The 133,474-nt window shown below is 44.0% G+C and overlaps 5 protein-coding genes across 7 annotated transcripts; 4 read left to right on the top strand and 1 right to left on the bottom strand.

Moving 5' to 3' along the window:
* The first annotated feature begins 27,230 nt into the window (after positions 1-27,230).
* LOC140557839 (uncharacterized) lies at positions 27,231-37,088 on the top strand. The gene is made up of 4 exons (XM_072682632.1): positions 27,231-27,441; positions 29,145-29,444; positions 32,390-32,552; positions 35,891-37,088. Exons 1-4 carry the CDS (start codon positions 27,231-27,233, stop codon positions 37,086-37,088), a joined length of 1,872 nt encoding a protein of 623 aa, XP_072538733.1.
* A 4,587-nt stretch (positions 37,089-41,675) lies between these two features.
* arpc5la (actin related protein 2/3 complex, subunit 5-like, a) lies at positions 41,676-46,978 on the top strand. Its single transcript, XM_072682538.1, has 4 exons — positions 41,676-42,189; positions 44,664-44,735; positions 45,577-45,753; positions 46,312-46,978. Exons 1-4 carry the CDS (start codon positions 42,049-42,051, stop codon positions 46,372-46,374), a joined length of 453 nt encoding a protein of 150 aa, XP_072538639.1. The 5' UTR covers positions 41,676-42,048; the 3' UTR covers positions 46,375-46,978.
* A 1,444-nt stretch (positions 46,979-48,422) lies between these two features.
* On the bottom strand, positions 48,423-73,209 carry golga1 (golgin A1). Of its 3 annotated transcripts, none has more exons than XM_072682534.1 (24): positions 73,083-73,209; positions 70,543-70,808; positions 69,395-69,485; positions 66,984-67,058; positions 63,409-63,506; positions 63,261-63,293; positions 62,502-62,618; positions 62,017-62,186; positions 60,517-60,628; positions 59,936-60,031; positions 59,202-59,327; positions 58,635-58,730; positions 58,200-58,295; positions 57,970-58,065; positions 57,008-57,160; positions 56,294-56,389; positions 55,419-55,508; positions 55,160-55,262; positions 54,907-55,067; positions 54,652-54,810; positions 53,941-54,000; positions 53,553-53,819; positions 51,954-52,040; positions 48,423-50,953 (listed from the first exon to the last, which is right to left on the bottom strand). In XM_072682534.1, the coding sequence occupies exons 2-24, from the start codon at positions 70,666-70,668 to the stop codon at positions 50,873-50,875; spliced, it is 2,589 nt and encodes an 862-aa protein (XP_072538635.1). In that variant the 5' UTR covers positions 70,669-70,808; positions 73,083-73,209; the 3' UTR covers positions 48,423-50,872. The 3 variants fall into 3 exon arrangements, with proteins under 3 accessions (XP_072538635.1, XP_072538636.1, XP_072538638.1); XM_072682535.1 differs by having other exon boundaries at positions 57,008-57,157; XM_072682537.1 differs by lacking the exon at positions 66,984-67,058.
* Positions 73,210-76,921: 3,712 nt separating this feature from the next.
* On the top strand, positions 76,922-112,342 carry LOC140557764 (multiple epidermal growth factor-like domains protein 9). The gene is made up of 6 exons (XM_072682533.1): positions 76,922-77,382; positions 86,546-86,744; positions 98,258-98,397; positions 101,186-101,335; positions 105,162-105,431; positions 107,428-112,342. The coding sequence occupies exons 1-6, from the start codon at positions 77,142-77,144 to the stop codon at positions 107,916-107,918; spliced, it is 1,491 nt and encodes a 496-aa protein (XP_072538634.1). The 5' UTR covers positions 76,922-77,141; the 3' UTR covers positions 107,919-112,342.
* Positions 112,343-122,629: 10,287 nt separating this feature from the next.
* LOC140557762 (uncharacterized) lies at positions 122,630-131,770 on the top strand. Its single transcript, XM_072682532.1, has 4 exons — positions 122,630-123,080; positions 126,909-126,936; positions 127,042-127,137; positions 129,388-131,770. Exons 1-4 carry the CDS (start codon positions 122,859-122,861, stop codon positions 129,813-129,815), a joined length of 774 nt encoding a protein of 257 aa, XP_072538633.1. The 5' UTR covers positions 122,630-122,858; the 3' UTR covers positions 129,816-131,770.
* The last annotated feature ends 1,704 nt before the right edge of the window (positions 131,771-133,474 follow it).

The following is a 133,474-nucleotide window of genomic DNA, read 5'->3' as shown; positions in this document are numbered from 1 at the left end:
GGAAGTGACTGCTGATTTAGATGGGCACCAGAAATGTGCTAGTGGGCCGAAGCTTGAAGTTCACTCCTGCAAATGAGGCAGCTACAGCCAAGTGGTAAAATCTGTAAATCCAAAAACCCAGAATTCATTAAACACTTTATTTTAATATGGATATAATTTACCTTCATTTTCTCCCGTTTATTTAAGCTTCAAGTAACGAGGCTAAAAAAATCTGCTGGTGTTTTTGTTTGAGTTAAGCTGGCCTACAAGTAGGACCCAGCCTGACCAAGCTAGACAACCAGTATGACCAAGCTTGACCACGCTGATCCACCAGCATGACCACCATCACCAAGCTGGTCGACTAGAATGACCAAAATCAAGTGCAACGTACACAATGCTGGTCAAGAGCTGGTAAGGTATGTCTTTGCCTGGATAACCAGCTGTCCAACCACCTTGACCGCCAAAGACCAGCTTAGAGTAGGTAATCAAGTAAGATAATCAATTGTCTGTGAGTGGTAATAATGTTTTGGCTGGTTGTTGTATAAACACATGGTTTTAAGCTCATCAAGTACTTCCTCTCAGTAATTGTCATTTTCCCCTTTCGGGTCAGTGGCCATCCTTATTTTGTCCAGACAGGAAAGCGGACGCACCCTCTGATCGTTTCCAGCCGTTTTCAGTGTTTTCAGCAGGGAGATGTGGGTGTGGCTTTGCTTGACTGACAGATGGGAGTGTGTGCATGTTGGGAGATGACCCAGGGTTGCGGTTTGATTATGATGTGCCTAGTTTGGTCCCAAAAGGCTCTAATCCCACACACCTACCCACTCACCCACCCACCCAGTGTCCTTTGAGGCTGCCCAGCAGGCTTTGGTTTCCGTTGCGCTCGTGCCAATTTCAATATTGCTGTAATGAAACCCTAATAAACCCAGTTTACCTGTCACATCCCGGCCCTTTGTGCGAAGACAGAACGCAGACGAGGCTCGAACATGCGGTCAACGCGTTTGTTTTAATCCGCAGGATATTTATTTAAATATAGAAGGTCACACCCGGGTATTTTTTTCCCTTTCCAGGCTAGTGTGGCCCACGAGGGCGATGACCTCACTACTCAACGCCCTGGACAGATGCTGTGGGCTCACGTTTCGAACCGAGATGTCAGTAATATGATTCATGCAGAATAGTCAGCGATTAGGTTAGGCGAATGGAGCTCTATTGTCCAAGACCCCCAAAGTTCCTCTTTGGCAGGCCTACAAGCCACACTGTGTGTCATACCATCAGCTCAGCCTTTCCTACACACACCCAGCACCGAAACGACTGCGCTGGGGCCGCCTCCTTCGTCCGGACCATTAAAAGCATTTGGAAACCTGGATCTGAGGCCAGGAATGGCCAGTGTCTTGCAAAGCCCAGAGGTGCACGGGTTGACAGAATGATGGACAAGCCCTGGTGCTGTGGCCTGCTCTCGTGGCCTGCTCTCGTGGCCTGCTCTCGTGGCCTGCTCTTGACTTTTACATTTAAATTGGGCCTTTGCCTCATTTGGACAGCAAATAGAGCTTCACTCCTACACTAAGATCAGACCAGGATCCTCAGATTTAAAGGGGTGGGATGGATTTACAAGGCTAATATTGCTATCAAACACTGGATACCAATAGTCACACAAATCTTACTGTAAAGGATGGACCCTGCTGAAAAACCAGTATGACCATATCTGGCGACTGGTGGACCAGCATGGTCACGCTGATCACAGTGGTTGAGTAGCCTGGTCAAATTGGTCATGATGTTATATAGAGTTAATTACAGATCTAACTGACCACTGACTTTATGTTTATTTGGGTTTATTCTAATGTTATATAGAGTTAATTACAGGTAGACACTCTCACTGACCACTGATTTTATGCTTATTTGGGTTTATTCTAATGTTATATAGAGTTAATTACAGGTAGACACTCTCACTGATCACTGACTTTATGTTTATTTGGGTTTATTCTAATGTTGTATAGAGTTAATTACAGATTACAGATGTACAGACTGTTCTTACATTGTTGACACTGATTTGACAAAGAAGTACATCCTTACTTTCCCACATCCTGAGTTCCACTGTATCCTCTCCTTCTTCTGCACTGAGCTTTTATAAATGACAGATGTTCGGACAGGCTTTGTTGCATTAATGAGTTTTAATTATTTGATGTCTGTTGCGCTCACCATAGCAAATTCCTAACAGCCCTGTAGTTGATGTGGCAACACAGCATGGGACTCTGACTTTTGACTGTGCTCTATGTGGCTCCGATCAATTAGGTCCAACAACATTCCTCAGACAGGGGATTTCCAGCCCAGCTCAACAGTGACTTTGACCTTTAGCCACAGACTTAACTGGATTTCCGGTCTTCGTCGGACTTAATTGTCACTGCCTCGCAGTCTGGTGTCTGACCACTGAGAGCTTTAGTTGCAGCTATAGCTGATAAAAACACAAACACTAGCGTCCACATACAGCTACTAGGCCATTATGAGCGTAATTACAGTGAGAAAACCTCAGATTCCTGCTCTTACGCAAGATAGAAAACAAATGGGAGTTTCTCAATCTCAGCGCAGCGACTCATCCGCTGCAAGAATTACAACAGCGAGCTTCTACTGCTTCTCTGGGCAGATTTACAGCTGACGGATGATGAAATCAAGACTTTTAATTGAAACATCACCGCAAAAGAATGTGTGCGACTTGGAGGATGGCGGAGTTGGAACCGTCCCACAGTTAATGCCTCGCTGACATGAGTTTGGTTGGGTCTTGACTTGTAGTGGTGACAGAAGGGTGTTCATAGAGCCTGTTTACACTGAGCCTCTTCATGCATCTCGACCTGATAGAACAGCGCAGCAGTGGAGAGATAGCTAAGTGTACATGCAACCAAGACACACTGGAGACAAATGAACATCCAGTGGTTCGGACACCTTAGTGTTGGGTTTGAGGGGTTTGGGGCGCCCTGCAGAAGCAGATAGGCAGAATATAAGTGGTTTTGCTACATCAAACCGCAGACCCAGATAGCAGAGAACATTAAAGGAACGTTCTGAAAATGTGTGCCGTAACACTGGTTATTAGAATGTTTCCCACACAACATTCCCTGTTAGACAAAAGCTAACATTTAGCTAGTATGTCTCACCCCCCTGAAAGGCTGAAACGCTGGGGGGGGGGGGGGGGGGGGTCCATGGACTATGTTTGACTGGAGTTTGACGATGAAGAAAGATGACGAAGGAAGGAGATGAAGATGCAGAGTTTGCAAAGTTGTTCAATGCAATGATGGTGTGAGAATGGGGGTTTATATAGACCTGAGTGGGAGGAGTTTGTGTCATGGACCATCCCCCAAAATTAATATATGTCATAACTCCACTATGGATATAATAATGAATAAAATACAATACAATAAAACTGATCCTTAGTCATTATCATAGTCATATATCATAGTCATATCACTGATGAATGATATTTACCAAATATGCCATAAAATTTTTTCAAGCTTAAGAATTGGAGCATCCACTAAAACACAGAATACAATATTTTCTGAATTTACATTTTAAATAATTTGTGATGAACTTTCATTACTTTTTGAAATACACCTGCCAAACATAAAGAGGGCCCAAATTCAATTTTGAGAATAAACTAATAAACACAAAGTTAATAAAAACATTGTGGGATCTTCCAGAAAATGTGACAGATGAATGTTCTAAGGACCAAAAATTGTAACATTCTACTAACCAAAACTTTTTTTTTTCTAGCTGGGTAAGCAATCTAAGTTCTTCCACATTTCTATTACATTGTCAGGGAAAATGAATCGAGTACTTAAAAAAAAGCTCCAAACACTCCAGGCCAAAGGTTCCAGACAGCATGACTGGCCTCACTTCTCTGGGTGGGAAGGACACTTTTTGAATAATAACAACAATACTAAGCTCCTCCAAATCCAAACCGAGCACTGAGTGAGCTTACTTTCACTGGGGGAAAAAACATAGCGCATCCAACAAGAAGGAAAGCCTCTATCCTTTATACAGCAGTGAAAACATGGTAGCTCTCTGAAAGCCTTGATGAATTCTACACAGTGCAACTCCTCTGGAGGCAGATTTACACTATTCAGCACATATTCACTAAATTACCCTTAAATCAATACAATTGCATGTGTTTTTGGTGACGTATTTTTGGTATGTATATGTATATATATCAAACGAGCAGGATATACCTTCCACCGGAATAGACAGGGTTAGCCACCTATGCTCCATGACTTTCATTGCACCCTAAGGATTACTAATCGGTAACTACATTGACAGTAATGCAAACTGACTGAGTTGTCCCTACGTTATAACAGTGTGTGTGTGTTGGGGGGGGGGGGTGCTTGAACTGGTTAAACTGCTGTAGACTGTATATCCTGACACATGTAAATGGACTAGTATGTGACATCACAAAAACAGTGGCCTGTATGAGCCGGGACGTGAATTGACCTTTAACAGTGATTCCCCCTCTATTAGACTCATTCCCCATGATGAGAGGCTCTTTAGGGACTCTTTTCAGGTCCTTACCTTCATGCATACAGCAGCTCTTGCTGCTCTCTCACAGCAGAAGCTCTGTAAACTCTGGAAGATGGTCGTCCCTTCAGTGTTTGTAGGACAGAACGGGATTTCTGGCATCACGTCGGAAGATTCCGGAAAAGGATTTGCATGCATGCAACTCAGGAAGCGCAGCTCTGATGCTAATCTGAGGACCAGAGAGGCAGTCATGTGTCCAGGTGCAAAAGGAACTTGGATCCAGAAAGGTAAGCAGACTCATAGTCTGCGGTCAGTGTGTGTTAGCAGTTAATCGGGCTGCGCTGGTGGCCTCTGTCTCGGGTTTCACGCTGGTGCTGTGGAGAGGTGCAGGCATTTAAGTTAACAGGATGTGAGGGCAACTGGACGACTGAACACTTCTAATCAGGACAGGAATGACCCTTGTGACCCACACACACACACAGTGGAGGGCCACTGTAGGAAGCTATTGTAGGAAACACAATGGCCTCTTTGGGAGTGATGGAGTGAGTCAGATGTCACTGCTTTGGGCTGCAGTTATGGTGAAGAATTGGAGGAATTCTGGCATTTGGAGTGAAGGCCCACTCAGGCTGAAGAATGCCCCGTTTTGTGCAGGGTTTTCCCCCCGACGGACACAAATTACCCCCCATGACATGTAGGACGTAGGCTATGTCTGTCTGACAGTGACCGATGAACCAGTGAAGCATCTGTGAAACCTCTGTTTGGTACAGGCCTACATTTCAGTAGAAGGCTCAAAGCAGTGGCTAAGATGAACTAATGTCTCGCAGTGCTGTGAGGGACACCAACACTCAGTGTAGACAGGAGCAAAGGGGGGGCCCTCAGTAAAGGTCACCTTATGATGTCCCCTTTCTTCTTTTACTGCTCAGTGGTTAATATTAATACATTACAATATATCGTTTCCTTGTTATCATCACCATGACAACATTCAGGCAGCGCTTGTCTTCTCTGAATTTACTACCTAGGAATTAGGAATAGCATAAGACTGAAAACGAGTGCAGTGTCATTTTGGAAATTGGAGTAGCATGGCCATGGAAATGCGTGCAGTGTAACCCTTGAAATAGACGTAGCACAACAACGTAAATGTGTGCAGTGTCACAGTGGAAATGGGTGTAGCATAACAATGACAATGGGTGCTGTGGAACCGTGGAACCACTGGAGCATAAACATGGAAATAGGTGTAGTGTAACCATGGAAATAAGTGTAGTGTAGCCATTAAAAAGGGTGCAGTGTTACCATGAAAATGGGTTTGGCATAATAATGTCATCGGGTGCGGTGTAACGATGAAGCCATTGGAGCATACACATGGAATTGGGTGTAGTGTGACCATGGAAATAGGTGTAGTGTAGCCACTAAAAAGGCTGCAGTGTTACCATGGAAACGGATGCAGAGCAATCCCAGAAATTGGTGTAGCATAACCACAAAACTGTGTAACAGTGAAAACCTCTGGAGCCATGACAACAGGTGCAACATAATAGTTGTAGGGTTGGGAAATGGGTGCAGTGTAACCATGGAAACTGATGCAGTTTAACCATAAAACTGTTGTGTGTTGTGTAACCATGGAAATGTGTATATAGTAATCATTGAATGTGGTTGGAAAAGTGCAATGTAACAAGGGAAATGGGAGTAAAATAATTATAAAAACAGATGCAGTGTAACCACGGAAACGGGTGTAACATGACCATGAAACTGAACTGAATAATAAAAAACAGATTTAGTAAACTTATGGAAATTAAGTGCAGTGTAACGACTAAAATGTGGAGCCATGGAAATGGGTGTAGCCATGGAAAAGACTGTAGCATTATGATGGGTGCAGTATAATCAAGGAAATGGGTGTAGCATAGCAACAGACCTGGCAACAAATTTGCATAACCACTAAAAAATGTTCAGTGTATTGCACTTTATTGCACAGTACTGCAGGGTGCAAGATGGAGGGAGCACAACAATGGGAATAAGAGTACGGTGACCATACATATGGGGTGTGGTAACCAGGAAATGGGTGTAGGCCACAGATTTAGATGTCAGAGGTGTAGAAGATGGACTATTCTGAGCCCATGTTAGCCTGCAGACCCTTTTTAGAACATTTTAGGATGAAAGCTTGACTGTGAATAATGTAACTCCCTCCTTCAGGGAAAACTACGCCTATCGGTGTAGGCCCATTAAGGCAAGGCTTCTGTCAGCATCCATCAACTATCAACCCCGATCCATCCTCAGCTTTTTGGGCTTTTAAGGTTTTATCATGGTTAAAAATGTGTTTACCTTCAAATAAAAGGTTGTTTTTTTAAAAAACTGGCCTTGACAACCTAATGAAACACACCTATTGTCCAACACCACTCCGCCTTCCTGAGGCCTGGGGGACTGACCTAAATGCTCCTTTCCCAGAAATCCTATTGGCCCTATATTTAGGCCGAGTGGCCTCCACAGACCCGGAAACTCTGCAGGAGCAGAATGAGCATCATTATGTCGAAAACAGCGCAGTGCTGGGACTTCTAAACTCAATTTGTGACCCAGAGGTTAAGAGTTGTTAAGGGAGCGTCTCTTTAAATTCAATCGTTTTATGTTTTAGTGCTCTGAAGGCTCGGTTTAAGCGGGCAGAGGATTCTGTTACTGATTACTGAATCCATTTGAGCATTACTGTAAACAGTAAGAAGCGAGACAAGTGGACTCTGGAGTGTTTACGTCGATTTGTAACTGTTCAGAGGTCAGAAATCTGAATTGTAGCGAGGGAAAAAAGGAAGATGACTCACTGATTCTCTACAGGAAAAAAATAAAACTTGCTGTTCGCATGGATAAATATTAAACCACTCAACCCTACGTTTAATATTCAGTTATTAAAAATATTCTGAAAACTATTGTGAAGTATTTGGTCATTGAGGAGTCCCACAGGGTTCTATGTTAGGGCCTATGAAAGTGATCTTAACTAAGGTAAAGGTGCAGGTATTTGTCACTGTACTATGTACAGCGAAATGTGTCCTCAACATTTTACCCATCTGTGGTAGTGAACACACACACACATACACACACACACACACACACACTAGTGAACTAGGGGCAGTGAGCACACACACAACCAGGGCAGTGGGCAGCCAACTCCAGCACCCGGGGAGCAGAGGGTGAAGGGCCTTGCTCAAGCTTGCTGAGCAATATATGCTGAGCCCAGGGTATCGAACCCACAACCCTTTCATCAATAGCCCACTCTAACCGCTGAGCCACCACTGGACAAATATGTCAAATATGTTATTATAGGAGTGGAAAACTGATGTGTGGGCTAACATACAGGGTCTAAGTGCTTGAGATCAGACACAGAGGGTATGTGGAGGCCAATAGGATTGCTATATAATATTATATATATATATACATAATATTATGTTATATAGCCTAATGCTACCGTTCAAGCCACATTTTTTGCTAATGCAATAACAGAAGGGTTGGAACAACAACAATGCTTTGAGACTGCATTCATTAAAAGCTGATTTAGCATGTGCTGTTAGCGCAGTAGTCATGGTGCTGTTTTCAGTAAGTCCAACAAGCTCACAATTATTCCCAAACTTCCTCAATGACTGTAAATTAAGACAAGGCATAACAATGTGATTCTCCTTAAACCAGATGGAAAACTCGGCTTCAGTGGAAGTCGTTTTAAAAAGCGGGACAACCCCAGAAACACAAACAACACAAATCGCTCGCAGAACCGTTCGGGACGATCCTGCAGGCTCACAGGAGGAGCCGATAAGACAAAACAAGCCCAAATTAATGATGCGAGGACGTCTTTGAGCTGGTGTGTGTGTGAGACGGTATTTATGTTTGCAGTGCAGAAATGCCTGAGAAACGGTGGGTGAGTGGGTATGCTGGCAGAGGCCGGACGCAAAGCCAAGAGAAACATACACACACACACACACACACACACACACACACACACACAAATGCTATCTTTCTACAACACACTCACACACAGAGGCCTGTTTTTATACCGTGTCATGACACGGGCATGACTCCACTGCCCATCAGAGCTTAACAGGACATGCTGATTAAATAAAACATGTGATAGCTGAGAAGGACCTGAGTGGACCACTCTGTACTGGACATCAATGGTTCCACTGTGGAGAACATCACCAAGGACCCTCAATACCACCTACCCAGCCAAGAAAGCCCCTCAGCAACATCACTCCGTGGGGAGGATGAGAAGAGTGACCCTTCCCCCCTACCATCTTCGTTACCTTCTGCAGGGGGACAATAGAGAGCGTTGTCCCATATACTAAACAATAGAGGTGTCTTAATGAACATCAGAGAGGTGTTGTAGGGGTTCCTGCTATGCAGTGGTCAGTATCTACCAAAAGTGCTCCAAGGAAGGGCAACTGGTAAACTTGCGACAGGGTTATGGCGGTCAAAGCCTCGTTAATGGAACGTAGGGAGCAAGGCTAGCCAGTCTGGTGGTCTGATCCCACAGAAGATATACATATAGACAAAAGTATTGGGACACCTGCTTATTCATTGCTTCTTCCCGGCCTGCTTTTGTTGGAGTAGCTGTCTCTACTGTCCAAGGAAGAAGGCCTTCTACTAGAATTTGGAGGAGCATTGCTGTGAGGATTTGATTGCATTTAGCGACAAGAGCGTCAGGATGTTGGATAATCACCACCCCACCTCATCATCCCCCAACTCATCCCCAACTTATCCCCAAAGTACTGGATGGAGCACCAACCATCCATCATTCCAGAGAACACAGTTCTTCCACTGCTCCACAGCTTCTCAATGCTGGGGGGCTTTATACCCCTCTAGCCCACACCTGGCATTAGACAGCATGGTGCTAATTTTCTATTGGCAGTACTTCTCTACAGGGACTAGACAAGCTGTGTGTGTGTGTGTGTGTGTGTGTGTGTGTGCGTGTGTGAATTTGCTCATCTGTGTCAGCAATGAATGCAATATTAATTAGAAGGGGTGTCCACAAACTTTTACAACAGTCAAGTCTGTCCAAGAAAGCATGCAAAAAACAACACACACACACACACACACACACACACACACCTGCCACATGGAGAGCAAATCTAATCAGGTTTAGCGTGCGATCTTATGAGTGGAGCAAAGCAGTAAATAATTTGGCGATAATGCAGCTCAGATGGGAAGTAAACTCGACTCTCGTCTGAAGCCAAATATAATAAACACAGACCGAAGCGATAATCCACTCTAATCAGAGGTAGAACCGAGCATCAGAGTCACGAAGGCCGAAGAACCCGTCTACACTGTGTGTTTTAGTCAAAAACAGCAATTTGCCATGTTTTATTCTGCACTCACTCACACACATACACACACATACACACACACACACACACACACACACATAATACATGACATCAGCCTTTGCGGTATGTGTAAGGGTGTTTCCCCAAAAATGAACAGACCCATTTGGCACTGGTGCTGAATCCTGATCCCCCTGTAAGCCTGAGCTTACTGGCCATCCTCTGAGTTCACGGGCAACAGAATGACAAATCACAAAACGCTGTCAACACAAATGACATCAAGCACGGCCACAGCGGGCCACTGGCCAACTGGGGAACACCGAATCTGCTGGGACCACAGGGAAACTTCAATCAGTCCCTAATCTCTCCAAAACCAGTGATGTGTGATGAGCAGGACATGCTGTGTGTAAATAGACTGTATATGATCCTATAGGCTGTGTATTACAGGGTAGCAGGTGATGTGGGAATGCAGAGCCCTGCGTGACCTGCTTTCATAAAATTATGATGGTAAAAATGTCAAATAATTACAACAAGAGTTTTAGAAGAGATTAAAGTATAATCCTGAACTATACACCCTGATTTTTGGCCCTACCTATCAATATGATAAACCCCTACTGTTGGTTGTAGGCTCAATACGGGAAATTGCTAAGATGCCACTGGTGGTTGTGGGTTCAATACCTGGATTTGCTAAACAGCAACTGTTGTTTGTGGTTGCAGGTTCAATACTCAGGTTTGCTAAGCTGCCACTGTTGGTTGTTGATTCAACACCCAGATTTGCTAAACCCCCACTGTTGGTTGTGGGCTTAATAGCCATATTTGCTAAGATGCCACAGGTGGTTGTTGATTCAACACTCGGATATGGTAAGATGCCATTGTTGATTGTGGGTTCAATACCTGGACTTGCTAAATCACCACTGTTTGTTGTGGGTTCAATACCCAGATTTGCTAAACCACCACTATTGGTTGTGGGTTCAATACCCAGATTTGCTAAATCACCACTGTTGGTTGTGGGTTCAATACCCAGATTTGCTAAATCACCCCTGTTTGTTGTGGGCTTAATAGCTGAATTTGCTAAGCTGCCACTGGTGGTTGTGGGGTCACTAAAGAGTGATGAGGGGAGAGAGAGCGCCATCTACCCACCTGGAAAGAGCACAGCCAATTGTTCTCTCTCAGACCCCTGCAGCCGATGGCAAAGCAGCATGGCTCAGGATTCAAACTTGTGACCGCCAGGACATATTGGTAGCACAATAGATTGCTGAGCCACTCAGAGCCCCGTGTCCTCCTTTTGGACTTTCTTCCGCAGGCTGCACTCCAGCACATTAGATATGAAATGAACCAGTGAGTTTGAGGTTAAAGTGCAGACTGTGAGCTTTAATTCGGGACTGGTCATGCTCGGCTGACAGGCTTAAACACCCTCAAATTAAAGCTGACTCTCTGCTCTTTAACCTCAGAGTCACTGTTTCATTCCGAATCCATCGAGCCGGAGTCCAGAACCGGAACAGAACACACACGGTGTCGCTGTGTTGGAGTTATTAAGCTGTGTGTGTTTGGTCTGCTTACAGCGGCCTTGTACGAGTTTTGGGAAGGTTGTTGTACCAAAACTTCCTTCCTTCTTTCCACTGAATGACTAACAATAGGAAAGTTCTCTGCTTTCGCCTACAGATGTTCTCCAAGCCTTCTCCTCCCTCCCTCACTCTCTCCCTCCCTCTCTCCCTCTCTCCCTCGCTCCCTCTCTTTGGACATGGTAGAGGTTTAGTAAGCCTGGGGAAGCCGTGAGTAATATCTGCTGTGCCATAACTAATCTGCGAGCCAAGTCATGGCCATGGGAAATCTATTTATGCTTGCGGCGTTGCCTATGACAACCGTTCCTAAAACAATACGTTTATTTTTGACAATTATTTCTCTCTATCCTCACTCGCTCTCTCTTTCCCTCTTTCTTTGTCAAAAACACACATGTATTTTATACCCATATGTATTTTCTATCTGTATTCATGTATCTATTCATTCATGTATATATATATATATATATATATATATATATATATATATGTGTGTGTGTGTGTGTGTGTGTGTGTGTGTATAAATCATATACAATAAGTATCTGTATGTAATAATGTAATGTAATGATGATATGCCTCATATGTCTTACACAATATACACATTTTCAAAAGTTTGTGGACACCTTTACTAATGAATAATGCATTCAACAAGTTGCAGCCACTGCTGACACAGATGTGCAAATGTACACACACACTCACAGCTGATAGAGAAGTACTGCCAATAGGTAAGAACTTTCTGGAGCAGATAAACATCATGACCCTATTGGCACCATACTGCCTAATGCCAGGCGTGGGCTAGAGGGGTATAAAGCCCCCCAGCATTGAGCTGTGGAGCAGTGGAAGAACTGTGCTCTCTGGAATGATGGTGGAGCTCCATCCAGTACTTTTGGGATGTGTTGGGGAGTTGGGGATGTGCAGGTGGGGTGGTGATCATCATCATCCAACATCCTGACCTCACTAACGCTGTTGTCGCTAAATGCAATCAAATCAAATCCTCACAGCAATGCTCCTCCTCCAAAATCTAGTAGAAAGCCTTCTTTGCTGGACAGTAGAGACAGTTACTCTAACAAAAGCAGGATCAGCTCTTTAATACTCTTAATCCTCAGAAGACACAATAACGAGCAGGTGTCCCAATACTTTTGTCAATATAGTGTATATATATATATATATATATATATATATATATATATATATATATATATATATTTCTTTAATAGTCAGAACATTCTTGTCCACACACACTTCCACACACACTTTCCTAAACTGCAACACATGTCCTGTCCTCAATGTACAGTGCGATAATAAACCAGTGACTCATCTGTTGGCCATTTCTGAAGAGGACAGTCACACTTGACCTACAGGCTCATAAAAAGTCTTGGTGTGGAAGCTCCAGCTTTTAAAGCTCCACAGCTGCTCCTCTCTGCTCTCCTTCGGCTTGTTCACACTCCACTGTGTTAGCGCTAATGGCTAACTTCCGGTCTTCACTCAAACATATTGGCCGCTCACTTCCCGGGGCCGACCTGTTCCACTTCCAGCCCCAAAACAGAGCAGCAGACGCGGCAACCTTAGACACTGACGTGCTCTGGGCTTATTGTTGTAAGTAATGGCCTTGGCCTTTGCACACATACAGCCGTAATTACGCCATTTAGAACCTCGGCCATTCCTAACACTGGCTCACGCGTCGCCATAAGTCAGTTAAACCATTACAGTGTCCGTCCTGTAACCCGAGAGTTAGACACTCTTCTCTTTCCTTCAGCAAACCGTAAGTGGTGTGAAATCTTAGATGAGGTTTGTCTGATATTTCAAAACATGCCTAATTGTGTTGCATGAGAGACAGCGTGCAGTCAGCAGAGGGCCAGTTGCAGGGCTGTGCATGTACCTCCGCCTGTGAGATCTGCTCTGTGCACTCAAACCGCCGTTCAAATCAATTTCACACTAATACACCAACTGAGGGCCCAAACGTAAGGCGAGTTGGTTCACACACATGGAGGGGGGTGAATATGGGATTTCTCCGTAAGACATGCTGAGACTGGACATGTGGACGGGGAGTGATCTGACAGGACCTAATGCCAGTGTGTGCCGTGCAGATTCATCCAGGCAGCTGAAATAGCCTCGCTTTAACGCAGCGGTGACGGATATTGCGCAGATGTTGGATCTTGTAGGGTCTCATAGGCCTGCACTCAGTGTGATAGAACAGGTGAAGCCCCCCGTGTTGTGAAACTGGCTGCGTTCCAAACCCACTGTTTGTGCTCTTAACTAGTGAAGAGCGCTCTGGCAGCAAAATGTGGCGACATGTAATTTGCTGGAGGAGTGGCTGTGTCTCTAACTTCCAATTAACTAAATATCTATTAACAGTCAAATGAGCAACTTTTCCCTAACTCAGTCCTGATCTTAATCTCAAGACAAAACCTAAACCTAATACTCACCTTAATCCTAACCCAAATTCAATCAAACAAATAAACCTAACCCTTAAAACAAATCTTATCAACTTAACCCTAATACTCACTTTAATCCTGTTCTTAACCTCAAACCAAAACCTAAACCTAACACTCAATTTGACCCTAATACTTAATTTATCAAACCATAGCCTAAACCTAAACCTGATTTTAACCTCAAACTAAAACGAAAGCCAATCCTAAAACTCACTTGAATCCTGACCTTAACCTTAAACTAAAACTTGAAAATAAGATTCACTTTACTCCTGATCTTTAATCCTGATCTTAACCTCAAATAAAAATCTAAACCTAACCCTTAATACTCACTTTAATCCTGACATTAACCTTAAACTACAACCTGAACCTAAGATTCACTTTACTCTTGAGCTTAATCTCAAACCAAAACCTAAACCCAACCCTAATTCTCTCTATAATTCTGACCTTAATCTCAAACTAAACCATAAAACTGAAGAATTCTCACTTCATCAAACCATGATCTTTATAAACCTAACCTTATCCCTAATACTCACTTTAATCCCAGCCTTAAACTTAACCCTAATTCTCACTTTAGTCCTGACCTTAACCTAAAACCTGAACCTAAGATTCACTTTGCTCTTGACCTTAATCTCAAACTAAACCCTAAACCTAAAGAATTCTAACTTTATCAAACCATGATCTAAACCTAACCTTAACCCTAATACTCACTTTAACCCCAACCTTAAACTTAACCCTAATTCTCACTTTAGTCCTGACCTTAACTTCAAACTAAAACTAAAGCCAATCCTAAAACCCACTTTAATTCTGACCTTAAACATAAACTAAAACCCAACCCTATCTCTCATTTTAATCCTCACCTTAACCTCAAACCAAAACCTAAACCTAAGATTAACTTTCCTCTTGATCCTCTTGACCTCAAACTAAAATCTAAACCCAACCCTAATTCTCAATATAATGCTTATAAACCTTAATCTCAAACTACATTAAACCCTAACACTCACTGTTATCCTGACTTCAGTCTACATTCAAAAACCTAAACCTAATACTGATCCCCATCCTAACCCTAGTCTTGATCCTATTGACAACCCGCAGAGCTTCAGAGGACTGTCTGTTAATGCTCTGGCCATTTCTGCAGGAACACACACCTGAGCGGACTTCTCCCAGAGTTCCCAGCGGCTCGGACCACTGAGAAGCAAAGCGCCCGTGTTTATTCAGGAACTCCGGTTACAGTTCTGCTCACCTGTGTGTGTGTGTGTGTGTGTGAGTGTGTGTGAGTGTGTGTGTGTGAGTGTGTGTGTGTGTGTGTGTGAGTGTGTGAGTGTGTTTGTTCTCAGAGTGCTGGATTACATGGAGGGGTTCTTTGAGGAAAATGTACAACCCGTGTTTCCTGTGAGCTGTTTAAGCTTCATTAACTGCAGGTTTACATTATCCAGCTAACAGCCAGCAAGCCGAGCAGCGTGCAGGCCACATCCGCCGCGTAGCTTAGTGACAGAAACAGCGACGACACCGGAGCGTGTTCCAGCTGCAGCGGGCGTGACTGAGCCGGAGCTGGATGTGGCATGGACACTACTGAAAGTGCTAAGTGTGCATTTACTGAGTTTTATTAAGTTGTTAAGTTGACATACACTATGTGTCCAAATGTTTGTGGACACCCCTTCTACTGAAATGAGCCCACTGTTACGTGACAGTTCTGGGGTTTTACAGTTGGTCTGTGTCACAGCTCTGGTTTGGTGGTATGCTACTGGCTGCTACTGCGCAGCATCTCTAAAAGTGGAATGCTTCTCTGGGCCTTTGTTTGTTTTGACGGTCAGATTTTATGTGTTTGTAGATTCAGAACAGTGAACGGATGCGTCCCGGGAAATGGCTGTTTAAGGCCTGCAAGCCTGAATGACGCAAGGCCTGAATGTAGCGCCTCTTTGTGTGGAAACACTGAGGGCTTGTCCCGGGTCCACCCGAGAAGCTTGAAGTGTTTCTGCGTTGGTGTCTGGAGTCAGTGATAGATGCTCGCTTTACCCCCTCCGGAATATCAACACAGTGGGACAGTTCTCCACACAGCCTGATCCCAGGCCCAGACTAAACACATTTTCAATGCAGCGTCCCCCTCACTGATATTAGACCAACAGAGGCCGAAATGAGTCCGCCCCTGACCTGGGGGGGTCACTCTCTGCTCCATAAAGGAAACCCTTCCCCTTTCTTTTGTGTTCAAGTTTTGAGCTGGATAATAAAAATAATGAAATTACAGTAGTAAGTAAGACATGCTGCTCTAAAACTTATATAAATTATTTTAAATAAAATTCAGTAACCATTATGAATTATTCAATGCCTTTTTTGAATGATCCATTATGAATGAATTAGTATCTAGTATGAAATTTTCAGTATATATCCGTTATGAATTATTCAGTATCCATTCAGTGCTGTTTTATATATGTGTTTATTGCATGGTATCCACCATGAATGTTTCAGTATCTACTATGAATTATTTGGTATGTAATATGAATTAGTTGGTGTGTTTTTTATGAATTTAGTACTACTTTTAGTAATTTAGTAATTGTAATTTAGTATCCACAATAAATTATTTGGTATATTGAATGCATATCCAGTATCTACAATTAATTGTAAAGTATATGCCATAAATAATTCAGCATCCACTATGAATTATTTAGTAACTACTACAAATTAGTCAGTGTCTACTGAATTAATCAGTATCTACTATGAATTATTCATTATCCACTATAAATTAATCAGTATGCACTCTGAAACATTTCATGTTTTATTATCCAGTATGAATTATTCAGTGTGTACTATGAAATATTCAATAGCCATTATAAATAATAATGTATTTTATGAATAATTTTGTATCTATTGTGAATTATTTAGTATCCAGTATGAATTCTCCAGTATTTACTCTTAATAACTCAGTGTTGTTTATGTATTTGTCAGTATCCACCACGAATGTTTCTACTGTATGTAATCTACTATGAATTATTAAGTGTATTTTAATTAATTTAGTAATAATTTTAGTAATAGTAATTTAGTATCCACTATATATTATTAAGTTACTACTAAGAATTATTCAGTAACTACTACAAATTATTCAGCATCTACAGAATTACTCCACTAGTATCTACTATTAATTATTTATTACCCACTGTGAATGAATCAGTATACACTATGAATTATTCATTATATACTACAAATTATTTAGCAACTACTGCAAATTCTACAGTATCCACTATGAATTATTCATTATCCACCATGAATTATTTAGCATCTAATATGTTTTCAGTATCCACTATGAATTAATCAGTGTGTACTATAAATTAATCATGTTCCACTATGAATCATTCAGTACGTACTTTAAATTATTCATTATCCAGTATGAATTATTCAGTGTGTACTGTTAGATAGCATGCACTGTGACTTATTCAGTAACTATCATAAATGAATCACGTAATAGTTAATAATCTACTTAGAATTAATCAATGTGTATTATTACTAATTATTACTATAATTATTCATCACACACAGACCCTCCGTTTATAGAGTTCAAATAACTCAAAATATACATTTATATATATATAAATATTATTTATTAAATAAATACTTAAGAAGTTACAGTACTTAAACTTAAGCATTGTTTCACTGTATTCCTTCCTCCCACACACACTCTCTCTCTCTCTCTCTCTCACACACACACACAATCACACACACATGCTACTCTCACACGCTCTCGCTCCTGCAGGCCAGGCCCGAGCTGCTTCCTCCCTGCTTTGAGGTGAACGGCAATGCAGTAATGTTCCACATATGTGGAGTGGGAGGATAAAGAGCTAATATAAAAGTGGATTTAGTGGCGTCCTCGGCTCAGCAGATGCTAGCTGAGCTCTGCCCCATTTGACTTGTAAAGGCGAGCGGGAGGACCAGCAGCTGAGGCGAATTCCAGGATGTTCGCTCTGCACAGAACTGTCTGTTCCGCTTTTATGAAGGAAATAGCAGCCTCTGTGAGAGCCCAGGCACTGTGGAAATATTCAAAGAGCGAGACGCATTAGATAAGCCTACATTTCTTTCAGCAGGCATGACGGATTACTGCCAAAATCCCAAACAGTGCAATCGCAACTGTTTCAACATTTACTCGTCCAGTTCTCTGATTCGCTCCCAATCACAATACTCTACTCAGATAATAGCTCAGCCTCTCCTGCTCGAACCCCCCCACCCAGCACGCTGGTCCATTAGACAGATAATCGCATGTCTGACATTAATAAAAGGTTTGATCAGAGCGCTTAGATCTGATTCTGTAAACCCTAAAACATTTAACAGCTAACAGAGATCTGCTGCCCTGAGGTCGGCGCATTGTCTGGGTGGGCTACAACCCCTTAAAAGTAAAGGAGCAATAAAGGGTTCTTGAGCGATGCCTTAGAAGAACCATTTTTGGTTCCAAAAAGTTCATGTAAAGGTCAGATTGTCTGAATGCACCTCAGAGAAACATGTTCACCATACATCATTTGGACAAAAGTATTGGGACACCTACTCATTCAAGGTTTCTTCTGAAATCAAGGGTATTAAAAAGAGATGATCCTGCTTTTGTTGGAGTAAATGTCTCTACTGTCCAGAGAAGAAGACTTTAAACTAGATTTTGGAGGAGGAGCATTGCAGTGAGGATTTGATGGCATTCACTGACCAGTGCATGAGTGAGGTCAGGATGTTGGATGATGAAAAGCACCACCCCACCTCATCATCTTTAACTCCCCAACTCATAACTCAGCACCATCCATCATTCCAGAGAACACAGTTCTTCCACTGCTCCACAGCTCAATGCCCACGCCTGGCATTAGGCAGCATTCAGAGAGTTCTATTCTATTGGCAATACATATCTACAAGGACTAGACAAGCATGTGAATGTGTGTGCAAATAGCTGAATGCATTCATTAGAAGGGGTGTCCACAAATATTTGGACATGTACTGTATGTGCATATGTATTTGAAGCAGAGATCTGCTGCCCTGAGGTCAGCGTGTTTACACCCTTAAATATGAAGGTGCTAGAAATGGTTCCTTGGGCGATTCCAATAGAGGAACCATTTCTGGTTCCATGAAGAGCCGTTTTTAAATAAGATGTGTGTGCAGAAGATCTAAGGGATTATGAAGCTCGTGGTCCAAACGGAGTTAAGGCTGTTCTTGCACATCGAAGCAGACAGTAAAAGTTAAGAGCATCATTTGCATGAGTAAGAACCAAGGAAACTGAGTGGTGTCTGGTGTCTGGTCTGGCCACATTGCTGAACAGCGTGGATCGTTCTGGCTATGCACATTCTCTTCTCCACAGACGCCACTGTCCAGCAAACAAGAATCTGATCATGTGCATCTGAATTTTGGAACCGTGCTGCAGCGTTATGTAATTCTCTGTCTAGAACAGTGGAAAACAGTGTTTTTACAGCAGAAGCAGCCCCATGCTCATCCCTATCTGTCGGGAAAAGAGCTTTTTAGCATAACGTTCATCTGTAACAGCAATCAATTCACTTCTGATTCATTAGTGATTCACGGGGAGGAGGGGATTCCCAATTTTCTCCTCAATATAGTCTTTCTCACCTTCTAGCTAGGACTCCCCTATCACACAATGCGACCAGCTCTAGAAGGCTGAGCATGTGCTTCCTCCGAGACAGATAAAAAAAACTGGACAGCTGAATGTGCTAACTGTCCAGTTCTGTTGCATCAGCTTACAGACGCCTGTGCTGGCCAGCATTGTGCTATGTGACGGGGCATTACACCATTCTACCCAGACCAGTTATGTAGGGTGACCATACGTCCTCTTTTTCCTGGACATGTCCTCTTTTTTCGAGATGTGGGATCTGACTTAAGCTTCAGCCCCGCCTTCTCACAGTCACCACTATTGTATCTAAATATATCTGCATCTACATCAACCATAAGTCCTGCTTCTCTCCACCACTATTGGTCTACATGTGCCTGTATCTACATCAACTTAGGCCTACTTAATGCCCCCCCACCTCCCCCCCACCACAACACCCTAACAACCGTGGAGGCCTGTTTGTCCTCAGTGTCCTCTCTTTTGAAAACCAGTGGTCCCCATAAGTTGACGGTCTAACTCCTGGTCATGGATGGCTGGGAATAAATGAATGAAACCACTGTGGCACTTGGGAGCCCATAAACCTAGTGTTTTAAAGGGCTACACTGCTATTGGCTAATGTTCATGTCCACATTGTGATTGCGGTTGCTGTTAGGTGGGCTTCACACACCCACCTCGAACCCAAAAGCCTCCTTAGTTCACCTCCCTGTTCCAGCTTCATGGGTGTTGACCATACTAGCAATGTAATGTCAAACAGAAATCATATCTCAGTCATTAACTCGAATAAAATCTGAACAAAAGCAGATACTTTGCTGAAACATCCTTCCCTAGACTCCGCTGATTTGGTAGCCATGTGGATCAATAAGTTCATCAGCTCCAAGAAAAGTTCAAAGCTTAGTTGTCGAGGCTTTGCAGGCTATGGCTATGGACAGCCGCGAGGCTCTTAAGGACACGGTGTGGGTTCATTTGTCGAGTTTCCGCTTCCATCATTTGTTTCAAACATATGCAGAACAGCAGGACAGACTGCAAGCAGCACTATAAACCACTGCACTGCCTTTGTGTATAATGGACTGTATGATCTTTGATTTATTTAAAAGATATCATCCTTTGATCTGTGTCACATTGATCTGTGTCCTTTGATCTGTGTCATCTTGATCTGTGTCATTTGATCCACATCATGGAGTTAGATTCCTTTAGTTGGCAAGGTCAGCATGAGGTCAGAGCATCAGTGAATGCATTGACCTCTAGCTGAACTATGGTATGAATTATATACACCATATGGACAAAAGTATTGGGACACCTGGTAATTCACTCATTTCTACTAGATTCTGGAGAAGCATTGCTGTGAGGATTTGATTGGTTGCATTCAGCAATAAGAATGTTAGGTGATCACCACCCCACTCTCATCCCCAACTCATCATTCCAGAGAACACAGTTCTTCCACTGCTACACAGCTCAATGCTGCCGGGGGCTATATACCTCTCTAGCCCATGTCTTGCATTAGGCAGCATGGTGCCAACATGCAATCTTTATCTGCTTCAGTCCTATTGTATTGGCAATACTTCTCTACAGGGGCTAGACAAGCTGTGTGTAAAGATCTTTTTCATGTCCCAACTTAAAAAAGGCCAGAGTCAGTCTATGGTGGCTCCAGAGCAGTGAGGGGTATGGATCTTGCGCCCAGGGCCAAGCAAAGGCAGCTGAGTAAACTTGGGCATTAAACCCAGAACCATGTGACCAATAACTCAACACTGTAACCACTGAGCCACCAAAAAACACTCGTCCCAGGCTTGTCCCAGCATCACACACATGACCATGTTAGTGGCACTGCTGTGCTGAGAAGGTTCCACCAACCAAATATTAACTGGTCAGCAGTGGTCCTGCACCAAAGGGGCCTCAGGTTACCCAGTGGACCTCAGTGGAGCTCATAAAGCGGGCACTGAGGAGAAGCACGAGGTTGAAGTTAATAATGTAATAGTAATAATGTGGACTCAGACTTGTGCCTTATGAGTCTGAATCCTGGTGAACCATCTCGAGATCGGAGCAGTTTATCCAGCATGCATCCACCGTGTCCCGGAAGAGACTGGCCAATGCATAAACAGCAGCCCCTAAATGCGATTAGGCCTCCAGCGGAGTGTTACGTTAGCCTCAGCTGCTGAAACAACAGCGGGTCGGTTTGTGCAGAGCTTGTCAGATCCTGCAGTGAGATGCTGGGGTGTGTTTTCACTGCCGGAGGGGAAACGCTTAGGCGGAAAACACAGCCCGGCTCATCCATCTTATAGGATGTTTACGTAAAGGCTGAGCAAATTACTGGAGCAAACTATATCCATGCACTGCCCACTTCATTAGAACCCCCCACCTTGTGCTTCCACTTACTGGCCACTTTATTAGAAACACCTAACTGGATCTCAGTGGCCACTTTATTAGAAACACCTAACTGGATCTCAGTGGCCACTTTATTAGAAACAGCCACCTTGTGCATCCAATCACTGGCCACTTTATTAGAAGCACCTAACTGGATCTCAGTGGCCACTTTATTAGAAATAGCCACCTTGTGCTTCCAATCACTGGCCACTTTATTAGAAACACCTAACTGAATCTCAGTGGCCACTTTATTAGAAACCTCAACCTTGTGCTTCCACTTACCGGACGCTTTATTAAAAACACCAACCTTTCACTTAATGGCCACTTTAAGTGCACCTAACTGGATCTCAGTGGCCACATTATTAGAAATAGCCACCGTGTGCTTCCAATTGCTGGCCATTTTATTAGAAACCACAACCTTGTGCTTCCACTTACTGGACACTTTGTAAGAAACACAAACTTTCCACTCGCTGGCCACTTTATTAGACACCACAACCTTTCACTCAATGGCCACCTACCTTGTACTTACCTTACCAGTACCTTGTACTCACTGGCCACTTTATTAGAAACACCCATCTTGTACTTCCACTTTATTAGAAACACCCATCTTGTACTACTTGTACTTTATTAAAAGCACCTAAATTTCACTCACTGGCCACTTTAAGAGAAACATCTTTTGAAATCTGGCCATTTTATTAGTAACTTTCACTTACTGGCCAGTATATCAGAAACCCCTAATACATTAAGTGGGGTGTTTAGATTAGCCTCAGTGGTTGAAACAACAGCAGAGGAGCTGCCGGTTTGTGCAGAGCTTGTCAGATCCTGCAGCGAGATGTGGGGTGTGTTTTCACTGCCGGAGGGGAAACGCTTGAGCAGAAAACACAGCCCAGCTCATCCCCCTTATGGGCTGTTTACGTAAAGGCAGAGCTTTTTGCTTCGTGTGTGAAAATTGACACTGGGTGAACAGTGACGAGGAGAGCGATCACAAACGTAAACACTAACGAGTACAGCGCTCCCCTGGTGATCCACTAGGACTTGGCAGGCCTTGCTGAGTTGTGTCATGCGAGTTGATTCACGTGAATGTTGGCCAAGGTCTGAAATGCTCGTCGTAACTCCATCTTGAAGCTATTTTGATTGAATGCAGACAGACGAACAGGCAGAGCAATCACTTCCAACACACAGGACTGTAGAGGGTTTGTCATGAGCACTCGTACTGGGTGTGACTGAAGCTATGGACTGGAAAATCTGCAGATATTCTACAGCCATGTGAAAAAATTAGGACACCCCATGATAACCCATATTTAAACAACTGGACATTTGATCTCCATTTGTAACATAGAATCCAAAATGTTCAACCCTCCCACATTTATTACTCCTTTAAATGTGTAGAAGTAGAATCAGCTGCAGAACAGTCAGCTGATGATCAGATGATCAGAACATGGTTGGAGAGGATTATTCTGGAGGAGTCTGTCTGATTTAAACCTCAGACATTTAGTCTGGTCTGCTCTTGATTGATGGTTGAAGCGAGTGGGGAAGAAGAACACCATCATGGCCAGATCCAGAGAGCTCTCTGAGGCCTTCAGAAAGAAGGTTGGAGATGCAGAGGGGTTTGGGAAGGGGTTTAAACAGATCTCAGAACAGTTAGAAATCAGCCACAGTTCCACTGTCCACTAAATCACATTACAAGTGGAACAGCTGACCAACGTGACCAGATCTAGCAAGTTCAGCTCAAGATTAGGCCACGAGATGAGTAAAAAAGTCTCCAGTTATCCTAAAATGTCATCCCGGTAGCAGGTAGCTCTCACCACAGTTCTGATCTACCATCAGAAAGAGATGAAGTTTGATCTTCATGGAAGATTAGCAAGGAGGAATCCCTTATTGGCAAAAGACTCAAGACTCATTTGTCTAGGTCTTGGTCTTCTCTCTGGCAAGCTTGCCCTGAAGTCTTGCCCTGATGTTTTTTTCCCCAGAATATCTCTGGTCACAGCAAAATTCACCATTAAATTCCAATATTAAAAAAGCACTTCTGTCATTTAGCCAACAACAGACGCAGGAATGTGTTTAAATATCCTCGTAAACAGACAGAGCAGGACATTATTTGACTTGTTTCCGACAATTTTCCAGTTATTTCGCAAGCAAAGCCCCCTAAGGACATTACACCACTCATAACTAATGTAAATTTATGATAAAGAATGTTTGATTGACACTGGTCGAAGGCCCCAGAGGATTATGAGGGCTTGTGCTGGCCAGTGTGAACAAAGACAACAAGGCGACGTCTTCGGACTGAATGAATGTCCCGGGAATTCATATCTGGGCTTGCGTTTAGGACAGTTTCCTGAACTTGTACCATCAGGTTATTTGCTGACCATTGTGAGAGATGGAGAATGCATTATTATTGCTGGAGCAGCCCAGGCTGTTGGGAACGGACACTGCAGCCCGAAACCACATTCAACTACAGGTGGAATTCTCTGAAAACAACCACGTCCACTGGCCACTTTATTAGAAACACCCTACCTTGTACTTCCACTCACTGGCCACTTTATTAGAAACACCCACACTGTACTATCACTCATTGGCCACTTTATTAGAAACACCCTACCTTGTACTTCCACTCACTGGCCACGTTATTAGAAACACCTGGCCACTTTATTAGAAACACCCTACCTTGTGCTTCCACTCACTGGCCACTTTATTAGAAACACCCAGCATTTATGTTCACTTTCTGGCCACCTCATTAGAAACACCTACCTCCCTAGCCACTTAATCAGAAACACCTACCTACTACTTCTACTTCCAGAAACACATACCTACTACTAACCGGCCACTTTATTAGAAACCCCTACCTTGTGCTCACACTCACTGGCCACTTTATTAGAAACCCCTTACTTGTGCTTCCACTTACTGGCCACTTTATTAGAAACCCCTGTCTGATTGGTGAAGTGGATGACAGATGGGCGACAGTAATTGTACACCCACATTTACTAAAACCCCTCCATTTACTGAGCTCCGCCCACTGTCTACACCCACTATACAGGCGTACAATTACAGATAGCCCATCTGTTGCCAGGCACACAGTATACATACACGCATACACCAATCAGCCATAACATTAGTACCACCTGCCTTATACTGAGCAGGTGCCCCTCGTGCTGCCACAGGAGATCTGAACAAGCAAGACATGGACTCCACAACACCTCTGAAGGTGTCCTGCTGTGGTATCTGGAACCACGACTAATGTTAGCAGCTGATCCTTCTTTAAGTTCTGTAAGTTTTGGAGTGGACCCTCCATGAGCATTATTGAGCCTTAGGCACCCATGACCCTGTGATTTTCTTTTCTTGGAGCATTTGGTAGATACTGTCCACTGCATACCAGGACCAGATGTTTCGGAGATGTTCTGACCCAGTCATTGTCTAGAACATCACAGCGTGACAGAATCTTACGCTTGCCTCAACATATCACTGTCCAGAACTGACTACAAGCATTGCACCCCAGCTGACAGTGGTACTAATGTTATGGCTGGTGGGTGTACAGTTGTAATTGGTTACTTACTGAACCGCATCATGAAATAAGCTTCAAATGTGTTTGTTTTTGTATCCCACGGCGACCACATGTCTTGCTCAGTCACCTTTACCATCAAACTCCAAACAAACCCTAAGCTGCCTGTTCCCATGGCGACAGGAAAGATGATCAGATTCATCAACAAAGCCGCAACGAACTCATGTGGACTCAAAATGGACTGGAAACTGATGTGAAGTCCCTCCTGAAGTCAGCAGGTAAAACTGTCTCAACCAATACTGCATGTCTTCTTGAACGTCAGTGCTTCTCTAAAGCGGGGATTTGCGTGTGTGTGTGTGTGTGTGTGTGTGTGTGTGTAATGGCTTGAAAGCTGGCCCTCGGTGGCTCTTTGCTGTAGAAGTTCTTGGGTGGTAGATGGCTTTGGAATTACAGAGCTTGTTAGTGTTGTGGTTAAAGCGCTGAAGTGATGAAAAGCCCTCCCATATGGCTTAGTGGACTGACTGAGGCTCTAATCAGAGGCGATGTACTGAAAGCATACCGAGAGCATCATAGTATGAGCCGAAATGTAAAGCTGGCGATGATGTCATGCCGAACCACAATTTGGTCCAGATTCTACTGCTGCAAGGTAGACATGAAAAAACAATCAGTCCACGAGAGCGAGCTGTGAAGATGTTCCTCAAAGCACCGCAGCTTCCACAGTTTACCTGAATATAGATAATTATTCATTATTCATACTACAGTCTGCTTCTATAGTGCTGTGCAGCTAATGTACACAACATGTCCAAATGTTTGTGGACACACCTTCTCATGCATGCTACTTTGGGGTTCCACCCATTGCTGACACAGATGTGCAAATGCACAGACACACACAACATGTCTAGTCCCTGTAGTACTGCCAAATACTGGCAAATAGAAAATAGCGACAGTGATTACGATGGACATTATTATCCCACAATGCAACGCAAAACAAAAAGGGAGACGTAACTCACGCATAAAAAAACCCGATGTGCAGCGTGGCCATTAGAAGAACTTGCAGTGACGTATGCTGGCATAGCATTGCTTCATGACTTCCTGTCAGTATAAAACATTAGTATGTGAATTTTGTGTGTGCTAACCCGCCAAGCCCTCAAATTTAAGACTACAGGGCAGCATTTCAGACCCCCAAACCCAGCGAATGACCGTTTACTTTTTAAACTCTTGAGATTTGGTGGAAAAACTGGTGCAATTTAGTGGAATTCCTCTTTAACAGCACAGTTTAAGGCGGGTACCACAAGCTAGCTACATTAGCATCATAGCTCCAGGACCACACTGAAGAAGCAAAGTTTGGGCACCAAGCTTGTTTCAGATGATTGTGTACATCTGGGGGACGAGGGGGAAGTTTGATATTTGTCCAAAATATCACTTTAGGTTTTTGTGTTGACGTTGACAGTAACTGCTCATGGGTTGTAATGAGTTTGCGCTGGTTCTTGTTCGTGTCTTGATCCATACTGTTCTCATTCAGAGGCTTTTGTAAACACACCATCATGTCACAGAAAGGGATGGAATTCATTTATGGCACTAAGTAACAGCTGGGCCGTATCAGAGTGGCTATAGGATGGTGGATATGTAGGGAAAAATAAACCTTGCTAAGTTAGCATGACAGGCTAATGAAAGATAAATGATGGAGCTGTGATTGCTGAGAGAATGAGAATAGCATTCCACATGTTGTACGGCAGCCTTTTCCTCACGCTACGCTAACGTGGCGCAGGAAGCGCACTGACATCAAAGTCTGGATGGATGGACAGCACACGTAGTGATGGACAGCCTATATTTCTGTCCTCAGTACTGGTGGCCCCTGAATGAATTGGGCACATTAGCCTTAGGGGGCCCATTGGGTTCATTAGCCTTTCCTTTGGAGTGACAGATGACCTCTCTTTCTTTCTCTTTCTCATGGTAGTTGGAAATAAAGACAAGTGTCCCGTCATCCCTGCCCTTTGACCTTCCCTGACGTCTGCTGGACTTCAGAGGTAACTTCAGAAACTGTGAGGTGCTTCCATGGCATGGTCCTACACTTTAACGGTAGGGCAGCAGTTCTACATCTTAAACCAAGCGAGAGCGGCACCCCGTAAGACACGGCGGAAATATGACTTCAGACTGTTATCTCCGAACACTGTAACCAATGGAAACACCACGTTTCACCACAAGAGGGACCTTGCAGGTTCAGGATCCCCCCCGCCAGCACTGCCACAAACCAATCGTCTGATCGGTAAGAATTTACTGAAAACAGTGGTCGGACCAATGATCGAGAAAACATGGACAGCGTAGCATCTCTCAAAAGTGAACAACCACAGGTCTAGCGCCTCTGCTGGCAGGTTGCAGTATGATGTGTAGCTCCGCCCATTTACATATGTTTCAAAATCCCCAAAACGGCCGATTTCTTCCTTTAAACTGTCTTTCCATTTCCAGTGTCTCCAAACTCCAGCAGCTAGTTCTCCCAGTGGTCCATTTTTTATTTCCCCCAGAAATCAGTTCTATCGTAAAAAGACGGGCTACACTTAGGAATTGAGTGATTGACAGCCTTGGCTGGAAGAGACCGGTCATCCGCAGGACCTGCATGGCGTCCTCTCTGTTCAGTACATTGAGTTGAGCTGAGCTGTAGAGGAACTTACATGAGCTGCACTTTTACTGTTGGAGTGTCCACTCACCGGACACGCTCTGGTTGCAATTTTGACAACATGGCGGACAGTTTCGGCTTCATTTCTATAGAACAGAAGAGAATGCAGCCATTGCGTCCATGTTTTCTACAGTCATTGGTTCAGACCAAAATCAAATCAACACAATATTACTCTTACTCTTAGTTTTGAACTAGCATGCTAACAACTAATAAGTGCACATAGCCTGGAATTTAGCTTAATGCTAACTGCGTCCTTGGAAACAGGTATTTCACACCAGCAAAGTGAAATATATTAATTTATTCGCAAGAACAAGCAAAACTCTCTCACTTTACAGAACTGTTGAAGCATAAAAACGATGTTTTGGTGGTGTCACTGTGATCAGAGGATCGCTGGTTCGAATCCCGATCACGCTGCAGCTGGGGCCCCGAGAGAGCGCAATTGGCCTTGCTCTCTCTAGAGCGGGTAGATGGCGCTGTTTCTCCCCACATCACACTAGTGCGGCGCCGGCCATCACTGGTGTCTGCTAGCCGGTGCATCAGAGCCGGGTATACGCTGCTTCCCTTCAGGTGTGATTGTTGGTTGCCTGGTGACGACACATCGGCAGCAATTCGGAAAAGAGGTGTGGCTGGTTGCACACGTGTCGGAGGGGGCGTGTGTGGGTCTCGGCCTTATTAGTGTTGGGGGTATTGCGTGTGATTGGGGGGAGCAGGGAGAGAATACGTACAGGTTGGGTAATTGGATCTAAATTGGGGAGAAAATCAGTTTAAAAATCTTAAATAAATCTTATTATATAATAATAATAATAATAATAATAATACATAAAATACACAAACAATAATTTTAGTTTTCAAATGCTGGCACCTGAAGCAGTCATCCAGGTTCACAAGTAGCGGTACACATCCCTAGTTGGGAAATGGTAGCTTCCATAACCTGCTATGTTAGCCACATAGCTTCAGTGCAACGCTAAAGAAGCAAACCTCAAAAACCAAACATGTCTTGGCCGACTGACTGCATTTCAGATTTAGGCAAGAAAGAAACCCGCGTAAATTAGATTTTGGCCCCCAACCGCCCCTTAAAAGACTTTCACTTAGCATGAAATATGAAAGGTTCAAGGGTACGTATGACTCTCAGCTGACCCAGGAGAAAACAGCAGGAAGAAATGCAGCATCTTTTCACTGGGCAGCCTCCCTGTTGTTCAGGCCCTTTGTGGAACTCGTCCACGTTCTTTTCCCTTGTAGAAAATACAACGGAAAAAGATTACACCTCACAGACCCTTCCCTATGTTCTCCTCCAGCATGTGGAAAGCAGTGTGTTCTGTCCCCAAGACCCTACCGCTGGGCCTCCACTCTCAGCAAAGCTGAAAGTGAGAGCTCCCAGAGAGCAGAGGAGATGGAGAGAGAGGAGACTTCCACACACAGAAGCTTGGAGGAAGAGAGGGCCCTCAGCGGCACATTGGAGACATTCGAGGGGAAAGTGAGAGCGCACAGCAGTGTGGCGGGGGGGAGAAGAGCGAGGCTGGCGTCCATCAGCCGACCGGCCACTGCACCTGCCAGCACTCAGATTGGAGAAAGTGAAGCAATCCATCCGAGGCCAGGTAGATGTCCATCCCTCATGCACACCTCACGTTTCTGAATATGCTCTTGCTTCTGGTCTGACACAGAAGATTAACCTCATCAGGATTTCATTAGATGTTGAAACATTGCTGTGAGGATTTGATTGCGTTCAGCCACACAAAATGTTACATGATTAATTCTGTGCTAATTAAATATTTAGGCCTTGTCCCAAAGGTATTAGGGGCATTCCATCAGGCCTAGTACTGGGGGGCTTTATTCCTCTCTGTGTAGTCTATGATAGTTGGTTGGGTGGGGTTAAACTGTTGTAGACTGGAAGGGGAGGAGCTACACTACTGTAGGCTGAATGGGCGAGACTAAATTAATTTAAGATGAATGGATGGGGATAAGTTGCTGTAGGTAGAATGGGTGGGACTAATATGCTACAGGTTGTATGGGTGGGGCTAAACTACTATAGGCTAAATGGTGTAGTCTAAACTGCTGTAGGCAGAATGGGTGGGGCTTAACTGCTTTAGGTGGAATGGGCGGGACTAAACTGATGTTACCTGAATGGGTGGGGCTAAACTGCTCTTAGTGATATGGGTGGGACTAATATGCTACAGGTTGTATGGGTGGGGCTAAACTACTGTAGGCTAAGTGGTCTTCTCTAAACTGCTGTAGGATGAATGTGTGGGGCTTAATTGCTTTAGATTGAATAAACTCCAGTAAGACGAAAGGACCAGTCTAAACTGCTGTGGGCAGAATGGGTCTGGCTTAACTGCTTTAGGTGAAATGGGTCGGACTAATATGCTACAGGTTGTATGGATGGGGCTAAACTGCTATAGGCTAAATGGTGTCTAAACTGCTGTAGGCTGAATGGGTGGGGTTAAACTACTGTAGGTGAATGGGTGGGGCTAAACTACTGTAGGTGAATGGGCGTGACGAAACTGGTGTTAGCTGAATGGGGAGGGGCTAACTGCTCTAGGTGGAATGGACGGGACTAAACTGATGTAGGTGAAATGGGTGGGGCTAAGTAGCTGTAAGCTGAATAGGCAGATCTTAACTGCTGTAGGATGAATGAGTAGTCATATGCAAATATGTTCAGGGTTATGACATCACAACTGTGATTAAACTGAATGTTTTTGCAGCTCAGCTTGAAAAAGGTTCAGCTGAAACTTTTTTTTTTTGCAATATTTTTTTTTTTTTTCATATAGGTGACTTTTTTATGATACGGGCCCTTTAACGTCTGAGTGGTTCATGTGTTTGGTACAGAAAATGAAGTTGACTTAAACTGAGTAAAAAAGTATCTGAATATCTGAGACGTGACTCATTCCTCCATTCCCACAGGCTGCTAAACGAGCCACCTTAACCGAACAGTTGGGTGTCATCAATCATGAGCTATTTACCTTCCGAATGCCTGGCTCAGCTGCGCCAGCTCTGGAATCTGGAAGTAACAGATCAACAGATTTAAAGACCTATTAGCCCAGAGGTCCTACATGCCAGTGGGGGCTTTTCTTCTCAGGAACCCCCCTGAGCTCCCAGCAACCTCCAATGTACATGTCTTGGATGCCTTGGAAAGTGGTGAAGGCATTGAGGAACACTTGGACAGATTTTAGAAGCATAGACACTTACTCTGGGCCTGGCTGTTTTAGTGAGGCAATCCTGAGATATATTTGCGAGCTATTCCTCCTTACTTCATTGTTGCTTTGACCTTTCCAGCATAAGATTAACAGCCCTCTGAATCATTATCACCAGGGTGTGGAAACTCTGCAATGGCAGCCACTTTAAAGGCGTCCCGGATCGCACCAGGGAGTTAACACTGACCCACTCTCTAACACTCAGAATCAATAATCCTCCATGAGTATTAGTGATGGAGTGAGCGGTAGTGTACTACAGTAATGCAGGGATTGTCTGTGGCTTATGTTGAACACTGGCTCGTCTCAGTTCCTATTAAGTGGCCTTGCTGTCTGTTACCTACATAGGCAGCATTTTAATTAAAATAGACCCTGTAACCAAATCTTTACGAGCTCCACGCACCTGGGCTTAATCTAGAACATACCGAAAGTGTTCTTAGACCTATCTTAGCGCTAACTGATTATTATAGTGTTGTTAGTGTGAATGTTAATGTCCTTTAGCTAAGATCCGGACTAGCTTAGCTAATATAGTCCTGTGTGTGCTAGCTAGCATGTTAATGTACCCCAACCCTAACCCTAATCCTAACCCTAACCTAAAATAACTTAACATAACCTAATCTAATCTAAACTAATCTAACCTAACCCCAACCCTAACTCTAACCCTAATCCTAACCCTAACCTAAGATAACTTAACCTAATCTAATCTAAACTAACCTAACCTAACCCCAACCCTAACCCTAACCCTAACCACAATGACCCCAACCCTAACCCTAACCCCAACCCTAACCCTAACCCTAACCCAACCTAACCTAACCTAACCTAACCTAACCTAACCCCAACCCCAACCCCAACCCTAACCCTAACCCTAACCTAAGATAACTTAACCTAACCTAATCTAATCTAAACTAACCTAACCTAACCCCAACCCTAACCCTAACCACAATGACCCCAACCCTAACCCTAACCCCAACCCTAACCCTAACCCAACCTAACCTAACCTAACCTAACCTAACCTAACCTAACCTAACCCCAACCCCAACCCCAAACCTAACCCAACCCTAACCTAACCCCAACCCCAACCCTAACCCTAACCCAACCAAACCTAATCTAACCGCAACCCCAACCCTAACCCTAACCCTAACCTAACCTAACCTAACCTAACCTAACCTAACCTAACCCAACCCTAATCCTAACCTAACCATAACCTAAAGTAATCTAACCTAACCCTTACCCTAAACTAACTGTACATATTGTGAATGTACCACAGAAGAAGTGACTAACTGTGTGGGTATTAGCTTTACTATTATAAAGAAAATTATTCTCAGTGATTGACAGGAGTGTTTGTCTGTGTGGAGAAACCCCAAGTTGCAGGGTGGTGTGGAGAACCAGAGAGGGTGAACGCGGACACCCAGGCAGCCCAGAGTCCACCTCCAGAGGAACTCCTGTTCTACACCTCTACCTTCCCTGCTATCAGCTGCCCAGCACAGCTCATGAAACCACACAGGATGAGGACCTGAGGTAAAGAGGTTAGAAAACAGTCAAGAACTGCATTTAACCTCCAAACTGTCGTATTGTTACTGTTACAGAAAGGCACCATGACTGCTCCATATGTGCGTATTACTAAAGTCTACCCAAATTAGCAGCAAATCGAACATAAAACCCATTATCCTGCTTCCATTTCCAGCAACTGCAACTAATCAGAGAGTCAAATAATCACAGTGACAGAAATAAGCAGGATTTTACGCTTCACGCTCAGCTCCGCAGTGAAACTGTACAGAGCCTAAACGTCGCATTACAGACCTGATGACGGCTGGCTTATGTTTCTCATGGTTAACTGGCAGCTGGTCTGTTTGCTTGGGTGGATGAGTGGGTGGGGGGAACACATGGCACCCTGAGAACTCCCCCAGTGTTGCAGTGGGAATATTCAGTGACATCCCATCAACAACACCCCCCACCTCCCCTAAACACAACCCCACCCCAATTGCATACTGTCTCGCGTCCAGCTGGCCAGGAGAATGTAAGCGTTGACAGAACTACATCAACTACAGGGGCAGTCCTGGCCTAACAAAGTGCCCACGCTAAGATGGCCAGTTAGTCTTCAGGATGTGGTTTGAGTCGTTTATTAAGTATTTTAAGTTGTTCGATGTATAAATAGTAAGTGCACCATATGGACAAAAGTATTGGGACACCTGCTCATTCATTGGTTCTTTCAAAATCAAGGATATGCCAGGGCAGAAGACTTTCCACTAGATTTTGATGGTGTTCAGTTGGACGGTCACAAAAAGTAAGCCATCGCAAAAGTACTGGATGGAGCTCCACCATCCATCATTCCAGAGAGCACAGTTCTTCTACTGCTCCACAGCTCAATTCTGGGGGGCTTCAGTGGCAACCAATAGGTTCATGTTGACTATCTCTGCAGAGAGTGTAGGTGATTTCGGTTGTGGGGAAAATGCTCAGATGTGGTTTAACAAGGTGATTTACCACCCTGTTATTTTACCTCCAAGTGAAACATTTTAGTCGGCTAACTATTAGCATTTAGCACTTTTAGCCTCGCTTCCAAATTGTCCCAAAGTAGCTGTTGTGATCAGCCTCGAAAGCCTCGTTTAGTCTGGAGAGGATCTAGTGGGCGGGGTTTATGTAAATGTTGTGGGATGTAACTATAAGGAGTCGAGACTGTGATGTAAGAGTTTTGGGGGTTTGGAATTGGCCCGTTTTCCAGCTCTGTTCAGTTAGGTTCTGCTGGATGTTTGAGGTTCATAGTTTCTCACTTCCATTCGCTGATCTCTCACTATTCAACCACGACAAGATAAACGCAGTTTGATATTCTGTGTTATGATCTTTAATGTGAAAAATGAATATGGACACAAGGAAACCATAAGCCACACCCACTTTAATTTCATTATCCTAATTATATTATAATGCAATTATAATTTCCTTATTTAATGAAGAAGTCAGGGAAGCTTGCTGTCTCTGTGCACAGTGGAGTCGCCTGACCGCTGCAGTGGGAATATTCAGTGACACCCCCCACCCCACCCCCCCCTTAAACCCACCCCAGTAGTACAGTGTCCAGCATTCCAGCTGGCCGGGATAATGTCAATGCTGACACAACTACATCCCCCAGGAGACCAACGCGATACTGTGGGCATGTCTGTGACACACTTTGGTTTGTTTATTGCAGATAAAATCCACATATGTTGGAATTTTAATAGAAGCAGGTGTGTTTCGGGTTCACGGGGGCCGTAGAACCACCCTAGAACCGATCAACTGATAAACTGCTTGCAGTATAACGTAATAAGCGATGCTTTACTGACTTTATAGAATATGAAAACAGATGTGATGCCACTCTGCAGGAATGTAATGAGGCTTCATTCACGCAAATCTAATCAAAACCAGAGCAAATCAGCTCACAGCTCCAGATATGACAGAGCTGCAGCCCCCTTTTCCCCCCTCAGTCCGACCCGATCCGAGTACCTTCCAGCTACTATTGTTACTGTTATACTGATACAGTCTTTTAAACACTGCGAATGTGATGGAGATACAAGTTTTTTGTGTAACAGTGACAGTATACACCTATAATATATGTCCAAAAGTTTGTGGACACTCCTTCTAATGAATGCATTCAGCTGCTTTAAGTTACACCCTTTGCTGACCAATGCCGCAGCTTGTCTAGTCCCTGTAGAGAAGAAGTACTGCCAATAGAATAGGACTCTCTAGAGCAGATGATCATGAACCTATTGGCACCATGCTTTCTAAAAATGTCAGGCGTGGGCTAGAGGGGTATAAAGCCCCCCAGCATTGAGGAGCTGTGTTCTCTGGAATGATTTTGGATGGGATGAGTTGGGAAGTTAGGGATGATGAGGTGGGATGGTGATCATCTAACATCCTGGCATCACAAACACTCTTGTTGCTGAATGCAATCAAATCCTCACAGTAATGCTTCTTTAAAATCTAGTAGAAAGTCTTTCTTCTTTCCTGGACAGTATAGACAGGATCAACTCTTTTTAATACCCTTCAGTTCAGAAGAAGCAATGAATGACCAGGTGTCCCAATACTTTTGTCCTCATTACAAATTTTCACTGATAACAATTACAAGGAATTTTAATACACTCCTAAAACTAAAGGTGCCTCAAGGGGGGTCTTTAAGCGATGCAGGGCCATTGTTGGTAAATTTGAGATGTGAGGATCCCTCTTCTATGCCATTTTCTTCTTATAGAACTTCTTAGTCCTCAATATCGCTATATATTCAATATCAAAATTGAAAAGATCAGCGGTATCGCCCATCCCTAACACAGCTCATCTCATTTATCCCAGTGCATCCTGACACTGCAGTGTCTCAGCAGCAGCTGGGATGTAGGGTTAGGTCATGCAGTAGATATTAGTCCCAGCTGGTATGTGCAGTTTTTCGCTCTGCTTCCAGACTAGCATAACTCCAGGCTCCAGGCCCAGGTCTCTGGGGTGGGGTATCAGAGGGCGGAGAATTTCTCTTCTGCCGCGGGATATTAATCGCTCTTTATGAGAGCTGCTAGACATCTGAGGCCCTTCGCTTTCGCCTTTTTAGAAGCGATGCGCGTCCAGAGCTGTTCGTCCTTCTGGGAAAACAGCGTACTGGAGTTAAAGTGCATGTTCCTACTGGGTTTTTTGGCAGGGAGCTCGTTTTTAAAAACAGTCGTTCTAATCATTTAGCTGCATTTTTATAGTTTATTTGTGAACATGATGTTTTTTGCCCCTTCAGGTCATGAGATTGGACACCAAAATAAAGTCGTTTAACAGGGAACAGCCTGATGAAACTGTTAAAGCTCTAATCTAAACCATTTCTGCAGTTTATTTGTGAACATGGTGTTTGTTTCCCTCAGCAGATCAGAAATCAAGCCGAAATTAGACACCAGATCAGAGAAGCAGCGAGACAATACGACGGATACGAGCCAACATGAGGTCACAGAAGCCGGAGCGCAGCAGGAAACCATGATCCGAAGATGGAACGAGGGGGAGGAGAGCGTTCAAACGGAGAACAGTCCCGGAAATGAGGAATATGTCAATGAGGGAAAACGAGGGGATGTCTTCGGCGAAGACAATGGACAGACTAATACCGCAGACGACAACCCACCGCAGGACGATACACGGGGCGAAGGAAAGCACAACAAGAAAGATGAACTCACTGAGGACAAAAGACAGCATGAGGTCACCCAGGGTGACATAAGTAAGAGTGAGGAGGACAACCAACATGAGACTGGAGAGGATATCAGACATCTTGACTGTACTGAGGACGTTAAACAGCTTGACACCACTAAGGAACGTGAGCCGGAACCTAGCGCCGCAGAAGAAAACAGACTGCAGGGATGCCGAGAAAATAACGGGTCAGATGAAGCTGCAGACAACATCAAAGGTACCACCAGGATGGAGCCAGACTCAGAGCTCCTGCCGAGCACCTCTGACCATAAGGAACCAATAGACACTCAAAGCTCGGCGGAAAGCCCTCCTTCGTTTATAGCAATGCCCCAAAAGGAGCATCAGCAGGTACTGGAGAAAAGAGCGAAAGCTCCGCCTCCGAAGCTGAAATCTGGACGCGCTCATGTTACGCCTTCGTGTTCGCTGGGCCAAAGCTCTGAAAGCAACAGCCTGAGGAGGATAGCTCACCCAGCACCAGTTATATCGTTCCCTTCCCCATTTACCCACACATACTCTTCCCCCTTACCCCATACGCTTCCATCGTTTTACGGGACCCCTTTTGGCTACAGCCTCAGAACGCTCCATACCCCGCAGCCCCACCGTGCCAAGACACGGACCACCAGCGTCAGCTTGGACAAAAGAGTCATAAAAAACGTGAAGGAACTGCCCCAGAGCAGAGAAACAAAGGGAAGCCGCCATGTCTCAAAAATGGAAGCCAGAAGAACAACAGGTCCCCACCCCAAAATAATGAGCTCAGAGTGGGGGGCTCCGCCTTGTAAAACCAAAACCACCAAGACCTTTGTGTGGGGCCCGTGGGGTCCCCAAGAGACCAAGATTGTGTGTGAGCTGCGCACTCACGCTACCAGGTGTGACGGAGGGCCGGTCTGAAAGCTGTGGAGATCTTGTGGGCTGAGTGGAGGCTGTGTTCCTGCCCACTGCACACTAATGAGGAATATTACGGCGAATGCTCAGAGACAGGTGTGCCTGACTACAGCGAAACGATGTCCAAAGGGGCTCAGGCAACACTGGCCTTCTTCCTTGGCTAAGAAAATATGGGCAAGACAACGGCTGCAGATGTTCGTGTTCTCTCTAAGAACAGAGAGCTTTCTCAGAAGCCTGTCTTTAAACAGTGCAGGAATCTGGGGCTGGTTGTCCCAGTTTCTCATTACATTGCAATTACAGGGGGGTCCACAAGTCCATAGGAGACCAAAGGTCTCCCATTATACCTTACTGTCTAATTTAACATCTTGTTTTTCACTGTAAATAAAACTATCAGCATTAAAACCCGTCTGAACATGAATTTCTTGAGAATTTCTCAGTATTTGGTGGTGCATCCCCCTTCTGCTTTAATGGCAGTGTGCACTCTGCCTGTATGGACTCCACAGGTTTGTCTGGTGGCCTCTGATGAGTAGATCAGACCCACTCCAAAACATCAGGCAGGTCTTGTGGGGTGTTCCCGGTATGAAGTGGTCGGTACCTACCAAAAGTGCTCTAAGGAAGGACAACTGGCAACAGGGTTGTGGGTATCCAGGGGTCATTGATGCTCATGGTGGTCCAACCTCACAACTTACAGGACTTGTAAGTTGTAAGGATCTTCTGCTAATGTTAGTCTCTGTGTCAGATGCCACAGCAGGACACCTTCAGAGGTCTTGTGGATCCCGTGCCTTGATGGGCCAGAGGGCCAGAGCAGCTGGTTTTAATATTATGGATTATTGGTGTTTATGAAAAATGATGCTGAATCCTAAATCTATAAACCTATTTATCTTCAGAACAGCCGGATAGACAGATAGACAGATAGATAAACAGATGGATGGAGGGACGGACAAACAGACAGATAGATAGATTGACAGACAGGTAGATAGACAGACGAATGGGTGGACAAGGATAGATAGCTAGTTAGACAGACAAGTAGATAGACGATATAGATAGATAGACGGATAGACAGACAGATAGATAGATAATCAGATGGAGAATCAGACAGACCGATAGACAGACAAATGGATGGATGGATGAACAGATGTTATTGATAGATGGATAGATAGACAAACAGATGGACAAATGGAAAGGTAGATGGATGGACGGATATGTGAATGGATAGATGGGTGGGCGGACAGAGGGACGGATAGATGAACAGATGGATGGAAGGAGGGACGGACAGATAGATAGTTAGACAGACAGACAGACAGACAGACTGAAAGATAGATAGATAGATAGATAGATAGATAGATAGATAGATAGATAGATAGATAGAGAGGTAGATAGATAGATAGATAGATAGATAGATAGATAGATAGATAGATAGACAGACAGACAGACAGACAGATAGATAGACAGACAGATAGATAGATAGATAGATAGACAGATAGACAAACAGACAGATAGATAGATAGATAGATAGATAGACAGACAAACAGACAGATAGATAGATAGATAGATAGATAGATAGATAGACAGATAGACAGATAGCCAGATAGATAGATAGATAGATAGATAGATAGACAGACAGATAGATAGATAGATAGATAGATAGATAGATAGATGCAATAAAAGACTGATAGATAGACAGACAGATGGATGGATGAACAGATGTATACAGATGAACAGAGATAAATAGGTGGATGAAGATAGATGTATACAAAGATAGATAGATAGACAGACAAACAGATGGACGGACAGACGGATGGATAGATAGATAAACAGATGGATGGATGGACAAAGATAGACAGACAGATATAGACATATAGATATATAAATAGATAGATAGATAGATAGGTGGATAGATAGGTGGATAGATGGGTGGATAGATGGGTGGATAGATGGATAGATGGGTGGGCAGATGGATAGATGGGTGGGCAGATGGACAGATGGATAGACGGACTGATGTGTACGGATAGACAGATAGACAGATAGACAGAAAGATAGACAGACATTCGGATAGACGGATGGGTAGATCTGCTACATTTTTGGGACAGTGCCCTCTCCTGACCCTCTTGTTAACACTGGACCAACCAGCCCTGCTGCCTCCTACCTTCTCTCAACCTGAGCAGATCAGTCCTACAGCGGGTTCCCAGCGGCTCTCACTGCTGCTCCGGGCGTCAGTGGAAACAAACCTGTAGGTTCTCACACAGATTTAGTTTAGTTTGTCCTGTCCGGCCTCCAAGAACCGACCAGGTATCGCCCTGGTTACGTCACCAACCCGCAGAGAGCGAAGAGGAAAGTTGGCAGCTCTGAGAGTGTGAGATATCAGATCTGTTCGATTGGTGAAAGCAGATGGCTCATTCGCGCACTCTGCTATTTTTAGAGCCAGCGTGAAACAGCATGAAACCCAGTGAAAGCTCAGCTCTCTAAGAGCTTTGCTACGTCTGTTATCATACGGTGCAGTACAGTCACTTTCAGAGGTTTCATGGACACTAGTGAACTAGGGCTGAATCACTGAAGCCCTGTTGGAAACCACAACACATCTCAGGAGACTCCGTTGGGGAGGATAAACTCTGGGCCTGGATTCAAACAAGACCCAAACATCTCCCATTTGAAACTCTTCATTTGAGGACCACTTGCTTTGAGGGCCTTATAATACAAGACATGTGGCTGCTTTAATAAGCAGTATTGGAGTTAAACACTGGCTTCACTCCATAACTCCATATGTGGGGGCATCCAGAGGGAGGGCCTGAGCTGAGTGTAGGATTCCTATAAATCTCATGCAGTTGACGCCAAGATGGAGATGAAAATAAACACGCAATCTCGGAAAGTTCAGGAGGCTTCACTGGAATGCCCCCGGGGGCTGGACACGCACTCCAGGCCCGTCTCCTCCGGCTCACGGTCAGGGTAAATATTTGTGTTGCTCTAGCAAAATGAGAAAGAGGATGTAAGCTGGTCGGCTGATAATGCCTGGACACACACATGACCGTTATCAGGCCGACAGCCGGGGGCTACGAGGCAGGAACAAAAGACCGGGTTCATATGATCAGCCTAGAGGCCGCCTCAGTTCACACACACCCAAGCACTCACACTCACACACACACACACACATATTAAATGGTGGATCCGAGTACTGAGCCGTTGTGGTCATGGTACAAACAGGGCAGAAGCTTTGGGAGAAGTCCAGCTCAGATGCTCTCAGGGATCTAAACAAAGGCCCAGAATAGACGGCACGGAAAAAGGGCTTGGCGTGTCCTGAAAACCAGAGATCCCATTAATGCACGCATTACTCTACTGATCACTGAGTCTCTAATGAGAAGTCTAGAGAGACTAGGAATGTAGGATGCATACAGACCCAAAAACATGGCTTCTGGACCTGCAGCTGGACCTTCTAGTACGTCCAGCGTCTCTCAGCACAGTCTGTTAGACTGCCCTAATGCACAGCCCTATAGTCACTGTCACCAGCATAATATACACACGTTAAGTTGCACCCATTACACACACACACTTGTCTAGTACCTGTAGAGAAGAAGTACTGCCAATAGAATAGGACTCTCTGGAGCAGATCAACATCATGACCCTATTGGCTCCATGCTGCCTAATGATGCCAGGCGTGGGCTAGAGGGGTATAAAGCCCCCCAGCATTGAGCTGTGGAGCAGTGGAAGAACCGTGTTCTCTGGAATGATGGTGGTGGAGCTCCATCCAGTACTTTTGGGATGAGTTGGGGATGATGATGAGGTGAGGTGGTGATCATCATCCATTGACACAGCTCTTGTGTCGCTGAATGCAATCAAATCCTCACAGCAATGCTCCTCCTCCAGAATCTAGTAAAAAGTCTTATTCTTTGGACAGCATCTCTACAGTTAATCCAACAAAAGCATTTCAGATGAAACAATGAATGAGCAGGTGTCCCAATACTTTTGTCCATTTATTGTAGATGTAGTTTTGAACGCAAGCTGAAGACTGGCAGCAAAAAAAACACTGAAGAGCTTTGCTGCCCCCTCCCGGCTAAAACACGTATTACATCCACATCTCTCTCTCTCTCTCTCTCTCTCTCTCTCTCTCTCTCTCTCTGTCAGGTAATAGCACGATACACGTACACTCTGTGTCCAAATGTTTGTGGACACCCCTTTCTAATGAATGCATTCAGCTACTTTAAGTTGAAGTAAACATACAATTAAAACCCAATGATATCCTATATATAAAATAAAACATAGCTACATAAATTAGGACAAAATTATCAAATAAATAAAAACGCAAGTAAGAATAATACAACATCCACATATAAACACAGTGCATTTAAGAGAACTGGGCAGCAAATATAATATAAAAATAAATAATAAAATAAAATCATTATAAAACAGGTTTATTGCTGCAGGCTAAATAGCTTAAGTTCACTGAAGTTAAACATCTTAAGCTTAAAACAGTAATGAGATATTGTTTATTTACCTGTTTAATCGCTTATCGTTTATTTATTTACTTTAATTTTTAATGTTAGCCATCACCGTAGCAACCCCCCGTTGCGTCACAGGGAAACCGGAAACGCCATGTCGTCATTCCGCTTCCACCACGGTCCGCTCTGTGTGTGTGTTTTTTCTCCTGACCGCTCTGCAGCGGCAGCGCGTGGCCATGCTCGCGCTCATGGACAGGTAACGGGGGACGGGGGCGCGCTCTCAGTACCGGACGCTGGGTTTTTTTTGGGTTGGTTTGTGGCGCGAGTGCAGATCTCGGGGTTTGGAACGTCAGGGTGATAGCTAGCTAGAACGTTACACCGCTCGAACCCCGGAGCGTCAGAACGTTAGCTAGAACATTCGACCGTTGGGTTCTCGCAGCGTTAGAATATCCCGGCATCGCAGGAATTCCAGACCGTAACCGTCACCGTGCGCGCGTGCACGCGTGTGTGTGTTCGTGCGCGCGCCTCCGGTTCCGATGGCGAGGAATACGCTGCCCTCGCGGTTCCGCGGGCTCGACATCGACGAGTATGACGAGAACCGGTTCGTGGACGAGCAGGACGAGGCGGCCGAGCAGCAGGGGCCGGACGGAGCCGAGGTGGACGCGCTGCTCAGGAGATATCCTTACTGACCTCCCCTCTCTCACACACACACACACACACACACACACACACACAGCTCGACCCAACCCAACCCCCAGCAGAACAGAACCAGGCAGGAGGGCTGCGTCTCGAGCTTCGTATATAGTAATCCAATAATTACAGAATCAGCTGAATTAATTTTATTTATTATTATTATTATTATTGTTATTATTATTATTATTATTATTATTGCTATTTATAGTGTGCCTGTATGTACGTGTGTGTGTGTGTGTGTGTGTGTGTATGTATGTATGTATATATATATATATATATATATATATATATATATATATATATATATAATCACACACTGATCAGCCATAACATTAGCACCAGTGCCAACTGGTGAACTGGCGACGGGGGCACGGGTGCCCAGAGCTCATTGATACTGATGGAGGCCTCGCCTCACACCTTCAGAGGTCTTGTGGAGTCCATTCCCCTGATGGGTCAGTTTGGTTGTGGCAACACAAGGAGCACAGGTGGTACTAATGTTATGGCTGATATAAGACTGACTGGATTCTGACCTTTCCCTGCATCCTTGGGTTGAACCCTCAGCATCTCCACCTGCATGGTTTCATGTTCTCCCACTTCCTCGAACTTCATTACGAAGGAAAAACGTGGCAGTGAAGTGCAGGCGCTCAGGGCTGGGACCTGCTGGTCGGGCGGGACAGTGTTTGGGCAGGTCAGTGGGTTGCAGTGTTGACAGAAGACACAAGAGGTTAAAGGTCATTTGGCTGTCTTGCTTTGGCAGCGTAGAATCAGACGCTGTTAGCTGCTCGCCTTCTGTCCTAGAAGGTCACCACCCTGACCCCCCACTTTAGTCCCAAAATAAAACACTGTGGTAAACTAAACAGTTTAAAGCAGCAGTATGTGAAAATTGGAATCTCCTGCTCCAGGGCTCCCCCTGCAGTCAGGAAATAAAATGACACTTTTTACATGATTTTCTGGACAGGCTGAGTTCTCCAGAAGCTTGATCTGAAGGTGGAGCAGCATGTGGGCTGAGGTGATGGAGTAATACTACAGGATTCTACACTAATATGACTGTATGGGTTCTGCAGCGTTACACAGCAGTTCTGGAGAGAGGTTCTCCTCCTGCAGCTCCACCACCAAACCTCCATAGTGCAGTAGCAGCAGCAGCGCTCCGGCCCCCAGTGGGAATGACGGAGACGCCCTGTTAGTTCTCCCTGTTCCAGTCAGTGGAGCGTCAGCAGGATCCTGCAGCTGCTGTTTTTTAGGGTACAATTCTGCATAAAGCTGCTTTAAAGCTCTGAAAGACAGAACAGGTCCTTCTAACCTGTGTTGGAGTAAATGGAACACGCCTGTGCTCCCGCCTGTGGTTCACTTCTGCCGGAGATTCTCTTACTTGCTGAATCAGGTCAGTGTCTTTGGTGAGGGGTGTGTTTTTCGTTTCTGGGACACGGGAGCGACTGGAGAGAGCGAGAGCTGACAGCTGGCTCTCGCGCTGTGTTACTGCTGTGTAGAGCACGGCAGAGCAAATTGCCCGAGATCAATCAGTCTCTGGCACTTCTGCTGCCTGGATGAGCAGCTCCTGGGGTGTTGAGCTCTGTGTGTTAGTCTGCCTTAGTGTGTTTAGCAGTTACGCTTCGGTCCTGGAACCATTTTTAACTTGTGGATTTTCTTTCTTTTTTTCTTTTTCTTTTTGATTGTGGGACTTGCGTTCGGCTCAGTCTGGCTATGCTAGGCTAATGTTGCTAACAAACACCGGACTTGGACTGTCACCAGTGTTTATTCGCCACAGAAAACAAATTTTAGACAAAATATCAGTGTTAATTTGGATAATTTAGAATTATTTGGTGAACTGCTCCTTTAAAATTGAACACGAGTCTGTAGAGGAATTTGATGGGTTTTAAGTAGGGATGCACTGATCCGATACTAGGATCAGATATCGGTCCTGATACTAAGAAAATTAGCTGGACCAATCCATTCACAGAACCCAATTTTCGCACCGCCGGTATTACAGGCTTCGTAACCCAGGATCAGAGTAACCTACAGACATCATACACATATCAAGACTTCCCCTGTATAACCAGCATGGTGCCCTCGACCCGTCATCAACCATCAGCTTGTCTTCAATATAAGGAAAACCGAGAGGGAGAAATTCGAACTATATTCACTATAAAAGTCCTGAGCCCAGACAACACTGTGCCGAGGTCCAGCGCAGTTATTAATTTTAGTGACCAATAAACAGAAATTGGGTTCATTTATATCTGTTTATTTGTTATTGTTTGTTAGTAAGTCAGTACAGTAATGATTACGTCAACCCTGATGCCTTAAGTCTCTCTCGGATGGTCGGGTATATGGGTTATTAATTAAGTTCATGAATTGGTATCTGTATTGGAACACTGTAGTGGCGTATAGGTCAGACCCTGGACTGCAGACCCTCTGTCAGTAGACTCTGCTGGTAGACCTGCTTTCCTTAACCAGATGCACAGGAGAGATGATGACCGCGTTCCACATCGCTCTGAGGAACCCACCCATCAACTCCAAAAACCCAGCTGTGAAGGTAAGAGTATTTCTCCTGCCATTATCACTGTCCACTCTGTCAGCTCCACTGACCATACCGCAGCACTGTGTAGTTCTGTAGTTCCAGACTGTATCCATCTGTTTCTCTCAATGGTCAAGACCCCACAGGACTGACCACCACCACAGAGCAGACTGTAGTATTTGGTGCTGGTGGTGGGGGTATGAGTGGATCAGACGCAGCAGTGCTGCTGGAGTGTTTAAACCCCTCAGTGTCGCTGCTGGACTGAGGATAGTCCACCAACCAGAAATATCCAGACAGCAGTGTCCTGCTCTGTGGGGTCCTGACCATTGAAGAACAGGGTGAAAGGAGGTTAACGGAGTCTGCAGAGGAACAGATGGAGACAGTAGGAATTGTAGAACTACACAGTGCTCCTGTAGAAGGAGCTGGTTTTAATGAAATGGCTGGTTGGTGTCTAGAAATAGGGTAAGAGTAGAAAGGCTTATTTTTAAACGTACCAGTATGATCTGGTGTGCTGATTTTCTTTTTTGTATACAGTATATATCTTTATTGTATATTTTAAATATTTTATGATTTATTTAGCCAAATATATTTATATAATTATAATAATTATTAGTTATTCAGCCCCCTTCAGACTGATTCACACACTCATACTAAAAGTCTGTAAGGTAAAGCAGTGTTTGCTCTTCCTGTGAAGAGCTGTGTGCACATCTGAGGTGTGGTGGACTTTACTGGATGGTTGGAATGTCACAGGGTGGTCACTGGTCACTGGTGCATGTGAGTTTGAGCGAGAGGCTTGGTCTCGTAAATGTTACACAAGGATACTTTGCATAAATAAGCTGAATCTCTGTCTCTGTGTCAGGAGCGAGCTCAGGCCGTGGTGTTGCGGGTGCTGACCTCGTTTAAAAGCAGCGATATTGAGCCGGCAGTGAAGTCGTTGGACAGGAATGGAGTGGACCTGCTGATGAAGTACATCTACAGAGGCTTCGAGAAGCCCTCAGACAACAGCAGTGCCATTCTGCTGCAGTGGCACGAAAAGGTGAGGCCTGCTGAGTGGGCTTACTTTACACGTTCAGGTCAGGGCTGGACGATATCATCTACATTCCTGCAGAGAGCTAGTGGCAGTACTTCTCTACAGAGACTAGACAGGCTGTGTGTGTGCATTTGCACAGCTGTGTCAGCAGTGGTTGGTGTGGACTGGTTGACTAGAGGACCAAGAGTCCTTGGGCCAGACTCCCAACAGTACACTGGCCCACCTCTGTAATTATGAGTAACCTTGTAAGTTGCTCAGGATTAGAGCATCATGTAAATGCAGTGGGCGGAGCTTAAAGTAGCTAAAAGCATTCGTTAGAAGGGGTGTCCACAACTATTTGGACACAGTGTAAGTGATGGGCAGTGTTTTAATGATAGATTAGATTTGGAACTTGTGTTTGTTGCTGAACTGAATGAAGTAAACCCTTCCACAGTCGTTGTTTCTGGCCGCCGCTCGGCCGCAGCTCCACCGAGCAATAATTCAGTATTTCTGCTGTTCTGCACTGCTCTGGCTCTGGCTCTGGCTCTGCACGTTCGTAAAGAATTCCCTCTCTGTTTCTCTCAGGCGTTTGCTGTCGGTGGTTTGGGGTCCATTGTACGGGTGCTGACGGCGAGGAAGTCTGTTTGAAAAGAGCAGCTGAAGAAGAAGCAGCGAGAGCCACAGGACCGGTCATTTTTCTCCTGTACACACAGACAGCTTCCTTTTTTCCACAGCTCCCATCATCTCACCACACTGCTAGGAACGTCGTCACAGAGGAGAGGACCACGCTACCCGGGTTTATTTTACTCAGAAACTGTCTGTGCGATCCAGTGGGGAAGTAAGTGTGTGTGTGTGTGTGTGTGTGTGCGCGCTTGTATTTAATGTAAATTATTGATTTGTTTATTTACCTCCTGGAGTTCTAAGAGTGGCCTGATGCACTGCTTCATTTCTAAGTGAACAGGTTTAGGTTTTGGTTCAGAAGTTGGAAGAAGAAGAAAGTGGAAGGAGCTTCGGGACTGACTGACTGTTCTGTATTTGCCTCGAAAGCCAGTTTCTCGGCATCCAAACTGTGAAAGCTTCAAAAGTGTGTGTGTGTGTGTGTGTGTGTGTGTGTGTGGCTGCTGGCGCTCCTGGAGGGGGGTATAGTTCTCGTTTCTTTAGTTCTAAGAAAGTTTTTCTTTTGTACAGAAAGGAAAAATGATTAATATATATATAAATATAAATATATATTTAGCTTTGCAGTGGAGTTGAGGTGGGGGTTAAAGGGGGGGTATTGTGAAGTGCCTGGTGCAATAAAGATCATAACTCTGGTTTGGTCTCTTTCTGTTTGGTTAAAAATTGTATATTTCAGGAATTTAGACTTGCCAGTCTTTGCTGTGTATGTCGTCACTGTCCTGCAAAAAGCTTGCATCTCCAAATCTTAAAGTTTCTCACTATATCATTAAAATCTGAATCTGGCAGATCTCTTACTTTTTCAAGAGAACTATGTTCACCATTAGTGCTGGACACAGATGGAATTTGGCCTCCGCCTTTAATCCATCCATACAGTAAACATACACACACACACACACACACACAGAGAGGGAGCAAGAAGGGCTTTGCTAACAGTGGCAGTTTGCCAAGTCTGGGTATTGAACCCACTACCCTCGGTCATCAAGAATATCTGAATATGAAATCTAGAATAAATGGGCCAAAATGACTTGGAATAAGAACTTTTACATTGACTTCCACTGAAAGCTGGACACACTGTACTACAGAAAGAAGTCAAACAAAAAAGAAAAAATTAACAAGGAAAAATTACCAAATCGAACGGGTCTTCAGGTGATTTTAGTTCTCTACAGTTTAACTGGTCTGTCTGTTTAATAAACATTTTTACTGCTAGGCTTTGTATCTCCTGAGAAGCTGCTGTTTTGGAGACAAGGTTTTTTGTCTCGTTTTGGCCTCCTGTCTAAACTAAAGCACCGGGTTTGGTCCCTGAAAACAGATTTTTAAAAGCGATCTCCATGGTGGAGACTTTTAAAAGCTCTGTTTTCAGTATTTTCGTGTGGACCCGCAAAACGCTGTCGCCACAGTGCATGCGTGTTTCAGGCTGAATTTCAAACCCCTTCTTACTCCCTACATAGTGAACTACATACCTTGTGAAACTACAGCGTCTACATGCAGATAGCTGTAGAGTTCAGATTTCCACGTATGAACAACTGCAATACTGTTCCAATACGTATCCAGATCTATAATGCTCTGTTTAGACTCAGAATCTGTCGTTTTGTAATTTGCTTTGTCCACTACATTGGGATTAGTGTGTCACTTGGGATTAGACCTCTGTGATTTCCTTTCTTCGTGGTGTTTTGCCATCTCTACTGTCAGACCATACGGGACTAGCATGCTAATGTGACTTTTTTTTTTGTTAACGTTTTCTGAAAGTTTAAGGACTAAAAAGCTCATCATGGAGGAGTAAATTAATCACTCCAATGAAAGAAATCAGACTAAGAAGACAAAAAAAACAAAAAAACAAAACCTGAAAGCTAACTGGCTAAAGCAACCTCAGTTCGGCTCCCTCTTCTGGCCTACAGCGTAATATTAATATTAAAAAATCTAACGGACTAATAATACTTTTTATAACTTTATAAAAGTTTAAAGAGTAAAACCTCTTGGCTTGTCAGATTAAAGGTGCGGTAATGAAGAGGCGAGCACAGAAATGCCAGCAAAATCAAATATAATTTATTCAAGTCTTGATATTCTTGACATACGACGAAGACAATTCAAACATGTTAGTGGTGTCGGACTGAAGCCGCGGACGCTGTCGGATTCGGTCTGATTGCTGCGATTGCTACAGGAACCCAAAACCAGTATGAGACAGTCAGGACAATCATGATCTCGCATCTGCAAAGGAGCCTCTCGGCCGTGGATTCCTGGGGGCCAGCTCAAGCTGATCGGACTCACCGGTCCCCCTCACGTCTGATCAGGGGGTACGCAGTGGAACGCACTAGGCTTCCGAGCAGTTCGGCAGACGCTCTGAACTGGAAGATGGCGGTGCTGCGGTGCTGCTGGGATTACGGAAAAGGAGTGAATCTGATACGGAAAGAACAACTGAGGAAGAAGAGAAGGAGCGGTCAGGACGTCTGATCACACTGAATACTGAAACGCAATCCGAGCACAGCTGGATTCCCTCCCCGCTGCTTTAGACGTCTTTAAAGAACAGCTGCATGCTAACGATAAAGGGACGCGAGAAGTCACCAGTTATCATGGCTGTATTTGCATAACGGGCAAATTGGGTGCTACTGACCTCCATTCCTTGTTAGCAACATTAGCATTTTCCATCAAGGTCTTTTTTTAATAGAAACAGCTTGACCAAACAAGCTAACATGGCGACAAGCTAACAGCAAAGAGATGCGAGTAGTCACCGGTTAGCATGACTGCATTTCCATTAATGGGCTAACTGGTTGCTGCTTCTATTCGTTGTTAGCGACATTAGCATTTGGCATGGACTAGCTTGCTAAACAATGTAGTATAGATTCAAATATGATCTGATAAAATTTTTAAGTAATGTTCTCCAGCCAAATAAACACTATATGGACAAAAGTATTGGGACACCTCTTAAAGAAAGCACAGAATTGAGGAGAATAAAATCAAGCCCCTAGCCCTGCAGTCTGCCTTTCCCGACATTAGTGAAAGAATGGGTGGTTCTGAAGAGCTCACTGAACTCGCGTGGTTCTGTAAGTCTGATGGACCAGTGAATGCCACCAGAACAATACCTGCCTGCCTGCCTGCACTGCACCAACTGTAACATTTGGTGGAGGAGGGATAATGCTGTGGGGCTGTTTTTCAGGGGTTGGCCTACAGGCTGCTTTCCGGCTCCAGAGTGACCGACTGCTCCTCAGAGCTCAAAGCAAGGCATGCTTGGGTGCTGAGTTTGGTGTAGAAGAGCCTGACGGGCCTGCACAGAGCCCTGAACCTCAACCCCATCCAAAATTTTTGAGATGAACTAGTCACAAAAGCGTCTGTAGGCGTCCCAATACTTTAGTCAATAAATTGTATTTAGGTTTTCCCATAATAAAATGTTGTAAGATTAATATCCATAATCGATATATTAGCGTACACCTCACGTTAAAGTTTAAAACGAGCCCAAACGACCCCCAAATTGGAACTGCAGTCCTTCATTTCAATAATACGACTGAAGGGTTTAGTGTAAGGCATACATGCATGCTTTCTTCTAATGCGCAAGTTCTCCAATACTGTGGCTTCCAAACTCATTCCATCGTTCGGACACAGAGCTAGTCCCATATATGATGCAGAATCGAATAATAATAATAATAATTTTTAAAAATGATCTAAATACAGCTGTGAGGGGGAGGAAATTATACAGCGGGTGATTTTTTAGAAACCTTTCATTCGCTCTGTACAGGTCTGTATATAAATAGACGTATGGAATGTACGTAATTGTAATTTACACATACACAAGGCAGGTAAAGGTAAGATGCATCGTTAAAATGGGAGTCTATAGCAATGATATTTCACTGAAACAACTTCACCGTTGATGTTCCAGCACGAAAAACCATCAGGTGTGCTCATGCACCCAGGTACAATAGCATGTACACACGGCTGCTGGCTGACTGACCACTCCTTCGAGCTCGGCTTGTTTACGAGGAAACAGCGAAGAAAAGCTCGGTTCTCGTTATAAAAGGAATCTCTTTAACAGGACTGATGATTTCTGTGGTGCTAGTCAGCAGGATCTCTCTCCTTCACACACACACACACACACACACACACACAGTTTTTAACCGAATGCTGCCTTGTTATCTTGTTATTCCGAGAAACCCTGAGAGGAAGAATCCCAGGGGCTGGAGAGTGGAGGCTTAAATCAAGGCAGCTCATCTGATCTTCCACTACTCTTCCAAACGTTACATGAAGCTGGTCCTTGGTGAAGACTAACCCATCCGCCGAGACAAAACCCACGAACCCAGAATAGCAGATAGAAGCTGTTCTCCAGTTCTCAGTGGAGACAGATCAGCTTTGGAGGAACCGGCAGAGCCCAGCACCTGCAAGAACATCGCCTTCTCCCAAGAATTATTTTTCCTTTACTCCATAAAGGCTGCTTTCCTCCAGGCCTTCCTCCCAGCCTACGGCGAAACGTCACACTCTCTCCGTCTCAGCTCCAACTGCTGGGGTTTCCTGAGATGGACGGCCGGATGATGCCTTTGGGGGAGGGCTTGGAGCCGAACCACGACATCTGCAAAATACAAAAGCCACATTTGAATCCTCCTCGTGTCTCCAGCGGCCTCCATGCCTTGAAACGACTCTCCCAGAAAATTTTTTATACGCTATATGTCCAAATGTTTGTGGACACCCCTTCTAATGACTGCATTTAGCTGCTTAAGTTGCACCAATTGCTGACATGGATGTACACGAGTGCAAATGAGAGAGGAGTTGGGGATGATCTTCATGAGGTGGGGTGGTGATCAACAAACATCTTGACCTCACTAACACTCTTGTGGCTGAATGCAATCAAATCCTCACAGCAGTGTTTCTCTAAAATCTAGCAAAAAGCCTTCTTCCCTGGATAGTAGAGACAGTTACTCCAACAAAAGCAGGATCCGCTTATTTTAATACCCTTGATTTCAGAAGAAACAATGAATAAGCAGGTGTCCCAATACTTCTGTCCATGTAGAGCATCTTAAAAACGGGTGCTTTTTATGTGCTACGTGCTTTGAACCAGCGACCTTCCTGGTCTGAGCCTGCTTCTTTAACCATTAGGCTACGGCTGAGAGCCTGAGAGTGAGCGAGCAAGTGAGTGAGAGTGAGGGCGCGAGAGCACAGAAGAAGCAGTGGATGCTCCTGCTCTCTAGGACGCCACCTCTGCTGCTGCTGCTGCTGCTGCTGCTGGGAGCTATAAATACCGGTGTGCTGCTATTCCTGAGCGCTACGCTAACGGTTAGCGCTTTGATCCAGGCCAGTCAGCCTCATCTCCTGACCCACATAGTGGAGAGAGGCCTAGTTAGAGTGCTGCAGGGTGCCACACTTACACGTGGGGAAGTGTGTGTAATGGGGGAGTGGACTTGAAAGGCTGCATGTGTGTGTGTGTGTGTGTGTGTGTGTGTGTGTGTGTGTGTTTATATATATATGTATATCTTACTGTTTTTCACTTTCTGGACCTGAATTCTCCACCACTGTATATCACACACACACACACACACACACACACACACACACATGCAAATGCGCACACACACCTTGTATTCCAGCGTCTGCTTCAGCATGTCTTCTTCTTCTCTTGTGAAATGCAGAAGAACAGATACAGCTCTGATCAGCTGGTACGCCTGGGAGGGGACGAGCGAGATTGAGAGCAAGCAAAAAAACATGGAGAGAGCGAGCGAGAGAGCATTACATAGAGAAGAAAATTGGAAATGCAGCTTTCTGTGAGCTGCTGTGTTTCTATCATTGTATTGAAGGAGCTGAAATCATTATAATCAATAATAATCAAAACATTATTATTATTATTATTATTATTGTTATTATTTTAATTATGTTTATTTGAAAGACAATAACTTGGACAAAATTAAGTAATAAATGACATGGTGTCCAGTGTATTTCAATAATGTAACAAATTACAGTAGAACTAATATAAACTACTAATCCATAACTAATAAAGTCAAATAAGAAACAAAAAATGAAAAAAAAAAAAAAAACCTTCAAATAAAATTAAAAACAAGAAGAAAAAAAACCTGATGATTTAATTGAGTGATTTAATGATTTAATTTAGGATATATCATTTTAGATTTGTTTAATAATACAAATTCTTATACATATATTATATATTACTATATCTTCCTTTGCTTCGTTACAACCCACCAGAACAAGCGGACTGCCTTCTTCCCGCCTCCCCAGAAATAGCCCGCTTCCCCCCCCCCAACACTCTGGGTTTTAGGTGCTGGAAAAACCTGCTGCGGGCTTTAAAGCAGCAATATGAAGCATTCAGCATTTTTACTTTAAAATAACAGCTTCAAAATCATGTTGCTAACTCGCATAACTCGCTTCTATCATGCAGGTACAGTTCTGTATCTCTCAGCTGGTAAAATGTGTTTCCTTTGTAAAATGCGTTTCCTTTAGTGGCGGCACAAGGGGTCACTTCCTGACTGTAGGGGGAGCCAATTACTCGCATAGTGTTGCTTTAAGAAGCACTTCATAATAAATAACGAATAGGTCCATTTTGTTGTTAATTTGCGAGCGTGTTTACGCAGCACTTAAGTTGAGGAAGACTTTGGAAAATACTTACTAAATTAGTTAATAAAATAATTGTATTTACCTTGTTTTTAGTTTGTGAAATTTAATAACTCTTTAAATTGTGGTGCGGTTCGATCACATTCTTTACATGTCAAAGGCAGCACTGAGATATGATGCTATTAACAAGAGCTTCAGCAGAAACAGTGGGTGCAGCACCTGCCTGAAGGGGTTAATAATAATGCCAGCTCTTATTGGTGATACAGGTTCGACAGGCAGGACTAGAGTTAATGGGCTCGTGTAATCTGGGACATTTCTATTGTTCACAGAAAAAAGAACAATGCACAATGCAGGACAGCTGGTGTTTTCAAATGGTGTAATAAAAACCCTGCACCCCCCCTGCGGCCTATAAACACACACACACACACACACACACACACACACACACACACACACACACACACACACACACACACACACACACACACACACACACAGAAAGCTGACAAAGACATTCTGCTGCCAAGACTGATTAAGCTCTCCTCATCTGGGTTAAATGTAAACGTCAGGCAGGGCAGGAAGCTGGATACGGTGTGGTCAGGGTCTCTCACCTCAGCCTCTCTGGAGGACATGAACTTCAGCACCACGTGTTTGAGGTACTCAAAGTTGATCTCCCGAGTGTCCATCAGGTCTGAGCTGTTGGTGACCGTGGTGTGTGGTGTAATAGCTGCAGGGCCTGTGGTGTAAGTGGAGGCGGGGGCTGGACTGGGTGCGGCTGCCGGGGCCGGGGTCTCTGTGCCGAGCTTTTCGGCTGGACGCTCTTGCCGACCCTCCGGAAGCTTCTCTTTACTGTCCGAGTCGGTGTCCGGCTTTAGCTTCTGTTGTGCAAACAAACAAACGACCAGGATTTAACGACAATGTGAGGAATTCCAGTGTTTTGGATAAACACACACATGCACACACACATGCACACACATATGCACACACACATGCACACACCAGCTCTTTCTGCAAGGTCCTCTTCAGTTCCGCCAGTCTCTGCTGCAGCTGTTTTATCGTCTATAAGAAACATTCACAAACAGAATTCATTTATTATTTATTTATTTACATCACGTAAAATAAGAAAAATCAAGCTGGACTATGTGGACAAAAGTATTGGGACACCTGCTCATTTATTGTTTCTTCTGAAATCAAGGGTATTAAAGAGAGAACTGTCTCTACTGTCCATGTAAGGAGCCGATTACATTCAGCATCAAGAATGTTAGTGAGTCAAGATACTGGATGATCACCACCCCACCTCATCATCCCCAACTCATCCCAAAAGTACTGGACGGAGCTTTAACCATCATTCCAGAGAACACAGTTCTTCCACTGCTCCACAGCTCAATGCTGGGGGGCTTTATACCCCTCTAGCCCAAGCCAGCCTTACTGAAATCGATTCTAAGAGGATATGAAGGCAAATGATGCTCCACCAAGTACTAAGTTTGCAGCTTTAGCAGTGCGGACTATTCCTTACTGTTCCAACCCCAAAGAGAGGGCCAGCTCCATATTAAGGCTTAGGGGTGTCCCAATACTTTTGCCTATAGAGAGTCTAGATCCACGAGTATTCTTTCGTAATAGGGGACTGAAAATAGAAATATGGAGAAGGGGGACTCTTAACTTTTAATGGCAGTCAATGTAAAAATGTGTGTGTGTGTGTGTGTGTGTTACCTTGTTCTTCTCACTCAGTTGCTGCTCTAACTCTTTGTTAGCCTTCTGCAGCTGGTCCAAGTCGCCTACGGCAACGACCCCATTCTGCTCGCTCACACACACCTCAGCATCCTGCAGCTGTGCTGTTAGACTCTCCACCTCACTCTGCAAATCAAACACCTAACACACACACACACACACAAATAAAGTGAACACATGCTCTCACTCTCTCTCATTCTCACACACACACTCACACACTCACACACTCTCTCTGACCTTTGACTGGTAGGAGTCCTGTTGCTGGGTGTGTGTGAGGAGCTCCTGGCGCATTGATTCAATCTGGGAGGTTCTCTCCTGCTCCTTTTGCTCCGCCTCCAGACGCAGACCCTCATACTCAGCCTTTAGTGAGGAGAGATCGGAGCGGGCCGTCTGCAAGTCTAACACACACACACACACGTATCCACATGACTCCAAAACCTGCCCACACTTTATCCCATATGATTAAATGAGCTGTGCTTTGAAATCTTACCTTCTCTTAGACTGTTAAGCTCCGCCTCTTTCACGCCCACCTGCTCCGTGAGCCGACGCACCTCCTGTTCTGCCCTCTGCAGAGACTCTGACATCTCAGCGACCTATCAGAGAGGACCAACACACTGAGTTTTAACTTTGACTGACAACACACGGTCCAGCAGGGACTCGAATTATGAATCAATGAATCAAATCACAACACAACACACACACAGTTCGTGACTCTTCTTAAAGAACTGTAACAGTGTGACCTGCTGTACCTGCTGTTGGAGCTCCTCTCTCTGCTTTCTAGTTTCTTCCAAAGCTTTGGCAATCTCCACGCTCACGGTCTGCCTGCTACTCAGCTCCGCCTGACACACACACACACACACACACACACACACATATATATATTAAAATACACTGTTTTCCACCTAAAGAGGTCACAGTCCAGATATTTGCCCCCTGGATGCAGAGCTGCAGTGGAAACACTGTCACATAACCGAAGCGTGTGGAGAAAACCAGTATGATCTGTAAACACTCAAAGATCCATAAGGCAGCACATTTCGAGCACGGCCACACATCTGCAGCTCCATCACACACCATGGTGGGTGAGTGGTGGGCAGAGTTCTATTAGTGTGAGGTGTGGGAGTCTCATAACTCGGCTGAGTGTAAACAGCCTTCTGAGAATTCAGAATCTGGTAATGGCGCCTTGAGAAAGCCAGAGGGCGCTGTGAACACAGCGGTTAAATAAAAGGACAGGTACTGGATCAGGATCATCCGTCCAGCCTTCCATCCATTCATTCATCTTCTTATCCGCTTCTTCTTGGTCAGGGTCGTGGTGGGTCCGGAGCCTTCCCAGAATCATTGGACAGGACCTCTTGACTGGGCCCCTAGACAGGACGACTTAGAGGCAATTTAGCACGGTCAATTCACCTACCATGTGTATTTTTAGGATGCGGGGCAGTACCTGTCAGAGCGGAAATTGAACACATAACACACGCACCACCTCCAGCACCACCCTTGGCCAATACCCAATCCACTGAAGTATGCTTGCATCACCCCTGATCCTCCTCAGGACTCTCTACACAATACAGGAGGATGCAGAGCTGCAGGACTATTTCTGTGAGGCTCTGCTGGAGGACATGAAACTCACTCTGGACTGCTGGAGTTCTGCTTTCAGCTCCTCCACTGTACTCTCAGTCTCAGCTTTACTCTTCAGCAGGGAATCCTTCTCCTGCTCCAGCAAGCGCTGTGCGCACACACACACACACACACACACACGAGAGAAAAATTCAGCATTTAGATAAATATTTAATTACTTTTCCTCTGTGAGTCTGACAGAGAGAAAGAGAGGTTCATACACATCACCTATATACACTAAATGTACAAATGTTTGTGGACACCCCTTCTAATGGTGCATTCATCTACTCCCAGTCTGACAGCAATGCTTCCCCAAAATCTAGTAGAAAGTCTTCTTCCCTGAACATTAGAAACAGGATCAACTCTTTAAATACCCTTAATTTCAGAAGAAACAATAAATGAGCAGGTGTCCCAAAACTTTTGTCCAAATAATAAATGCTAAATATATGCAGCACTACTACTACTACTACTACTAATAATAATAATAATAATAATAATAAGGTTCTAAATGTGTTATGCAAATGTTTGGGCATCCTAAACCTCAATTACAAGGATGCACAGCATCACTGACGCAAAGACCTATTTGAGTGCTAATAGTGCCCCCTTGTGGAGAATCCAAACCTGCTATGTGTTAGTGACTGAGATAGCTACAAAGCACTTAGCACGATCAGGTTTCTGTGGTATTAGTACAAAGTCTGAACAAACACAAACACACACAAACACACACCATGCTGTCCCGGTGAGCGCTGCTCTCTGCCTCTCTCTCCCGCTGCAGTGCAAGTATCTCCTCCTCCAGTTTAGCAGTTTTCTCCAGGCCTCTCTGTCTCTGAGTGCTGACCTGCTGCTGTAACCTCTCTCTCTCCTCCAACCACTCGGCCTGCTGAGGGGCAGAGGTCAGCATGTGGGTCAAAAACTAGCACAACAAACTCACACATCAATCAATCTACAATCAGCAGGTTCTTCAGGTAAGACTGGGCCAGAGGAGTGACCGCTGAGATAAGGCTATAGCAGCAGACCTTACAGCACAGAGTTGGAGTTTACTGATCACCTGCACTGATTATTAACTATTATAGATTATTACTATTTATTAAACAATTAACCACAACATTGGGTCCTCTGTAGTTCCTCTCTCTCTTTGCAACTGCCATCAATGTTCTTTCAGTGAAATTCTTTTTTTGTGACTCAATAAAACATAAATATAAAATAAAATATAGTCATCAAAAAAATGATAATAAATGTTTGTTTTATTTTTATCAAAAAATCAAAAAGTATATTTTGGTGAATTTAATGTAGCACCCCACATTTCTCCATAATAAAAGAAATACAAAAATACAAAAATAATATAATACATAAAAAATATTAATAACATTAATTATGATATTACTTATAAATATTTTTACAATTTTAATTCCATGTTAAAAATGTATTTTTTTTTTATATTTTATATATACAAAAGAATGTTGTTTCTTTAGACTTTCTTTTCTTCCAAACAATCCCATACAATTTCTTAAGACTACAGAAAAAAAGCCCAGTCAATCGAGCCCAGTAAACTCCACCTTCTATACATTTCACATGCTTAGTTCTGATCACTCGCTGTCAATTAAACCATAGGGTATGAAATAATTCCACAGAAAATAAAGTTAAATTTAGATACTATATTAAAATGATCATGGTTATGTTGTTTGTTACCAGTTTCTCTTTATGCGCTTCGCCCTCAGCCAGCTGCTGCTGCAAAGCCTTCAGCCTCTCGCTGGAGTCCGCCAGTCTCTGCTCCAGATCAGCTATCTGAGCCGGAACACACACAGCAGGGTCAGAACACACACCGGGCTCAGAACACAGCGCTCTTCGAGGCTGGAGTGGAGCGGAGTAGGAAGCTTGTTTAAGGACGGATTCAGTAGAGATCCTGTGTGAACGCTCACCTGCGAGTCGGTTCTCTCTCTATAGGATCTGGACGAGTCGTCTTTGTGTCTCAGCAGCGTCTGGAGCTCCGACACGTTAGTGTTCAGCCTGGAAATCTGCAGGATACACACACACACACACACACACACACACACACACACACACACACACACACACACACAGGTGATGTTGCTATATAGAACCATTTAAAGGCTCTCATATACTACAAGAAAATTGTTCTATAGAGCTGTATTCCTCAATCCTGGCCCTTGAGGGCCACTGTCCTGCAGACTGCTCCCAACACACCTGATCCAACTACTCTGCTGATTAACAGCCCATGTGTGAGTTAAAGTGGGTGTGTTCGAGGGGGAAAAGCACTGAAACGTGCAGGTCAGTGGGCTTTCAGGACCAGGGTTGAGGCAATACACGGTTCACTCCAATAAAACCTAGCGTACCTGTGCCTCCAGAGAGGTCACTGCTGTAGTGTGCTTTGTTCGCTCCCCTAGTAGCTCACCCCTCGTCTCCTCTAACCTCTGCTCCAACGAGAATTTCTACAAACGCAGAGGTTGTGTAAGGACAAGCAATGAACAAGCTGCAGACATGCGGACAGGGGAGGGGGACTGGAAGGTCGATGGTTTCATCCCCAGGACTGGCATGCACAGCTAAGGTGCCCTTGAGCAAGGCAGCAAATCCCTAATTGCTTCCTGGACACTGAGGTGGCTGCCCACAGCTCTGGGTGTGTGTGTTCTCATAGGAGTCAAGCATTATTCCTATTGTTTTTGTGTTGACACTGCCCTGATCACTAGTGTGAGTGTGTATGTGTGTGTATGTGTCCACAAACTTCCTTTACTTTCAGTAATGGTTCTTGATCTCTACTCCCTGACCATAGGGGGAGCCCAAGAACAAGAAATGCCAATTCTTGCATAAATCTGCTTTAATGCTCAAGATAAAACCGCACCTGACGTTCAGAACATGCACACCATCACCAGTAGGAGTGTCTGTGTGTTGCCTGCTCTCCACACCTCTTTCAGCAGCTCCTGCAGATGTTCATCCTGAGAGAAGTTGGCCTCCAGCCTCCGCTCCAGAGAGAGGGCTTTCTCCTGCAGATCAGCCAACAGCCGCTCTCGCTCCTCCTCAGTCACGGCGGCCTGACAAATCACACGACTCCATCAGCCCATCATACTGAAGAGGAGCTCATTTAACTTTCTTCCAAAATCAAGGATATTTTTAAATAAATCATTTGTTGGAGTAACTGTCTCTACTGTCCAGGGAAGAAGACTTTCTAGATTTTGGAGGAGGAGCATTGCTGTGAGGATTTGATTGCATTCAGCCACAAGAGCGTTAGTGTGGTCAGGATGTTTGTTAAACACCACTCTAACTCATCCCCAACTCCCCAGCTCTTCCCAACAGTTTTGGATGGAGCACCACCATCCATCATTCCAGAGAACATGGTTAGTTCCACTGCTCCACAGCTCAATGCTGGGGGGCTTTATAACCCTCTAGCCCACGCCTGGCATTAGGCAGCATGGTGCAAATATGTACATGTTTACTATCTGCACCAGAGGGTCCTAGTCTATTGGCATGGGCTTCCCTAAGGGGACTAGACAAGCTGTGAGTGTGCATTTGTGTCAGCAACAGGTGCAGATTGAAGTAGTTGAATCCATTCATTAGAAAGGGCGTCCACAAACATTTAGGGTACATTCAGGGTATTTAGAGGCAGTGTAACTCTGAGAGAGGCAGTGTGAAGATCCCAGACCTTGCTCTTGTGCTGCTCATGCTGGAGTTTCAGTTCACTGTGTTCAGCCTGCAGAGTCTCCATGGACTGTTGTAAGGATCTTGCGTTACTCTGAGCCTGAAACATAAATAAATAGTATTTATATACAGTACTGTGCAGAATGTTTAGGGCCAACGTGAACCTGCTGATCTGAGCAGTAAGAGTTCATCTGCTCAGTAAATCTCTGATATCTGAATAAACACTAATAATAACACTCCTACAGAAAGTGGTGGAGGTTCTCCATCACTGTGTTCATCATTAGAACATCTCCAAAGTTCTCCTCATGGAGTCTAGTATTACTTAAAGTTCTCCTCAGATCAACACCTGGTTTGGTGGTAAATCAGGGCTTAATGATGGTAAATCAGGTGAGCTGCTGCTGCTGCTGATGGAGTTGAACACATCCTCCACGCTGTGCTGGCTGGACTGGGGGGTGTTCAGGAGTCATAAAATACCAAATCTGAACTGAAGTAAGCGATTTAACTGTACTATGGAACATTAAGTATCACAGTGCACCATGTTGTTAAGCCTCTTGTGGTGTTCTGTGAGTGAAAGTTAGTGTTTACCTTCTGAAAGTCCTCAGAAACTTGCTGGATGAGCTGCTGGAGCTCCTGTTCTCTGGTTTCCATGTCAGACGTCTTCCTCTCCAGCTCCTCCTTCTCCCTCAGCAACTCGTCTCTGAGTGTGAGAGAGAGATGTCAGGCCTGAGCTCCCTGGCTAACAGTCTCATATCTGGACCACATTATGCATGTTATGCTAAAATCTCAAAAATGGCAACCCCAAGTAATTTTGGAGCATTTCTATTGGTTCATTTATCATGACATTCAATGTAAACAACACTGACTGACTTGGCCAAAAATGATTATTCCACTATATATATATATATATATATATATATATATATGGTGCCAATAGGTAATAGGTTCATGTTTATCTGCTCCAGAGAGTCCTATTCTATAGGCATGGGCTTCTCTAAGGGGACTAGACAAGCTGTGAGTGTGCATGTGTGTCAGCAACATGAGCAGACTGAAGCAGCTGAATCTATTCATTATAAAGGGCGTCCACAAACATTAGAAGATTTAGGGTATTTAGAGGCAGTGTAACTCTGAGATTGGGTAAATGAATCAAGGTGAGATTTGTAGTTTTAATCCACTATGAATTTGCAGCATGTGCAGTTTGCATAGTGTGGGCTAAGTGAGGCATGAGAGTGGTCTTCTAGTCCTGTTCCCAACCCTCTCACTCTAATACAATAACAAGACCTGATAACAGAGTCATGTGGTGTGGTGTTACTGCCATTTTTCGACAACAACTGCCAGACTGACATGGTAAAAATATGGTTATTCCACTAATATGTATATTGTATTGTTTATATTTGGACTGATCCACAATTTAAACATACGTATATGGTACATAACATTGCTGTCAGACAAAAATCTTGTATCTGCATTTTTAGCTGTTTTTGACTTTTCTCACAGAATTATATAAGAATTTCATGATGAATGGACCAATAGAATAAACATTTTTGTTCATATTAGCATTTGTGTGATCAATCTGTAAAGAATCTCACATACCGCCCCTATCATTACTATAATTTAGGGGTGTAACAACACTAAAGTCCCCGGTTCCACAGTGGCACATTTTCCCCACAGTGTCTGCATTAACATCTGATGTTTAAATAGAGAATGGTACAGAGAGAGTAACTGCCAGGGGGAGCACTTGTGAGATTACCATATTTACACTAACAGCATGTACTGTGTATCCCCCATGTGACTACCTGCACCAAACCGTTACCATGGCCAAAAATACCGCTCTGGGTGTGTGTGCACTCACTGCTTCTAACACGTGTGTGTGTGTGTGTGTTCACTACCAGATGGGTTAAATGCGGAGGACACATTTCGCTGTACAGTGTACACTGTACAGTGACAAATACGTGCACCTTTACCTTTTTTACCTTTTTACACGAACCGTTACGGCTTCATATATACATACGCAACAGCAGATCTTTGTAAGATATTATTAATAGAAAACTGGAGCACTAGTACTTATACATAATAATATTGTGAAACCTCTGAGAGCGTAGTTGAGCGTTGACCCTGCACAGCTCTTCATGCTCCTCTCCCAGCTCATACAGCTTGTCCTGGGTTTGAGTGAGTGCGACCCGTGTTGTGTTCAGCTCTTCGCCTCTCTGCTTCAGCTCACGCTCACGCAGACTCAACTGCTCCTCCTTCCGCAGGAGCTGAGTTCAACACAAAGCACACAGCACAACCAGACACAAGGTCATTATCAGCAGTCCATCATCAAAACACTGACCATGAGGTCAGGATGTTGGATGATCACAAAGCCAGGGAGGGGACTTTGTACCCCTCTAGCCCACGCCTGGAATTAGGCAGCATGGTACTCATAGGCCCATGTGTATCTGCTCCAGACAGGCCTATTCTATTGGCAGTATTTATCTAGGGGGAATAGGACTAGCTGAATGCATTCATTAGAAGGGGTGTCCACAAACATTTGGACACACAGGATATATACGTTAACAGAGCATCCAGCTCACCATGTGTTTGACTTTGGCCAGTTCTTGCATCTGGAAACCTTCAAGCTCATCCTGCTCATCCCTCTTCTGGAACAGACTCAAGCTCTGCTCCAGACGAGCTTCTAACGAGGCTTTCTCCTAAATGAGAGAGAGAGAGATAGAGAAAGTCAGCTGGTGAAATCTCCTCCCTCCTAGATCTTCCTCCATCAGCTGTGAGTGGTGTTATTATTGAACAGTGGAAGAGTTTAGGAGGAACAGCTCACAGAGAGCAGCTCAGACACCGAGTGTCTGTCAGACCACGTAAAGTTACAGAGCGGGGTCAGGGCCGAGTGCTGAGCTCAGAGCAGAGTGCAGAAAAACCTCCAACTGATTCAGTAACTGCAGCAGAGCTCCAGACCTGCTGCTGCTGCTGGTAGAGCTTAGAGCAAAGGGGGACCAGCTCCATATTAATACAGCCTATGGGGTTAGAATGGGATGGCAGAAAAGCTCCTGTAAGCTTAATAAGTAGGTGTCCCAATAGTTTTGTCCATATAGTGCAGAACTAAAGAAGCACCAAATACATACAAGTCTGATTTCTCCTTTGATGACTGGTGTGCAGGGGTTTAGTTATTCTTTTATTATTTATATAATTATTATTTAGAAATGTAGCTTTTTGTTTTGTATTTTGCAATGCAGTTACTGCATTTAATTTTACTTGTTTTTGACTGTTTTTGTACATAGAGGAAAAATAGAAACATGAAAACAGACATAATAAACTACATTAAGGCTATTGTTCAGTACCTGTTCCAAAACTGCCATCTTCTCCATCCATTCCTACAATCCAAACCAAAAAAACAAGAGAAGATGATTACTGAAGATCATGCAGAAGCACAAAACCACAAGGCCAAAGCCTTGTTATGGGACCTGGGGAATGCCGGTCATTCTGTACCTGATCTTTCTTGTCCAGCGCCAACGCCATGCCTTCTGCCATCTTGGCTCTGTTGGCCTGGAAGCTTTCGTTCTGCTCCTGCATTTTCCGCAAAGAGGCTGGAAGCAGACAGAACAAGAGACAGGAGAACAAAAAGGGTCTCAAATCACAGCTCTGAAGCTTTGGAGTATTTCTGAGAGCGAGGAAACACTAAGATTATTAATAAAGCAACATTAGCATAGAGGTTAGATGCGGCCCCAGAGCGAGAGCGCAGTTCTACAGGACACCAGGTTCATTAGATCCACTGGCGGGGACTTCCGATGGCAATGGTTAGTTCCAGCTAATATTTGCTTGCTGATTTGCCGTTACTGGAGTAAAACTGAGCATTGAGCGAGTTTGCATAATCTGAGGGCAGGACTGTTCAGTAGGACTGTTTCAAAATGCCTCCAAAAAAAAGAGAGAGCGTGGAAGCAAGAAGCCTCAGGCTTGCCGGAGAGCGATGGTGCTGGAGAAACTGTGCAGCACCAGGCTAATGAACCAGTCCTCCAAGCCATCCAACACCAACGTTCTAACCTGAATAAAATGAAGTGAGTTGCTCGACAACTGATGATAAACCTGGAGAGGTTACTGACTCTACTGGCTTTAGGAGGAGAGATCATGATTTTGGAAACGGCTGTAAATGTGAGAACTGACGTGCTGACGACTGACGGCCACCATGTAGCTTTAGAACACAATTCTGACGCTAGTCCTACTCTTCAAGCTCAAGTTCAGACTGCCACTTTCGGCTGCATTAGATCCTCTGGGAAACGGCCATTAACCCTCTGTAGCTACGAGCATCGAAGTTGATGTTTTTAGATGTTCAGACATTTCCCCAATCTGTAAAGCCCGCCTCTCACTGCCAGACTGCACGTGACTCCCACCCGGAGTTATGAGGTTATGAAGACAGGTCGAGATACTCGCCTCTGCCTCTCGCCGTGTCTAACTGCTGGATTTGTGTGACCGTTCTGCATGTCCTGGTATGACAACTGACTAATGGACAATCAGAAACTAGTCTCTCGCTGTTAAAGACAGCTGTAATCAGACTCTCCACTGCTTTAGTGAAGCAAAGACTCTGGTAAACCAAAAAATATAGATAAATATATAATATAAATAAAGATATATAAATAAACACGTGTTTTTACAAGAAAATATGAAGAATTTCTAAACTCTGAATAAATTTTTCAGGTTTGGGTTCAACCGATTTCTTCACACAGTGCTCTAGGTCACATGGGGTCTCATTACGAAGAGAGCCGAGACTGAACAGAGACTGAGTTCTATTATACAGGCTTATACACTTTAACCAACTTCAAATTCAAGGACTTTCCAAGTACCAAAAAACTGAAATCCAGAACCAAAAGATTTCCCATAATTTGTTTTATGGCAATCTTTAGTCCACACTAGCAGCTGAAGGACGGCCCAGGCTAGCTAGTTAACAATATAATGCATGTTCATGATATCACAGATCCTAAAGCTGTGCATGGTCATATGAAATACGGGCAGCGACTGGTCATGTGAAAAATTATACAACTATAAATATTTTTTAATTTTTAATTTTTATATAATATTATATAAAATGAAGACAGGAGCTCATTACAAAATTTCCTATGACTTTTAGGTACTTTTAAATTTTTTTGTTAATTTTCGAACATTTTCCAGGACTTTCCAGGTTGTCTAGGCCCCGTATGAACCCTGCATATAAGACATGTGGGTATTATACATTTACATTTAAGGCGTTTAGCAGACGCTCTTCTCCAGAGCGATTTACAAAAGTGCTTTGCTCTTTACCCAAGAAAAACCTCAGCTAGTTATAATGGAGGCATTATATTTGAACAGACTAATAGTTCAAAGATCCTCTAATCTTAGACTCTAAGGGGACTAAGTCAGTAAGGAGACCACTCTACTATTCACCCAAGAACTCTCAGAAGAGGAGGGTCTTCAGTCTGGGTTTGAGGACAGTGAGCGTTGGACTCTGCTGTTCAGACACCCAGGGGAAGCTCGTTCCACCACTTCGGTGCAGAACAGAAAAAAGTCTGGACGCTCGTCTTCCGTGGATCTTAAAGGATGGCGGGTCGAGCTGAGCCGTACTTGAAGCTGGAAGGGTTCCTGGTGCAGATTGGCTTTTGACCATCGCCATCAAGTACGGCTAGCTAATATGCAAATGCATTTAAAGGCAAATTTAGGGAGGAAGATGTGTGGAAGGGATATGCGGAAATTGAGAAAATGCCTTTATAGACTCCAGATGTTGTTAAACCAATTTAATTAAATAAACATTAGACTGGAAAAAACTGCCTTGGATGGGGTAAGTTTTGAAAAATTAAGGATTTAAGGGTTTTCTTGTGAAAAAAAAACTAAAGTATTAAGCATGATATCGTAAGTATCATGAGTGCAACACTGGATATAATGAACATGCTGCTGAAAAAAGGATATAGACACATGTATGTTGGCAAAATCCTACAGGTGTTAATCTGTTAGTACTGAGACACACGCACACATATATACACAGATATTTATGATTATTTAAAAGAAAAAAACACACATCCCTGATAACCGTTAAACAGAAACTACATCTGCAGCATTATGGGAAAGAAAGCGCTGATTAATCCTGGCTCTACGGCGTCCGTGGCAGAGCTGCAGGTCGAGCGTTAATCAAGGCACTTGTCTCCAGTGTCTGTCTCCACCTGACCGCGAATGTTAGTGAAGTCAGGATGTTGGATGATTACCACCCACATCATCCCCAACTCCCCAAGCCATCCTTAAAAAAAAAATGTATTGGATGGAGCACCACCATCAATGCTGGGGGTCTTTACACCCCTCTAGCCCACGCCTGGCTTTAGGCAGCATGGTACCAATAGGTTAATCTGGTTTAAAGAGTCCTATTCTATTGGCAGTACTTCTCCACAGGGACTAGACCAGCTGCATTAGCAATGGGTGCAACTTAAAGTAGCAGCTGAATGCATTCATTAGAAGGGGCGTCTGCATACATTTGGACATATAGCGTGTGGGCTCATTAAATTAGCTGAAGGAACATTAGTCGAGTCTCGGCTGCTTGTTACCTACTTTAATCTCAAGGTCAGCCAACATTACTGGACCGCCCATGTGTCGGCTGGACCCTACATACGCTACCATTCAGAAATCTGGAATTGCCTGCCCACAGAGTTATTTTATGGACGGTGAACACTATGTGGACAGCTGTGGCTTAGAGGGTAGAAAAGTCAGCTTAGGACCAGAAGGCTGTCAGTTTGAGGCCCTTGACTGGCCCTTAATTAAGGAACAGTGCATTTTCCTTCCTCCCTTAAATGTGGAAGCTGCAACCTGTAGTAGTGCTGCTGTGGCATGGCTGTAACCCCACTCACAGACCTTCTGCAATGCTCCCTCTTATAGGTTAACAACAACACAAGCATCAGCTTATGGAGAGGGAGCGGAGTGGGGTGGAGTGGAGTGGGGTAGGGTGGAGTGGAGTGGGGTGGGGTAGCACAGGGCGTAAACAGAACCAGCGGACAAACAAATGCAAAGAGGAGAGGAGGAGGAGGAGAGGGGAGGAAGAGAGAGGTACGTACAATCCTGATGCTTCTCTAATGCAATCTCAAGCTTCTCCTTGGTCTTCTGCATTAGCCGAAGCTGTTCAGCGTAGTCTAGTGGTGGGGTATGGGCGCGCACACACACACACACACACACACACCACAAACACACACACACACACAGAGGTAGAAGAGGGTGAGGGTCCACAGGTGGAAGGGGAAGAGGGGAGGACAAAAACAGGGAGAAAACAAAGGGATAAAATGGTTGAGAAGGCAAGTAAATGGAGCGATGCACCGATCTGACACACTGAACACACTCTCAGGAATGAAGGTTCTAGAAAGGGTTCTCTGAGCGATGCAACACAAAAACCACCTTTGACTTCATAAAGAACCATAGTTTATAATAGAGGCGTGTGTGTGAGAGAGTGCAGGACAGTTAAAAAAAAAAAAAAGGCTAAAGAAGGCGAAGTAAAGGTTCTTTACGCTTCCTTATGGAACCACAAGTGGTTCTTCTACAGCATCCCTGAAAGAACCCTTTGTGGCAACTTTATATTTAATATCTGTGTTTCTATACAATAAGGTTCCTAAGACCTTTAAAAGGTTCTTTACGCTCACATCTCTTTAACAAACATGGTTCTTTATAGAACCAAAAGTGGTTCCTCTAAAGCATCAATCAAAGAACCATCTGTAGCCAGTTTAGATTTATTTTATAGGTTTATAAACCTTGATGTAAAGGTTCTTACGACCTTGAAAAGGTTCTTTACGCTCACATCTCAACTACAAACATCGTGGTTCTGTATGGAACCAAAAATGGTTCTTCCATGACCTCACTTAAAGAACCACCTGTAGCCACTTAATGGTTCTTAATTAATAGGTTTATATACCTTGATGTAAAGGTTCTTAAGACCATTAAAAGGTTGTCTACACTCACATCTCTTTAACATGGTTCTCCATGGAACCAAAAGTGCTTCTTCTACGGCATCCCTGAAAGAACCCTTAGTAGCAACTTTGTATTTAATTAATATGTTTATAAACCTTGATATAAATGCTCTTTAAAGATCTTTAGATTTTATAGGTTTATGTACTCTGATGTAAGGGTTCTTAAGATCTTTAAAAGGTTTAAACGCTCACATCTCTACTACAAACATTGTGGTTCTCTATGGAACCAAAATTGGTTCTTCTACAGCATCAATATAAATCATTCGTAGCATGTTTATATTTAATGCATATGTTTATATCGCTTAATTAAAGGCTGATATGAAGGTTCTTTAGACCTCTCAATTGTTCTTTACTTGGTGGTTCTTTATGGAACCAAAAAGTGGTTCTTCTGTGGCATGGTTCAAAGAACCTTTTGACTTTTCACTTTTATATCTAAGAGCGTTGGTTTATTAAACTGACAAAATATGACCCACATACACCCCTCATATCGGTTCTCATGGTCATAGCGGTTCTAATACTGTAATATCGCACAACTATCATCATCATCATCATCATCATCAATATGAAAAAACACATTCGAATTGATCGAAATATGCAAATAATATTCAAATAAAACATGAAAAACATGAAAAACATCTCATAGCTCCACTTTCACAGAGCGCTGGTATCGGATCGGGCTCTGTGTCGGACTCGATACCCTGAGATCAGATTTCGCAGTCTGGAGAGATGATGCTGAATCAGTTCCTAAAACAAAGGGAGAATCAGAGCGATCTTCTGAGATGAGAAACCCCTTCAGCTCAGCCACTGTAGCCCCCGTTCACCTAACCTACAGCACCGCAGCATCAGGACCGGAATCCAACTCAGGTTTCCCCTTACAGCTCCTGCTGGACCGCTCCAGGCCTGGACAGGGCAGTCACATGACCGACCTCCTCGCTTTCTCTTCTATTAGTTATCAGCAAAAGGAAAACTGACACAGACACGGGCAAAGCAACCGGTCACCGTCCAGAGAGAGAACCTCTCTGAAAGAGGAGGTTCAGCAATTTCACTTTTAAAATCCCGACTCTGTATGAAGCTGCTAAACTGCAGCGTCTGGCTTTTAAACAAGCTGCTGAAACTCAACTTCTGGTTTCAGAACCAAACAAACACCACATGGAAACAGGAAGTGCTGCACTGTAGAAATCCCATTAAATAAATAAATAATATATTATTTCATAATAATAAAAAAACTATAATAAGTAGTTAAAATTGCTTTTATAAATAAAATATGCAAACAAAAATGTTCTATGTAAAAAAAAAAATAATAATAATAATTTGGGGGTCAGGAAGCTTCAAGGTATCGATGTACCGTATCGGTGCAACACCGATGAAATTCAGAATGGAAGACGATCATTACATCGTTATAACAGCACAGAAGAGGAACAGCGACAGTGACAAGTCTAGACCTCTAAGGGTTAATACTGAGCTCGGCTGGTGTGAATGACGTCTGATGCGAGTCTGCATGAGTGAGACACCTGAGAGTTTGGCCTCCAGCTTTCGGATCTGGTCATTCCTGCGCAGAATCTGAGAGGAGAGGTCGTCTCTGGAGCTGCTGCCGTCCGACGCCTGGACACACACACACAGACACACACGTAAAGCAGACTTCAGGACTGACAGAGCTGCTTTTAGCTAGTGTACATACACTATAAGGACAAAGGTATTGGGACACCTCATCGCTTCTTCTGAAATCAATTGAACGTATAAAAAAAATAATAAAATAAATTGGTTCTGATTTTGTTGGAGTAACTGTCTCCAGGAAAGAAGACTTCCAAAGCATTGCTTTGAGGATTTGATTGTATTCAGCATTCACAGCAATAATTAGATCAGAACGAGGTCAAGATCGTTCGAGAGCTACGAGAATTCAGCCACAGCCAGGCTTCGGTTCAGGCCTGCTACTGATACACCTGTGTTTTCCGTCCAGCTTTAATTATTCAGTGCTAATGCAGTTCTTAGACGTGTGTGTGTTTGTGTGTGCTGTCTAATCTAGACGAGGAGCATCAGGTTGCACAGGTTTGTTCATAAAATAGAAAATGCCCTTCTAGAGGCTCATTCTTCCAGCAGGGTGAAGCTCTTAGTGAAGGCGTGTTGGGCAAACATGATGATGCAGTTAGTCGACTTTCTCCTGCAGGTCAGAAGCTACTGGGTCAGCACTACAGATCTCCACAGATCAGTAATGAACACACTTGCCCAATCAAATCTGACAGTATTATGGGTTCACAGATTTATCAGAGGCACGGCAAGACCCACTGTGATACCTGCCCTATTCACACGTGGGCTCACTCGGACATGAGCCGGACTTTGTACCAGGGGGGTCACTCAAACAGCTCCTCCGAATAACGACCAGAAAATGCCTGGGTCACACCGGGCCCTGTGTGAAAGAGGCTTATACAGCATTTCCCCCTTAAAATATCTTAAACCGCTTCGCTGGCTGAGACAGGGGGAGAACTCTGAGTCTCCGTCATTCCCACTCCGGGCCGGAACGCCGCACTATGGAGCTTTGGTGGTGGAGCTGCAGGAGGAGAACCTCCTCTACGATAACTGTGTGTGTGTGTGTGTGTGTGTGTGTGTGTGTGTGTGTGCTTGTGATAGAGTAAGACCAATATGAGAGAGGAGCTTTACTCACGAAGTCGTCCCCAGAGTCCGCTCCCACTGACGTGATGGACTCTTTGCTCATGGACCGCGGCATGCGTCCGGTGCGAGGGCCGGTGGCCGCTTCCTCCGCTATCTTCTTCTTTAGCTTGGCAAACATCCCTGCTGTGTGCAAGTCCCAAAAAACAAAAAAAAAAAGGTCCCTTCGGGCGTCTCCCGCGGCTCGACGTGCTTTAAGATGCCTCACGTGCCGGACGCAGCTGTTTCATCGCCGTCTGTCTGCAGGCAGATTTGCCTCCTCTGTAAGACATTCCACATATAAACAACAGCATCAGTATTAATAAATAACATAAACAACAATAACAGAACACGAGCATCTACGCTTCAAACGTACGACAGTAATCCCACATCACTGATCACATTGATATGGATGTTAAAACTGAACTGAAAGAAAAAAATGCGCTGATGTCTTTTATTGTTTCATGTGTGAATTAATATTGGGGTGGGAATTTTGAGGTACCATTTAATTTGATTTGATTTTGATTAGGGTTACAAGTTTGATACAAAGTTATAACTAATAAACTTAAAAACATAAAATAGAGAAAACTTTGAATTGTGGAGAATTTGACTTGAGAGTTATGAAACCATGAAGGTATTAAAGTAGAAAAATAATAAGAGACTTAAAAGTTCCCTCGATTTAATAAAACTGTTTCCTCGATATAAGAAAAACGTTCCCTCGAATTTAATGAACTGTTCCCTCGATATAAGAAAAACCGCTCCCTTGATTTAATTAACTGTTCCCTCGATTTAATAAAACTGTTCCCTCGATATAAGAAAAACCGCTCCCTTGATTTAATTAACTGTTCCCTCGATTTAATAAAACTGTTCCCTCGATATAAGAAAAACGTTCCCTCGAATTTAATGAACTGTTCCCTCGATATAAGAAAAACCGCTCCCTTGATTTAATTAACTGTTCCCTCGATTTAATAAAACTGTTCCCTCGATATAAGAAAAACCGCTCCCTTGATTTAATTAACTGTTCCCTCGATTTAATAAAACTGTTCCCTCGATATAAGAAAAACCGCTCCCTTGATTTAATGAACTGTTCCCTCGATTTATTAAAACTGTTTCCTCGATATAAGAAAAACGTTCCCTCGAATTTAATGAACTGTTCCCTCGATTTAATAAAACTGTTCCCTCGATATAAGAAAAAACGTTCCCTCGATATAAGAAAAACGTTCCCTCGATTTAATGAACTGTTCCCTCGATATAAGAAAATCGTTCCCTCGATATAAGATAACATTCTCTCTTTTAAATAAATCATTACACCAATTTAATAAAATGTTTATTAATATTGACAATTAATCCCTTGACTTAATAAATAATCATTTTAATAGATTCAATTTGTCACCTGTATTGAACCAGATGTTCTTATAGTCTGATTTGAGCACTGAGAGAAAGTACACTACATCAGGGGAAGGTTTCCATCTATAATTATTAGTTTTGACACTTTAGGGACCGATCTTACTGATCTTACCAAATCTTACTGAAGCAGTAAGTCACATTTCTAACAGGTAGAGAAGTGATTACTCCTGCTGAAGAGCCACCTTTCACACGTGACATTAGACAGACCAGCTCAAATCTGACCAAACTGCCTGATGAGGGAGGCAGACTGGAGGAGGCAGACCGAAAGGGGCAGACCGGAGGAGGCAGACCGGAGGAGGCAGACTGAAAGGGGCAGACCGAAAGGGGCAGACCGGAGGAGGCAGACAGAAAGGGGCAGACCGAAAGGGGCAGACCGGAGGAGGCAGACCGAAAGGGGCAGACCGGAGGAGGCAGACCGAAAGGGGCAGACCGGAGGAGGCAGACCGAAAGGGGCAGACCGAAAGGGGCAGACCGGAGGAGGCGGACTGAAAGGGGCAGACCGGAGGAGGCAGACCGGAGGAGGCAGACTGAAAGGGGCAGACCGAAAGGGGCAGACCGGAGGAGGCAGACCGAAAGGGGCAGACCGGAGGAGGCAGACCGAAAGGGGCAGACCGAAAGGGGCAGACCGGAGGAGGCAGACTGAAAGGGGCAGACCGAAAGGGGCAGACCGGAGGAGGCAGACCGGAGGAGGCAGACTGAAAGGGGCAGACCGAAAGGGGCAGACCGGAGGAGGCAGACCGAAAGGGGCAGACCGGAGGAGGCAGACCGAAAGGGGCAGACCGGAGGAGGCAGACTGAAAGGGGCAGACCGGAGGAGGCAGACCGAAAGGGGCAGACCAACACAAGCCGGACTGGGTCTGCCTGAGCTGAACCTGCTCACAGTGCTAGCCGCGGTCACTGCTCCACCTGCAGCCCGGTCACCAGCCACAGCCTAATTCCTGTCCTGCCGGACCCAGAACACTTGAATAACTTTAGGGGACAGAAAATAAGAGGCTGTCAGAGTCAGTGGACGGATTATAAAGGTCGTCAGGCCATCAGCTGGTCAGCTAAGCTAACGCTAACGAGCTAAAGCTAACGCTAGCGCCCTTACAGCCTTACTGGCTTTAGCCAGCCTCTCCGGATCTCCCGCACAGCGACAGAACCCCGTTACCTTCAGCTCCAACCAACAGAAACACTCCTAACATCCATCTTCCGTCAATTAGGGCTGATTTCTGTCGTTCGGGGCGGAAAAGCTGCTCGTATTTTCGTCGCTGGCTCGGCTGTATTTGCTAACCAATTCACCACGTCACCACTTTCGGCGTGACGTGTCCACAGCCGAGGTCTACGCTGATTGGTCGATATCAGAAAGAGGCGTGGCAACCGAGTCGCCTTATTGCGTGCCGGTCACAGGACGCGCTCCAATTAAACACTACCTAGTGCGCACTATCAAGTATGAATCTACTAGTTTGTAAGTACACCAAGTGACCAAAAGTATACAGACACCCCTTCTAATTAGTATTGACTATAGAATGAGACAGTCTGTAACAAAGGCACACATGACCCTAAGGTCACCGTGTCCAGGCCTGCCTAGGTTCCCTCGATTTAAGAAAACGTTCCCTTGATTTAATAAATTGTTCCCTTGACTTAAGAGACGTCCCCTCGATTTAAGAAAATGTTCCTGCAATTTAGGAGATGTTCCCTCAATTAAAAAAATGTTTCCTCTATTTAATAAATTGTTCCCTCGATTTAATAAGCTGTTCATTTGATTTAATAAATTGTTCCCTCGATTTAATAAGCTGTTCATTTGATTTAATAAATTGTTCCCTCAATCTAAGAGATGTTCCCTAGATTTAATAAATTGTTCCCTAGATTTAATAAATTGTTCCCTCAATTTAAGAGATGTTCCCTTGATTTAATAAATTGTTCCTTCAATTTAAGAGATGTTCCCTAGATTTAATAAATTGTTCCCTTGATTTATTAAATTGTTCCCTCAATTTAAGAGATGTTCCCTAGATTTAATAAATTGTTCCCTTGATTTAATAAATTGTTCCCTTGATTTATTAAATTGTTCCCTCAATTTAAGAGATGTTCCCTAGATTTAATAAATTGTTCCCTTGATTTAATAAATTGTTCCCTCGATTTAATAAGCTGTTCATTTGATTTAATAAATTGTTCCCTCAATCTAAGAGATGTTCCCTAGATTTAATAAATTGTTCCCTAGATTTAATAAATTGTTCCCTTGATTTAATAAATTGTTCCCTTGATTTAACAAATCATTACATCAATTTAATAAAACGTTTATTCAAATTGTTTGCCGGTCACCGTGTCCAGACCTGCCTTAGGCCGACAATAGACCTCCATGCACACACTTGTGAGCACACATGACCAGAGCGGTGGGCAGCCCTAGCTCATTCACCAACACACCTAAAAGCAGACATATTTTCAGCAGTTCTTCGTCCTCGGGTCGGTTTGAGGAGGTCAGTCTCAGTCTCAGCTCGTGCTCTTGCTTGTCAGTCCTGTGCACCTGTTGACTCAGTGCAGCTGCTGGACACTGGTCATGTTACAGTTCTCACTCTGCATAATTCATCAGACGCTGCACACGTATTCAACTGGTGGTCAAGTGGTATGAGACAGTTGACCAGCCTCACACTGAGCGTGGCCTACTTAGAAAACTCCATGAGGAATAAGAATGGTCTTGATATAGATTTTGAATGAATGACACATATTAGAATAAATAAAACTGCTTTATATACAACAAATATTTGTGACATGAATGACAGCTCACTTGACATGGACATTTAACAAATATAATATAGACATATTTTAGCTATATATCAGCATATGCACACATATATGATTATATATGTAATATATATATATGAGATACAAGATATTTTACATATGTACTGTAATTGATATTTACCTACATGTTTACCCCATGTATGTACACATGTATTCACCTATCAATCAAAAATATGTGTCTGTTTCGTATACCACATATCTATGTCCAGTCCAGTCAGTGAGCATGGTCCCAGAGCAGTGGGCAGCCATTGCTGTGGCGCCCAGGGAGCAGACAGGGTGAAGGGCCTTGTTCAAGGAGCAAACCCAGGTATCGAACCCACAACCCTGAGCCACCACTGCCTCCCCTGTAGGGAGGAGTAAAGGCTTTGCCTATAAGGAAGATTCCCTGAGTGACAGAAATGGGCCTTTTCTGTCTGTACAAGCGGCAATAAGGGCCGAATAGGCAGAGAGACTGAGTCACCGTAGCACCACCTAGTGGTCACCTGAGTCAATGCTGGATATGTAACAACAGTCACAGATCTGGACTCAATCTGAGCTTACCCTCCATTATCAGATGCAAATCAGGTTTGCCGGCCCTTCCTGCAGTAAACTAAAGAGTCAGAACAGCAGCGCTGGACACACACAGGACACAGGACACACAGGGCGCCGATGAGTAGGTTAGAGACACGGCAGATCAGAATGAGGCTCATTTCAGGCCTCCCAGTTCTGCCCCAGAGGTCACATGTAGTGCAGTCTTCCTCTCTTAGCCAGATCATTCTAAAGTAAAATATTACACACACACACACACACACACACACACACTCACTCACACACACTGCTGTTCATGTCATCATGTGTGACCAATTTGTGAAACCAACCACTGCTACATCTGTGGCGTCTTCCTTAAGGTCACAGATTAAGTTCCTAGTGGCCATCGATGAAATTATTGAGGCCTTAAGGAGTCCATGCCTCAGAGCTGTTTGGGTGGCATGAGGAGGAGCTGCAAAATATTAGGCAGAGGGGTGGTTTTAATGGGATGGCTGATTGGTGTACAAGCCTATGCACTGCACTGTAAATACTTTGCCGGCCACTAGATGGCGCCTGAATACTAAATACTGAATGTTGAATTTATTGAGGCCTCAGGGTCACAACCACAACCACCAAAACAGCCACATGCTCAACCTCACATCCATCTCCTAAACCATCCATTACCAAATCATAATGTTTTACTCCTCAGCTCAGAGGTCTCTGTGTGTAAACGGTAGGAAGTGAACTCTCTCTCTCTCTCTCACACACACACACACACACACACACTAGTGATCAATCACACACAGTGGACAGTGAGCACATGTGCCCAGAGTGTTGGGGTTAGGGTGAAAAGCTTTGGGCCTTGCTTTAGGGGCCCAGTTGTGGCCGAGGTATCGAACCCACAACCCTGTCATCAATCCATATCATGCAGCTAGGTATTACACCCTCGTTCAGATTACACCCATTGGCAATAATAAGTGACCCCGGCACATAAAAAAGACCCAGTGGTCAATAAATAGGTTTATCATTCCATTATCTCTAAATGGAAATTAGCCTCCGGTTATACAGAGCAGCTCAGTTCGAGTTTGTACAGTAAACACCAAACATCCATATAAAAAAATGTACTGCATATATATAATCTGTGCTAATTATGTATATATATATATATATATATATATTTCTGTATATATTTCTGTATGTACATGTTTGTGGGGGGTGATGCTATTACCATACTACTATTTATAACATATTTTATTTTATTTATTTTATTACATGGCTTGTATGATCTATAAATTACATATCTGTGTGTATTTGATGATCTGTGCTGGTATTTGATGTCATGCTACTTTTGAGCCCAGCCTGAACTCACCTAACCCGTTATAATCTGGCCTTAGACCTTATTCTCACCTTATTTTATCTACTAAACCTCTCTAAATGTAAACATATCATCTAGATTCCGAACAGTCTTCAGATTATAATCTGATTTTAATTCAAAGGTGTGTAAAAAAAAAAGCAGCAAATTCACACAGTTAAAGCGCAGAAATCCAGCGTTTTACTCCGCATCACACCGTTGAGCCTATCGACCAATCAGAGGCACAAGCGGTGAGGCGACAACGGGAGACGCGCTGCAGCGGTGAGCCCTCCCTGCGCTCTGATTGGTCGGCTGGCCTGCCTGTTTAATGCGTATTGTTGTGACGCCTGGCCGCGGTGGATCGAGCACCTTGCGGTGGATTTCCAGCCATTGAGAAAAAGGGGGCTATTTTTCCCCCTCCGCTGGCCATGGTGGAGTAAGTGCAGAAGGCAGCTGGTCTTATTCTTCTGCTTCTTCTTTTGGAGGAAAACCCCTCGATGGACGTCGGAGGGCAGGTGCGGATTGGAGAAGCCCCGGCGTGAGGAGCTTTGTTGAGATTTCGTCCCAGCCATGATCGCCCCGGTTCTCGTGTTTGTGTGCCTGGGTTTGTCCGAGGCAGCGGCCACTGGACGAAATCCAGCCTTCACCCCCACCCTGCCCCCGCTAACCCCGGCCACGGCCACCTTCCCCGGCCGGGTGACCACCATCGAGCCGCCGACCACGGACCCCACCACCACCACCCCCGGGGCGTTTGGGCATCATCAGAAGGCAGGGCAGAGCGGCAGCATGTCTGACCGGGCGAATGGCCAAGGTGAGTCTGGACGCATGTCCAATGCAAATCCTCTGCCCGTTAGCGTCCGGTCGTTTGGGTTGGGATGGGTGCACCCTCTTGTTTTGCCTATGCAGCAGCAGCACTACAGCTGGGACAATGGCAGGCCCGTGCTGACGTTATGACAGTCCGAGTTTGTGGTGCCACCAGCACGAGCAGAGCATTTCATTGACATTGCACCCCATCATCATCCATCCTGACCCCCCCAGAGCTTGGGGCTCAGGCCTCTAGCCTGTATGGTGCCTGTATCTGGTCCTGCCTAGTGCTGGAGGAGGAGGGTGCAAAGATTACCTGGGAATGAGGTCCTAATGGTTACCCCCCTTCCTGGGAGCCTTCTGACCTTAATCTTTCCGTAACCCCTTCCCACCTCAGCTTCCAGCCTAGCTCTCATATCTGTAGCAGGTGGTCTCACCTGGGTTGGCCCACCTCTAGGACTGCCTGTGCAATTGGAAGTAGATGGGAGATGGTTGCTGTCCCGGCCCCAATGCCTTACACGGTTCTTGGCCAGGCCCGTCTGTAGCCCGCAGCCGGTTCCCTCGGACGGTAATTCAATAAGGAAACGTGTGACTCTTCAGTAACGCACTGATGACTGAAGCCAGTGTGCAGATGCTGGAACAGCTGGAAATGTGCGGTTCTTAAGTTCCAGAGAACCAGATAAGCTGTGAGGACGATTTGCTAAAAAGGACTGGATGCTTGGGGAAAAGGGGTTCTTTAAAGGTTCTTCAGTACACGACCAAGAGAACCAGGTCAAAGGACCATCCGAATGCTTTGATTGGTCCTCGCTTGGCTAAATGGTTGGGAATGGTTCTCAACAGAACCGTTGAACTGTTTTTTGGTACTATATAGAAATGATATTAAAGGCAATCTACAAAAGGTCTCGCACCAATGTGAAGAACCCCTTAAACAGCCACAGAACCAGATGTCATGCTTCTCTCTAGAACCATTGTCTTTACTAAAGAACCCTTTAGATCTTAGTAAATGGTTGTTTAGTGGTTATTTTGTATGACTCCTTAAAAAAGGGGGTTCCTTAAGGGTTCTTTAGGAAAGGTGGTGGTACAATACATAACCAAGACATGTATATTCTCATGGATGGTTCTAGACAGAACTTGACCAAGAAATGGTTCTTTGGTGTTTCATAGAACCATTTCTAAAATGTTTTGTCTAGAACCATTAAGAAAATGTTTCTCACCAGTGCAAAGAACCTCTTAACCAGTCACAGAACCACTTAAGCATCCGAATGTTCTATAAGATGTTATGCTTCTCACTAGAACCATTGTCTTTACTAAAGAACCCTTTAGATCTTAATATTAGTGGTTATTCACTGGTTATTTAATACTACTCCTTTAAAAAAGGGGTTCCTCAAGGGTTCTTTAGTAAAGGTGGTACTACAACCAAGACATCAACCAAAGAACCGTTTATTGTTCTTTGGTGTTTCTAAAGGTTTGTGCCTAGAACCATCTAGAAAATGTTTCATCCAAATGTTCTTTCAGATGTCATGCTTCTCTCTAGAACCATTGTCTTTACTAAAGAACCCTTCAGTTCCTGCATCAGTGTAATTTCATCCAAGTATCTGGACTGTTACAGTTACACTCTGGCTATTGTACTAATCCTTTAAAAAATGGGGTTCCTCAAGGGTTCTTTAGTAAAGGTGGTGGTAGAATATACAACCAAGACATCGGAAGGAACCATTTATTGATGTTTGCATATTTAAATGTATGTACGTGGTTCTAAATAGATCATTTGAAATGTTTTTGGTTCTTCATAGATCCATTTCTAAAAGGTTCAGTCTAGAACCATATAGGAAATGTTTCTCAGAAGTGTCACAGAACCATTTAAGCATCCAAATGTTCTTTCAGATGTTCTTTCTATCTAGAACCACTGTCCATATTAAATAGCTGTTAAAGAACCCCATTTTATAGGTGTACCTAGTACTCAGAGATTTTCATCAGTGTAATTTAAGCTGAGTATCTGGTTTCTTACTGTACTTACTGTGCACTTCACTTAAAAAGGGGGTTCCTCAAGGGTTCTTCAGTAAAGGTAAGGGTTCGGTACATTAACCAGGACAGTAACCATTTTCATAAGGTTCTACCTAGAACCATCTACAAAAGGTTTCTCACCAATGTGGAGAACTGTAACCAGTCAGAGCACTAAAAACACAGCCGAATGTTCTTTTAGATGTCATGGTTAAATCTAGAACCATTGACTTTGCTAAAGAACCCTTGAGGATCCCGTTTTTAAGCGTGTATCTGGAACCTGATGTTCTGCAGTGTAATTTAGTATCTGGATATTTACTGTTCTTACTGTCCAGTTACACTTTGGAGACTGTACTACCCCATAAAAAGGGGGTTCTTAAGGGGTTCTTTAGTGGGCGCCTGGTTAAACGGTCCAGATTCAGTTTTGGTTCTAGGCAACAGGTGTCTGTTATCTAGCTATATGTGGATTTAGATCTTCAGATGTCTTTTGATGTACCTGTAAAACACACTCTAAGCCAAAAGGTGTTCTGTATAGTTCTGGAAAAGGGTTCTTGAGGTTCTAGACTCCTCACAACAGTGGAATGTGTTTTGGTGCTACATAGAACCATCTACAGAAGGTTTTTTTCAGTAATGTGATGACCCTTTTATCACTGACCCTGGATGCAGCCGACCAGCCAAGACATGTTGGGTATCTGACATGTGCTTCTTTAGTTCAACGGATGATGCTAAGCTAACGTTGCTAACAAACACTGGACCTAGGCTGTCACCAATTTGGCTGAGGAAATCCTCATGTGTTTAGGGAGACGGGGCTGAGATTGGTGACAGTCCAAGTCCAGTGTTTTTTAGCAACATTAGCCTAGCATCTCCGCTCAAGTCAGATACCCGACACGACTTCGCTGATCGGCTGATCACGTCTCGGCTCAGCGATCAATCGTGTTCAGCTGCACCGTCCAGATGCAGCAGATACTGATAAGCCTGAAACCCCAGGTGGGAGTACCCCTTTAACTTGCTCCGGGTTGAAGCTGTAGGCGTCTCAGATTTGGAGGCGTCCTGAAAGGGGCCACGTTTAGCATTACAGCTGAACTCTGCTGTGACCCCTGACCCAGAGCGGCTATTGTTCCGATTGGACGAGGCCGTAATCTGGAGACAATGGCAGTAAAAGTCTAAGCATGGACTTAGACTAAGCCTGCTTTTATTACCAGCCTGGGGAGCCGTCAAAGGGGGTCTCATAGGTCATCTCGTAACGTCTGCTGGACATTCGAGGAGGATTCATATGGAAATGGGCGAGGAGTGTACATACAAAACAAGCCCCGCCCCCTCGCGCTAAAGCAAAATAAAGGCTGTACCAGTAGCCAGCAGCACTTCATGAATCAACTATAAACAGATCAGGGGTTTACAGTCAAACCTGCCAGTCCACCTGTCCAACTCCTTATTATATTATTATTGTACATTATAATAATAATAATAATAATAACACACTTTATTTATCTCTACATTTCAGTCACAGCCAAAGGCTGCATACCCTCACATCACTGCAGCCAACATCGTAAAGCACTGATGAAAAATGAGAAAATTAATATCTGCTTTCTGACCTCACGTTTGAGCCGTATAATAATTATATTAATAATGTAGCTGTTCATCAATGCAGCATATCATTCTGTATCATAATCAGTTTCGCATCACTGTGTATAACATTATAATATAAACATTGAAGGGGGGGGGAGCAAACAAAACTACAGTTAACATAGCAATACTCCTAAAGCTGTACAGTTCCCACAATACCATGCAAATCCAAAGGCACATGCACTTGTAAAATTACCGTATTTACTGTAATAGCTCATTTACTACTTATGTGTTCTCTGTGATGGTTTGGTGCGAATACACATAACACAACATTTCTTGAGAAGGATAGATAGGGCATTATGGGCATGAAGGGCATAAAATATGATATCACGATATTTAAAGACATTCTCACGTAATTTTCACGTCATTTTCACGTCATTTGTACAATCTGCAGCACTATATCCGATTAAAGAGAGGCGTCAGTGTTGGTCAGTGTTTTTTAAGCACTGATGATGTCCACGATATTCTCAGCGAGGCGTACTGTGAATCACAATAACATAAATGATCACAATATGATAACGTGTACTGTTTCATACTGTTAGCACAGGGCTAGGAGTGTTGCCGTGGTAACTGTTGTCTAGTTTGCCCCTCGTGTCCAATGTTGCAGGTTTTGGGACAAAGGACCAGATCCAGGATCACTCTAATTCTTATTACTATTATTACTACTACTATTATTATTATTATTATTGTTAGTTTTGATTTACTTTCATGTTGTCATATAATTATTATTCATTAATTACACATAATTACATCATTAATTACAGTGATGGTCACAGGATGGTTTAGCATATTAGCTGATTAGCTTGAGTATTGAACTCGCTGTATCGTACGGGTCACGGGTTATATGATGGTTATCAGTACAGTAGGCCTCTGCTGTGCTGACCCCGTGTGTGTTTGGCTAAATTAAGTCGTATGTTGTTGTGTGATGGAATGATGTTTCCCCCAGTTGGCCTTTTTTTTTTACTGGTTTTACTGGTGTTAAAGAGTGAGAGTGTGTCTGCTGTCCATCAGTGCACTGCTTTCCTTGAAATCATTGGCAAGCATTGGCAAGCATGTCCTTAGATAGTATGATTGACCCCCCTATACACTGTGTGTGTGTGTGTGTGTGTGTGTGTATGTGTGTGTGTGTACAATCCTTCACTTATCTCCTGGATCTAATGAACAGATGGGGGTACTCTCCTTCTTGTGTAAACAAAGGAATTTTAGAACCTGTCCACACACCCGCACACACACACAGACACACACACACACACACACACACACACACACACACCATGCAATGTTATTATGAAGGTCACGTTTGTGTTATATCTGTTACAGCATCTCAAGTCGCACAGAACTGCTATCATTACGGTGTGTTTGTCTGCTTTCTGTGAGCTACTGTGTTTCTAGTACTGTATAAAGGAAGCTGTGTGCTGCCCTTAGTGTTGGATGCGCTGCAGTACTTTCTGAGAGAGCTGATAGACCCCCCATATTCAGACCCCAGATCCACGCAGTCGCACAGAGAATACACTGTACCTGCTATTAGGGGGAATGCAGTAATCTCACAAGCAACCTTAAACTGTAGTGGGTCAGGAGTGTTGCCGTGGTAACTGTAGTCTAGTTTGCCCCTCATGTGTCCAGTGTTGCAGTTTCTGGGATGAAGGCATCCTACCACTTTTCACTTAAGCATTTTCAGAGCACTCCTGTTGATCCAGACCAGATCCAGGATCACTCGAATTCTTATTCCTCGAGTTATTATTGTTTGTTTTGATTTACTTTCATGTTGTTATATAATTATTCATCATTAATTACATATAATTACATCATTAATTACAGAGATGTATTAATTAGTATTGTGATAATTGCTACCTCACTCACTCATTTAGCAGGCCGAAGCTTCTCCACAAGGGGGTGCTGTTTGTGCTTGGCACTTCACATCAGTGACACTGTGTGTCCTTGTTTTGTTTTCTTGTTTTTTTGTCAGTTTTGATGTAAAGAGTGACAGAAAAGGGCACTGATATTTGTCTTTTACACAAAAACGAGAGTAAATGCACAGAAATAACCTTTTAATCAAATTAAAATCATAATAAAATGTCCACATTTCTACAGACGAACACAGTCAGAGTAAAAAAATAATTCAACAGAGAGGTGCTTTAACGTTTATAGGCCCCACAGGGACTAGCAGGTCTCAGTCTGATGGAAGAACAACAGCCCTGACCTCAGCTCAGCCTCCTAAAGCCCTCACTTCATAATGCTTCAATCATGTTTTCATTTTTTCATTATTATTATTATTGTCAGATCCAGAGGAGGAGCCCAGTTCCCAGACAGTAACCTCATTTACATGGAAGTGTGTGTGTGAGTGTGTGTGTGTATAAGCTGTAAGCAGCTTAGCCGGTCCCTCCGTGGCCCCCCTTAGGGCCGGGAGGTGTTTGTTCAGATGCTCGGCGTGTGCTGCTGGGTGTGTCTGTTTGGCGCATACAAATGATGTGCTTCTTTTTCTGCAGGTGCTTTCAGGTGACCTTTAAGACAGCGCTGAGGTTGCTGATTAGGATTGACAGACACTTGAGACCTGAATTATCAGTGATCTTTCCGAGCTGCAGCTGCAGGAGAATTCGTGGTGCTGCTCTTGTATTTACCTCATGTGGGGTAGCTGCTCGGGGTACAACAATACCACGTATCATATGGTGTTGCTGGGTCCTGACTAGCATGTCAGCTTATCAGCTTATAGATAGAGGGTTAGACTGGGACACTATAAAGCACAGCTTTAGTCTTAGTACTCTCATACTTTTCTGTAGTACTCTGATACACTGAACATGAAAACATTAATACCATACCATGCATATCTGTTCATATCTATGCCAATTCATACCCAAACCCATCCATGCCCCTCTATACCTATCTATACCCATCCATATTCATGTATACCATCTTTGTCCATCCATACTCATCTACATTTATCCATACTCATCCATACCATATATCTCCATACATACCATCTATAGTCAAGTCAAGTCATATTTACCCATCTATACCATAAATCTCCATCTATACCGTCTATATCCTTCCATACCATTGTTATTAATTATTATAAATGATTTTTCTTTATTTATTTATTATAAATTATTATTTATATCCATCCATACTCATCTATATCCATCCATACCCATCCATATCCATCTATATTCATCCGTACTCATCTATATCCATCCATACCCATCCATATCCATCTATATTCATCCGTACTCATCTATACCATAAACCTCCATCCATACATCTATATTCTTCAATACCATACCATTTATATCCATCCATACCCAAACCCATCTATTCCCATCCATACCATAAATATCCTTCCATACCATCTATGGCCATCCTTACCCATACTCATCTATATCCTTCCATACCATCTATACCCATCCATACCATCTATATCCTTCCATAACATCTATATCCATCCATACCATCTATATCCATCCATACCATCTAAATCCTTCCATACCATCTATACCCATCCATACCATCTATACCCATCCATACCATCTATATCCATCCATGCCATCTAAATCCTTCCATACCATCTATACCCATCCATACCATCTATGGCCATCCTTACCCATACTCATCTATATCCTTCCATACCATCTATACCCATCCATACCATCTATACCCATCCATACCATCTATATCCTTCCATAACATCTATATCCATCCATACCATCTATATCCATCCATGCCATCTAAATCCTTCCATACCATCTATACCCATCCATACCATCTATGGCCATCCTTACCCATACTCATCTATATCCTTCCATACCATCTATACCCATCCATACCATCTATCTCCTTCCATACCATCTATATCCTTCCATACCATTCATACCCATCCATACCATCTATATCCATCCATACCATCTATCTCCTTCCATACCATCTATATCCTTCCATACCATCTATACCCATCCATACCATCTATCTCCTTCCATACCATCTATATCCTTCCATACCATTCATACCCATCCATACCATCTATATCCATCCATATCCATCCATACCATCTACATTCTTCCATACCATACCATTTATATCCATCCACATCATCTATATCCATCCATACTTATATATATCCTTCTATACCATCTATGTCCATCCACACCATCTATATACTTCCATACTCATCTATTTTCATCCATACCCATACACATCCATACGCCCCCTTCCACACACACTCATAACCCCATAAGCCTTTCTATACTCACTTTGTGTGTGTTTGATTTTTTGACTTTTTTTTTATTTTAATGACTTTTAAAGAGAAATGATTAGACTGTTGTTGAAGTTCTGTCCGTGCAGGGACAGCGGTGTTAGTGATGATAAGAACACACAGTATTAAACAATGGAGTAGTTTCTCAGTAACTCCAGCCTGACCTCACACAGGTCAATACTCAGGAATTAGAGCGGCGTAATTAAAAGGAAATGCTGGGAAAATCCCGGAAATTCTTTTTCGATTTGTGTACAATTGCTAAAGATTAGTGATTACGAACGCTTCAGCTGAAGCCCTCTGCGCTGCTTTGTGGTGAATCGTGATCATACATCCTCTCTCTTGCTGAAATCAAGGCTTTTCTGCATGAATGTTGCTGAAATCTGCTTCTGCAGCCCGGCCGCTTTTCTACTGGGGGGAACAGACAGTCTCTCTGCCAGACTGCCACATTCTCGCTCGTCCGCATACTAAGGAGTCCTTCCCTCTCACGCTGAAATTTGTCATGTTAAATTAATGAGGTATCAGAGAGACGGCGGCAGACTGCAGGCTTTCATTTGGCCTGACTCGCAGAGATCAGAGCGGCGGAGGGGCGGGACAGAGAGAGAGGGAGAATAGAGCGGAAATGTGCTGGAAGACAACGGAGGCAGTTTGGAGGCGTGATGGTATACGTCTGTCTGGCTATTGTACGCTGGACGGTGGCGTGTCCAGACCAGTTTTAGAGAGAAAGAGGGGGACAGAATACTAAATAGAGTTCTGGTAGAAATGCTATGAAAATAAAATTATATATAATATAAAATGTGTGTGTGTGTGTGTGTGTGTGTGTGTGTGTGTACTTTCTATACCACACAGTAGAACAGCAAATATCTGCTTAGGTGGATCCCATTTCCTCAAGTAGCCACTACGTGGTTGCTATGGTATTTCAGGTGGTTGCCATGTGGTTGTTGCTATGGGTTGGCTAGGTGGTTGCTATTGCATCCCAATGGGTTAATATGGTACTGTACTCCTTATAATTGCTATGCGGTTGCTATGGTGTTGCCAAGTGGTTGCTATGGAGTTGTTTAGTGGTTGCTAGGGTGTTGTCAGGCAATTACTATGGTATCCCAGGTGGTTGCTATGGTGTTGCTACCTGGGTTCTAGGGTGTAGTTGGGTGGTTGCTAGGCAGTTGCCATGGTAACCCATGCGGTTGGTTGATTGTTACTAGTGCATTTGCATCATCGTGACATAAGACGGATGAACACATTTTTGCACCCCCTTCATCTCTAACCCTCTCTCTCTCTCTCTCTCTCTCTCTCTCTCTCTCTCCCACAGATCTGGTGTGTAACTGCAGTGTCGAGGGCGCTCTGGAGCCGGACGAGTGTGACCGTGACACGGGGCAGTGCGTGTGCATGGTGGGCTACACGGGGCTACAGTGTGAGGAGTGCGAAGAAGACCACTTCACCAACGGCACGGACGGCTGCCTGCCCTGCGGCTGCGATTCGTTCGGAGCCATCAGCCCCCGCTGTGACAGGTGAGAAGCATTCTGGGTAATGTAGTCTGTGGTTGGAAGAAAGATACAGTGATTTGTGTAATTTGAGGAGCTTTTCATTCCTCCACATCACCTGAACAAGCCCAGGACACATGACAGACAGGACTGCTCATACAGGACAGTCCTCAACACACATACTCAGGATTCGGCTCGGGTTGAGTTAGGATTAGGGTTAGAATTAGGTTAGGATAAAGATTAGGGTTTAGAGGATTAGGGTTAGGTATAGGTTTAATGATAGGTTTAGGATTAGGGATAGGTAAAGGGTTATGTTAGTATTAGGCTAGGGTTAGGAATAGGGTTAGCTGTAGGGACAGGTGTAGGTTTAGGGTTAGGTTTAGGGTTATGTTAGTATTAGGCTAGGGTAAGGGTTAGGGATAGGGTTATGTTAGTATTAGGTTAGGGTTAGGTTTAGTGTTAGGGTTATGTTAGTATTAGGCTTGGGTTAGGGTTAGGTTTAGGGTTAGGGACAGTTGTAGATTTAGGGTTATGTTAGTATTAGGCTAGGGTTAGGGATAGGGTTAGCGATAGGGACAGGAGTAGGTTAGGTTAGTAGGTTAGGGTTAGGAGAATTAGGATTATGTTAGGTTTAGGACTAGAGTTAAGCATAGGGACAGGTGTAGGGTTGGGGTTATGTTGGTATTAGGCTAGGGTTAGGTATAGGGTTAGGGATAGAGACAGTTATAGGGCTAGGTTTAAGGTTAGGTTTAGGGTTATGTTATCAGCTATTTGATGACCTGTATGAACCGTATGAACATCATGGTAAATAGAGGGTAGGCATGTGATGTCACGTCATGTCATGTCACCTAACGTGTGTAGAGATGCCGTCACGCCCTGAAAACAGGTGGGGAAAAACAAGCCCACATTAGAGTTTAGCGACATGCTAAGTTTGATTAAAAGGTAAAGTCAGCAAACCTGGATGAGCCAGTCTACTAAATGAGGCGGACACTCTTCTAAGACCCTTTCTGCTCTGAGGCAGATATGAGGCTTCATCCTCTAAGCCTGTGGGACTGGATTTGAGCCTCAGTTAGCTGGACGCTCCAATTTTTAGAGAATTTTTGGCAGAAATTCAGCTATGACTGATCGCCGATGTCAAAAAATATCTCTTCAGTAGAGCGTCGATGTCGGTCATCAGCGCGCTGGTTCTGATATTCTGATCCAGCTTCCAGCTTATTTGTGTCTAAATGAGGTAAATTCCATTAGGCCTGCTTCCTAATGTGATCCTACTTAGACTGTCTGAACCTAACCTATCTGTCTGACACACACACACACACACACACACACACGCACACACACACACAGAGCCAGTGATCTTTCCAATTAACACAGATTAGCCCGGCTTCGCTCCTTCTGCCACCCGCCTCACTAATTCCGCCTCAGAGTGAGGAATGACTGAAATCCAAGAATTCCAGGAGTGATTTCCGGGGGTTCCTTTCAGGAGGAGCAGGGCCCGTTTAGCCTCGGCTGCGGCGGCAGTTGAGTGAGTGAGGTTATTACGCTGCGTGATGAAGAGCGGTGTGCCTCCGAACGTCACTGTGTATTTGTGTGTTCATTGAGGGAGACGTTCAGGGGTCACAGGGTGCAGCGTCCAGATTAAAGAAGCTCAGGAAGCAGCAGCAGGCTGCGGTGATCCGGCCGTGTTTTGATACATTAGCACTGAGCAATTGGCTTTGATGAAGTCACACCCACACGACCCTGTTTCCATATTTAACTCAAGGCTGTGGTGTGTGTGTGTGTGTGTGTGGGGGGGGGGGGTTTGATTCCATCATTGAGGTGCCATTTGTGTCCCATTGCTTTTACATTCACAAATAATTACAGAATATTTAAAAATAAAGGAAGAAGTCCCGCCCTTGATCTCAGACTCCGCCCATCACCAGAAATGATGAAGATGCAATATGCGATCAGACGATAATTGACCCAATCCATATGCAGCATTGTGAGGTCACAGCTGCATATGAAAGACACGCAATTGTAAAAATTGATGAAGGACGTCAATGGGAAAAGATTTTATTCCATTCATGAATTTTTGAGCATTTCTATTGGTCCATTCATCATGGAAATCTGATAATGAGTGTGAGGGGGCGGGGCTTATCAGCCAATCAGAGTCGGCAAATTGGCATGTCAAGTTTTGGAGGGTTGCTCCCCATCGCTTCCTAATACAGGGGAGTTAAAGGAGTTACAGATGCAGTGGAACTGAATTTTAAACCACTAGGGGGCGCACTAGTCAATTCTGGAACAGCAGAAATATAATTTATTAGCATAAAGTAGGTATTGTCTGACAAATCACTTGTACAAATATGACAGTGTGTGTAAAACAATCTGTCAAAAGTTTGTGGACACTTTAAGACCCAGTGGCACAGCAGTCTAAGCGTTGGCCTGATCATCGGAAGGTTCCGTCATTAGCAACATCATTGCAGTAGCAGAGCTGTTGGTGATACTGATGTCCATATCCGCTGCCTCTGTAATGTGATGGTTGTGGATAAGTGTGTGTGTGTGTGGGTGTGTGTGGGGGTGTGCTTTTGGATAGGGTTCCAGAGGAGTGAAAATACCCCGGTGTGTGGGAGCTAAATTGTCGCTGCTCTTTGTTGTTGAAATGCTACGAGCGAAAGTGACGGCGCGAGAGGCCGAAAGTGAGACTGCTGTCTCTCTCTCCTGCTTCCACTGCATCAGTCTGTCATCTCCACCGAGTTCTACCAGAAACCCGTTCAGCCCTGATTACATAAGAGCTCTTCACACGCTCTGCTGACCCCCGTCAGTCATCCAGCTAAAATTCAGCCAGAACCAATAAACCAGAACTTCATACTGGATATTATTGTTATTAAAGCTTCATACTGAATATTAATGTCATTAGAGCTTCATACTGGATATTAATGTCATTAGAGCTTCATACTGGATATTAATGTCATTAGAGCTTCATACTGGATATTAATGTTATTAGAACTTCATTCTGGATATTAATGTTATTAGAGCTTCATACTGGATATTAATGTTATTAGAGCTTCATATTGGATATTAATGTTATTAAAGCTTCATACTGAATATTAATGTCATTAGAGCTTCATACTGGATATTAATGTTATTAGAACTTCATTCTGGATATTAATGTTATTAGAGCTTCATACTGTATATTAATGTTATTAGAACTTCATACTGGATATTAATGTTATTAGAACTTCATACTGGATATTAATGTTATTAGAGCTTCATACTGGATATTATTGTTATTAAAGCTTCATACTGAATATTAATGTCATTAGAGCTTCATACTGGATATTAATGTTATTAGAACTTCATTCTGGATATTAATGTTATTAGAGCTTCATACTGTATATTAATGTCATTAGAACTTCATACTGGATATTAATGTTATTAGAGCTTCATACTGGATATTAATGTTATTAGAGCTTCATATTGGATATTAATGTTATTAGAACTTCATACTGAATATTAATGTTATTAGAACTTCATACTGTATATTAATGTCATTAGAGCTTCATACTGGATATTAATGTTATTAGAACTTCATTCTGGATATTAATGTTATTAGAGCTTCATACTGGATATTAATGTTATTAGAGCTTCATATTGGATATTAATGTTATTAGAACTTCATACTGGATATTAATGTTATTAGAACTTCATACTGAATATTAATGTTATTAGAACTTCATACTGTATATTAATGTCATTAGAGCTTCATACTGGATATTAATGTTATTAGAACTTCATTCTGGATATTAATGTTATTAGAGCTTCATACTGGATATTAATGTTATTAGAGCTTCATATTGGATATTAATGTTATTAGAACTTCATACTGGATATTAATGTTATTAGAACTTAATTCTGGATATTAATGTTATTAGAGCTTCATACTGGATATTAATGTTATTAGATCTTCATACTGGATATTAATGTTATTAGAACTTCATACTGAATATTAATGTTATTAGAGCTTCATACTGAATATTAATGTTATTAGAGCTTCATACTGGATATTAATGATATTAGAGCTTCATACTGGATATTAATGTTATTAGAGCTTCATACTGAATATTAATGTTATTAGAGCTTCATACTGGATATTAATGATATTAGAGCTTCATACTGGATATTAATGTTATTAGAGCTTCATACTGGATATTAATGATATTAGAGCTTCATACTGGATATTAATGTTATTAGAGCTTCATACTGGATAAGATAATAGGAAGTAAGGTGGTCTTCTGCTCTCCTGCTGTATCTGACAGAGAGAGTGAAACACTTCCCGCTTCCATGGTTGTCATGGCTGTACAAGATCAGGGGCGGAGGATGATACACACGTCACCATGGCAACAGAGCAGAGAGCGCGCAAGAGAGCGAGAGAGGCTCCAGTCGTTGTGTAACACTGACCTAGTTAACATGCAGCTGATCTGCCTCAGGCTCTCTGAAACATTAATGAGGCCTGAGCACACACACACACACACACACACACACATATATATACACTATATACACCCACTACATACACATACACACTCACACACCGGGTGAGGTAGTGTGTTCAGTTCTGCTGTGTGTGTGTGTTCCAGTTTAGTCGGCTCAGTGAATGCCATACTAGCACATCAACAAGCTGTCAAAAGTTTGGGGACACTTTAGGGCCCAGTGGCGCAGCAGTCTAAGCGCTGGCCTGATCATCGGGAGGTTATCACCAGCAGATGTCTGCGGTCAAGAGTCCGGGAGATTGCTTGCAGTCTCTGGGTGAGCAGAAGGACCATCCCCCCCTCCCATCGCTCAGCACAGTCTTCTGTTAGCTGACCGAACAGCATTAGCAGTTAGCAGTTAGCATTCTATACTCTCCTTGCCTCAGAAAGACACAGTGCAGCTTCATGGAAGAAGCTCATGCAGTGATATAGGAGGTCTTGCGTTTTGGGCCTGGTGGTCTTCTGTGGGTCAGATGGGTGGTGTTATTGGCAGCTTCTGGTGGGCCTTCAGCTTCATCACTGCAGCGTTTTCATCCTCTGCTGAGAGGGAGTGTGTGTTGCTGAAGAGCTCATGGGAGGGGGCGTTAGCTGGGGGCGTTTTGGAGGAAGTGTGTGCTCTGTGTGTGTGTGTGTGTGTGTGTGTGTGTGTGTGTGTGTGTTCCGCTTTAGTCGGCTCAGTGAATTCTATGCTAGCACATAAACAAGCTGCCAAAAGTTTGGGGACACTTTAGGGCCTAGTGGTGCAACAGTCTAAGTGCTGACCCAGGCTTCCATCACCAGCAGGTTCACAATCTGAGAGTCCAGGGGATGATCCCTCTCGCCATTAGTGTTCCATGTTCTACTTACACTGCTGGTGTCAAAAGTTTTAGAACATCCCGATGTTGTTCAGTAGTCCACTGGCGGTGCTGCTCGGCCCAGGCTAGCCTGCTTTTCTTATTTTGCCATCTTAGCAAGATGTTGTCGTTTTATCCATGGGTTCCACATTGGCTTTGCATATGAAGGCCCGCCAGGGTCACTGATGGGACCAGGAGGGGCTTAACATGGACCCCATCTGGGTTGTACACTGCACATGGGGGCTGGATGGGACCCATGTGAGACTGGCATGGGCTGTAATGATGGGGCCTATTCGGAAAGCCCAAGTGGTTCCCAGGAACCCACACACGGAACCCACCTGGAACCCATCTGGAACCCACCTAGTCCACGTTCCACCCATCAGCACGAGCATCTCAGGTCATTGACTGGACTCGAAGAGCATCTGGGGAAACTGGAACCATGGGGCTGTTCTAACACTGTGGACTGGTAGCGTGCTTTGGAAAGACACAGTGAAGACTTCTTCACGGAGAAGCTCATGCTGAGATAAAGGGGCCGGTCTGGTGGTGTGAGTGTGAGATGGGCAGTGTTGTGGACAGTTGTGGCTCATGTTCAGTTTCTGGTGAGCCTTAGTTTAAGTTTAAACACTGCAGCTTTTTCATCCTCTGCTGAAAGGGGAGTGTGTGCTGTGTGTGCTGTTGAATATCTCATTGTGGAGGGCAGTGGTGGGAGGGGGGCATTAGCTGGGGGCTTTTTTGGAGAAAGCCGGGAGATCTCTGATCGGCGGGACAGCAGCTTCTTGAGCTTCAGTCCTCTGGGGTCTGGGTCCTCATTGTTAACTTTCAGGCTTTCATTACTAAACATGTGCAGCAATGAAGGATGTACAGAGAATGGACAAAAGTATTTGGACACCGGCTCATTGTTTATTTTTTCTGGAATTAAGGGTATAAAAAAACAGATGATCCTGCTTTTGTTGAAGTAACTGTCTCTACTGTCCAGGGAAGAAGGCTTTCTACTAGATTTTGGAGTTTGGCATTGCTGTGAGGATTTGACAAGAGCGTTAAGAGTTGAGGTCAGGATGTTGGATGGATATTCACCACCCTAACTCATCCAAACCCAAAAGTACTGGATGGAGCTCCACCACCATCATTCCAGAGAACACAGTTCCTCCACTGCTCCACAGCTCAATGCTGGGGGGCTTTATACCCCTCTACTAGCCCACGCCTGGCAATAAGTTAATGTTTACTGTATCTCCTCCAGAGAGTCCTATTCTATTGGCAGTACTTCTCTACAGGGAATAGACAGACTGTGTGTGTGTGTGTGTGTGTGTGCATTTGCACATCTGTGTCATCAGCAATGGGTGCAGCTGAAAGTAGCTGAATGCATTCATTAAAAGGGGTGTCCACAAACATTTGAACATAGTGTATTCCAGCTGCGTTTGGCAAGAGCGAGAGATAGAGAGTCAATAAGACAGAGTGGGAAAGAAAGAAAGAGAGAGAGAGAGAGAGAGAGAGAGAGAGAAGTGAATGGTCTGGTTATTAATGAACGTGGTGATTGGCCAGCATGATAGTGAGGAACAAATTGATCATTATCTGACCTTAATAGTTCAGACTGTGTGTGTGTGTGTGTGTGTGTGTGTGCCCCACCCCCTCTCTTTATAAGGCTACAGTAGTAAAGGGAGTGCTGGTGTCTCCCCCCTTTTGTGTCACAGTCGACATTCCCTGTCTGGCAATAGAGCTGTGATCTACACCCCCCCCCCAAGCACCACCTCTCTCTCTCTCTTTCTCTCTGACAGGTCGTATGTCACACCTCACTCTCATTCCCCAGCATGCTCTGTGCTCCTGAGCCGTCGCCATGGCAACCTGGCTATCGGTTCTGCGCTCATCCACATATACACGCGCCCACACACACACACACACACACATTGGTGCAAATGCACTCACTAATCCCCTGTAGAGAGCGAGCATGGAGGTGTTTCCTCTTTCCGTGAATGGGAATGGAGGGGAGTTACAATACTCATGTATAGTCGCTCTCTCTCTCTCTCTCTCTCGTTCTGTCTCTTTGCAGTAGGTCAGTAATGTATAATTCATGTTGTGTGTGTGTGTGTGTGTGTAATTCCCCATACACATCTCAGTGCATTTAGTGCATGAAAAGCTGTGTGTCCTTTTCTTCACAGCTGGATCCTTCAGAGTGGCGATACTACACTATATATATATATATACACAGCATTGAGCTGTGGAGCAGTGGAAGAACTGTGTTCTCTGGAATGATGGATGGTGGAGCTTCATCCAGTACTTTTGGATGGGATTAGTTGGGGAGTTGGGGATGATGAGGTGGGGTGGTGATCATCTATCCAACATCCTGACCTCACAAATGCTGGTGTGTCTCTGAATGCAATCAAATCCTCACAGCAGTGCTCCAAAATCCAAAATGTGTTAGAAAGGACTGGACAGTAGTGGATGAGCAGGTGTCCCAATACTTTTGTCCATATAGTGTATTTTTTATATAGACCTGTATTTTGCACCATCCATCCAAGATGCCCAGTCCCCACAACATGATGCTGCCACCACCATGTTTCACCTCTGGGACGGTAGTTGTTGAGGGATGGCCAGTTTTAGGCCCAAAAGCTCAAATTCAAAGTCTCAGCTGACCACACAGAACATCTGGCAGGCTCCTCCAGATGTGCTCTGATGTGGTTTGTCTTTAGGAGTGGCTTCTTTCGGGCCATCCTCCCGTACAGACCAGTAGTGTCAGAGCTCTTGTTATAGTGGACTCTGCAGCTCCTTCAGGGTGTGTGTGTGTGTGTATGTGTGTGTGTGTGTGTTGGGGAGGGGGTTATCATGCATATTTTATAAGGTAGCTTATCAAATCAAAGAGAACGAAGCACTTCAGAAAAATTAGTCCTGCATCATTTCATGGAAAGCCCTCCCTCTCCTCAGACAGCTCCATCCTCCATCCTTTATCCTCCATCCTTTATCCTCCATCCTTCATCCACAGCTCTCCCTCTCTCTCCCTCTCTCTCTGTCTCTCTCTCTCTCTCTCTCTCTCTCTCTCTCTCTCTCTCTCTCCCTCTCTCTCCCTCTCTCTCTGTCTCTCTCTCTCTCCCTCTCTCTCCCTCTCTCTCTGTCTCTCTCTCTCTCCCTCTCTCTCTCTCTCTCTCCCTCTCTCCCTCTCTCTCTATCTTCTGTTCCTGTTTCTCTTCTCTGGTGTTGGCTGGATTCCTATCAGTGTCTGAGTACTTAGAGCCAGTCCCTTGGGCCTGCTCAGCCCAGCTCGATCATTAATCACACACACACATATACACACACACACAACCACACACACACACACACACACACACACTCACATAAATGCACACACACATACATACATATGAGTGTGTGCATGCACACATACCTACACACATGTACGTGCACATGATACGCAGCCGCCATATGGACAAAAGTATTGGGACACCTGCTCATTCATTGTTTCTGATGAAATTAAGGGTGTTAAACAAACCCAGAAGTTGATCCTGCATTTGTTGGAGTAACTGATTGCATTCAGTGACAAGAGCGTACCCAACTCCCCAACTAAGCTCCACCATCACTCCAGAGAACACAGCTCTTCCACTGCTCCACAGCTCCTCAATGCTGGGGGGCTTTATACCCCTCTAGCCCACGCCTGGCATTAGGCAGCATGGAGCCAATAGGGTCATGATGTTGTTCTGCTACAGAGAGTCCTATTCTATTGGCAGTACTTCTCTACAGGGACTAGATCAGCTGTGTGTCAGCAATGGGTGCAACTTCAAGTAGCTGAATGCACTCATTAGAATGGGTGTCCACAAATAATTGGACGTACAGAGTAGTGTAGATGCATACAAATTGTATACACCACATAAATGCTTTTCCACTGCATCGGGCCCATGCTAATTATGCAAACACCAGGTAAACACCTGGTAAACAGTGTGTAAATACCAGTAAACAGTGTCTTCTGGGAAGAAAGCATAGGAAGCCGTCTTGGCGGTCCCTGAGAACTGAGCCGTAAAAAACACGCTACACCCCATGAAGTATAACCTTCACCCAACCTTTACAGCCCCAGGCATGTGCGATGTTCACTCAGTGTGTTTGTGTGTGTGTGTTAATGCATCTGTCACGCTGCTTCCTCTCAGGAAGGTGATCTGTGTGAGTCTGTGTTTATTAAATTAGACATTAATACACACTCATTACTCCATCAGTGACTGATTAGCCCGGCTGCACTTGACCTTTCAGTGTGTTGGTGGTGTCAGCAGCAGGAGGCTCAGTGGTTGAGCTGCTGAAACACAGCTGGAGGGTGGAATGCACTCCAACCTTCTCAGGGGGATGTGTGTGTTTGTGTGTCAACTCCTCGACACACTGTCTCATGCAACCAATGCACCAAAATACTGAGCAGTATCATCACCAGGCAATCCACCAACGTGCTCAGAGGAAAGCACCAGGTGCCCAGCTCTGAGGCATGGGCTAGTGGACACCCGTGCGAGGCCAATTGTGCTCTCTCTGGCTCTGGCTGCTGATGGCAGGCGGCATGTCATAGTGGCAGCTTCTTAGTTCGCTGGGCCAATTGGACTTACCTCTTCTATATATCTAAACACAGCTCATATATAACAGGTGCTTCCTCCACATTCAGAGCTCCTGAGAAATCTTCGTCCATTCCTCGTAAGAAGTGGCTCCACTTCACTGATACTGGGTTTGTTGCTGCTGCAGCCGCCTTCTTCAAATCCCACCAGAGATTTTCTATGGGGTTCAAGTCAGGCGACTGTGACGGCCTTCTTCTAAAACCAAGCCTTGGTGAACTTTGAGGTCTACTTGGGATCATTGTCCTGTTGAAAGGGCCGATGATGCTCAAGCTTCAGCTCCCTCACAGAAGGCACTGCGTTTTCTCCTAGGATTTCCTGATGCTTGATCGACTCCTTCCTGCCTCTCCTCCACACGCTGCAGGTTTCCAGTGCCAGAGGCAGCAAAGCAGCCCCAGAGCATTACTGAGGCCCCGCCATGCTTCACTGTATACAGCCGCTATACCTGTTAATGTAGTCACCATCACTGTCCTTATAAGAGGGTCTGCTGTACCTCTGTGCCACAGCTTTCACATGGCTGCTCCCTTCTGCGCCTCTGCACAGACTTGGAACATGTGGAGCAGAAACAAGAACAGTAAAATGCACTTTGTGTGTGTGTGTGTGTGTGTGTCTGCAGTGTGGTTGGGGAAGCAGCAGCATCAAATTTAACCCACATGAAAAACTGGACGTAAAGGTGGTTGAATAAAAAATTAGTGGTCTAGACGGTTGTGTGTGTCCATGTGTGTTTTTGTGGTGTACAGCAGGGCTGTTAGCTGTCTGGAATAGAACCACCCCCCTCCCACGCGCACACACACACACACACACACACACACACACACACACATACACACACACACACACAGTTTACTGCTCTGTTTTACTGTCACGCTTTCATTAGTGATTAATAACAGACCCCCCCCCCAAAAAAAAAATACCACCATCTGTCTGTATATCTGTCTAACTGTCTATCTATCTGTCCGTCTATCTGTCTGTCTATATATCTGTCTGTCTATCTATCTGTGCGTCTGTCTGTCTATCTATCCATCTGACTGTCTGTCTGTCTTTCTGTCTGTCTATCTGTCTGTCTATTTATCTGTATGTCTATCTTTCTGTAATGCTTGAACAGCTGCTGGTGGTGGTGGTGTGAGGCGAAGGTTATCTTAATTTCTGGCAGTTACCTGGCAGTAAAAAATGTATTAAAAATCTTATAAAACTGCAGTAGCCATATTTAACCAATAGAGGGCAGTGCAGTGTAGAAGGAGTGTAGCTCTTAATATTGTAATACTTTCCCAGTGATGTAATCATTGCGGAAATGTATCAAACTGTGCTCCTGATTCCGTCAAAATGTGATAAAACACACAAACATTATTGATAAAATTGGTAAAGACCCGATATTACGAGATTAGGCAAATTAATAATTACATTATTAGGTTTTGTTTTATATATATATATCAATTAAAAGCATAAATTTGTTACATTTTTCAGGGTTTTGTTGCATTAGTGTCTCGATTCTGCAGTAATGAGCTTCTGGCCTCGTTTCTTTCTATTTGCACAAGAAATGACTAACAGCACTGGAGGGCGCTGCTGAGTAAGTCGTTATTGAGCGAAGGTGAAAGGAGCTTAATGTTAAACTGTTTCCTCTGTGTCTCCTGCAGTTCGGGGACGTGTGTGTGTAAGACAGGAGTGTATGGACCCAAGTGTGACGACTGCCACCCGGGATTCTTCCACTTCAGCAGTACGGGGTGCCAGCCGTGCCAGTGCAACCAGCACTCCACCTACTGCCACCCCCAGTCAGGTGAGAAACAGCTGATCCATCAGAGGTGGATCAAAAGGGACCTTAAACACCTGAAATCTTCACTAATCAAACTTTCATTCCTCCATCTTCATCATCTCCATCATCTCCATCATCTTCATCAAGTTCTGCCTGGTTTTGGTGGTCTGTTACCAGGTCCACATGACGTCCCTCTGGTTTTCCACCTATCTAGAAACCACTTAGCAACAGCATAGCAACTACCCAGGATACCATATCAGTCACCTAGTAACACCATTGCAACCACCTAGTAAAACCATAGCCACAACCTCAAATATCATTGCAACCACTGAGAAAACCATAGGAACCACTTAGCAAAACCATTTTAAACACCTGGAATCTCATATTAACCATTTGTACAAGACCACAGCATCCATCTGGCAACCACTTAGCAACACCATAGCAACCACCTAGAAACACCATAGTGACCACCATAATAACCATTAACAGCACTGTAGCAAACACCCAGGATACTATAGTGAAAACCTAGTTTCACCATAGTGACCATGTAGCAACAGCCTAGCAACCGCCTGGAAGTGAGGACCATTTAAACCATGTAACTATTTTCTTTAGTTGAGAGAGTAATTGTGAGAGTAATTGTGAGAGTACTTGTGCAGTACATAATCAGTGTGTGTTGGGTCAGACTGACCTTTTATTAAGATGCTTTATTAGAAAGAAAGTATTTGAGTGTGTGATCTCCCTGGGATTGTGAATGAGAACACACATACACACACACACACACACACACACACAGTTAACAACAGTGGTGCTTGACTGAGCTGAGTCATCATCAGGTTTGTAAAGCCATTATGAGCAATATTATTGCGCTGTGGTGTGCGTGTGTGTCTGTGTGTGTGTGTGTCTGTGTGTGTGTGTGTGTGTGTGTGTGTCTCCAGCTGTCTCTGTGGCGAGTGTGTGATACAGATGTAGTTAAGTTTTGCTCAGATCCGCACACATCCGAAGTGCAGTCAGTTTTACTGCCTTTTTACCCTCACTCATAAACTCTACACACACAGGCACACACACTCTACTAAGCATGCACACACACACACACACACACACAGTCATTCTGTAGTCATTCTGAGTTTCTGAGAAGCCTGAGCCTTTATTTTTAGTGGTGTTTAAAAAAGAGTCTGTTTTGTATTGGTGACTTTTTTTCACACAGTGTTTGTTCATATTAGTGGCTTTTATTTGGACATTTTGTTTATTTAATTGTATTTGTGGCTTTTATTTTGACGTTTTTTTTTGTTTGTATAAGTGCCTTTTATTTCGCCTTGATCTGTTTGTTAGTTTGTATTAATTGCTTTTATTTTGGCATTCTGTTTGTTTATTTGTATTAGGGCCTTTTATTTTGCCGCTGCCTGATCGTTTGTATAAGTGCCTTTTATTTCGCCTTGATCTGTTTGTTAGTTTGTATTAATTGCTTTTATTTTGGCGTTCTGTCTGTTTAATTGTATTAGGGCCTTTTATTTTGCCGCTGCCTGATCGTTTGTATAAGTGCCTTTTATTTCGCCTTGATCTGTTTGTTAGTTTGTATTAATTGCTTTTATTTTGGCATTCTGTTTGTTTATTTGTATTAGGGCCTTTTATTTTGCCGCTGCCTGATCGTTTATAATAGTGGCTTTTATTAGTGGCAACTCTAAAACGTCCCACTTACCAAGTTTGCGATTTCTAAGATGCTTCCACCCTTCATCCCGGTCCCCTATTATCATGCCGGTGACGTTGGTTTGTGACGAGCCGAGCCGAGCTGAGCTCATTCCGAGCCAGGGTGGTCATAATGTTCTGATGTGTCTGTGACAGTGGGCAAAGGGTGGTAGCATCAATGTAAACCACTGACTTCAGAGTGAGGGGGGCGACTGTGCGGGGGTGTCCTGGTGGTTGCTATGGTATCCTACATGGTTGCAAGGGTGTCCAGACGTTCATTTCTATTGGAAACAATGGACAGCGGACATCAAATCAAAAAGCTTCCGCTCCTGCTAAAAGCTGCTGGACACTCTCCAGCATGTCGGTCAGCAGAGCTTTAATTCCCCTGTGTGGAGCTGCAGGCTGCGCTGGCGCTCATATTTACATAATGCTTTACATAACTCACTCAGCAGCTATACTATATATATATATATATATATATATATATATATATATATATCCTACAGCCTGCTGAACGTCCCTCCATCCTCCACTCCATCACTCCACTTACTACACCGTCATTTCAGAACATTATGACCACCCCTTCAGCTCCACTGACCATGTAGGAGCACTGTGTAGTTCTGTAGTTCCAGGCTGTATCCAGCTGCAGACTCTGTTATCACCCTTTTGTTTGTTCCTCAGTGGTCAGGACCCCACAGGATTGACCACCACAGAGAATGGTGGGTGATTCCCAGCACTGACATGGTGGTGGTGTTATTCCACTAAGCAGAAACATCCTGAAGGACTAACACCACCTGTTCAGCAGCAGATCAGAGAGTGTCTGTCTCTGACTTCCTTCATCTACAAGGTGGACCAACTAGGGTGGGAGTGTCCACTCCAGCAGCACCGCTGCAGCTGATTCACTCGTACCACCAGCGCAACACACACTACTGCCACACTCGCCACCACCATATCAGTGCTGAGAATGACCCTCCACCCAAATACTACAGTCTGCTCTGTGGTGGTCAGTCCTGTGGGGTCCTGCAACCTCTGAAGTGGCCGGTCAGTTAAATACCATTGTTTGAATAAAGTTCAAATTAAAAGTATGTCTCTTTCTCTCTCTCTCTCTCTCTCTCTCTCTCTCACTCAGGTGTGTGTCTGGACTGTCAGGACAACACGCAGGGTCAGAACTGTGAGGAGTGTGTGCCGCGATTCTACAGAGCGTCGGGCAGCAGTGTGAAGGACGGCTGTGTGCCCTGCCCCTGCGCTGTCCACAGCTCCTCCGGTACCTGCCACCTGGGTGAGCCTCCACTAAGAGAGAGCCCTTTTACACATTAGGGCATAGGCGGGGCTTAGCGATGAGCAGGATGAGTAGAAAGGAGCCAATCAAATGCTTTTCAGCCTCGTATGTCGCCACGGCGACCAGTGTGAGCGCGGTCAACATTCGCATGGTCGCCACCCACCGCTACGTAACAGAGGGAAAAGGCATTTCATCATCAAATGAGGCGGAGTTACGGGCGCAGCAGGACTGAATTTCGACCACTAGGGGGCGCACTAGCTAGGTCTGGAACAGCATATGGGTCATATATGAGGTTTACTCTTTTAGAAGAGTCTCTAAAAGTACTGAATCACTCTCCTACCCCACAGGAGTAAACACACAGAGTGAGTGTGTACTGTTCCAGGATAGATCTGTTACCGGGTCGGATCAGATTCGCCTTTTTCGCTGACATCAGTCCCATACTGATACCCATCAGTATTGATACGCATCTCTAGTTACACTGCGATCAAAGCCAGGACAACTTAGACTCCTGCAGGATCTGATTACAGAGAATTTTTTGAGTTGACTCCGCTCAACAGTCTATGGCTCCTCCCCCTCAATGTGTTTACCATTAATTCCCATCTGCCGGTTAGAGCGCCCCCTATCACACGGAATAGTGGAGCATTCCTATTCTCAGACTCATTGACCATGGAGGGTTGTTGGATTTGTCATTGATGGGATTTAAACCTATGACCTCCTGTCTCCTGTTAACCAGCAGGCAGTAAAGGCCGATGTACGCTTCTGCGTCGCTCTGCAGGTACACCACCAAGACACCAGGCTGGCGATGGGGGTCTTAATGCCAGTGTCTGATGGTGGCTGAATCTGGTACGCCGTGGGGTACGGCTAGGGGTATACGTCCATACGTAGGCTACGGGCGTAGATTCTGCCTTTAGACAGTCACTCCACCCTAGAGCTGTAGGGTGTGATTTTGCAGCTCTAGACCGGCCCTACGGTCTAACTGCTACTCATCGTCAGATGTGAGAAGATTATTTCATCGTTTCACACGTTCAAATCCCAGCAAGGGCTCAGAGCTCCAGTCTCAAAAGCCTCCCGGTCAGGGGGTTTTGTGTGATAGGGGGCGCTTTATCCTGCAGATGGAACAAGTCGAGGGGGCGGAGCCACAGAGTAAACATTGTACATAGTATTTGATGCATTTTAGCTGTATTTAAGGCTCAACTGAATATGGATTGTTAAGCAAACTGCGATGAAGGAGAATTTTAGACTAAATGAAGTTGAGTTAACTAATTTCGGGCATTTTCAGTTGGCTGGACGTTATTTTTTTTACAGTGCAGGGGCGTGATGAACATATGTGCTACAGGACTGGACTGGAGTGCATTGGACTGAGTAAATGCAGTTCTGGCCGTTACGTAAGACCCCTCCTTCAGCCAATGAATATGCATGGGATGCTTTAGTTCAGCTCAGCACCTGGACCATCAGTGACCCCAGGCTTCAGTCTGGATGAGCACCTCAAATGTGGAGGACAGGCCAGCACCAATCATGGGCCCTTGTGCATGGTGTGCTGCCGTCCCATTGGTTCCAGCTGGTTGGCAACAACCCTGGCGGCAGGCAGGGCACGGGCTGTCAGTTTTCATCTATACACAGTTAGAGGAGAGGGAGAGAGAGCGATACAGAGAAACAGAGGGATGCAGATCAGACTGCAGACACACAGCTAATGATGTTAGGCTAACCCACCAATTAGCTTGATGCTAAATCATTTCACACTCTCCTCAAACCACGTGAAGCCGTCTGACACTCTGACTCACTGTCTGACACTCTTTTGTCGTCAGGCCTAAACTGTGTGTGTCCTTCAGTCCACGATTACAGATACAGGCACAAGGGGGGGCTTCTGTATTCGGAAGGTGGTGCTAATGTTAGAAGACTGTGTGATGATTTAGGCTTGAGGTTAGCACCATGCTAATTGGTGTACATAAGCATCCATTACTTAGCTGTGTTAGCGTCAGAGCTCCAGGGCTTCAAACTTAAGAAGGTCCAGGGTTGCTGCATCGTCATCTTCTGGTGCTTAGCTGAGATTTAGCTCGAAATCTACACGTGTCACTATATCGACAAAAGTATTGGGACACTCGTTCAATCACTGTTTCTTCTGAAATCAGGGGTATTAAAAAAAACAATTTTTGTTGGAGCAACTGTCTCTACTGTGCAGGGAAGAAGGCGTTCTACTAGGTTTTGCAGGAGCATTGCTGTGAGGATTTGATTATAGTCAGCAAATGGTGCCAGCAGACTCCTTGAAAGCCTGGGGTCCAGGCTCTGCTGGGACTCCAGAGAACCACAGTGAGAGCCATTGTCCACTCATGGAGAAAACTTGGAACAGCGGTGAGCCTTTGCCAGGAGTGGCTGACCTCCCAGAATTTCACCAAGGAAACATCGAGGACTCGTCCCATGGCTCCACCTCTGATCACCTTTAGCGTGTTATAGTGATGATGGTGATGATGATCATGATGATGATGATGATAATGATGAACATGACAAACAGGACAAGGATGATGAAGGTGAAGGGGTGGAGCAGACATACTGCAGAGAGAAAGGCTGGCGTAGACACTGAGACACGCTGCCATAGACACTCAGGCATCCGTCTGTCAGTGCGGTGGTTGCTATGGCAACGGAGACCATTGAGAAAACTGAAGAGGAGCGGTGCAGTATCGTGATGGGAGGACTGCAGATAGGCTTGCGGAGAATGTGTTTGTGTTTGTGTGTGTGTGTGTGTGTGTGTGTTTGTGTTTGTAAAAAATGCCTTGACTTTGTTGTAGATGATCATCTAAACTAGAGGAGCCACAAAAGTTCAAAACCAAAAGGATCAAAAAGAAATAATTTGGGTGAGGACGTTATTACAGATAGGGATTTACATACATGTAACATATGGGACACATTATTATTCATCATTATTACACAGATACATATATATATATACATTACGCATTCAGGACCCATTATTTTTACAGATTGATATTTACATGTATATAAAAAGCATACGGGACACAGTATTATTATTAAAGATAGATATTTACACTATATAAAACACAGATGGGACACATTACTATTACAGATTGATGTTTACATGTATACAAAACAAAATACGGGACACATTATTATTACAGGTAGGTACTCTCACATATATAATACATAGGGGACATTTACGGCATATAGTAGTATTGACAATGCTTCACTACAGAGACCAGACAAGCTGTGTGTGCATTTTCACATCTGTGTCAGCAATGGGTGTAACTTAAAGTAACAAAATGCATTCATTAGACAGGGTGTCCACAAACTTTTGGATGTATGACCCCAGGTCTTGGCATCGTCTGTCTGTGTGCGTGTTGTTTAGCTGAAGTCTTGGCAGTCGCTCAGCCTCCCAGCTCACCCTGTCCTCCACCTTCATAAATATTTCAGTCCTGACCACTGCTGAGATGGGTGTGTGTGTGTGTGTGAACTGCAGTAAGTGTTTGTCTCACTAGTGTGAGGGCTGACCACACATAGTTTTTTACATGGGGTAAAGGATGAACTGTGGGTCAGATGTAGACCATGAAGGTCGTGTGAGGAGGTCCTGAGGAGCGCTCAGTCAGCCTCCAGCAGTCTGGCCCTCTCCCAGTCTGCTGTGAGGACAGGGGGCTGGAAAACTAGCATCACTGCGCCATCAAGTGGCGGAGAGGTGAAATTCCTCCTGGGTCAGCTGTGCAGGACAGGTGCATTATGGACCCTGGGAGGCAGAATAGGAGAAGCAGCTGGAGTGTGAGTGTTGTCCTGTGCTGGTGTGTTAGAGACTCTCTGCTCATTTCCACACCTCTCGTTACAGACGCCAGCGGAAGCCCCGCGTGTGACGAGTGTAAGGCCGGGTTCCAGGGGCTGGCGTGTGACGTGTGTATGGATGGTTTATATAAATCAGGAGACGTGTGTGTGCCCTGTGACTGCAACGGTAATGCCGACCCCCGCTCTGTGCCCCAGATGTGCCACCAGGAGAGCGGGCAGTGTCTCCGCTGTGCCAATCACACAGCGGGCATGCACTGTGAGCTCTGTGCCCCGGGGTACACGGGGGACGCCCGAGCCCACAACTGCACATTAAGAGGTGAGTGTGTGTGTGTGTGTGTGTGATGCTATTAGAGCTTCATACTGGATATTAATGTTATGAGAGCTTCATACTGGATATTAATGTTATTAGAGCTTCATACTGGATATTAATGTTATTAGAGCTTCATACTGGATATTAATGTTATTAGAGCTTCATACTGGATATTAATGATATTAGAGCTTCATAATGAAGCTTTACACGGCTGAAGGAGCTTTAAGGTTTTACTGCCTTCACTCTCTGTAAACATCTGAACCAGCTCAGTGATGTTGTTGTGTTGTGGAGTTGAAGTGTTTGGTGCGCTATGAGAGGAAGGGTCATTATCTGGATAGTCGTATTAGGTTTTATTGGTGTGTAATGATCATCAGTGTGTTTGCCAAACTGATAAAACCCTCAGATAAAGATCTCACTGCTTCCTTTAACATGCCTGGAAAAGTGCAGCACAGCAGGAAACACAGCTAGTTTAGGTCGAGATGCCAGTTCTAAGAGCTTCATTAGGACGTCATAGGTAGACATGTGCAACGTGCATCATCTCACATACTCACAGTAAAGCGTTTAGTCTATATTCATTACATAGTATTGTGTAATATAGCTTTTATAAGAGTATTAACTCAATAATTATTAATGTGAGACTTCATCTTAGCTGAAGTAAACACTCATCAGATCCTCTAACAGCTCTAATACTGACCATCTCCCCTCCTCAACCAGCTGCTGTAGACCTGCTGCTGCTGACACCCGTCTGGAACTGGAAACTAACTGGATTAGGCTGAGATTAAGGGTCCAGAGTGAGGGTTAGGGTTAGGTTTTTGGTTGAGGTTAGGATTAGGATCAGGGTTAGGGTTAGGTTTTGGGTTGAGGTTAGGATTAGGATCAGGGTTAGGGTTTGGCTTTGGGTTGAGGTTAGGATTAGGATCAGGGTTTGGTTTTGGGTTGAGGTTAGGATTAGGATCAGGGTTAGGGTTTGGTTTTGGGTTGAGGTTAGGATTAGGATCAGGGTTAGGGTTAAGGTTAGGAAAGCATCAACAGAAGATCTTCAGGATCTTTACCTCAGTGGATTCAGACACTTCACTGCTGCTACTGCACTGATCTGCTGTTGATGTGCTACTAAACCTAAACCTGTTAAGAGTTTATTAATCATCTATAAAAATACCTACTCCAAATAACGTGTTACCATTCATTCTTAGAAATAAAGATAGACCCTAGTTCAGATGAAAAAGCTCTGGCTTGATTTCCCCTATATTTCATTTAGATGAAACTGTTTGTTGATTTGGATTTAATCTGAAGAGCATTTTGTAAAATATAATAATAGGTTATATACGGTCATATGCCAAAGTTCACCCTGCAGCCTTCTTTAAAGGAAATTAAAAGTCTTAAAAGTAAAAAAAAAACAGATATAACAAGCCATAAACCCCTTTTTATATATATATAAAGGGGACCCAGGGGTGCACAAACCTGTTTGCCTGAATAAGAGGCGGGGCGGTTACATGAAAAGATCCATTGGCTGGACCTGACCTTTGGGGTCTGTTTAGTCAGTGTTGTCAGAACTTGTCCAAGTGTTTCATGGGAATTCCGTTGTTCTCTGTGTAGGAACACCATGAGTACGAGCAGAGATCCCTTAAGACGGGTTTCCTCGTTTCTTTTGTTTGTCTTTTTTGCTTAAATGTAAAGTGAAACTAATCCAGAGTGTCTCTCCACATCACCTCAGGGCCTTCAATTGTGTTTCTGTGAATGGCAGGATAAAGCTTTCAGCCGTTAACAGTGTAGAGCTGCAGTGTCCGGTGTATGAGAGCAGTCCCCTGAATTTCAGGAACAGCAGTCACTGAGGAATGGTGTTAAGAGGTCATTCCTTCCCCTCAAACAAGGTGGTCCAGATGTTAGAGCAGCACAGATGTTGCTGATGATCCGAAGGATGTGGTTTCCTTGAAGTGTTCTTTGTAATTATGGATTCATGTTTATTTGTAAAGGCATTTCAACCCCCTCTCTCTCTCTCTCTCAGCTGTGAGGCTACTGCCAACCCTGGCTCCCAAGTCATCGACTACCACAGCTCCCCACACTACCACCACCACCACCGTTTCCTCGTCTCCGGCTACTTCTCCTTTCCTGCTCCTCACCTTCTCCGCTCCCTCCAGCACCCCGACCTTGCAGTCTGGCCCGCTCGACCCCGCGGCCAACAACAGCACGGCCTCAGCCCTCACCGTGGTGTCCTGGACGCAGTTCAACATCATCGTCTTGGCCGTCATCATTGCCGTGGTGGTGCTGCTCATGGCCCTGGTGGGTGGAGTCTACACGTACCGCGAGTATCGCAACCGTAAGCTCAACGCACCCTTCTGGACCATCGAGCTGAAGGAGGACAACATCAGCTTCAGCAGCTACCACGACAGCATCCCACACGCCGACCCCAATGGCCTGCTGGAGGAAGAGCCCTGCGTGGTGGCCGCCAATGGCCAGCTGGCCCTAGCTACTGCCGCTAACATGTACAAAGCGTGAAGGAAGGTGGGAGACGCCTCCCAGAGATTCCCAATCCGAGGAAAAGACACTGCATTTCCAACTAAGGAGCCCTTGCCGGGAGCCAACGCTACCATCCCAGTCCAGCGGATCGCCTGCTTCTAAGGTTTTATCGCTCCCTCTTTGATCTTAGTGTTCTCTCCTGCTGTGTGAGACAGAGATTCCCAGTCTGAGGAAAATTCATTCATGAAGGCCACCTTGTCCCGGGAGCCAGAGCGAACATCTCAGCCTAGTGGATCGCCCGCTTGCAAGTGTCTATCGCTCCCCCATCGTTGTCCGTGTCCTCTCCTATATGTTGCCGGATGGTGGGAGGCGTCTCCTGGAGATTTCCAGTCTGTGGAAAAAATACTTTTTCAAGGAAGGTACCCTAAAACCAGGAGCCAGCAACATGCTAATCCAGCAAAGGTTTTATTGCTCCCTCTTGTTTAGAAACATCTCATGGAAACTGCATTTAAGACTTACAGTACATTAACCCTTAGAACACCAGACCGAGTCCAGAGGTAACGACTCAGTCTGTAAAGCTCCCTCATCAATAACCAACAGCTTCAGTTAGAAGGAAGAAGGAGTGAAGCTGAAGCGGAGCCAGACGAGTGGATCACCTGCTTTTGAAGTTCTATCACTCTCACTTTGACATCTGCATCCTGTCCTAGAACATAAAGTGGTGTGAGGAACCCCCTGGAGATACCAACCAAGGTGCCCCTCCTTCTGAGGAAAGTTGAGGTTGAGTAAGGATGGCCAGTGCCAACATCTCAGTCCAGTGGATCACCCGTTCCCATCGTTCCCTTTTCCATGCCGGTGTCTTCTCCTAGAACGTGAAGATGATGAAGGTGTGAAGTATCTTCTGCATCTATTGACATTTTAAATAAAGCCACCCTTGCACCGGGAACCCGTGATAAGGTCTAAGGAAGGTGCAAAGGTAGCCAGTGCTACTATCTCAGTTCTCGGTCTTGGTGTCCTCTCTCTAATACTGTGAGGTTGGTCCCCAGGGGTTCCCCTGTCCAGTTAAATGAAGAATAGCGAATAGTAATAGAATAGCCTTCTGCTACGAGCCAGTGCTAACATTTTAACCTGGTGTACCCCAAATTAAGTTTGTTAAGGCCTACCTCCAGCACCTCTGTACTGGTACCTTTACTGGGATTGGAAGGCTGTCAACATGCCAACATGCCAGGCGAATGAAATGTGATTGGATTGAATTGGATATTCACAATGCCTCACAATTCTAGCAACTGTACAAAAAAAATATCACCAGCCATACAGGAGACATGCACCAATCAGCCATAACATTAGCACCACTGACAGCTGACATGCAAACCACTGATTGATGGAGGTGTAAAGGCGTATATAAGAATCTAAGACACTCCAATGTCCTAGGCGACTGGGTCAGAACATCTCCAAAACATTAGGCTGGCGCTCAGTGGTCATCACCTACCAAAAGCGCAGGGCAGCGGGTGAACCCGGGCATCAGGGTCATGGGTGCCCACTTAAAGAATCTGCTGCTAACGTCTGGTGGAGTCCGTCTGGTGGAGTCCGTGCCTCAAATGATCAGATCTGCCGTGTTGGCCTGAGGGGGACCTACTCAATATTGGACACTGGTGTTAATGTTATGGCTGATTGGCGTACTGCCCTATCTAAATCTCAGCTGTAGGCCCTTGCTTTCCTGAGGGACTGAAATCAGCTCTGCTATGCAGTTGTTTTCTACAGTGTATGGGGAAACCAGGTGAAACCTTAGAAGCTCTGTTGCTTGAATTGGGCGTATTTGGCAACTTCAGACCCAGAGGGAACCGGTAGAAAAGAAAGGGCTGTTACGAGCTGAACCAACAGCCTGAGAGATTTAGAATATGAAGCTCTTGAGTGTTTACTGGTAACACCCAGGTATTTACTGGCAGTTAGAAGCCCTGGCAATAGCATCTGAGGGTCTCTGGGTTAGGAAGGGGCTGAGAAACCTGTGGCCTGGTGTGGACCGGCACCTCCCTTGGGGCTGATCTGACCGAGCGGACTTTGCTGGACCCGAGCTCAGAGGTTTTTTTAATTATGAACTCATTTTTGGCACCGTGGGGATAAGGAATGCTGATCTCTGACAACTGGAACACAAATCGACAACAGTCTTAACTGGCTTATCAGTGGCGCTCACTCCCTTTTTAGCCTTACTCTGTATGAGTGTGTGTGTGTGTGTGTGTGTGCAAGCGTGTGTGTATAGAGCTGGATTCTATACAAGAATGTACAAAGACATTCGGAGCACGAATGGATGATGCATCGTTTCACTCAAAGCCGGTAAACAGTTTCGTCAGTGTTTTTAACCGAAAGCCATGTAAAGTTGGACAGATGCCGGGGGAACGTATCCAGGTTCTTATTTATTCATTTTTGGACTTTCTTTCCTTCCGAACTGATCAAAGGACTTTGTATTTAGTCTGTATCGCCAAGATAAAGCTTGGAGAAGAGTTTCGGAAATGTACAGGACCTACATTCCTTTCCAAAGGCTCCTTTTCGACACGAGAGAGAGAGGGGGGGGCCGTGTGATCCTGACCATTGCAGGCAGCGTTGCTTTGGTAAAACCTCGTGTTTATTGATCTGAGTTCTGTGCTCGTCCATGTGGTCTTCTTCTCTTGTCCTTCTCTCTGTTCTCCTGCTGTCCTGTTCATTTTTTGCGTTGTAGCGAAGGTGGCCGCGGGGGACGCGACCTCAGCAGCGAAGACAGTGAACGAAGATGACCCAGAACCTCCAGAGAATCTCCATTCACTCAGCGTCACTCACTAGCTTCGTCTAACGGGTCTCAGGCCAGAGGTCATATGCGTGTTCCCACACACACACACACAGTCTCACATACACTCCTTTACAAAGCCGCCAACTGCTGAGGAGCCGGCTCTTCAGTGCACAGTGAGGTAGATGGTCTGTGGTGTGTCCTTCTCTGCATCTCCTGGGTGACATGACCTCAGGTAGGCTCAGCTAGAGCTAGGGCTCCGAGAGGCTCTACGGATTTAACGCACCTGGGTTTTGAGGCGGTGTTGGCTGGTGTGGTGGAGCTGAGGACCCTGAGGTGCAGTTCTCCACTTACAGTAGTGGAATATGAATTGGCCTGAGCAGAGGCACACTACATGCCAAATGTCTGGATGCAGTAGGTGAAGGGACTCTTCACTGATCCAGAAGGAGTCTAGGAGCCTTGCCTAATGATGCCCTGGGATTTAACCCTACAACCTTCTGACTGAGGTTCACGTCAGGTCAGTGGCTGTTTTTAGGAGATCATGGACAGCGGTGTCCCTTGTATCACCTGGGTTTGCTCCTTAAGAGAGAGTGCAGTGAGTGAGTGAGTGAGTGGTAATGATCTGAGCTCTTGCTGTTTGTGTATGAGTGCATTTTCACATAAAAGTTGATGAATGCATTCATTAGAAGGGGTGTCCACAAACATTCAGACACACTGCATACTCTTGGCCTGTGGTGTAAGCGTAGGTCGTGGTTTGCGCCCACAGCAGTTCCCGTGAAGCCCTGGTCCGGCCTGACAGCAACTCACGCCTGGTTATTATTGCCCCCTGAAATCTGAAGTCCGTTGTGTAAGAGGCGTCAGTACATCGCTGGATATCAGGGAGATTTGCGAGAAGTGCAATGGAGGAAATACTACAAAAAAAAAGGCCAGTTTCCTGAACGCCCTGAATCATCCCGTGGCTGCCCTGCCTCCCCAGCGGGAGCGAAAGCTACCCCAGAGACCTGGAGGAGCCACTTCCAATAATGACCGTGTGATTCATCAGACCGTCTCAAATGGAAGAACTGAGTCTATATAAGAGATGTTTGGTATAGCCACCCCCCAAAAAAACACACACACTCCCCTCCCCCTCACCCGCATCCTTACACCCTTTCAGTAAGTGTAAATACAGTGACTGTACATAGTAATATGAATATGACCTTGCACATACGGATATACTGTACCCTGGAGTGCAGTATTGTACATTAGAGTGTTTTTTTATTATTATTTCATTTATTTATTTATTTATTTATTTACTTACTTACTTACTCGTTCACGCGTCAATCTGACGGCACCCGTACTTTGGCCGGCTCGTCACTCACTCACACGTCTGACCACTGAGACCCAGAGGGGACTCCAAAAAGGTAAAAAGAAGAGGAAGAGGAAAAGCTCGGCACTGCAGAAATCTAGCGTTTCCACATTGCTGGCTGATCTGAGGCCATTCATAAGCAGCAGATGTGTGACCCAAGTCCAGAATTTCAACATCCTGTTATATAGTTTGTGCACTTACTCATAAGTAAGCTTTCCCCTGCAGGTACCTTGACCTTACATCCATGCTTCAGTGCTGGGTGACCGTGCTGCCCTTTTCTCATCACCGTTAAAAATAATGTATCCAAATTCAAAATTCAACACATTCAATAAAGTGTATTCAATAAAGTTGGGTTTATCAGTACCTATCAGTGTCCTAAGCTCTCTCACCCACCCACTCTCTCTCTCTCTCTCTCTCTTCCTCTGGATACCCTCTGCACTGTGCTTTAACAGTACATTCACACTTACCCTGTCCTCCCACCCAGCCAGCATGCTCACTTTGGTGGAAGGGGGTAGGTTGCAGGTGGGTGTGGGCTTTGAGTGGCTCAGTGGGTTTGTACAGGCATTTTTAACTGGTCCCAAATGGGTCTCGTCATTACAGCCCACTTTAGTCGCACCTGGCTCCCTTCTAGGCCCTATGTGCAGGGTAGAACCCAGGTGGGGCCCGTGTTTAACCTGGTCCCATCACTAACCCTGGTGGGCATCCATATGTTTTGCTTATGTTTGGCTTCCCACTTTAGTCTCACATAGGTCCCACCTAAGCCCATGTATTCTGTGTACAACCCAGATGGGGCCCATGATTAACCACTCCTGGGTCCTATCAGTGGTCAGTCTGATCCGTAGGTGCCTGTAAAAGCTCCCTCACAGAAAGCACACTGCCTGATGCCGGAGCCACTGTTTTACCATCACCATCGTTTCATACGAAACTCAGAGGACACATATGGCTTCACTGGTGGCTCTGGATGGTCAATAAAATGGGCTATATTTGTGTGTAGCCATGGTGACCGATAAGGCACCAAACTCTGAATGAGTCCATCTCACACACACTGAGATATGCAGGAATGTTACAAATATGTGGAATTTCCAATTAATTGAGGATGTGGAGAGACTTTTATCCTGCATGGTTTACAGAAACCCTGTTAGAGACTAAACACAGCCCAGGCTGATAATCAGCACAGACATGTTCAAAGGCCGCCGTCCACGGCTTGTCCTGAACAGGGCCCCGGCATACCTGACAGCCCCCATATCCCAACCAGGACATGTCTGGTGTCTGGAGTTAGCTTATTTAGTTCTACACAGGAGCTGTAAGGCTAACCAAATAGCATGGTGCTAACGGCATGCCCCAATCTGTGTGGAGGTGTTCAGTAATCTCGTGTTCCTAAATTACAGTGTGTCATACAGTGTCAGAAACCACAGAGGCACTGCAGTGTAAATATGTCTTGTCACGCTAAGGTACAGAATGTACATTAAGTGATAAGGATCTCTTGAAATGACTTTCCTGTAGCTGTGAACCACAGAATTCCAGACGAATGCTGTAATTAGGCCCTAACACAGCCGGGCTGTCCCTCAGTCTGCTGGTTCCAGCCTGGAGACTCCGCAGTCACCTCCCTGATGGCAGCAGGCTGATAGAGCTGTGCAGCGGGTGGGTAGGGTAGGGTCCCCCGCCATGCCTGATTATTATATAGTATCACCTTAGTATTTCATAGTATTCACTGAATAATTCATAGTATTTCCGGAGTATTTTATAGTATTTACTTGATAATTGACAGTATTTCCGGAGTATTTTATAGTATTCACTGAATAATTTAAAGTATTTCCTGAGTATTTTATAGTATTCACTGAATAATTGATAGCATTTCCTGAGTATTTTATAGTATTCACTGAATAATTGAAAGTATTTCCTGAGTATTTTATAGTATTCACTGAATAATTGATAGCATTTCCTGAGTATTTTATAGTATTCACTGAATAATTGAAAGTATTTGCTGAGTATTTTATAGTATTCACTGAATAATTGATAGCATTTCCTGAGTATTTTATAGTATTCACTGAATAATTGATAGCATTTCCTGAGTATTTTATAGTATTCACTGAATAATTGAAAGTATTTCCTGAGTATTTTATAGTATTCACTGAATAATTGATAGCATTTCCTGAGTATTTTATAGTATTCACTGGATGATTGATAGCATTTCCTGAGTATTTTATAGTATTCACTGAATAATTGAAAGTATTTCCTGAGTATTTTATAGTATTCACTGGATGATTGATAGTATTTCCTGAGTATTTTATAGTATTCACTGGATGATTGATAGTATTTCCTGAGTATTTTATAGTATTCACAGAATAATTGATAGTATTTCCTGAGTATTTTAAGGTATTCACTGAATAATTGATAGTATTTACTGAGTGTTTTATAGTATTCACTGAATAATTGATAGTATTTCCTGAGTATTTTATAGTATTCACTGGATGATTGATAGTATTTTCTGAGTATTTTATAGTATTCACTGGATGATTGATAGTATTTCCTGAGTATTTTATAGTATTCACTGAATAATTGAAAGTATTTCCTGAGTATTTTATAGTATTCACTGAATAATTGATAGCATTTCCTGAGTATTTTATAGTATTCACTGAATAATTGATAGCATTTCCTGAGTATTTTATAGTATTCACTGAATAATTGATAGTATTTCCTGAGTATTTTATAGTATTCACTGGATGATTGATAGTATTTTCTGAGTATTTTATAGTATTCACTGGATGATTGATAGTATTTCCTGAGTATTTTATAGTATTTACTGGATAATTGATAGTATTTCCTGAGTATTTTATAGTATTCACTGAATAATTGATAGTATTTCCTGAGTATTTTATAGTATTCACTGAATAATTGATAGCATTTTCTGAGTATTTTATAGTATTCACTGGATGATTGATAGCATTTCCTGAGTATTTTATAGTATTCACTGAATAATTGAAAGTATTTCCTGAGTATTTTATAGTATTCACTGGATGATTGATAGTATTTCCTGAGTATTTTATAGTATTCACTGAATAATTGATAGTATTTCCTGAGTATTTTATAGTATTCACTGAATAATTGATAGCATTTTCTGAGTATTTTATAGTATTCACTGGATGATTGATAGCATTTCCTGAGTATTTTATAGTATTCACTGAATAATTGAAAGTATTTCCTGAGTATTTTATAGTATTCACTGGATGATTGATAGTATTTCCTGAGTATTTTATAGTATTCACTGGATGATTGATAGTATTTCCTGAGTATTTTATAGTATTCACTGAATAATTGATAGTATTTTCTGAGTATTTTATAGTATTTACTGGATAATTGATAGTATTTTCTGAGTATTTTATAGTATTTACTGGATAATTGATAGTATTTCCTGAGTATTTTATAGGATCTCCCAAGTATTTGATAGTATTCACTGGATAATTGATAGCATTTGTGGAATAATTGATAGTAGATACAAAATAATTACTGTACTATTACAGTATAATTATTATATTACAGTAATTTACTGGAATATGTGATTGTACTCACTGAATAATTGCTAGCATGAGCAAAATAGTTTATAGGTGTATAATTATGTCTAATAATATTGTGTATAATTATTTATATATGTAACAGTACTGTATATTTTATGGTAGTAGCAGATTTTTCTCTCACTTCCTCTTTCCTCCTCTCTTTCTCTCTCTCTCTCTCTCTCTCTCTCTCTCTCTCTCTCTCTTTATCTTGCTTTATCTTTTCCTCCCAACCTTTTCGCACAGGTTAAACATGTGTCAACAGTAGTAAGCATGTAAGATGGAAACAATGAAGTGGACGGGAAAAAATGACAAGTTGGCACCGGGTCTCCAGACTAAGTGCCAGGCTAGGTCCTTGGCTCTTCACAGATGCACGGAGAGACGGGTTGGATTGCGCAATCAACCAGTGAGATGGTTTGTTAGTTTTTGTACTGAAGGGTCTTGGATTTGGCAACGTGTGCAGTACAGAAGTCTATTTCAACAGAACATTTCAACATAAGGTCTTTCTATCCTGGAAAGCCGTCTGTCGGAATCTGAATCTGTCCATGAATCATGAATTCAGCTTGAATTAGTGAGTCTGGTCTACAGATTCTCTATTGATTCTCTACTGATTCTCTACAGATTCTCTACAGACTTTCTATAGATTCTCTACAGATTCTCTACTGATTCTCTACAGATTCTCTACTGATTCTCTACAGATTCTCTACTGATTCTCTACAGATTCTCTACTGATTCTCTACAGATTCTCTACAGACTTTCTATAGATTCTCTACAGATTCTCTACTGATTCTCTACAGATTCTCTACTGATTCTCTACAGATTCTCTACAGACTTTCTATAGATTCTCTACAGATTCTCTACTGATTCTCTACAGATTCTCTACTGATTCTCTACAGATTCTCTACTGATTCTCTACAGATTCTCTACAGACTTTCTATAGATTCTCTACAGATTCTCTACGGATTCTCTACAGATTCTCTATTCATTCTCTACTGATTCTCTATAGATTCTCTACAGATTTTATAGATTCTCTACTGACTTTCTACAGATTCAGTGGATACTGAGTAATTCATAGTGAACAAAATTCATATAGTGAAAATAATTCATAGTGGATACTGAGTAATTCATAGTGAATCATAGTGGATAAAATTCTAGTAGATACTGAATAATAGTGGAAACTCAATTCTTGATACTGGATTCTGAGTAATGGACAGTGTCTGAATATAATATTATATCATGTTTAATCTATTATTGCTAATGTCTGCAAATTTCTCAGGAAATATGATTAAGTAATTGAGTGAGTTATTGAAGCAAGCTTGAATGTGAATGTTTCCAATTTGGCGGTTAGAATATCTGAGACTGGCCTTAGTGCTCACTTTCCTGTAAGGCAACCCCCCCCCCCCTCGCCCCCCAAGTGGAACTGCTCCGCTAGCCAGACATACATCATGTTGCTAGAAATCCTGTTGGCAGGACTGTTTCCTTTTACTGCATCACAACTCTGATTCACAGATTTCAGCACTCGGCATGGTTTCCTGTTGCGTCCGGCGGTGCTCTGTCACTCGTCTCTGAATGGAATTCGCTTAGTGCAGATCCAGAACTTACTCAGCAGCTGACCTCTGAGTGTGGTAATTGGTGCGATATTGCATCTCGAAGTGTGGAAAACTACGAGCAGAAAGGGAAAAGTCACCGGGATGGAAAAAGTACAAAGGAGCTGTCTCTCAGTGAGCCCACATGACCCACATGACCCACTCAAAAACAGACACATGGCCTCAGACATTAGCATTAAGCTTAAGCTGACTGTTGTAGTTGATTCTGTGTTACAGCATGTCGTGGCCGTCACAAAAAACTTGTATCTCCAGAACGGCAGCTTTACAGGAGAAGGGGAAAAACAGCTTAGCTTTCAATGGAAGTCAATGTGAAAAGATTCGGTTGCAGGTCATTTTGGAGCATTTCTATTGGTCCATTCTTTATGAAATTCTAATACAGTATAAAAATAACTGCCAGACTCAGATTATGGAGAAAAGTGAAAACCAACAACAATGAAGATATGAAAGCTTGTCTTTCAGCCAATCACCAGCCAACACCTGTGTTAAAAGACGTCTATTGCCTCTTCCAGGCCGGCTGGCTAGTCGGTCCGTCAGTATTAATATAGTATAATATAGTTATATAGTATTATTATTATATATATAATTAGTATAGTTAATATATTATCATATATTAATGTAGTATAATTAATATATATAGTTAGTATAGTATAATATATATATATAGTTAGAATAGTATAATATTGTAATATAGTATAATTAATATATATAGCTAGTATAGTATAATATAGTAATATAGTATAATTAATCCAGAATAATATAGTAATGTGGTTTAATTACTATATATATATAATTAGTATAGTTAATATAGTATAATATAGTAATATAGTATAATGAATATAGTATAATGAATATAGTATCATATAGTAATATAGTATAATTAATCCAGAACAATATACTAATGTAGTATAATTACTATATATAGTTAGTATAATTAATATAGTATAATTAATATAGCATAATTCATATAGTATCATATAGTAATATAGTATAATTAATCCAGAATAATATAGTAATGTGGTTTAATTACTATATATATATATAATTAGTATAGTTAATATAGTATCATATAGTAATATAGTATAATTAATATATATAGTTAGTATAATTAATATAGTATAATTGTATTCACCTATTAAGGCACCCAAGGACAAAATGTCACATAAAAGTGAAGTCAAGCCTGAAGAACGGTCTCAGCTCGCCCAGCACTGCTACCACAGTTTTTTCACTGCCCACAACCCTGTTATCAATAACCCGGAGCTCTAACCCATGTGAGGATTTGATTGCCAGGATGTTGGATAACGATCACTACCCCACCTCATCAACCCCAACCTCATCCCAACCTTTAAACCTATTCCAGACAGCTCAGTGCTTCTGGGGGCTTTATACCCCTCTATAAGCCCAAGCCTGGCATTTTTAGGTATGGAGCCAATAGGGTCATGCTTATTTATCAGCATCAATGAGTCCTGTAGTATTGGTAATGCTTCTCTACAAGGACAAGACATGCTGTGCATTCATTGGAAGGGATGTCCTGTATTTGGACATGTAGTGTAGATGACTGGAAAGAACAGCCCTGGGGAGTTGCTGAGAACGGACAGAGGGTGTGGATAGACTGTCCTACAGCACTGTAGTGTTATTAGAGGGCAGGAGGGACTCCTCAAATGTCATGATGGTGACCAAAAGAGCCACAACCCTGTGTGCTACCCTAACCCTGGCCTGGCTTTGGTGTACAGACACCTTCAAGTGTTGTATTATTAACTGCTGATGATTCAGATGATGATTCAGTGAGTCATGTTAGCTGAGTTTTTAAAATGGAAACAAAAAAATAGTAAGTGTTGGTCCATCACGTAATCAGAGAAGAGGAAGGACAGCTAACACACATTTGCTAGGGTTGCACAGCGGCAGTGTTAGGAAACAGTGCCAGAAGTGGACAGTTTAAAGCCATTCTCTCCAGGAAATGACACATAGAGGCTTCTAGAAAGTGATTTACTCTCTCAGCAAAAAGGAGTCCAAAAAGACCCTTTGACCCATTTTTGGAGCCACATAGAACCAAACACTCCCAACAGCACGGTTCTTTACACCACCAGAAACAGTTCACTGACTTGGCTACTGCACTCTTAGCCACCAGAACCAGAACGTTTGGTCCTCAGGTTCCACGTTAGCCTCACATATGGATGCCCACCAGGGTCAGTGATGGGACCAGGAGGGGTTAAACATGGGCCCCATCTGGGTTGTACACTGCACATTAAGGCTTAGCTGGGACCCCTGTGAGATTAAGGTGGGCTGTAACACTATGGCCCATTTGGGAATTAACAACACCTGCACAAACCCACCTGGAACCCACCTAGCTAGCCCATGTTCCACCCGTGTGAGCCCCACCAAACTCTACTGACCAAGAGACACGATTCTACTGACTCTACTGACCAAGAGACAAGACTCTACTAACTCTACTGACCAAGAGACAAGACTCTACTGACTCTACTGACCAAGAGACACGATTCTACTGACTCTACTGACCAAGAGACAAGACTCTACTGACTCTACTGACCAAGAGACACGATTCTACTGACTCTACTGACCAAGAGACAAGACTCTACTGACTCTACTGACCAAGAGACACGATTCTACTGACTCTACTGACCAAGTGACAATACTCTACTGTCTCTACTGTCCACAAGACAAGACTCTACTGACTCTACTGACCAAGAGACACAATTCTACTGACTCTACTGACCAAGTGACAATACTCTACTGTCTCTACTGTCCACAAGACAAGACTCTACTGACCAAGAGACACGATTCTACTGACTCTATTGACCAAGTGACAATACTCTACTGTCTCTACTGTCCACAAGACAAGACTCTACTGTCTCTACTGTCCACAAGACAAGACTCTACTGTCTCTACTGTTCAAGAGACAAGACTCTACTGTCTCTACTGTCCACAAGACAAGACTCTACTGTCTCTACTGTTCAAGAGACAAGACTCTACTGTCCAAGAGACAAGACTCTACTGACTCTACTGACCAAGAGACAAGACTCTACTGTCCACGAGACAAGACTCTACTGTCTCTACTGACCAAGAGACATGACTCTACTGTCTTTACTGTCCACGAGACAAGACTCCACTGTCTCTACTGACCAAGACAAGACTCTACTGTCTCTACTGACCAAGTGACAAGACTCTACTGTCTCTACTGACCATGAGACATGACTCTACTGTCTCTACTGACCAAGACAAGACTCTACTGTCCAAAAGACAAGACTCTACTGTCCAAAAGACAAGACTCTACTGACTCTACTGACCAAGAGACAAGACTCTACTGTCTCTACTGACCAAGAGACATGACTCTACTGTTTCTACTGTCCACAAGACAAGACTCCACTGTCTCTACTGACCAAGACAAGACTCTACTGACTCTACTGACCAAGAGACAATACTCTACTGTCTCTACTGTCCACAAGACAAGACTCTACTGACTCTACTGACCAAGAGACACGATTCTACTGACTCTACTGACCAAGTGACAATACTCTACTGTCTCTACTGTCCACAAGACAAGACTCTACTGTCTCTACTGTTCAAGAGACAAGACTCTACTGTCCACGAGACAAGACTCTACTGTCTCTACTGACCAAGAGACATGACTCTACTGTCTTTACTGTCCACGAGACAAGACTCCACTGTCTCTACTGACCAAGACAAGACTCTACTGTCTCTACTGACCAAGTGACAAGACTCTACTGTCTCTACTGACCATGAGACATGACTCTACTGTCTCTACTGACCAAGACAAGACTCTACTGTCCAAAAGACAAGACTCTACTGTCCAAAAGACAAGACTCTACTGACTCTACTGACCAAGAGACAAGACTCTACTGTCTCTACTGACCAAGAGACATGACTCTACTGTTTCTACTGTCCACAAGACAAGACTCCACTGTCTCTACTGACCAAGACAAGACTCTACTGACTCTACTGACCAAGAGACAATACTCTACTGTCTCTACTGTCCACAAGACAAGACTCTACTGACTCTACTGACCAAGAGACACGATTCTACTGACTCTACTGACCAAGTGACAATACTCTACTGTCTCTACTGTCCACAAGACAAGACTCTACTGTCTCTACTGTTCAAGAGACAAGACTCTACTGTCCAAGAGACAAGACTCTACTGTCTCTACTGACCAAGAGACATGACTCTACTGTCTCTACTGTCCACGAGACAAGACTCCACTGTCTCTACTGACCAAGAGACATGACTCTACTGTCTCTACTGACCAAGAGACATGACTCTACTGTCTCTACTGTCCACGAGACAAGACTCCACTGTCTCTACTGACCAAGACAAGACTCTACCGTCTCTACTGACCAAGTGACAAGACTCTACTGTCCAAAAGACGAGACTCTACTGTCCAAGAGACAAGACTCTACTGTCCAAGAGACAAGACTCTACTGTCCACAAGACAAGACTCTACTGTCTCTACTGTTCAAGAGACAAGACTCTACTGTCTCTACTGTCCAAGAGACATGACTCTACTGTTTCTACTGTCCACAAGACAAGACTCCACTGTCTCTACTGACCAAGACAAGACTCTACTGACTCTACTGACCAAGAGACAATACTCTACTGTCTCTACTGTCCACAAGACAAGACTCTACTGACTCTACTGACCAAGAGACACGATTCTACTGACTCTACTGACCAAGTGACAATACTCTACTGTCTCTACTGTCCACAAGACAAGACTCTACTGTCTCTACTGTTCAAGAGACAAGACTCTACTGTCCAAGAGACAAGACTCTACTGACTCTACTGACCAAGAGACAAGACTCTACTGTCCACGAGACAAGACTCTACTGTCTCTACTGACCAAGAGACATGACTCTACTGTCTCTACTGTCCACGAGACAAGACTCCACTGTCTCTACTGACCAAAACAAGACTCTACCGTCTCTACTGACCAAGTGACAAGACTCTACTGTCCAAAAGACGAGACTCTACTGTCCAAGAGACAAGACTCTACTGTCCAAGAGACAAGACTCTACTGTCCACAAGACAAGACTCTACTGTCTCTACTGTTCAAGAGACAAGACTCTACTGTCTCTACTGTCCAAGAGACAAGACTCTACTGTCTCTACTGTCCAAGAGACAACTTTGTCTCTGCACTTTGTCTCTGCAGGGACTAGACAATCTGTGTGTGTGTTTGCATCTGCACATCTACATCAGTAGCTAAATGATTTCGTTACAAGGGGTGTCCATAAATATTTGGACATATAGTGTATCTCCAAGTATCTGTGAGCGAAGATTGACTTTTTCATGAAATTTCCATGAAATGAAAGTGCACACAGGAATACATGGATGGACACCTGAGAAAGGTAACTATGGTGACAGACTGTCAGATCAAACAGACTGGTTTCTGTGTTAACTGAGCTAGATCAGTTGCATGGTGTTGCTTTTGACCCGTTCCGCCCACCACAGTCCAGTGAGTAAAAGGCAGTCAGGCAGAGAGGCAGCAGGCAGAGAGGCAGGCAGAGAGGCAGCAGGCAGGAAGTAGCCTGGTATTGGTTAATCAGGTTGTGTGAGTTGAGTGGCCACACGGCGTCTTCCACGCTGACGAAACTTCACGGGTTGGATGTTTGTTTTGGGCGTCGATACGCAACGTAACACAAAAAAAAGCCGTGGGTGAATGTGATCAACCGGAGAGCTTAAAACCGAGGATGGGAGACCTGCTGTCTCGCATGGCACCGACGGAGCTGAAGAGAGAGGAGGGCGCTCGAGCCGAGCCCTACAACATGCTGCTGGAAACGGACACCACGCTGCGCACTCAGCGCGCCCTGAAGCGCGAGCTGTGCGTCACGCGCGCCGCTGTCATCGTCCTCGTCCTGCTTCTGGCGCTGTGCTTGTGCTTGATGTTCTTCGTGCAAAACCCCGCGTGCAAGGTAGGACTGGGCTGCTTACTTAAAAAAAAATATTTGATCGATTATAAAACGAATTCGTCACGTGATCGTCACGGTAACCTTCAACAGTCATTCATTGACGTGGGGTCAGTTCGATGCACGCGGATCTTCTTAAAGCGCGTGGAAGGTACTAGTGCTCGTGTTAGTGGTACACACCTCCTAGCGTAAGCGCGTGCTTTTCACTTTTACTGCACGCTGTTTATTTGGCCACAGGCAGTAAAGACAGATATGATCTTCCTCATATTAAAGCCATATGACTTTAATGCGTCATCATCATCTTAATAACCTCGTATAGCAAGAACTGTGCTGGTGCAGAAGATTAGCTTCACGTGAACCATTTCAGAGCAGAGTGAAGGGAAGCGCATCTCGCGCTTGGTTCTGGACTTTGTTTATTTGACCAAAGACAGCAAGGTCAGACACGCACTTCTACAACTTCTGAGCAACAAAAAAGGTTCTACATGGTGCTTTGACTCGTGACAATAGTGGAACCGTTCTAGTCGACCAAGTGGGTTTTTAGAACCACGTGCACGAGAGATTTTCCATCATAGAGAAGAACCTTTTCATCAAAGATCCGTTTAGGCATCCAGAGAGTCCCTCTCAGTGGTCATTTTGTAAAAGCAATGGTTCTGCATAAGAAATGTCTTTTTGTTTCATCCATCTTCAAAGAACTTTCTACACATAGAACCATTTCAGCATTTGAGTTCTTTTAATAGATTTATTGGATCTTTGTCTGGTGAAATGATTCTTTGCTTGGTTAAATTAAATGGATCTTTGCTTGTTTAAATGGATCTTTGCTTGGTTAAATGGTTCTTTGCTTGGTTAAATGGTTCTTTGCTTGGTTAAATGGTTCTTTGCTTGGTTAAATGGATCTTTGCTTGGTTAAATGGATCTTTGTTTGTTTAAATGGATCTTTGCTTGGTTAAATGGTTCTTTGCTTGGTTAAATGGTTCTTTGCTTGGTTAAATGGATCTTTGCTTGGTTAAATGGATCTTTGTTTGTTTAAATGGATCTTTGCTTGGTTAAATGGATCTTTGCTTGGTTAAATGGATCTTTGCTTGGTTAAATTAAATGGATCTTTGCTTGGTTAAATGGATCTTTGCTTGGTTAAATTAAATGGATCTTTGCTTGGTTAAATGATTCTTTGCTTGGTTAAATTAAATGGATCTTTGCTTGGTTAAATGGATCTTTGCTTGGTTAAATTGATCTTTGCTTGGTTAAATGGATCTTTGCTTGGTTAAATGATTCTTTGCTTGGTTAAATTAAATGATTCTTTGCTTGGTTAAATGGATCTTTGCTTGGTTAAATGGATCTTTGCTTCGTTAAATTTATCTTTGCCTGCTTGAATAAATATTTGCTTGGTTAAATGTTTCTTTGTCTGGTTGAATGACTCTTTGCCTGATTTTTTGGATCGTTGTCTGGGGAAATGGTTCTTTGCTTGGTTAAATAAAGTTTTGCTTGGTTGAATGGCTCTTTGTATGGTTGAATGAATCTCTGCCTGGTTAAATGGTTCTTTGCCTGATTTATTGGATCTTTGTCTGGTTAAATGGCTCTTTGTCTGGTTGATTGGTTCTTTGCTTGGTTAAAGGAATCTTTGCCTGATTGAATGAATCTTAGCCTGGTTTGTTGGTTCTTTCCCTGGATAAATGGACCTTCACTACAGAAGAACCCATGAGGAACCCTAAATTGTTCATGATTAAAATGTCCCTACTGTGTTCTACAGCATTGGTGTGACATAACCCAGCCTTTTGTTCTGCACACATTTGATACACAATCCCACAGTCTGCATGAGCCAATTTCTGGGCATGCGTCCGTACAATTACCGGTACTTACTCAGCCTTTTATTGTGGGTTATGATATTACCCTAATACATCCCAACTGCATGCCGTACCAATGGTAGTAATGTGTTAACGGCGTTACATTGTGGGAAGATCTATCCTTTAAAGACCTTGGGGGAGTTTGCTTGGCCCTGAAGACCAATTGGAGGACTGGTTTGAGAACTACAGCTCTAGAACTACAGCAGGACCAGTGCTGAGATCTTTACTGTGAGCTGTGGAGATGCTCAGAACCAACAGCTGCAGTACCATCAAATAAAGCCTGGAACCAGCAGGGAAGCGACAGTGGGAGCTTGGGAACCAGAGCTGCTCTAGAACATGTCTGGTGAAGCTGTAACTTGTTTGACTTGAAATGCAGTATGCATGTCTTGCAGACCTCATTACTGAGTATTAGTTGAGGAACTGCATCCATAAGGCCTTAAAATGCTGGGTTCTTTAGTGTTCCTTTAGGCAATGGAAGAAGCTAAATGCTCAAGTGGTTGTTAAATCAGTGGTTCTTCTCTTCTCATCTCTGGTTTCACTACCAGAACAGTTGGGAATACGCTCTCGTTAAATCTGCAGACCTTCGCCGTTCCCAGCTCTGACGCTGATCCAGTGTAGGTGAAATGAAGGGGTTGCAAGTTTAACCAGATGTCGCCAATGTTTTTGGCCGAGGTGGTTGCATTTCCCTGCACCCCCTCAATGCTGGCACTACATACAGTAGGATTCTGCATGAGATCTCAAATATGGGATCTGTAAGACACACTAGGACAAGTCTCTAATAGCAGATGGCTTAAAACCATTGGGCCTCGCCTTCCCAGCAAACTTCCACATGTAGACGCAGAACACAGGCTGTGCTAGCTAGGATAATCTGCCAAGCTCTGGCCTAGATTCTTCCCCCCGAAGGCAAACGGCCTGGCTTTTCTGTAAGTCTTTCTGTTTTCACTTCTTGGCAACTTTTCCTCCAACTGCTCGGAGGAGTTCAGGATTGTGCAATCCCAGCTGCTCTGCCCATTTAAAGCTACATCTCCATGAAGTGCTGCTTCGAGGCTACAGAAACGCTCATGTAAGATCTTCCCTGTCTGTTACAGTGCAAGTTAGCAGGTGTGGGACTACGGTCGGCTGGAAAAGGCTTAGACGTCATTTAACAAGCCGATTTACCACCCTGTTATTTCACCATTTGAATGAAAACCAGAAGAAACGCTGAGTTTTCTTTTGTTTTTGGTGAAAAACAAAATACCAAGCCCTGCTGTGATTGGCTCACAGACGCCATATAAATCATAATAGCACAGCACAAAAACACGGACTAGTTCTTCTAGTCTTACCGGATTTTTCCCCCTGGGTTTGGCCTTGTAGGGTCTCACTGGGGCTGTCAGAAAATACGCCAGTGCTGTCCATCCTGATGTGGGTTCAGCTCCAGGCTGCTTCAGCTGAGGGAGTTCAGCTTGTTTTGGAGGCCACAGATGATGGATGAGATGGTAAAAGCTAATCAGCTGTTGTTAGCTTTCAGCCTAGGGCAGATCCCTGTTTGCTTCCCCCAGCTTTCGTTTCATTGGGTGATGATTTTGAGCTCCTTCTCAAAAAGTGAAAACTGGCACTGGAAGACCGCAGAGATCTCGAGAGCAGGTTCCAGTATTCCCATAGCTGGCAGAGTCTGGAGGTGATGAGCTGCTCTCAAGTATCAGCCGTCTAGGGCTTTCTCTAGAGGGCGGGGTTTATGTAAACGTTGGGGTTGTGAATATATAAGGAGTCAAGACTGTGATGTAACAGTTCTGAGGTTTTGGAATTGGCCTGTTTTCCAGCTCTGGTTTGGTTCTGCTGGAGGTTCTTCTGTAGGAGGAACAGCAGTGTTTGAGGTTCCCGGGTCGTCACATCCATGTACTGAACTCTATTCTGCAGCTTTTAAAAGCTGCTGGATAAACAATAGAAACAAGCTAGCAGAGCTTCCAAGACGACCGGTCACTGATCTAACGTCTGTGAACTGTCTCTTTTTCCACAGGACAGAGGACACGACGGCAGGGAAAACGGTAATTCCTCACTTCTCTTCACGATATGACTTTGACAATGCTAACAACAGTTAATGGTAAATTATTGTAGATTTCAGTAACACGCCTTCCCCTCTTTTCCCCCAGAAGCTCAAGATCATCAGATAGTTCAAGCGCAAGTGGCTGCTTATGACCCTGACTCCGACCCTGACCCCAAGCAACCTCCCTCAGCTTCTCTGAAAGGTAACTACACCGTCTTTAACTTACTGTTGGAGGTGAGCAGCATGCAGCGTTCCAGATCTGAGCTTAATCAACCATCTCAGACATTACTGAACTAATTAAATACTGTGTAAGATGTTGAGTCTGCGGCTCCGCCCCCACACAATTTGTTTACTGTTAATGCCCACATGCAGGCTAGGATGCCCCATATCACATGAACTGAGGCCTTCCTGTTCTCTGTGTTGTTGATGATGGGATTTGAGCCTATGATCTCCTGAGTCTCTTAAGAAGCAGGCAGTTAAGCAGTCGCTCCACTCTGAAGCTGGGAAGTCATGTACATTTCTGTTTCTGAGAAGGAAGGGAAGGTAAATTTACTCAGAACTGGGTGCTCTAGACCGGCCCTACAGTCTAACTGCTGCTTGTCAAATCCCAGCAAGGTCTCAGTGCCCCATTCTCAGTTAGGGAAGGTTATGTGATGTAGGGGGCTGGTTCTAATCTGCAGATGGGAATCAACAGTAAACATATTGTGTAGGGGCGGAGCCACAGACCTAACATCTTACTCAGTATTAACCCCTTAACACTCCAAAGCTGTAGGTGTATTACTCAGTAACTACAGGGACTTCTGTACGAACTGGTGGGGCTGTTCCTTTGTAGTAGGGTCACTAGCCAGGGGTCAATTTATGCTTCTGCCTCTGCGTAGCTGCATACCCTACTGTGATTGGCCCGCTTAGTAGCCGGCACTTTTGAATTCTGTTGGATGAGCGTGGGTCATGGAGAGATAAATGGCTGCACTTGATGAACCACATCAGCAAATCCACCTGCATCCCCTTCTCCATGTCTCTCAGCAGCCAGACAAGCACAGACAGTTCACCCTCCTCCTGCCTCGGTTCAGCGGCCGGCCGGACGGACTCTCCTCTCTTCTGACGTCTTTTCTCTCTTTCTTGCAGAGATTTTAGGAAAAGTAAACAACAGCATCCAGCATGACCCGCTCGGTTTCCGCCACACTCGCTTGTAAGCATTAAGAAACCCCTTTGCCTGACGGGTGGCTGCGTAGGCCACTTGCGCAAGCGACACCGCCAACTCTGCGTTGACTCCACACAGACGCATGAATTGGCGTTTAGTGTTCCGAGGAATTAGAGAGAGTTGCTTGCAACAGCAGGAGCCTCTAATCAAAATGTCAGCATTGAAAACAGGCAGAGATCTAAACACAGCGTCGGTGCATAAGGAGGTCCAAACTCTCAGAAATCCTCCTACAGGTCGCTGTAGAGGATCAAATGAACACAGAACAGATGAGAGGAAAGAGGCAGTGGGGTGGTGATTTATCATCTTGTGGGGTGGAGGGAGGTGATGGACGGCTCGTGTCTGTTTGTTTACTTGTGTAAAATGACCGATTTCTTGATACTGTGTCCAAATTTCCTGAAGAATGGACCAATAGAAATGCTCCAAACTGACTCCGATTAAAATCTTCTTGCACTGACATGCATTGAAAGTTAAGAAGGTTTTGAGTCATCTGAAGAGATCATGGGGAAGTGATGATGAAAATTCCAGGACAGCTGCAGTGAAGACACACACACTGCGGACACGGGCCAACTTGCTGATGAAACAGCCTGACGCTTAAAAAGCTGGATAGAATTCAGGGTTGATGGTTAACTGCCGTCAACACTGAACTGACCCAGAGGACATAAATACAGCAGCAGAAAGAGAAAGCCAGTTTCGCAACTTTAATGTCTGTCTGTCTGTCTAAATATCTTTCTATCGTATTCATCTGTCTGTCTGATTACCTGTCTGTCTGTCTACCAGCATGTCTTTTTATCTATCTGTCTGTCTGCACTGCTGGCTACCTGTCTATGTATTTGTCTGGCTATCTATATGTCTGTCTGGCTGCCTGTCTATCTACCCATATGCCTGTCTCTGTTTACCTGTCTGTCTCTTTATTTATTTGCCTGTCATTCTATCTACCTGGCTGGCTACCTTTGTCTGTCAGTCTGTCTGCCTGTCTGTGTATTTGTCTGGCTATCTATATGTCTGTCTGGCTGCCTGGCTATCTATGTGTACGTCTGTCTGTCTGTTTACCTGCCTGCCTGTCTACTTATATGTCTGTCTATCAGTCCATCTACCTGGCTGGCTACCTGAGTCTCTCAGTGCAGTCATGTAAGGTTCCTTTAAGAGAACACCAGCACCATGATTGGTACCATAATTAAGTTCTAATGAATTTCTAATGAAATGTGTCAGTGAAATGTGTCCTGACCGCCTCTCTTTTTGCTCCTTGTATAGTTAACTGTGTCGACATTGCTGCACGTCCAACCGGAAACATCACATGGAAGGAAAAACAGCCCACGGTTGGTTTCACCCTGCAAGGCGAGTCTTTGGTCATTCCTAAAGACGGGATGTACAGAATCTCGCTGCAGGTCACCTACAGGAACACAGATACTAAACGAGAGTCTCAGCAGATCATGCTGTCCCACAGCGTCGTGGTGTATTACAAAGGCTCCCCGAACCAGTCCAGAACCTTCCTGGAGGTCTTTGAATACATCTACTGGAAAGACTTCATGTGGAAAAAAACCAAGTACTCTCAAGACGTCCTCAACCTGCAAAAGGGGGACATACTCACGGTGCAGGCAAGCAACCTGTCCTTCATAGACTGCGGAGGGGACGTGGGGGCCAAAACGTTCCTCATGGCCCATTACGAGCCAACAGGTTAGGCCGTGACGGGGTTGTAAATACTTCGGGGTTGTACTTTACTTCTATTGATATGAGTAGTAATGTTGTGTCTTTCTTCCACTACTTGTATATCTTTGTACAGAGAAACCTCTGCCCTGTGGGAGAGGATCGGGATGCTATGCATAGTTTAACCCTTAGATGTCAGTTTTCCTCAACCTGCTTTCATTTTAGAGGCCTTATTTCCACTTATTTCACCGAAACAAGTGGAGAAATATTCGAAACTATCAGTCCATCCCACATCAGTCATCAGTGTCAGTAAGTGTATTGTTATTTTCATCAGATTTGAAGGTGCTGTGATGTGTACAGCTGTGGTCTATGGTTGAAAATAAGCGGACTCTATCATTTTTGCGAGGTTTTTGTCTAACAGATAGATATAGTACAAACCCAGCGCAGCTGCTGTTCATTGTGCAAAACCGCAGTGCTAAGACACATTGACTCCAGGATAAACGCCAGGAGAGCTGGACCAAGGCCTTACGCTGAGTCTATGCTCACGTCTCATTTCTTGCTCAGGTCAGATCGGTGCTTCTCAATGGTTCAGGGTGGTGTTCAGTCAGGCAGCTCAAATCAGATCAATCATTCAGCATGTCCAGTTTGAGCAGGACGGGGTTTCTGCTGTCGGAACAGCAACAGGTTCGTTTTCCTGGTCAGATTTAAGCCACGTTTGCATGTGGTTTCAAATCTGATTCAGATTTCTGGACACTGACTTGTGCTTTTCTAGTGCGGCCCACACCCTGAGGTGGAACGGAACTCTTTTCTGCAATAACCTGGCATCTCACTTTTTGCCATTTTTATACTTTTTAGCATCATTTGAATGTGGCCATACTTTAATCTGCGACCAAATACCAGGATGATTGGACCAATAGAAATGCTGCAAAATAAATAAAATATTAAATCTTTTTACATTGACTTGGAAATAAGATCGACAGTGGGAGGAAGGGTGGAGGAAGAAGGGGGTTGGAGGTGGCTGCGAATTTTCTTAGATACTGTTAAAGTTGGAAACGAGGGTAATATATGGGGCTGGGGGGCCAGGAGAAGGAGTTTGGGGCTTGGTCCATCTCCCAAAATGTAGTTTTTCCCCCAGTGTCCAATTAAAAAAAATAAAAATAAATAAATATCCAAACTTTTGACTGACCAATAGAAATAGTTTACAAGTTTGAGGCTAGGCCTCAGAGCTGAAGCAATCAGTACAGATATCCACTACAAGCAGGGACGGTGCGAATGTTTGTGGTCCAGATTTGGCTGGTTTGTTCTCACTAAGGACAGATATGAGTCACTTAGGCTTTGTTCATATCGCAGGACAATTCGGATTCATTTCTTAAATCATTTTGAAAATGAGGGATCAGATTTCTTGCTGCGAGAGATCAAATCTGATCCCTCATTTTCTAAATTTGATTTAAGATATGAATCTGATTTGTCCAGCGATATGAACAAAGGCTAAGTGACCCATTTCTGTCCTTAGTACGAACAAACCGGCCAAAACTGGACGATTCAGTAACCTAAAGTAAGTCTAAACCCAGATCTGCCCGTTTCTATTAAAGTGGCCACAAATCAGATACGTTACCAGTCCAGGACCATGTGTGGAAGTGGCTCAGATCTGATTTGAAAAGTTTTGGTATTTTTCTCTAGAAAACATCAGATTTGTGTCACTGAAGGGTCAAAATGTCTGATTTGTGTCATTTCTACCTTTTTAAGAAACTACGGAAACTTTCCCAAAAATTCTTTTACAGAAATGTTATCGTCATATTTCATAGCGAGATGTGGCTGTGCTGTTTGGGGGACGTCACAGAGTCTGGAAATGCTCCAGAGTCTGTTCCAGAACGTGAAAGAAAACACTATGCATTATGCTGTTCAGAATGTTGTATATACTCAGTTTACATATGCTATATTTTTATGTTGAAATGAAAAGCTCTTATTAAATAAAGTATATTAAAAATAATATATTCATTTTGTTTGTCTTCATTAACCCCAGAGGTTCAGAGTTTCAGAAAGCAAATGCAAGTAAGCCTTCATCTAGCCATCATGCTTTGATGCTGTTATCTAGGGTTGCAAAGGGGTGGAAAAATGCAGATACATTTCCAGTAAATTACCAGTAAAAAAAAGATGAGTGTCAGGTTTCTAGAAATCCTCTGGACATCTGCTGCACATGTGATGCAGGAATAAGCAGTGCATGCAGAGGGGGTGGTCTCGATAGCCCTTCAGTGCGTGATGTGCTATGTGCCTGGGACTGAGGAGCAGCTTTGCTATTCAACTGTTATGATATCATATCGCATTATTTTATCCATTATTATGCTTCAATATATTATATCAGTTATTTTTTAATGAAAACATGTACGTTTCTCACCCTTAGCTTAAAATATTCCCATTTTATTCCCAAACAATCCTGTTAATTCCCATGGTACATTTCCCAACTTTGAAAATTTCTGGAATTTTCTTTTCCTGATGTATTTTCCTACCTGCATATTTATTTATTTTTTTATTTCTGGGCAATTTACATTAAACAGACCCATTCTGCACTTCTCACAATCCACCATTTCCTCCTGAACAGAACACACACACTATACCCTGTATGTACACTACCGGATAATTACATTGCAGATAGATCTAGGATTGGTGTATACGCTGTATAGTACAATGCTAGTGTATATAAATCATGAATCAATCTTCTCTAACAATAAGACACACGTACTGAGGCCTACAGTACAGAAACATCAGTCATCTTTGACAGTCTGACAATTTACTGCTAATCACTCGACTTGACGTCGGACTGTAAACGAACGAGTTCTTCATACCAGGCCTTTTTGTGCACAGATGTGGAAAAATTACCTGTGCCTGGGGGATTTACCATGGCTGGGTGTGCTGTTCACATTTTCCCCACAGCGGTTTAACTGGTTTACTTATGAAGATACGCCCCCATCACAAACATCTACAGCTTCAGGGGTGTTTGAATGGTGCACTAGTTGTCTATAGAGCCATTCACAAAAAACGTTTGAGTTGCTGTAACCTGTCATAGAGGTTATATATATATATATATATATATATATATATATATATATATATATATATATGTATAAGTGTTACTTCACTAAAGCTACAGAAGCTGGAAGCCTTGGTGTAGTCATGGATGATCAGTTGGATTTCTGACTTGGCCATGCAGATTTCTCCTGTTCAACAACCTTCCTCTCTAGAGAGGCCACCCAGGTGCTCGGTCTCTCCTCACTGGCTTCCTGTAGCTGCTGCCCAGCTCATCAGATTCAAACCTCTGACTCTGGCCTACTACGCCAAGACTGGACCGGCCAGCCCCTCCGTACTTGATGGCGATGGTCAAAAGCCGATCTGCACCAAGAGCCCTTCCAGCTTCAAGTACGGCTCGGCTCGACCCGCCATCCTTTAAGATCCACGGAAGACGAGCGTCCAGAATTTTTTCTGTCCTGCACCGAAGTGGTGGAACGAGCTTCCCCTGGGTGTCCGAACAGCAGAGTCCAACGCTCGCTGTCTTCAAACCCAGACTGAAGACCCTCCTCTTCTGAAAGTACTCAGGTGAAGAGAAGAGTATTATGGTCTCCATATTGACTTGTGTTTAGTAGAGTCTAAGATTAGAGGAGCTTTGAATTTTAGTCTAATTGTTTTTATTTTAAACTAG

The sequence above is a fragment of the Salminus brasiliensis genome, chromosome 6 (assembly GCF_030463535.1).
Source record: "Salminus brasiliensis chromosome 6, fSalBra1.hap2, whole genome shotgun sequence".
NCBI classification, from domain to species: Eukaryota; Metazoa; Chordata; class Actinopteri; order Characiformes; family Bryconidae; genus Salminus; species Salminus brasiliensis.
This window is presented reverse-complemented; position numbering and strand designations above follow the sequence as displayed.

Bases quoted from the DNA above. Each gene is read 5' to 3' on its own strand.
- LOC140557839 (XM_072682632.1), top strand. From the start codon at position 27,231: ATGGCATGGTCCTACACTTTAACGGTAGGGCAGCAGTTCTACATCTTA. The intron at 29,445-32,389 runs GTAGATGTCCAT...GTCTGTGTGGAG, and splicing joins AGCAATCCATCCGAGGCCAG to AAACCCCAAGTTGCAGGGTG. The intron at 32,553-35,890 runs GTAAAGAGGTTA...TTCCCTCAGCAG, and splicing joins ACACAGGATGAGGACCTGAG to ATCAGAAATCAAGCCGAAAT.
- arpc5la (XM_072682538.1), top strand. From the start codon at position 42,049: ATGGCGAGGAATACGCTGCCCTCGCGGTTCCGCGGGCTCGACATCGAC. The intron at 42,190-44,663 runs TATCCTTACTGA...ACCAGATGCACA, and splicing joins TGGACGCGCTGCTCAGGAGA to GGAGAGATGATGACCGCGTT. The intron at 44,736-45,576 runs GTAAGAGTATTT...TCTCTGTGTCAG, and splicing joins CCAAAAACCCAGCTGTGAAG to GAGCGAGCTCAGGCCGTGGT.
- golga1 (XM_072682534.1), bottom strand. From the start codon at position 70,668: ATGTTTGCCAAGCTAAAGAAGAAGATAGCGGAGGAAGCGGCCACCGGC. The intron at 67,059-69,394 runs GTGTCTCACTCA...CCCCACCACTAG, and splicing joins GCTGGAGGCCAAACTCTCAG to ACTACGCTGAACAGCTTCGG. The intron at 53,820-53,940 runs GTGTGTGCATGT...TTTGCACAACAG, and splicing joins GGACCTTGCAGAAAGAGCTG to AAGCTAAAGCCGGACACCGA.
- LOC140557764 (XM_072682533.1), top strand. From the start codon at position 77,142: ATGATCGCCCCGGTTCTCGTGTTTGTGTGCCTGGGTTTGTCCGAGGCA. The intron at 86,745-98,257 runs GTGAGAAGCATT...TGTCTCCTGCAG, and splicing joins ATCAGCCCCCGCTGTGACAG to TTCGGGGACGTGTGTGTGTA. The intron at 105,432-107,427 runs GTGAGTGTGTGT...TCTCTCTCTCAG, and splicing joins CCACAACTGCACATTAAGAG to CTGTGAGGCTACTGCCAACC.
- LOC140557762 (XM_072682532.1), top strand. From the start codon at position 122,859: ATGGGAGACCTGCTGTCTCGCATGGCACCGACGGAGCTGAAGAGAGAG. The intron at 123,081-126,908 runs GTAGGACTGGGC...CTTTTTCCACAG, and splicing joins TGCAAAACCCCGCGTGCAAG to GACAGAGGACACGACGGCAG. The intron at 127,138-129,387 runs GTAACTACACCG...CTCCTTGTATAG, and splicing joins TCCCTCAGCTTCTCTGAAAG to TTAACTGTGTCGACATTGCT.